The sequence below is a fragment of the Melanotaenia boesemani genome, chromosome 7 (genome assembly GCF_017639745.1).
Source record: "Melanotaenia boesemani isolate fMelBoe1 chromosome 7, fMelBoe1.pri, whole genome shotgun sequence".
NCBI classification, from domain to species: domain Eukaryota; kingdom Metazoa; phylum Chordata; class Actinopteri; order Atheriniformes; family Melanotaeniidae; genus Melanotaenia; species Melanotaenia boesemani.
This window is the reverse complement of record NC_055688.1, coordinates 5,228,911-5,373,089: the sequence shown is the minus strand read 5'-3', so window position 1 is coordinate 5,373,089 and position 144,179 is coordinate 5,228,911. Positions and strand designations below refer to the sequence as shown.

At 41.3% G+C, this 144,179-nt stretch overlaps 3 protein-coding genes across 10 annotated transcripts; 2 read left to right on the top strand and 1 right to left on the bottom strand.

The window, feature by feature from the left end:
- The first annotated feature begins 88,912 nt into the window (after window positions 1-88,912).
- On the top strand, window positions 88,913-111,350 carry matr3l1.1 (matrin 3-like 1.1). 3 transcript variants are annotated; one of them, XM_041989500.1, is made up of 22 exons: window positions 88,913-89,089; window positions 90,810-91,778; window positions 91,921-91,982; window positions 93,290-93,328; window positions 93,921-94,003; window positions 94,085-94,113; window positions 94,208-94,330; window positions 95,129-95,254; window positions 95,458-95,574; window positions 103,238-103,362; window positions 103,442-103,788; window positions 104,004-104,091; window positions 104,177-104,295; window positions 104,368-104,504; window positions 105,578-105,647; window positions 105,728-105,756; window positions 105,843-105,962; window positions 107,624-107,754; window positions 107,836-108,226; window positions 110,341-110,404; window positions 110,634-110,755; window positions 110,837-111,350. In XM_041989500.1, the coding sequence occupies exons 2-22, from the start codon at window positions 90,864-90,866 to the stop codon at window positions 110,867-110,869; spliced, it is 3,270 nt and encodes a 1,089-aa protein (XP_041845434.1). In that variant the 5' UTR covers window positions 88,913-89,089; window positions 90,810-90,863; the 3' UTR covers window positions 110,870-111,350. The 3 variants fall into 3 exon arrangements, with proteins under 3 accessions (XP_041845434.1, XP_041845432.1, XP_041845433.1); XM_041989498.1 differs by having other exon boundaries at window positions 94,082-94,113; XM_041989499.1 differs by having other exon boundaries at window positions 90,772-91,778; window positions 94,082-94,113.
- On the bottom strand, window positions 110,987-132,333 carry matr3l1.2 (matrin 3-like 1.2). Of its 6 annotated transcripts, none has more exons than XM_041989495.1 (22): window positions 132,109-132,333; window positions 127,704-128,617; window positions 127,104-127,165; window positions 126,210-126,248; window positions 125,157-125,251; window positions 123,600-123,643; window positions 123,400-123,516; window positions 123,140-123,265; window positions 122,883-123,059; window positions 118,049-118,173; window positions 117,659-117,956; window positions 117,375-117,590; window positions 116,282-116,378; window positions 116,164-116,180; window positions 115,844-115,966; window positions 115,524-115,652; window positions 115,152-115,280; window positions 114,948-115,078; window positions 112,024-112,291; window positions 111,800-111,938; window positions 111,596-111,711; window positions 110,987-111,511 (listed from the first exon to the last, which is right to left on the bottom strand). In XM_041989495.1, exons 2-22 carry the CDS (start codon window positions 128,469-128,471, stop codon window positions 111,455-111,457), a joined length of 3,273 nt encoding a protein of 1,090 aa, XP_041845429.1. In that variant the 5' UTR covers window positions 128,472-128,617; window positions 132,109-132,333; the 3' UTR covers window positions 110,987-111,454. The 6 variants fall into 6 exon arrangements, with proteins under 6 accessions (XP_041845429.1, XP_041845430.1, XP_041845428.1 ...); XM_041989496.1 differs by having other exon boundaries at window positions 127,704-128,614; XM_041989494.1 differs by having other exon boundaries at window positions 127,704-128,859; window positions 132,118-132,333.
- Window positions 132,334-134,293: 1,960 nt separating this feature from the next.
- On the top strand, window positions 134,294-138,236 carry LOC121643438 (polyadenylate-binding protein-interacting protein 2-like). The gene is made up of 4 exons (XM_041990858.1): window positions 134,294-134,415; window positions 134,643-134,826; window positions 137,308-137,502; window positions 137,604-138,236. Exons 2-4 carry the CDS (start codon window positions 134,686-134,688, stop codon window positions 137,667-137,669), a joined length of 402 nt encoding a protein of 133 aa, XP_041846792.1. The 5' UTR covers window positions 134,294-134,415; window positions 134,643-134,685; the 3' UTR covers window positions 137,670-138,236.
- The last annotated feature ends 5,943 nt before the right edge of the window (window positions 138,237-144,179 follow it).

Here is a 144,179-nt window from a genome sequence, read left to right as displayed (position 1 = left end):
TTGAAAAGAAGCCACATGTAAACATGATCCAAGAAGGCAGCGTCAACTTCTCTGAACGCATCAGAAATTAACCATGACACAGAGAAAACTTGACTGTAATCAGACCAATCAGTATTTATCAGTTTTAATTTAAAGAAATGGAGTAAATAGTTAAAGAAGGAGCAACTGTTGTTTGCAACAAGTCCACAAGCCCAGTTCTGTGATGGTCTGGGGATGGATCAGGGTTCTGTGATGGTACGGGGTTGGATAAGGCTTCTGTGATGGTACAGGGTTGGATCAGGGGTTTGTGGTAGTATGGGGCTGGATAAGGGTTGTGTGACGGTACGGGGCTGGATCAGGGTTCTGTGATGGTACAGGGTTGGATCAGGGTTCTGTGATGGTACAGGGTTGGATCAGGGTTCTGTGATGGCATAGGGTTGGATCAGGGTTATGTGATGGTCTGGGGTTGGATCAGGGTTATGTGATGGTCTGGGGTTGGATCAGGGTTATGTGATGGTATGGGGTTGGATCAGGGTTCTGTGATGGTACGGGGTTGGATAAGGCTTCTGTGACGGTACAGGGTTGGATCAGGGTTCTGTGGTAGTACGGATCTGGATCAGGATTCTGTGACGGCACAGGGTTGGATCAGGGTTCTGTGATGGTATAGGGTTGGATCAGGGTTTTGTGATGGTATGGGGCTGGATAAGGGTTCTGTGATGGTATGGGGCTGGATAAGGGTTCTGTGATGGTATGGGGCTGGATCAGGGTTCTGTGATGGTATGGGGCTGGATAAGGGTTCTGTGATGGTACGGGGCTGGATAAGGGTTCTGTGATGGTACAGGGTTTGGATCAGGGTTCTGTGACGGTACGGGGTCAATCCTAATTTTTTCCAGCAACATCTCCTACCTTACTTCTTATCCACGGACATCCATACAGTTTTCAACAAGTCATTAAAAACACACATTTTGTAACATTACAGCAGCATGACTGAGGAAGAGGAGGATACCGGTACTAGACTAGAGTCCTGAACTGAAACAGCCACCACACCATACTGATAGATGTCTTTAGGCTGAGATAGTATTTCTTGTTTTAAGCTCTTTACCAAAAACGCTTCTGTGAGTGTAATTGTTCTCATACTTGATTTCCCACCTGTCTCTTTTCCTGCACCTTCCCCTGTCTCTCTTCCTGCACCTTCACCTGTCTCTCTTCCTGCACCTTCACCTGTCTCTCTTCTGACATCTCCACTTGTCTTCGTCTTGCATCTCCATCTTTCTCTCTTTCTGCATCTTCAACTGTCTCTTTTCGTGCATCTCCACCTGTCTCTCTTCCAGCATCTCCACCTGCCTCTCTTCCTGCATCTTCACTTGTCTCTCTTTCTTCATCTCCACCTGTCTCTCTTCTAGCATCTCCACCTGTCTCTCTATTTGCATCTCCACCTGCTTCTCTTCCAGTATCTCCACCTGTCTTTCTTCGAGCATCTCCACCTGTCTCTCTATTTGCATCTCCACCTGCTTCTCTTCCAGTATCTCCACCTGTCTCTCTTCCTGCATCTCCACCTGCTTCTCTTCACCCCACTGCAGTCTACTAAAATATTGAAGTTGCATGGTAACAGACAGGAGGAACCAGTGGCAGAACTGAAACACCTTCACCTGTCTCTTTTCCTGCACCTCCACCTGTCTCTCTTCCTGCACCTCCACCTGTCTCTCTTCCAGCATCTCCACCTGCCTCTCTTCCTGCATCTTCACTTGTCTCTCTTTCTTCATCTCCACCTGTCTCTCTTCTAGCATCTCCACCTGTCTCTCTATTTGCATCTCCACCTGCTTCTCTTCCAGTATCTCCACCTGTCTTTCTTCGAGCATCTCCACCTGCTTCTCTTCCAGTATCTCCACCTGTCTCTCTTCCTGCATCTCCACCTGCTTCTCTTCACCCCACTGCAGTCTACTAAAGTATTGAAGTTGCATGGTAACAGACAGGAGGAACCTGTGGCAGAACTCAAACACCTTCACCTGTCTCTTTTCCTGCACCTCCACCTGTCTCTCTTCCTGCACCTCCACCTGATTCTCTTCCAACATCTCCACCTCTCTCTCTTCCTGCATCTCCACCTGCCTCTCTGTTTGCATCTCCACCTGCTTTTCTTCCAGTAGCTCCACGTGTCTCTCTTCCTGCATCTCCACCTGTCTCTCTATTTGCATCTTAACCTGTCTCTCTTCCTGCATCTTGACCTGTCTAACTTCTTGCATCTCCACCTGCCTCTTCCTGCATCTCCACCTGTCTCTCTTCCTGTATCCTCACCTGCCTCTCTTCTAGCATCTCCAACTATCTCTCTATTTGCATCTCCACCTGCTTCTCTTCCAGTATCTCCACCTGTCTCTCTATTTGCATCTCCACCTGCTTCTCTTCCAGTATCTCCACCTGTCTCTCTATTTGCATCTCCACCTGCTTCTCTTCCAGTATCTCCACCTGTCTCTCTATTTGCATCTCCACCTGCCTCTCTCCCCCCTGCTGCATTCTACTGAAGTATTGAAACTGCATGGTTACAGACAGGAGGGACCTGTGGCAGAACTCAAACACCACATTTGAATATCTGCTGTCCCCATGCTTCAGAACACCCATTCAAACGAGGATACAGAAATGTGGAGGTGCCCTTCTCAAAGTCCGATCCCACCTTGGTCCTTCACTGTTCTCCATTCAGACAGACTGAAACATCAAAACACAAACAGACTGAGGAACCGGTTCTTCTCTCAGGCAGAGGACTTTCTGCAGAAGGTGAAGCATGATGGACTTTAAAGTTTATCGTGAAAGATGTTTAGTGATCCGTACACTATGGATTTATTGTCTTTATACAGGTGATTTTATATCTGATAAGATGTTACGTGATGTTGTCTAATGTTGATTTAAAACTTTTTGAGTTCTTCTATTTAATTTATTTGTTCTCTTCGCACAATGACAATAAAATTTGTGAACCTGAATGCAAAAACATACAAAGATTAATTAAAAATGTGTGAAGTTTAGAGTCTAAGGTTGAGTTGATGATAAGTTCTCCTCTTCGTGTCCTTCAGTTCCTGCAGCTCTGCTCTGGAATGTGATAATGCCTCAAAGTGACATCTCAGCTCAGATTGATTGACATTGGTTTTCCTGGCATGAAGCCAAACGCTCCATTTTTCTCTGAGCATGATCTCGTCCTGCAGCTGCCAGAAACAACCAGCCAGTAATGGATGTCTGCTGAAGATGTTTCTGCTTCCTGTGGCTGCAGCTTTCGCCAGACCCGGACCCGTTTGGTGCCGCTCAATTGTGCAATCACATCTAATTAGATGAAATGGAGTTTGGTTTGGGGCCCAGCTTAACTCCAGCGGCAGCTTTGAGTGCTCTGTGTTAAAGCTATTGTATATTTGTGCTGGCGCTGTAAATAACAGAGCGAATGGAGCATGTTAATCCATAACAGTGCAGCTGGAGACCTGTAATTTACTGACTTCATCACAGGAAGCAGCAGGAGGCTGCAGTTCCTCCACAGAAGGTGTGGGAAAGGTGGAAAATGTTCAGATGCTAACAGAAACACAGAGATGAAATATTCCTGCAGGTTTATGGAGTTCAGCTATTTCCTGCTTCATTCTCCCAAAAGAATTCTGATCATTAAGTTTCAACATTTCAATATTTCACTCAATAAATCACAGAGGAAACAACAGCAGGAGCAGGTAAAAAACTACATTACTCGGAGTGCCCACCTGTCAGACACATAAAATATATAAATCCTGCAGCAGATGTTTTAGAAAACATTCAGAGAGATACAGTATGATACCTGCTGATGCTCTGATTATCTGGTAACTATTTTATAAGATGTCATCTGAGAACAGTGAGGAAGAATCAGCTGATTAACTGCAGAATGTTGAGAAAAAGTCCTGATCAGATTAGTTTCTGTACATGTTTACAAGGAAACAGGAAGTGATTCATTGAAACATGTTCATAGATAAATAAAAAAACAATGCACTGCAAAAATTGCTCATCTTTATATAAATAAAAACATTTCAACTGAGGAAATTCTGACTATAATTAAGTGAAATTATTTGTCCATGCAGTAAAATAATTGCAGTTGATAAGATTTCCTGAAATAAGCAAAAATATCTACTTTATCAAGTTGTAAAACATTAATTTTATGTCCATTATTAAGTGGAAAAAACCCTCAAAACCAGCCTGTCAGTGCTTCTTTTCAGTGTTGTTTCTTTCTCACGTTGAGAGAAAAGATCTTAAAACAAGAAGATTCTTGTTAATTTTAGAATAGCTATTAATAGCCCTTTTTAAAGCTCTGACCCAAGTACAACACACACACACACACACACACACACACACACACACACACACACACACACGTATTACACAACAACTACTCTATGCCTGTAAAATAACAAGTTTTATAACAAGTAAGAAATAAAGACACATACTCTCAAGACTTGTATTTAGTAAATCTAGTATTTAGATTACTCACACTCTGCCTTTGTCTGACATTTTACTCTCAAAATAAGATCATACAGACTTTTGGCTGAATATAAGATTGTAGGACTTCCTTAGATAGATGGTTTTTGCAGTGGTTCATACTTAAATGGTGAGCTCTTAGCACTATTATTTTAACACACCTTTCTAAGATCCCCCCCCCCCCCCAATCTTCGCACTAGAAGTTAACTTCCACACTTTAAGTCACAGCTAAAAACCCACCTGTTCAGGCTCACCTTCTCTCTGTGAGCGGGCAGATCTGAACAGTGTCTTAATCAGTTGTTTGCTTTGATGTTTAAACTATTTTTAATTGTTATGTTGTTATTAACAGCATGTTATTTATTGTTCATTATTTACTGTGTATTTTACCTTGTTTTTATCTGTACGTTGACCTTGATGTCAGGAAAGGCACCTATAAATAAAATGCATTATTATTATCACCTTCACCTGGAATTGGATTTCTGTTTAATGTCTGCTTTGAGTTCTGGACCTGAATAATTCTGTGGCTTCAGGATCTGGATTGTGCTTTAGAGATCTCTTTGTTCACTCTACCAGGATTCAGTTTAATTCCTGGCTTCACAGCCGTCACTACCTGGTTTTATTCCATAGCCGATGTTCCTGAGTCCACTCAGCCACCTGTTGGAACTTACCTGTTTCCCAGATTCTGCTCCAACACATCTCTGCTCAGTCTTGGTGCTGCTGCCATGTTTGACATCCCCGGTTCCACACCACACACCTCTAAATGTATGTTTCTATTCTTCTTCAGGGAAGAGATACTTCATTAATTGGAAAACCCATCTCACCTGCTTCTGTTTCCTAGATCCATCCAGACCCACCATCCTGCTCAGCCAGACTGTCCTTTTGTGAGTCCGCCACAAACGTTACGGAAGCGCCTCGGGATGTTCGTGTTGTGAGTGGGGCCAGGCAACTGTGAGCTATGAGTGTTTTCTATTTGTTCTCAGCTCATAGTGGGGAGGAAAAACTGGTCTGCCAGAGAAATGAGGAGTTGAGTTAAAACAGAACATAAGCGGTTGCTTTTCCCTTAAATACAATGAATAACTTAAAGTACAGCTGCTGTTGTAATTGCACAATAGTCATATGTTTAGTCTTTCTTTGCACTTAGCTAGCTAGCAGTAGCAGGGACAGGTCAGCGAATGAGTCAATGGAGACAAGGAACCAGGATTCATGAGTCAGAGGGATTCTCGAGTATTCCTGACTCTTGCTTCACTAATCTAAACATGCTGAATCTTAATCAGTGCAAAAATAAAATGAACCAGTTTTCATGGGCCTTTATGTTTGTCAGTCTTTTAAATAAATAACATCCAGGACAAATCTTCATAGTTTTTTTAAGATAAATATTTGTCATTTCCTCTCAGCAGATTATTTTGTGTTGGAACAAAATTCCTCTCTCGGACCTGTTTGCTGAACGTCATAACGAGGTCAGGTGTAACTCTGACAGCCTCTCCTGCAGCTTCTTTTGCTTGTTGGACTAATTTAGACGTCCATCATCCTCACCTCGTAGCATAGTTTATTGTGATATTATCATCTTCACTCCAGGGACCAACATGCTGTAATCGCTGCCTCCATCTAATTTGTTTTCCTGCACGGCTCCCTTGTTTCCATCCTCCTGTCCCGTCCTGAATTTATGATCCTGCAGCAGGTTGCAGCAGGAACCCACATATTTCTGAAGCTTCCTTCTGATTAAAGAGCTTTCTGAGAGTCATTGTCAGTATGAAGGAGCTGTTTATGATCAGTGATGGAGAATTCATGGAGAAGCTTGTAGTTTTATATTTAATGGGAACTGTCTTTTTTTTCTTTTTTCTTCAGGTCTGTATTTCTCAACAACAGAACTCGTGATTATGTAAAGCACTTTGTGCTACTTCTTTATAAAAGGTGCTTTATAAATGCAATTAGATTTTATCACACTGGGTTTTCATACTGACTTCATTGTGTTTTATTCAGTTTTGGAGAAAATGGAGTTGTGGAGCAGTGACTCTGTCCTCGCCTCATTTCTTCACTACTGAAGATATAAGGCTTCTTCACAAAACTGGCAGTGGTAGCCTAGTGGTTCCAGAGGTGGGCTTGGGTCTGGAAGTCCCCAGACTTGCAAACCACTGTGGACCTCTGAGCAAGGCCCTTAACACCCAATTTCTCTTGGTCTGTACAGTCCAGCCTGATTTGTACAGGTTGGCTGATAAGCACTAGCATAACTAGAAGTATTTTCCAGCTGGGATTAATATAGTAAAAAGAAAATACATGCTCATACAGTCGCAGTAAAAGTTTTATCAACAGCTGCAGGTACATTTTCATATACTTGCTCTTGGTGTTGATGTTCATGTTTTCTCTCTTGCTGGTGCACTGAGCACTTCTTTTCATCTCTCTGCTCCTTATCCTTCATGTATAAACTAGGGCTGTCAAAAATAATGCATTAACGGTGGAAACTAATTTATATCATTTACTGTGTTAAGCGGCTGCACGGTGGTGTGCTGGTTAGCGCAGCAAGAAGGTTGCTGGTTCGAATCTAGGCCGGGGGGAGGTTCGAACCTTGAGGGTGGCCCTTCTGTGTGGAGTTTGCATGTTCTCCCCGTGTATGCGTGAGTTCTCTCCAGGTATTCTGGCTTCCTCCCACCGTCCAAAGACATGCATGTTAGGTTAATTGATGACTCTAAATTCTCCCTAGGAGTGTGTGCGAGTGTGAATGGTTGTTTGTCCCCTATGTGTTGGCCCTGCGATGGACTGGTGACCTGTCCAGGGTGTACCCTGCCTCTCACCTGTTAATTCTGGGATAGGCTCCAGTTTACCCGCGACCTGTAATGGACTAAACGGTACAGAGAATGAATGAATAATTGTGCAAATATTTTTAATGCAATTAACTCATGCATGGCATGACAAACCCCGTCATGCCATCTGTTATCACTGCGGGAGGTAGGCGAGATGGAAAAGGTGCATTTATTTTTAAACTTATCCTGCGTTTTGCACCAACATGTCTGCTCTAGTGAATCTCAGGTCGTCTCTGTTTGTGCAGCAGCTGCTTCCTCCTCCTCTCATGTTGTTCTGTGAATCTTGACGGCTGTCTGTGATCAGCTAATCAGCTTTTCTCTCATGTTGCATTTGTTTATGGTTCAGCTGAGAAGGAGGAAACTAGCAGTTCATGGTTCACACCGTCACATTTTACCTCAAACTATTGTTTTTGCCAGGAGCTTCTCTAACACAGTAGCTGGCTGGTGGTAGACAGGGTTTATACTTCAGCTATGCAGGGGCGGGTCTAGAAAGGTTCTGATGGGGGGCCAGGCTGGAGCACTGACCAGGAAAAGAAGGCACAAATTAGACCTTTTTTTAGGTCTAGATTTTATGACATATTGAACTGATTATTCCAACTAAAGTGATCATTGAATGTAAAACAGACAGCCAATGATGTATTTTATCAGCAGGTGTTTGTTTTGGGTGAAGCTACTGTAGGACTTCTATCACTGCTGCACAAACACTCACTTCAATGATGAAAGGAAAAACCTGATTTTATTCAGATCATCAGTTTTATCAGAGTTTCTTCATCTTTCTTCAATGTTGGCAGTTTAACTTCAGACGCCACATCCGCTGGTTTAATGACAGAAACTATCACCATGGAAACGGCTGGTGAGAAGATGATGTATGAATTCTGACTTATGATCTAGAACATGTTAGAGATTATTTAGAACAACATATAGAACTACATTACATGTTGCATTTACTGACCATTGCACATCTGACGTTTAGGGAAGGTCAGTTAACAGTAAATATTTGAAAGCATTGGCTCATTCTGTTAATACAATAAAGGAAAAACGGGCAGATTTTAGGCACAGCCGCAAACGGTATTTAAAAGCTGCGATTAATCTGATTAAAATTTTTAATAATTTGACAGCCCCTAGTATAAACACACAACAGATAGGCATCGTTACGTAGTTCTGCTCTCTCAGCTGGTCCTCCTGGCTAAAAGTTGTAATGTCTGTTGGCCTCTCTTGAACAGATTGAGGCAGATGGCTGCCCGAGGTTTTTCCTTCCTGTTAAAAAGGAGTTTTTCCTGTCCACCGTCGACTCTTGCAGCTCAGGAATGGGGGATTTGATTGAAATGAAGATTAGATGCAACCTGTTGGTTTTCTTTAACTAGGCTATTATTTACTCTGAATTGGCTGGAATTAATTTGTCTGTAAAGTTCCCTGAGATGACATTGTTGTGAAGTGGCAACCAAAGCTGAACTGAAGTTACATTTTAACTTAACCGCCTCACAGACCACACAGTCACAGTCACCAAATGTTGTCATCAGTTTTTTAACCTGGATTGTGAAACTACTGAACTGCTGACAGCTCGAAGCAAACGCAGCGAAACTGTTCATGTTTTTACTGTAAAAACGACAAACATCTTCCCAAATAAAGATGCACTTTCAAAGGTCCTGACACGATCCCTTAGTTTAAAGTTTAACTAACGCTGAGCTCTTCAGGGTTTTATGTTCTGAGTTTTCTGGTGTGTTTCTTGTGGAACCTTCTGGTAAAAGTCTAGACGTTCTGAAAATAGTGTTAAAAAGCATCTCTGACAGCTCAGTGTCTCTCTGTCATCTGGTTCCTGACCTCACTGCTGGGGTGTGTAACATCATTTCGTGTGTGTGTGTGTGTGTGTGTGTGTGTCTTTATGTGTGTGTTTACAATGTGTCAAGGTCATGTTACACATCATTAAAGGTGTGTGTTAACACTGAGCCTCTGGATCGCTTTCAGATCTCGACAATGTGTCTTCATCACAAAGCTGCTAATCAGATCATTTGTAATCAGATTACAATTTGCCATCCCCCTTTTTTAAACTGTTTCTTCTGTCAGAGATCAGTACACCGTCTTCCTCCTCTTCCTCACAACATCCACAGGTGTGTCAGACAAACATGTTGAACTTAATGTTTTTGTCTTATACTCGACTGTAAAAGCTTTATGTTCATCCAAACGTTCCTCCTTCTGAATGTCTGCTTTTATGCATCAACAACGTGGGACGACAGAGACATTAAAGTTTTACATCTAAAAGCCTATTCCACACAGAGAGGAGGAGGAGGAGGAAGAGGAGGGCTGTGCTGGTGGATCTTCATCTGTGTTGAAGCTTCTCATTTTGTCATAACTGACAGAAACAGCTGTTTCAACACCAGATGAAGTTAATGACACGTCTGCAGCCTTGTTATTGTAACAGAAACATTTATTGATCCGTTTTGGTTGTTTTATTTTTTGTGTTTATCTTTGGATGTTTCAGGCTCTTACATGAACAAGAAGCTGCCAATGATCAGAAATCCCCCTGACCGGAGATGACAGTTTTCCTGATTATGACACACCTCCTGTGTCCTCTTTCAACACCAAACCCCTCCAGAACCTTGAGATCTGCTGATCAGAAACTTCTAATTTTCCCAAAGTCCCGGTTAAAACACAGGAGTGAAGGCTTTTCTGTTATTGGTGCCAGACTGTGAAATCGCCCTCCCCTCCACATCAGGACCTCACCCACAGTGGATATTTTTTAAATTAATTTAAAAATCCATTTTTTTCCTCTGTTTTTAACTGAGTTCTTGACATTTGGGCCTTTGTGTTGTTTTCTGGTTTTTGTCCATCTATGTTTTTGTGTTGTTCACTTATTTTTCTAATTGTACAGCACTTTTATCAACATGTTATTTTTAAATTTGCTTATAAATAAACTTGACTTGACATCACACATGTAAACACACACTTCTTCTTCTGCACACACCCGGTCAGACACACCAGGATCAGACCAAATCCTCATTCCTCCCTGTCTGTACATTCAGATGTTGAATGAAGGAGCAGACATAGCAGCCATCCTCATAACGACTGTGAATTTGAGTAATAAAGAGTTTATAACAGTTCTGTAGGCCTGGGCCCGTTAACGCAGTCATTGGTGTTACCCTACTGATGATGTGTTGCTGTAGTAGTGATCCAATCACTGCTGACACAGCTGTCTCATTCTAAACATGAAAACTCAGAAATTCAATTTAATTTAGCTTTATTTGTATAGCTCACAACACTTTATGTTGAATGTTTTTAGTAGCCTGCCTGCTGCACGTACCACTCCATGTTTTGAGAGCATGATGGCTTTCTATTTTGACTCGGGATGACTCTTCCTACTCCGGTGTGTATTTAAAGATTTGTTTTAAGATCCACGTCCAGACTTCTTCTCAGAGTTATTAAACCTTGTTTAACGATGACTGTCAGCTAGAGGAAATTTGATTTTTGACACCACCTGAATGCAGGTGACACCAACAATTGAAGGACCAGAAACATTTTTGTGAGACTTATGTTTCCATATTTCATGTCTGATATCAAGAATGAGCAATTCTGAAGCTGATAAATAATAAACTACAGAAATAAAACATAGCACAGTTTTTCTGAATCCCCAAATGTAAGGCTTTGGTTAGTGACTAGGACTGATCTCACCTGAAGTTTTACAGATTCTGCTTTTAGTCGTGGGGACCAAGAGTCTTTATGGGGACTCTGTCCTCAAAATGTTGGTCTTTTCAGTGACCGAAGCCCAACCTGCTGCTATGATTAATGAAAATAAAAAATGAGTTGAATGTGAGTGTGTGTTTGCCCTGAGGCCTCTGTCTTTGTTTGGCCTGTTGAGGATTGCTAACCTCACAGCAACAAACAAACAAGCAAATAGCAGCTCTTTTCTTGGCGCCATGGCGGAGGCGGGACTCAGCACCACCTTCTCTCTGCCGCGTTCAGAATTTCAGACAATCCGACAGGGATTGGAGCTAATTACCTCACCAACGATCCCTGCGCCGGGCTGACCTGCGCCGGCTGGAGAGGCAGCATTAACATGCCATGATGCAAATGAAATGTGTCCCTGTGCCTCTCTGCAGCTCGGCTTATCAAAAAATGATGACCCGCGGCTAATGATCAGTGAGCGGGGCCCTCGCCAGGGGAAGAGCCATTGTTCTGTCGGAGGTTTTTACATTAAAGATGGATGTCAGAGAGGAGCGTGTAGGAGGAGGAGGAGGAGAAAGCGGGCCAGTTGACTCTGGTTCTGACCTCTTAAATCTTCACCTCAGGTGTTTTTCTTCTGCTTTTTTTCATCCTGCGGCGTCCCAGCTCCACGGCGTCCTCCCAAGTAATGCAAGACAAGTGTGTGGCTGCAGGGCTCCTAGGCGTCGGCATCCGATGGGGACATGACCCGCTTACTGGCTGCCTGACTCCAAAATCACATCATCACACCAGAGCAAGTCGTTAACATGGAGCCGTCAGCTGGTGCCGCAGGACGTGGCCGAACCGGGCGGGACGCAGAGTGTGTGTTTATGTGTGGGAAGAAAAGCGGCGGCGGACTTTGCAGCGTCTCCTGTCGCAGGACGAAATGTGCTGCTGCTCATTTAGATGAGCAGCCAAACAAAGAGCAGCGCCATAAACAATGAAGAGCGTCTCCGTGGTAACAGGGGTCCCATCTGTTCCCTGCTAATGACCTCTCTCTACTCATACACTGTTTTAATTAAACCAGCACACACACACCTGAGAGTGCCTCCAGTTCCCTTCACTGGTTTCCAGTCTGATCTAAGGTCAGTTCAGAAACTAACTGGAGCATTAGACATGAAAACATCTTCAGACAGCAGTCAGTCGGTCAGCAGGTGGTCATGTGACCCCTGCTGACTAAAACCAAATCACCCGCTGATCATATGAATGTTTACCTGACAGGTCAGGAACACACGTTGATTAAAACTGCGTAGAAATGTCACCATGTTTTTGTTTTGTTTTTGTTTTTTTACTGAAGTCTGAGCACGTCTCCATGTCACCAAACTAAATCAACGATTAAAAAAGGACCTGTTGCCATGGATCTTCAGTCAAGTACTTGTGTGATGTGACACACCTCAGCCTTTTCTCTGTTTCCCTTCCTTAAGAATGGCTTCTTGACATCAGCGTTTCCATGGAGACCATTTCTGATGATGCTTCAGTCAATAGTAGATCGATCAGCTGGAGGTCCAGCTGCATCTCTTAGGTCGTGGATTTGTTCCTGTTTTCTTCAGGACATTATTTTTTCAGATCCTGTTAATCTTGTGTACATAGTTTTCTAGTCTTTTTGTTTTCTCAAATCTTTTAAGGACAATAGTCAAACCTGCCACAAATAAAAAAATTATATGTACAGAAATAAATTATTTATACATATTTATTCATCATTTTATCCCTCTATTTTTTTTACTTTTGCTATCATAATTTACACATTTATTTTCAGATTCATTTAATAACTTTGCATTTATTTGTCTTATCTCCATGCTTACTTATTTTTGGTTTATTTTTTCCATTTTTCATAAATCTACAGAAAACCACCTGCATGTAAAAAGTAAATGATCTTGGAAATAAAAACAAAATTATCGTAAAAATAAATAAAAAAAAAAATTCATAATAAATTAGTAAGAAAATAATTATAAAGTAAATAAAAAAATATTTAAAAATGACAAATTAAAGTAAAATGTATAAAAAAAGCACATATTTTACTATTTATCTCCTCATATATATTTAATTATTAATTGTTTTGGTTATGGCAATTTTGGTCTCAATATGGTCGGTTTCTGTAATAAATTACTGATGGTACTGAGTCAACTTGTCAGTTTGTAGTCTTTCTGATGATGGATAAACCTGATGGGGCTGAGGGTATCTGCTGTTGATCTGACTGATGATAAACTACTAACCAGGAACTAACCAGCGATCAAAGATTTATAAAGTTCAGAGTTTCTGCTGAATGTTACAGAATTGAGAAAGTTTCAGGTAGAGAGACCTTCACAGTTACAGAACAGGAAGAGAGTGAGAAGACAGAGGTCAGAGTGTTTGTTTGGAGGAGTCTGGGCGTGAAATCCTGAGCACTGGCTGCTGGGATTCAGTCCTGAGCGACTTCAGACCCTAAAGAGACAAAAATGCAATCGCAATAATTCAGCCGGAGACCTCGGCTTGGATTTACCTCCCTCGTTATTTCCACGCTTGTTAGTGAAGAATTAAAACCTGCAGTGTGATTTTAACAAAGAAGTCTGATCAGTTTGGTTCATGGCAACACGATCTGCATGTTTGGCTTATCTAGAAAACTCCATCTGTGTAAATATTCCTTGGTTGGTCTCATGTCCAGATCCTTGTTCATCCAGTTCTAGTTTTCTTTTTTGTCTTCTTCTTCATTTCCTCATCGGTCTGTTGGTCCTGCTTTTGTTTATTTAGTGTTGAATTTAATACTTTCTTTCTCCTGCATCAACTTTTTACGTGTTTTAAATAAAATCAAGTTCTTAAGTCAACCAACCTCCTCACAACTTGCCTGATGACACTTAACTTAACCTGTGAAGCCCGACGGACCCACCGGTGGGTCCAACAGGTGTAAACACAAGTACAGGTGTGTAAAAAAGTTACTTTAGTGAAGTAAGGATACTTTATTTATAATGTGTCTCAAAGAAGAATACCTAATGCTACTAAATCAACTCGCCAAGTGCACTTAGTCAACAAAGTATTTGTATAATAACAGCTTTAAAATACGTATGCCACAAACAACAGCGCCACCATAACCAGTAACACCCCAAACAAAATGCAACACAACTCGTGATCCGTTCACTCCACCCCAACATATTGGGTATCAAATGAAACTAGAAAAGCTGCACTTTCATATGATACCAAGCATAAAAAGATATTCGCCAAGCACCTCACGTCAGTCTCAAAACAAACACAAAGCTAACCTTCGCCTTTTGTGGTCATTTTCAGTCTATCCACATTATTCTTCGACCAAAACTCACAGCGTAGTAATTCATTATGGTGAAACTGCGTCATGCGCTAACATGTCATATGCTCCCATTAACAGCCATTTTGTTGTCTTGTTGTGGGTCTTGGCAGTGTAAATAAAGTTTGGTCAAATTCTACATCTTACAAGCTTTCCGACGATATCTTACACTTGAACGACACTTTATCTGTCAGGTATAAATGCTTGCGCGTAAACAAAGGAGCATCATTGCCATTTTGCTGCACCGTGAAAAGCGCATATCGAACAGCGTTTATTTCTTTGGTTCATTTTGACTTTTTATCCATTTAGAACAAAGGATAAAAGCCTTATCACAATTTGCACAGACATATGAACATTCACAATGTTTCTGATACTGGATTTATATTCCATAGGGTCTTAGCTATCCATTGAGACCAAGGTTATGTATATTGACCTGAAATTACAGAGTTATTGTTGATTTAATTTGGGTAGGTCTGTTCATGCGAACTACACCTCCAAAAACCCTAGGGTTCAAGAGGTTAAGACCCCTGGATCTTGTTGGCCGGGGCAGGACCCCCCACAGCTTTAACACAAGAAAACTGCACTAACTGATACCTTAGTTTTACTTTCACTAACAGAAAATAACACAAAGAAAAAGTAATTTGGTCTCCTGGTTAGTGATGTCCCAGCAGACGGGAGAATAGCGTCTTAAAGACACTGTCCAATAGATCGTACCACAGACGTTTCTCCTTGTGGATGCAACTTTAGGAAACTGAAATTTGCTGACCTGAACCCTCATATGCTTTATATCTTCCTCATGTCTGTAGAAACTACAGATCTTTTGTAGCCCCTTAAAACTGAAATGTGTTGGTGGGATTCTGCCCTTGTTCTGGGTGTGAACCCTCGGACCATTAATGCCACCTCTTCTCAGAACCTCACTGTAAAAAAAAAACTAAAAAAAAAAAAAAAAAATGAAAAAGAAAAAACTCTGTGAATAAAACAGTTTGTCATGTGTCCTTTTTTTTATTTTAAATGAAAGATGTTAGTATACATAATAATAAATGTCATTGCTAATCCAGGGACTTGAACCCAGGTCCTCCAGCTTTAAGTCCACCTCTGCACCAACACTGCATGTATACTATATAACAATATGAATTAATATAAATAACAGGGTTAAACTTGAAAAGAATAGTTTTATTGAAGTTGGGATGAATTTGAAAATGTCTTTTTATGTTATATGTTTATGTTATATATTTCCACTCAAAAAAATTTAAATCATGTTTTGCTTTTCCTCAGTTCCGTGTTTTTTTCCAGTTATATTCCATATGTTCTACAGTAGGATTCCATGTTTACTTTCCAGTTTATTCGCTAAGTTTCCACGGTATGATTGTGTTTATTTTCCAGTCTCATTACATATTTTCCAAAGTTATATTCCATGTTTATTTTCCAGTTTTGTTTTTTTTTTGTTAATTTCCCACAGTCATATTCTGTGTTTAGGGCAATATGGTGGTGTGGACGACAAGGTTCCTGGTTTGAGCCTTGGCTGGGATGGAGGGTTCAAAGTTGTTGAGTTTGCATGTTCTCCTCTTGTATGCATGGGTACTCTCAGGGTACCTCGCACAGTCCAAAGACATGCATGTTAGGTTAGCTGGTCACTCTAAATCCTCTCTAGGTGTGAGTGGTTGTGATGTGATGTACTGGTGACCTGTCCAGGGTGTTTCCTGCATCTTACTTCTTACTTACTAGCTGCTGGGATGGACTCCAGCTCATCGCAACTCTACATTGGAATAAGTGGGAATAAAAAATGGATGGATTTTCCACAGTCAGATTCCATGATTATTTTCCACAGTCAGATTCCATGTTTTACACAGCTGGGACAAAACTGTGCATCTATGGCTTGCTGTGTGTTCGCTGATGAACTGACTTCTGATTGGCTGCTTTCTTCAGACTTGTGATTGGCAGACTCTCTGGGCAGTTGGAGACTTTGTGGTGCATTCAGGGAACAAACAACAGAGTTAAATGTTTCTGTGACACGACATTGTCTCCTTGACCCAGAGCCAGCGGACATCTCCTCCCTTCTCACCAGGCTCCCACCTCGGGGCGGGTCTGGGTCTTCAGGGCCTCTCAGACCTTGACTGACTGATTAATGGACTGGACGGCAGTCAGCTGGTGAGATTAGAGGAACGCCGCCTCCTCGCCTGGGGATGCCGCTGCAAAGAGAAACATCCAGCAGTCCTGTGCCAGCCCCAACCCCCCACCAATCGCAACACCCCCCACCTACCCTGGAATCTCAGACGTTGGGGAAATTAATGCTGGGATAGAGGAAGGGGGGAGGGGGTGGAGGCAAACTGCTTGCCAAGTCATCTGAGATCTTCCTCCTCCTCTCCTCCTTTTTCGATTTTGTTTGTGCCCGCTGTTGATTCCCCGGCCGGAGTTTTTCGGCTCGGCATCAAATCCCTTCCGTCCTCACGGATTCTCCAGATCTCATTACAGTCAATGAGGCTGCAAAGACTTTCAGATCAAAGAGTTGAGCGGCTGAAGGAGGCAGAGGCTCGGTTTAATGGAGGGAGGGGGCTCCTGTTTGCCAGAACCACCCAGGAGCCCCCCCTGAAAAACACAAGACTGTAGCAGAACTTTACAGAAGTCACTTTTATCATTCAGCTTTAAGTTTCACCTTCGGACAGTCTGAAATACAGCGGAGGAAAAACATTTCAAACAACAGAAGTGAGTACAGACCGTTTTTAAAACCTAGGCGTCATCACAGCAGGCTGATTTCTAAATCCACTTTAGTTACCTCCACCAAGGTGGAGGCTTGTCTGTCTGTCTGACTGTCAGCAGCATAACTCATAATTAATCGCCATTTACAACTATGCCTAAAATATCTCCGTTTTTACTGTATTGTATCAACAGAAAGAGCAAGTCAATGCTCACTTGGGTTTTTCTTTGCTTTTGACATTTGATGATCTCATTAGTAATACTAATCAATTCAATACTACATAAAATCAAGACCTTAAGACAAACATTTCTCATTTGTACCCCCCTTTTCCTGGTCAGTACCCTCACCTGGCCCCCCATCAGAACTTTTCTAGACCCGCCCCTGCAGAGCTGAAGCATAAATCCTTTCTACCACCTGTCAGCTAATTTGTTAGTAAAGGGTCCTGTTTTGATTATTTGAATCTCAGAACCTTGTCATAATTTCTCCCACCACATTCATGTCCCCTAAATGATCAGACCTTTGCCTCCAACATCTGCACAGCAGCAATGATTTAGAGAAGACGTCTCCTTGCTTCCTTTTCTGTTTCACTGTCATTAGATATCTGAACCTGATCTATCTTCATAGATGTTTGCATGTCTGTCTGATGACTAGTAGGTTTTACAGCTGTTTCATTAGCAAAAGTCAATACTGAAAATTTACATGAAATAATGGAAAACAATTTCTAACTGAGGCTGCTGTTATCAATATTTTCCCTTGTTCAGCTTCATTTGACAGTAACATGGGTCTGATTGACATGAGACTGACATATGTAGCTTACCATTGCTAGCGCATCCAAAAACAATACTTTTGTGTTGGTGTGAACCTCAAACTGCTAGATTCCTCCTTCTCAGCTGAACGATAAACACAACAAAAGAAACAAAAAAGCCGATCAGCTGAGGGAGAGAAGGAGATTTTTTTTTTTTTTAACAAAAAGTGAAAGTGTTAAAACACTCTTATCCCCCACAGGTGTGACGGTCTCCGATCCATCCATAGTACCAACCAGCTGATCGTGTTCCATCTTGCCTTTAGACACCTTCATGTCTCGCTGTTATAAATGACAGATGCTGTTCATGCATTAATTGCTTTAAAAATTTTAACGTATTTAATTACATAAATTAGTTATCACTGTTAACTCGTAATTTTTGACAACCTTACCCCCAATTTCCACCGGGTGTGTGTGTGCTGTGGTTTCGTTCCAACCTCTGTGGCGCGTCAATTCACACTGGGAGCGTGTCAGCTGTGGAGAGCCCGTGAGTGCAGTCAAGCTAGCTGGATCCGTTAGATCATGAAATCACAGGAGAATTGGAGAATCTTGGGAGTCTCATCATCCATGATGAAAAAAAAAACCACTGATTAATGGCATAATGTTTACATGGTTCAGCAGCACAAATCTGCATGGGGGCTTTTATTTTGAAATAAGCCAGAAGCTTTTACATTGCCCCTGTGTCTGATTTCCTGTCTGCCTCTATCTGAACTGCTGAGTTTGATGCGTTCTGGACAAATGTATGTTTATTGGAGAGGTGGCTCTGTGACACTTCTGACAAGCACTGCGGCGCCTGGTGGGAAACAAACCATTGACTAAAAGGGCTGCGAATAGCTGCGGAGGCCGCCACGTCGCATGGCGACGAAATTGGGGGTTAAATATTACTGTTTGAAATGTATGGTTGTTTTTGTATAGATGCCAAAAATACCATGAAATGTAGCAATAACAAACGTCTGCTTGTGGTTTTTGTGAAGTTTTCAATGTTTCTTGTTAGCAGCTCAGTGTGACAATGACTGGGCATCATAGCAAGCAGAATGATGGTCTGGCTGCTGAGTTGTGCTGAATAAATTTGCTTTGCCAAGGGGAGCGTTATGGGTATAAGGCTCCTCTGGATGTGTGTGTGTGTGTGTGTGTGTGTGTGTGTGTGTGTGTGTGTGTGTGTGTGTGTGTGTGTGTGTGTGTGTGTGTGTGTGTGTGTGTGTGTGTGTGTGTGTGTTCCTGAACAAAATCTTAAGGCTGGGACACAAAGTAAAAGTATTCACATTTTGCACTGGTGGATCGCAACCAGGATGCTAGTAGAGGTTCAAAATGCAAAAAGAACAAACAGGATGAACAGACACAATTTAAAGAGTAAATGATTTACTGAAAACTGCATTTAAACTCAAACAGGCTGTTCATCAGCTTATCAAAGGTTTAGGACCACATTCCAAAAAAAGCCCAAAACAGAACTGAAAGTGTTATAAAAGGACTCGGTAATAAGTAGCTCCACCATTCTTGTTGATGACTCCAAAATTAATTTAGGCATGCTTGACATTAGTGTTTCCAGGAGGGTGAAGACGGCATCACAAAGGGTATCCACTGTCTGGAACTGACGTCCGTTCTTGTAAACTTCCCTTGCCATCCATCCCCAAACATTCCCAATGTGGTTTTATCAGGGGAATGTGCTCGTCCAAAAGAGTGACATTACACTCTTAGAAGAAGTCCTCAGTGAGGTGGGCGGTGTGCACTGCAGCTTTGTTCTGTTATATAAGATCCAGTCATTACCACACAGACAAGGGCCCTCAGTCAAGAGGGATACTGCTGCAACATCTCCACATAACCAGTGGCAGTTTGATGCCCATGCACAACCTGAAGCTCCATTGTTCCACTGGAGGAAAAAGCACCCCAGCCAATGATGGAGCCTCTTCCACTGTGCCATGCAGAAAACATCTCAGTGTGATCTCCTTGTCATGTCAAAAATGTTGGACAGCATCAGGACCATCCAGATTAAATTTTCTCTCATCAGAGAATAAACTTGACTCCACTTTTCAGTGTCCCATGTTTGGTGGTCCCTGGCAAAGTCCAAACAGGCAAGTTTGTGGCGCTGAAGGAGAAATGGCCTTTATTAGATGTCCTTAAAGCCCTTCTCTCTCAAGCAGCATCTTATGGTTATTGGGTTGCAGTCAGCATCAGTATTGGCCTTGCAGCATGCAGAGTATGAGGAAAGAGTAGTGATCAAAGATGAGTGCTATCATGCAAGTGTGACCACACCTCTGCAGAGGCTGGAGGCAGAATAGGGTGACCCAAAGGCAAATCCCAGCCATTTCACCACAAAGACAACCCCGGACCCGCTCAGAAGGCAGCAGAAAAAGGTTCCAACCAGAGCTCCCCACGGCCCCATAGCACAGGCCCCAGCAGGCCAAGATCGGCAGCCGCTGACCCCTCCAGGCACTGGCCATCCAGGGCAGACAGAGCACAGGGCCCCAAGTGTCTAGAACAAGAAAAGAAATAATAATAATTACAGAAATATAAAAATAAGTGATTTTTTTTTCCAGAAAAGGTAACCGGGTGAACTGCTGCCAACTGCACCAGGGCACTCTGATTCACAGCGTCCGGGATGCATAAAGGGCAGCTCCACTGCTTCTTACAATCTTTTATGCATCTCAGAAGCTGTGATTCGGTGCACTGTGGTGCAGTTTTATTTAGTCAATTGAACTGAATTAAGCAAGGTACTGGATCGACAGATAATGCTGCGGAGTGGTGTAGAGACGAGTAAACTGGACAAAAGTGAGGAGCTGAAAGATGCAGCTGAGAAAGAGTCACTGCATTTGGTCAGTCAACCTTGTTCTGACCTCTTGTACTTGACCAAGAAAGCTGTATTGATTAGTCACATAAAATAACCACTAAGTAGTTGAATTTATTCATTTTTCCTGTATGTTTAACCTTATAAGTGAGGAAAGCTTGTATGATGACAGAAGTAAAGGAAGGCTCGGTTATGCTGTACAATCTGAGACGCCTGGTTTTCTGCGGTGGACCGGGCAGAAGAGGAGGGGAAACAATGGTTCGGGGAAGGTTCTCTGAAGGTTTGTTGTGACCTTCAGTGAATGTTTACAGAACATTTAGAAAACATTTCATCTCAACACTAATGGCAACTTTCTCTGAGCATCACAGCCAGCTTTACCAGAACCCTCTGCTGTTCCTCTGTTAGTTGTGCCCGTCTGCAGCTGCAACACCTTCTCTGTTACTGCACCCACACCAAACAGTAAATATTTATCAGTGGCATCTCACAGAAATACATGAAATAACCACGCGGTTACTTCAACACTCAACACTAATTTATGTGTTCGCAGCACGTAATTACGCATTACAGTTATGAGCAACACGGTGTGTCACCTGCCTGCGTGCAGTGAGAGTGCATGCGTGTGTGCTAATTTAGTTTATAACAGCCTATGGCTGTCTTCTGAAAATAAAAATGGAAATTATAAAGGCTGCATGCACCGCAAGTCACATGCAAGTTGCCGACACAAAGTCACAGTTCTGTCTGCTTTAAGGGTGCAATGTCAACAACATCACAGTGTCCTCCAATGAAGTACGACTTAATCCAGTTTGGTAAATTAGACATTTATCTGACCTTAACACGCACAGCTTCCCCATACAAAGACAAATATTGTTACGGTGAGTCAAACAGAGATGGATTTGGACCCCAAGGTGCCGACACAGACCAACCAGAAGGCAGAGATTTGATCTAACAGAAAAGGGAGTTTAATGAAGGTTTTGAGTTGAATTAGGAAACAGTCAGTAATCCAAGTTCAGGATCCGATGACCGCTGTGGGTCTCAGCTGAGCAGACAGAACAGGCGGGCAGGCAGAGCGTGGCATGGAGAGTGCAGCTGGAGCTGAAGAGGGGAGAACAGATCCAACCTGGGCAAGACAATCCAGGAAGTCGGTGAGACAGACAGGGCTGGCAGGATCCGTAGCACCAGTAGTCTAAACACAAAATAGATCTTGTTAATTGCAAGCAGAATCTCAAAGTGGAAGACTAGTGAGGCCACAATATACCAAAAGTACTGCAGCGTAGTAAAGGTGGCTTGATTGTTGGATGAGATCCTGGTGTGGTGATCAGCCCAGGTGAGATGATTGCCGCCCTGGAATAATCTGGTAACCCTCCTGGCCAGGTACAGACATAACACACAAAACAGACAGAGGGAGCCAAACGCACACACCAGGGCAATTCGGGAACCACACACACAGGGGAGACAGACAGGAACCCTAACAACTATGGTTTATAGTCCACGTTTTCACTACAAAACGTATCATATTATAACGTGACACTTTTCACATTTTTACAATAAACTATCACATTATAATGTGATATGTTTCACGGTTTTACAATAAATGTATCAGACATATGTTGCTAGCACGGAGTCTGCTACGTGCATGGCACGTATGTGTATGCATGTGCACAATACTAAAAATGTTTTATGTCCAGTTTAACAACTACATGCCATTACTTTCTGTAACTACTTTTTACATTCCAATTTCGTTCTAATGAAGCGTTACTTCTTTTTGTTTTAAATCATTTCTAAATGGATTTTGTAATCGTTGCCTATGTGATTACATAGGCTACATGTTTGATCATCTTTGATGTCACCCTGCCTGACTGTGTGCTGACCCTAAATCCAGCATTTTAGACCTTCTTTCATGCAGATATCAATGTCCTGGATTGTGAATATTCAAACTGTAAAGTTGACTCATTTTGGAATATACTTACCAAAAAATTTAAGGAAAGTCAAGTGCTCTCTGAAACTAAGGGTAGAATGTGGAATATATGCAACGCATCCACATACGTGTCATGGCTGCCACGTGTTCCAAGCGTTCATTTGACACATCGGCCACTCGTATTGACACGAGGTGATGTATTGCATGTGTGAGTTGCAATACTGATTTGAACACTAGAGGCGCTCATGCAAACAAAAGCTAGAACAGGACAGGTCCGAGGTAAACACACTGGCAGATAGTTTTGAAGATTGCTCTCTGACTTTGTCCGCAACTACCGGCATCTGTATGATTTTTCCTACCCATGCACAATGTTAAACATTTGTGCCTTAACAGTTTGCAACAAATTGGAAGCATTTTGGGGGTTGATGTCCTGGAAACACAATGTGACCAGTAGATTGACCTCTTCGCCATTTCAAATTCCAAGTGCTGGGTACTCCCCCCTGCGGTGACCTCCAGTATTGAGCATTTTTGCTGCGCCATGCTTCCGTCGTTTGCAGCAAGTATTTTCACAAACGTAGTGGAACGTTGACGTGTACGCTTGTGTTCACAGCAAATATATCCCAGCCGAAGATCTGTGGATGAAATGAGAAAGATAAAAACTTTGGCTTTCATTAAACCAAATACATATTTGGAAAGGTCTTTATCTGGAGAATAACATGTCAATATGAACACGCTACCTGACTCTTATAAAACTGACCATTGAACCTTGATCTCAGTGCATATTTGAAGGCTTTGAATAATATTTGAATAATTTAACAACAAAAGAGGCTAAAGACATGGGACCAATTGTTATAGAGAGCTCTTGACCTGAGCTGTCGTGTATGTAATAATTCATGTGTCACACCCACCAACGTGTAGCGGTGTCAAATATGGATAGTTACACTTTTAAATTCATCCTGCTGACTTTTTACCTTTTAGTTAGTAAATCCTGAAAATTTTATCCTTCTCTGTCATATTTTTCTTTAAACTGTTGCTGTTTAAAGAGAGAACTGCTGCTAAATCTGCTTATGTGTTTAGTGTAGAATTCTGCTAACTTTACAATCCAAAGAGCCATTTTTCCCTCAGCCAGCTAAATTAAGCTTGTTTAGAAGGTTGTTTAGCAAATGAGACCTTTTGAAAAAAGATAACTTATAATTTTTGACAAATATCTATTATAACAAATATGAAGAACCACAATTTTATTTCTATTCTTAGTTTTTAAGATAAAGAAAAAAACATAAAACATTTCTAGTAGATATCCTTTCTTTGACATTTGTGAAAAGATTGTGTTTTTATATTAAAAAAAAAAAAAAAAAAACCTAATGACAAGAAGAATTGATTAAAAATTATTACTGGTTCTTTTAGTGCCATCATGTTGTGGAAATTCAGTGCAGTTATTCCATGAAAAAAAAACTGAAAATTGATTGAAAAAAATTCTATTTACATTTAAAACATTAGTTGGTTCTTTAGCATTTTAGCCATGTATTAAGAGCCATTGTGGAAGGTCCAGAGGGCCACTTGCAGCTCTGGAGCAGCAGGTTGAACACCCCTGATTTAGTGTTTGTAAACCAAATTTTACTGCATTTTCGTCATAGAGCACTAGGCCTTCTTTTAGATGAAAAAGACATTTTGCACGTACCAGTGCGATTCGTCATGATTAATCACAACATTTCATGCGATTAATCGCTATTGAAAATTTGAATTGTTGCTCAGTACTAATATATATATATATATATATATATATATATATATATATACATCTTAAAAAGAAAAAAAATGCTGGCAGAGTATCTTCTGAGTATTTGAGTCCTATTTTGTATATAAAAGAGGAGGGTTAGAATTGTGACATTGAATAAAAAACAAAACAGAACCAACAGAAGAAAGTTCTTTTGTATTTTTAAGCACATTTAAGGTGTTTTTATTCACTTTTGTCTCTCCTATGACCTTATTCCACTCTTACAGCGTCCATTACAGTTAGATGTACCAAGTTATTAAAACAAAATAGAGGAATACATCATTTACTGACTTCTTTAACTTTCAGGTTAGCCTAAAGCTACTTTACTGACTAAAGAGTTGGTAACACTGTCAAGAGTTTTTCCTTTCAGCTCCTTTTCCACCACGACAGACTGATGTAGAGTCCACGTCACTACAAACGCTGCACAGATCCTCCTGTTGATCTCCGTCCTCCCCTCTCCAGTAAACAAGACCCAGACTTTTCCACTTGTGGCAGGACCTCATTCCTGACCCAGAGAGGACACTCCACCCTGGATCCTCATCCCAGTCTCTGCAGCTGTGAATCACTCCAGTGAGACCTGAAGATCACGGTCATGGTTTGTTCTGATTACATAAAAAGTTTTTACCAGTAGAATCAGTGTTTTTCTCATCTTTTCTAACTTTAATATTTTAACACAGTTGATTTTATCTTTCTGCATTTTCTAAAGATCCAATCGTCTGACTCACTTTCAGTTTTACTTTTTATTTGGTGCTTTTCTTTGTCAATATTTTAATATTTTTTGGTATTATTTGTATGATTTTAGGTTATGTTAAAACCAGGCCGCTGACACTGATGAAAGTTAATGTGGTTTAACTGAGCTTTAACAGTAAAAAGATAAAAAATATAGTCATCTTTTAGATTCTTTGATGTTTCCCTGACAGTAAACTGGTTTGGGTTCAGGACTTTTCTCCACCGAGGTTTTCATCCTGCTGCAGTGGATCTAAGAACGTCTTCTTCTGCTGTGAATAAACAACAAACCTGCAAGTTCTGCATAAACAGCCCCCTCACATGCATACATTTACAGCTCCGTGTCCGACATAAATCCTCGGGGCTTCCAGCTTTAACATATTCATTACCTTCGGCCCACAGCTCATTTCCAAGTCGGCGGCACTCAGCAGCAATGATGCTCAGCACCTGATGTCCGGGGCAGGACTCCTCGGGCCTGAGCGTGAATAAATTGACCAGGTCGCAGGAAAGTGTGTTGAAATGAGGGCGAGACGATGTCGGGCGAGGATCCCTGAACCCTCACTGTGGTCCACTGTACGCCGCTGGTTCTGATTTATGTGGCCGTTTAGATGGAGGTTTTATTTACTGCTGTGTTTACGACCCTTTGTATTCAAATCAGTGACATGAGTCTGAATCAGCTCCTTTACATCGCTGTCTGATCTAGTTTAAGTCTCTAAAACTGTGGTTTAAATCCCTTCTGGAACTAAGCCCCTTTTGCCTTTCAGATTACAGACGATCAACTCAAAGTTCAGGTCAGTGTCTTGTCATAAACATAAACAGAACTACATGAACATTTAAAATTACAATGACTCCTTCAGTGCATAAAAACCCGGACAACTAGGTCACTTCCTGTGGCATGACCTGCTTGCCGCAGCTTATAATTTGGCCCACCTTTGCCTTATAATTACTCTGGCTAGTCACTTGTTTTCTTTTCCATTGAACTGTGATGTGTTATGTGTAAAAGATGCATCTCTAAGAGCTGATGCTTTGTAGTGAATCAGAAGAGCCGGTTCCCATTTTTTTTCCTTGGCTGCTTCGTTCTTGCAGTGCTCATTTTATGTGTTGTTCATGTCCCAATCATTAGAAGGGTTGGGACTTTATTTTGATGGGTACACCATGCGGTATATTCCATATGAAGAAGGACCAGTATCACACCACTCTGTATAGAAGGAAGGGCCTCTTAGAAGACAGGAGTGTGGTGGAACAGACCAGGTACACGGAGAAAGCTCGAAGCCAGATTTAGATTATGGGTGTCAGGAAAAAATGTAAACACTAGCACATTCAAAGTGTCATAATGTTCAGACTTCTGCTTTAATTTACAGGATTTACTTGGTGTTGTTCTCAGTTGTTCATTTGAAGGTTTAATGAAAATATTAGACATAATTATGTTTTCTAATGAAAAATGTACAAAGATAAAGCTGTTATGAAAAAAAAATTATATAAATAATTTTTCACCAACTAATAAACCACTCATAAGTGCTAAATTATATATAAGCTCTGAGTGACACTAAGAGCTATTTGGGAGCCAAAAAAAAGCAACTTTTCTGAGGGAACCAAGTCAAAAGAGCCAGAGAATGCTGTAAGGTGAGAGAATGCTGTAACGCGAGACTCGGCGAGACTTGGCAGAATCAACATGGCGCGCTACTGAAAACAAACAAACGCCACAAGCTAACAGAGAATATTAAAAAAAAATTATATATTCCAAACCACACTAACCTGGTCACTCTGGATCACATCGAAGAAGATCTCATCAGCCCGACGGATTTCATCGAAGAAAGCTTCCAGCGGATCGTAATGGGCAAGTCTAACGCTGCAGCGACGGCCTCAAAAACCGGCTCCAGTTCTAAAAGAGTTCGCCAGGCGGAATCCCCCAGAGAATCCTGGAGCGTCGCAAGATCTTGTTCCCCATCAGGAGAAAAATTCCTGGACGGAGGAGCCCGCGCTGTCATCTCGGTGGACAAACTTTACGTCAATGGACAGCTACATCGTGACCATAACACCACTCCCTGGCTCTACTGACCTCAGATATGTATCCACACTCTGCACACTTTGCACAGGTGTTATAAACGCTAATCAGACTCACTGGGCTTAAGTCACAGAGTTTAATGTTTGTTCACAATAGACAATAATACGGCCAGTCTCTAATGTTCACAAAGTGGACTTATTTTTTATGGGTTCATTTTGTTTTTTACCCACTTCCCCCTTTTTTTGTCATTTTCTTCCCGCTTTATTCTTCTTTTCCTCTCTCTCTGCACTCTTTTTTGTTTTTCTTTTTTTCTAGCTGCCACCTCATGGAACCATATAACACTAATGCTAAGCTGCACAGTACATTTAGTAATACCCGCATATATAACCCAACACTCACACTCATTAATTCAAGTACATTTAATAACATTCAACACAGGCACACAACATTAGGCATACATATTCATACACTTACACACACACATACACATTTATATCAACAAGAAGCATCCAACACAAGCATGACCATACTTATATTTATCATGTGGAATGTGCACTGAGCTGGGACCAGAGAGAAGAGACTAAAAATCTTTAATAGATTAAATGATCTGCAGGCAGGCATTGTGTTCTTACAGGAGATTCATATGACAAAAACATCAGTTAATGCCCTCTCTACAACCCAGTTTCCTCATTGTTACTCAGCCTGTTAGAACTCCAGACAGAGAGGGGTAGCCATTCTGATAAATAGAAAAGTAACATTCACAGAAATCAGCATTATCACAGATCCAGAAGGGAGATTCATCATAGTAAATTATTTATTCAAAATATGAAGTTATGCTTAGCTAACTTATATGGCCCAAATGTTGACGATCCCTCCTTCTTTCACTTCTTCTTCACATCACTTTCTGAACACACAGATAGCACACTGATCACAGGAGGGGATTTTAACATGGTTCTGGACTCAGCTGATAGATCTAGTAACACTGTAAATCATCAAAAATGGCAATCCACAAACACTGTAAAACAATATATGGAAGATTTTGGACTTTGCGATATATGGCGGTCTTATCACCCTAATATCAGAGAGTACACCTTCTTTTCCCCAGTTCACCATTCATACTCTAGGCTAGATTATTTTCTGGTTAGCAGCTCTTTGGTGAGTGAGATTTCAGAGACCCAGATTCACCCCATCACTATCAGCGACCATGCCCCAGTTTCCTTTACTTTGAGGAACACGAGAATCACACCACCGACTAAAAGCTGGAGATTTAATACAGTGTTGCTTAAAGATCCCGACTTTATCAGCTACTTCACAAAAGAATGGGCTATATACTTAGAAGACAATGACAAACCAGGAGTCCCAGCATGTGTTCTGTGGGAAGCAGGGAAAGCGGTAATGCGAGGCAAAATCATCTCTTTTGCATCACATAAAAAATAGAAAGAAAACTCAAAAATATTAAAATTAGAAATAAGAATTAAATCATTAGAAGACGCCTACAGTGCTTCACCAGATGAACCAACGATGAACCAAATAAGGAAGGCTAGACTGGAATTAAATTAAATAATCAACAAGAGAACAGAATTTCTGGTGCAAAGATTACGCTTGGAGACATTTGAACACAGTAATAAATCCGGAAGATTTTTAGCTAACCAGTTAAAAATAAATAAGTAAAAATCTACCATATCAGCTGTTAAAGATTCAATAGGTAATATTTCGCATGACCCAGATGCAATAAACAACATCTTTAGAGATTTCTGTAAAACTCTGTATACACTTAGATCCATCAGACAATGATATCCATCATTTTCTTAACAATATAGATCTTCCAGGTTTACAGCAGGAACAAGTCACGGCCTTAGATTCCCCCCTCACAGTGGAGGAGCTACATGAAGCCCTTAAACATATGCCCTGTAAAAAAGCCCCAGGTCCGGATGGCTTCCCAGCAGAGTTCTATAAAGAATTCCGGTCAACACTGGTCCCTACATTCTTCAAAATGGTGACACAAATAAAGGAAAATGGTTACTTACCCCCAAACATAAACTCTGCCACCATTACTGTACTATTAAAACCAGGTAAAGACCCCACAATACCATCTAGCTACAGACCCCCATATCACTGATAAATGCGGACCTTAAAATAATTTGCAAAGCATTAGCTGGAAGGTTAGAGAAAGTAACTCCTCTCATTATACACCCTGATCAAACAGGTTTTATAAAGGGCAGATATTCCTCTGTTAACATGCGGAGACTAATTAATATAATAGATTATTCTACCATCAATAACCTGGAAACAATAATAGTTTCTTTAGATGTAGAGAAAGCTTTTGATCGTGTTAACTGGAAATATTTACTAGCTACTTTAAACAGATTCGGCTTTGGACCATCTTTCATTAACTGGATTAAAATCTTATACAGTTCTCCTAATGCGAGTGTTAGAACAAATGACCAAACCTCTCCAAGTTTTAATCTACAAAGGGGTACCAGACAAGGTTGTCCACTATCTCCCTCACTTTTAGCTATATTTATTGAACCGCTAGCCGCTGCAATTAGACAAAATAAAGCTATTAAAGGCATTCAGTCCAAAAATATGTTTCATAAAGTAAGTCTTTATGCTGATGACGTTTTACTATTCCTCCAGAACTCACAAACCTCTCTATCTGAAACAATCTCACTAATTAAAAAATTCTCATCACTGTCGGACTACTCCGTTAACTGGTCTAAGAGTACAGTTCTACCCATCAACTGTAGCTTTCAAAATCTACCCAGCATCACCTTAAAATCAGGTAACATTAGTTACCTGGGTGTAAATATTCCCTCCAGGCTCTCAGAACTAACAAAACTTAATCACACTCACCTTCTTAAGACTATAGAAGATGACCTTGCTCGCTGGAAATCTCTACCCATTTCACTCATGGGGAGAGTCGCCACCATAAAAATGATGGTTCTACCCAAAATCAACTATTTGTTTTCTATGATTCCTATGAAACCCCCTTCTACCTGGTTTAAATCGCTAGAATCACAACATCTCCCGATTTCTCTGGAAAAATAAACCACCTCGGATCAGTTTAAAAACTTTACAGAAGCCGAAAGGTAGGGGAGGATTAGACCTGCCTAACTTTCAACATTACTTCCTAGCTAATAGATTGCAATATGTCCTAAAATGGCTCAAACCTAGTCCACTAGATGACCTGTGGATAGATATAGAACAAACATTTTGTGACAATTTGGAAATTTCTGATCTTCCTTTTTTCAGCTTAAGTATAAAAAAGCAAAAGTGCTTTAAAAGTGTCAACATCAGCACTTCTCTGACAGCCTGGTGGGAATTTCTCAAAAAAACCAACTCCTCAGTAATACCATGTAAACTCACACTCATCTGGAACAATCCTGATATTCTACTAAACAAAAATATGCTAAACTTTAACCAATGGACTAACAAAGGAATTAAATACTTTGAACATATTATCCATAACAGAAACATTTTATCTTTTAATATACTCTCATCACAATATGGGAGGGCTGCCCTTGGTGCCGCATAGGGGGGCTGATGAGACCTCAGGGAGAATGTATGTGGTTGTGTGGGTGTGTGTATGTGGAGAGGGTCGGGTCTGGGGCCCACCAGACCCTAGACTCCCTGGGCTGCCCCTGGTGGGGGTGGGGTGGGGGGTGAATGGGTAAGGGTTGGGGTAAAGAGGGTTTTTTTTTTTTTTTTTTTTTTTTTTGTTGGGGGAGGGGGACCTGTGGACATGTTCTTGTCCCTGGGGTGCCTAGCCTTGGTGTTGGGTTGGCGTGGCCCACGGTGGTTTTGCCTGGGGCGGTCGGGCCCTGTCGGGTTCCTGGGTGGGGCTCTGCTGGGGGAATGGGTGGCCCTTGGGCCTGTGGGGTGCCTGCCCTCTGTGCAGCCCGCGCCGCAGCGCCCGCTGGGCCTGCTCGCCATCGCCCTGGGCTGCCCGGTGCCCCTGCCCCGTCGAACTGGGGGTTCCGGTCTGGGGGCCCCTCTGCTCTGGTCTGGGTGGGCCGCTGCTCTGTCTGCTTTGGCTGTCCTGGGCTTGGTGCTCTGTGGACATGCTTGGCCTTTGGGGCCTTGGGCTCCCCCCTTCCCCCGCTGATGCTTCGGGGTGCGGCGTGATCGCGGCCCCCTTGCGGGTACACATTTCCTCCTTGTTGCATGGCCACACATGCATGTTAACACGTGCATGCTCACAAACGTGCTCGCCTCTCCATCCGCTTCTCACTAGATGTAGCTGATGTTTGTGTGTTGGTACGTTTGTCTGCAGGTACATTTGATGACTATTGTAATTTTTCATATCATCATCATCCTATTTTTCTTTTGGTACCATGTAGTACTGTGGTAGTTTATATTGTTTTTTTTTTTTGTTTTTTTTGTGATATGTTCTGGGCAGCATAGACAACTGTTATTTCCACATTTTAATCATGTCCTTTTCTCCCTTTTTTTTTCTCTCTCTCTCTCTCTTCCTCTATCTCCCTGTCAGGTTCGGCACTGACATATAAAGACTAAAGAAAATAAGATTACAATAAAAATAATAAAAATATCAAGGGCAGCCATGTATATAACATGTCTCCCTTGGTAGAGCAAATCTGTCAAGCAAAATATGGCACACAGACCACCGTTCTGTATGTTAGGATGCTGGACAGGACAGGGTAAAAAAGAAAAAAAAGAAAAAAAAAAAGAGCCAAATCTTTGAAAGGAGCCAAACTTCCCATCACTAGCATTTAAACCTCCTCTTATCAGTCCTCCAGTGCCAGATTGTTGCTACTTGCTCAGTAATCCAGTGTTATTCCAAATCTACTGAACCTCACAAGCTGCGTTTCCATTACGGTAGTTCACAAAATAAAAGCGATATTTCTAAAATTTTGACAAAGTGCAGTTGCGATTTGCAGGTGTTTCCACTGAATGGTGTTTAGCATATTAGCCATTATTCTCTTAAAATCTCATCTGCGAGACTCCACTTTGACGAGGAAGGAGATTTCTAATTCTTAGTAAAACTGCATTTCGCTGTTTGCTATCAAGGGTCACGTGACCCCTTACATCATGTCTGGGGATGTGTAAATGCAAAAGAAGTTTATATTACACATTTGAGATGTAGTTTTATATCGACACGTCTGAAAAACCACCTCATGAGAGTGTAAAAAACTTTTTTGCAACATTTGAGAGGTTTTTCGAAATGTAGGTGCTTCCTTTACTGTTTTGTATTGCGATTAGTTTTTGTGCAATTCAAGGGGTGATGGAAACACCTACAGTTTTTGCCTTGTTTTCTGTCTCATGCATTTCTGCCTCAGCCTTGCCTCTTGGTTATGTCTCGGATCACGCTGACGACCTTTGCTTGCCTGTTTCACCACATTGCCCTCTTGCCCTCGACTAGGTTTTGTAAGTTTGGACTCTTGAGTTAATTAAAAGAGATGCACATCTTTTTTCTGGCAGCCTGTCACTCTTCCAGATCATAGATTGGATGTTAGTGGAATTCATGTGTATGGTCTCTGAAGCTGTTTTGGATTTTTCTCTCAACTACTTATCTCAAATTTACCTCTCTTTTTGTTGCACTGCACCTTTTGGAAATCATTAGGACTAAAGTTCAGAGCTGTTTGATCAGACCCAGAAGCCAGTCTACACATTCTCTATTGTAGTAAAATAAAACTTCTTGGACCTAAATACACCACAAAAGAATGAAAGGATTTATTTTCATTCTTTTGTGTTGTATTTTAGCCTAAGAGTATCAGGCCATTACATAATTACTTTAATAATAATTACCTTTTCTGAGTGTCTTGTTTTGATGGCACTGTGACATTTATTATGTACATTCCTGGAGTTGTTGTAGCCCTGCAGCATCTTCTAACTGAGAAACCATACTTTTTTGTATTTTTTCTGGGACGCTGCTTCACTATAGCTGAGTCTTATGCACTGTGTCACTCAACAGCAACTGGCTATCAACACACTGGCTCTTTTGTGAACATGCACAATGGCTGATTCAATAAAGAAAAAACAAGACAACATTACTGGAGGAAAAAGAGAGAAAGGGACAGAGCAAGAGATGAGACAAGAGTCAACTTCAGACTGACTTTTACTGGCTGGAGAGAACTCAGAGAAGAGACAGAATGAAGATGGATGACAAATTAGCTGTCATTAGGGGACGCCTCATCGAGAAAATCTCTCAAAGTTCAGAAGTGCTTCTTTAGGGTTGGGTCCATCATTAAGATGTTTGTGACGTTGCCAGTCTGGGTTCATGTTAAGTTATCCTCTTCAAATGATAAATAGGTGCTTTATAATCAGTCTTCCCCTGTTGAATATGTAACGATCAATGTGTGTGTGTCAATATTCACAAAGTTTCTTACAAATTAACTTAATTAGATCAAAGTTCTATAAAATCAGATTGTGTGATGCATTCCTGCTAATAGTCATTTACTCATTCATTCAGTCATTATATTCTTCCTCTCTCCATGAGTCATTTATCTATTGTTTAAAATGTAGAAAGATGGAACCAGATGTGTAGATCCCAAAAAGACAGACAGAAGATGACAGATAAAAAAAACACTAAACACAATGACAAATATACATTTAGAAGGAATAATGCGACTAAAGCATCAGACCAGTGTTTCTCAATCCCAATCCTGACCTGAATGAAATTAACGTTAACAGGTTTACAAAGAACTTGATGAGGAAGTTCATTGATCTAAATCAAAGGTGTTCGAGCAGGAACACATCTAAAACATGCAGTGGGTCCCAAGGACCTGGATTGAGAAACACTGCAACTTGACAACACAATGCTCACCTTCTTTCTGTCTGTATATTGCTCTTTTTTTGCGGGAAAGCTTATTTCTATACCACATTTCATGTCCAAGACTATTCAAAGAGCTTTACATAAAACATTAACAGCATTACAGCGAGGTGCAGAAGAAGCATTAAAAACTATATAAAATGACATCAAGAGAAACAAAATCACATTAGAACTCCTTACTGGCTGGCCTGCCTGCATGCTCAGTTAAACCTCTGCAGATGATCCAGAACGCAGCAGCACGTCTGGTCTTCAACCAGCCCAAAAGAGCTCATGTCACTCCGCTGCTAATCGCTCTTCACTGGCTTCCAGTTGCAGCGCATCAAATTCAAAGCTCTGCTTCTGGCTTACTAAACAATAACCCAAACGGCTCCTGTCTACCTCCACTCCTTCATCCAGAGCTACACTCCCTCTCGACAGTTACGCTCTACCAGTGAAAGACGCCTAGTGCTCCCACCACAACGTGGCGCAAAATCAGTTTCTAGACTCTTCTTCTCTGTTGTCCCCCGGTGGTGGAACGATCTACCAAACTCCGTCCGATCCGCAGAGTCCTTATCCACTTTTAAAAGCAAGCTAAAGACTCAGTTGTTTAAGGAGCATTTTCACACTTAGCTTAACTAAATGAGTTAGAAAGATTTGTCCAGCTCTTTGGCTCAACCAAGTACTGAAGAAGCTGTGTGCACTTATGACCAAGTTGATATTGTGTGATGAAATCGTGATCTTGTATTTAAATAAAATGACTTAAAAAAAAAAAAAAATTATATGCACTGCACTAGCACTACATGACAGCAACTGGGTCCAACTGGACTCAAAGCGGTCTGACTATCACTTAATTATGACGTCCCATCTTGTTTGAATTCATGCTTGTGTTGTTCTTACTCTCAAATGTAAGTTACTTTGGATTAAAGCGTCTGCTAAATGACTGTAGAATAGAATAGAATAGAACTAGAGCTGTCAAATTATTAACATTTTTAATCAGATTAATCACAGCTTACAAAATAATTAATCATTAATTAATCAACATTTACAACTATGAAGTTGTATTCACGTCACAGGTTAAAATCAGAAACCGGGTTGTGGAAACCATCAGAGGAGTTCACGGGAGGAACCAGCAGCTTTATTTCACAACTCCACTGATTGACAGCAGCATCCACCAATCAGCTGTTGTCTAAAAGTGATGTAATAAATCCTTTCAACATGAGCCTGAAGCTCTCAGGTAGATTTGTGATACCCCCCCCTCCAACACACACACACACAGAAAAACCCTGGTCACGTCAAGAACTCACACCAAGGTCCAGGACTGCAGATAAAAACAACAGAGTGTGTGTGAGTGTGTGTTCGGCTAAGTCACTCAGCGTGGAACCACCACGAGATGGACGCGTGCCAGGCTAATGGGTGGGGTGATGGTGATGATGATGACGATGATGTTGATGATGGTGGTGTGTGTATGTGTGTAGGAACCTGCAGGCTTGTGTTTGACCTTGGGCGGTACAACCAGTTAACACTCAGTATGTAAAACATGAACACTCCAAGTGTGTGCGTGCGCGCGCGCGCGCGCGTGTGTGTGTGTGTGTTTGTTCCGGTCAGTGGGCCGTCCTCGTGTCCTTCTGTGAGCAAGAAGATGATGGTGATGATGATGATGAAAAGGAGCTGTGGGTTAGGTAGTGGTGAAAGATGGTGGAAAACTTCTCCAACAACCCCCCTCCTTCATCCAAACCCCTCAGATCCCTAAGCTCTCCCTACTCATCCATCCATCCATCTAACCCCCCCCCCCCCCCCCCCCCCCCCCCCCCCCCCCCCTGCACTCAGCATCAGCTCAGAGGATGAATAAATGAAGCGCTCCCTCTCCCTCCCCGACTGACAGAGGCCCGTCTTAATTGTGGCTGAAAGCCGGCTTTTCTCCCCACTAATTAGCAGATTGTGGCGTTAAATGATTCAAAAAGTCAGGGCTCATACGGCCGCTGCCGATCATCACTTATTCAGGCGGCGAGCGGCGCTTTGTGCGAACACTGGCGCCCGAGGTAAATGAATTTACTCCAATTAGCAGCCGCTGTCAGCACGCATCACCGTCTCCATCTTCAGGACACGTCTTTAAAAAGTAATGTTCTTATTTTGTCCTCTGGTTTTGTTACATCTGATGTTCGCTGGAGGGTAACGGAGCAAACATAAAGAGACCGCAGGAAGTCTCTCTCTCACACACAGTAACACACACACCGTGAGAGATGAGGGCCAGCTCGGGATGCCAGCAGGAGGAGGAATCTGTTCCTCCGGCTGAGTCTCTGCAGGCGTCTCCTGCAGGAACACAGATGTAGGACGAAGACGAGGAAGCTGCGCTGATCACAGAGGTTCACCTGAGTACAGGTGGAAATCCAGAGATGTCCTTCGGCGTCACGTCCAGGTTCTGACTGAGTTTCCAAAAGAAAATCTCTCTCATTTTAAACTTGTCAGTTTATGAGGCTGATAAATCAGATCAATGAGCAACTCAGCAAAAAACAGGGACTAAATAAATGACAATGATGGAAATGTGATATCTGAGGAAACTGAGGAAGGTTTTATACTTTCTATTTTGTATGAAATTTAAAACCAAACTGGTGATGTAAATAAAACAGTCTGGTGTGGTTGTAAACCTCAGGTACATAAGCATCCAGGATCTTATAGCTTCTTCTAAGAGCTGAAAACATGACAGTCATAATCATCTTTTATAATCAATTTTCATTTTCAACTGTTGCTTAAAGTTTAAACCCTATGTTCTCAAAAACAGGACTGAGTGTTTATTTTAAACCAAACAGCAGTGTAAACATTAGCTTGTTACCTTTGTACTAAAATAATGTTAACTCCATCAGACTGGCTCCACTGGATGTGTTCAGAAGAACAACGTAACATTTACTGAACAGTTTCCATAATCTGTGACTTTGCCCTGATCCCATTAAACTGGGATCAGACCCACTTTAAACAGCATGGTTTTACTGGGTCTGTTTGTTAGAAAAGTACAGTTGTTGAGGATTTAGAAAAGTTAGGAAAATTTATCAGACCTGCAAGAATTCTATCTAATTTAAATAAAATATTGAGTTTTTTTATTTAATTTTTTAAAGCTGAAAATGAATATTTTCTGTACTCTTTTCACACAGTTCCCTTTATAAAATAATAATAATAATAATAAAAAAGAAAAATCTTAAGGTTTTTCTGATGCAGTAGTGCGGGGATGACCAGCTGTTGAGACACTGTCTTGCAGATTTTACCTACTGCAATACACCCGAGTCTAATTATTAATGGGTCATTCGGAGGCTTGTGCAGAACTTGACAACAAGCTGTCATTTAGATCAGGTGTGTTGCTGCAGGGAAACGTCTAAAACCTGCAGGACAGGTGGTAATCCTGCAGCATGTTGACCCTCCTCTCTACATTCAGGAATAAAATGCTATGAACTGCAGTATTAGTATTTTATATTTCTCTGTTGGTCCACGTGGATTTTGGTTCACATTAAAAACTCTTGGATAAGTTATGTTAAGATCACATTTACTAATCTGAAGACATTTCCATGTTCATCTACTGGTTTTCTGAATTCAGTAAAGCAAAGAAATTATCCAGAGGAGAGGGACAGAGCATTTGTCTGTTTAAGCTAAATATCAGAGCTGTCACTAACTGCTGGTAGATAAAGGGCGATTTTTAAATTCGCTGGATATTATAATGCATCTTTTAAGCGGACCAGACGACAGGAATCACAGGGCAGATTGCTCATTACAACTAAAAGTGACTTATGACTTGACTTGGACTTGAAGTCAAAGACTTGACACTTGGCTTGGATGTGGGGTCAAAGACTTTAGACTTGACTTGGACTTTTGGAACATCTCTAAATTGCATGATCACTATCTCAGCCTTTTGTTTTTAAAATATACGGGAGTCGAGTGGTGCAGCCACAGCTGGTAAACAGCAAACATGGAGGGAAGCGAGACGACAGGTGAAGAAGAGATTTTCAGTTAATGTAAGTTTTCCATGTTTCGTAAAACATTGTAAAAATTACAGAGAACACTAATAATAAAAGGGCTGTTTGTATATGTTTTTTTTTTGTTTGTTTGGTAATTATTTTTTTAATTAGGAGATCAAAACAGAATTGCCTGAATAAATGTTTAAATAGCGATTAAATTTAAAAACAAATGTAATGAAAAAGCATTGTTTATGATTTTGTGTGCATAAGGAATAAAACAATCCTGTCTATACATTAGTGAATTGTATTTTCTTTTTAAGTTGGTTCAGTTGAAAAAAATTAGTTATATATATATATATAGATATATATATATATATTTGCTCAGCCCAAAAGGATGACATGGACCTCCCCTCCTGTGGGCTCACCACCTGCAGGAGGGGCCATAGGGGTCGGGTACAGTGTGAGCTGGGCGGCTGCCAGAAGCGGGGACCCTAGCGGTTTGATCCTCGACTGCAAAAGCTAGCTCTAGGGATGTGGAATGTCACCTCTCTGGCGGGAAAGGAGCCTGAGCTGGTGCGCAAGTTTGAGCGGTTCCGGCTAGATATAGTTAGACTCACCTCAATGCACGGCTTGGGCTCTGAAACCACTGTCATTGAGATGGGCTGGACCCTCTTCCTTACTGGAGTTGCTCCCAGTGAGAGGCGCCAAGCAGGTGTGGGCATGCTCATTGCCCTACGACTTGGCGCCTGCATGTTTGGGTTTATCTCGGTTGATGAAAAGGTAGCCTCCCTCCACCTTCAGGTGTGGGGATGGGTCCAGACTGTTGTTTGTGGTTATGCACCAAACAGCAGTTCAGAGTACCCACCCTTTTTGGAGTCCTTGGAGGGGGTGTTGGAGAGCACTCCTTCTGGGGACTCCTTCGTTCTGCTGGGGGACTGCAGTGCTCACGTGGGCAATGACAGCGAGACTTGGAGGGGAGTGACTGAGAGGAACAGCCCCCCTGATCTGAATCAGAGTGGTGTTTTGTTGCTGGACTTCTGTGCTCGTCATGGATTGTCCATAACGAACACCTTGTTCAGACATAAGAGTGCCCACATGTGCACCTGGGACCAGGACACTCTAGCCCACAGTTCGATGATCGACTTTGTAGTCGTATCATCGGACTGGCGGCCGCATGTTCTGGACACTCGGGTGAAGAGAGGGGTGGAGCTGTCAGCTGATCACCACCTGGTGGTGAGTTGGCTCAGATGGTGGGGGAGGATGCCGGTCAGGCCTGGCAGAACCAAGCATGTTGTGAGGACTCTGCTGGAAACGTCTCGCAGAGTCCCCTGTCAGAAGGAGTTTAAACTCCCATCTCCAGCAGAGCTTCAACCATGTCCCGGGTGAGGCGGGGGACATTGAGTCCGAGTGGTCTGTGTTCCGTGCCTCTATTGTCGAGGCTGCTGACCTTGACTCGGGACGTTGTGAGGTGGTGGAGGGATTACTTCAAAGACCTTCTCAATCCCACCAACACGTCTTCCGATGAGGAAGCAGAGTCTAGGGTAGCTGGTGCTGGGGCTGAGGTCGTTGAGGTGGTTAAAAAGCTCCTCGGTGGCAAGGCCCCGGGGGTGGATGAGGTCCGCCCAGAGTTCCTGAAGGCTCTGGATGCTGTAGGGCTGTCTTGGCTGACATGCCTCTGCAGCAACGGGGACAGTTCCCCTGGACTGGCAGACTGGGGTGGTGGTCCCCCTCTTCAAAAAGGGGGACCGGTGGGTAAGTTACTTCTCCGGTGAGGTCTGTTCAGGGGTGCTATATATGTGTGTGTGTGTATGTGTGTGTGTTTGTGTTCTAGGGCTGGGCATGATAACACGTTAATTAACGCCGTAAAAATTTTTAATCGCAGGTTAAGTTTTTTTTTCTTTGCTCACTGGCTTTGATCACAGAAACATGGCGTCCATGTCTCCCTTCAGCGGTGCATTTGATGTAATCAGGAGAGAGCGGGTTTATTAAAATGAAAAGACGTTTTCTGTCTGGAAAGTAAGAAGAAAAAGAATCAACATTTCTCTTTGTCTATCAAATCCAACCGGACACCTTCGCCTGTAAAATGTGAAGCCTGTGTGGAAATGCAAAAAATTGCAGTTCCCCCCTCATCCACTAGGGGCTGGCTCCAAAACAGACCAAATCCCCATAGACTCCCATGTTAAAAAGGCCAACTTCACAGCAGAAATAAACATATGTAAAGCCTGGTACAAAACTCCATTTTAGGATTAATAGGTCAAGATTACCTTCATGTCAACTGTGAGGTGGTGAATTTTTTCCTAACTCATCTGTTTGGATGTTATTTAATCTTGAAATTCGTCATAATTAAAGGCGTGTCCTTTTGATTGACAGGTATCCAATATCCGTGGAAAGAAGGGAGAGTGCAGCACAACTGTGGTTTTTAGCCGGCTAACAGTGCGCCTTAGCTTAACCCCGCCTACCTCTGTTAGCTGGTTAGGTACCGTTGCCTAGGGTTAGCTTGGTCAGCTCTTAGCTACAGGCAGCTCGGAGTTTGATGGTTGTCAATCTACCCAAACCTTTACAGTCCCCCTCTCAGCTCCACCTCTTTGCCCATTTTTGGATTTTCCGGGACTAACGACACGTGTGATGCTACCAAGATGGCGATGGTGGGAACACCCAACGAGCTTCACTTTTGCTCTTCAGAAACTAGTGGGTGATGTCACAGAGGCTATATATGGTCTATGGTCAAAACCCATGCAGATGGCAGAACATTGTGATTTCTGGACAGGAAACTGCTCCCAAAAGAAAATGAGAAACTTTTGATTTATTTATCTATTTTTTTAACAAATGCGGTTTCAATTTAGGCAGGACAGCAAAGGTAAGACATGTTTTCTGACTTTTACAAACGTAAAGCATGAATCAAGCTTTCTTCTGCCTCTGGTTCGGTGAATCTTGGTCATAGCGAGATGACACTTCCAGCTGTGGAATCTGTGAGATGTGAGCTTTCAGTAGAGGAGCCGTTTGTTCGTGTTCATGCGTTGGGTGGAGCCATAACTTGTGTTTACATATTTTTCGGACTTTGTGTAGCTGGTCTTTCAATAATTGTTGTCTTAACTGTGTTTGCTGGTGATAGAAATGGTTTTGCTGAGCTAGTAGCTGAGATTCTGGACTTTCTGTGGATATCACACATGTTTATAGTCACATTTACAGACCTGACACTACACCTGGAAACGAGATGTTAACCCCTTAACTCCCAGTAGCGGAGGTGTTAAGCTAAACAGTCAGGCTAAGAATGAAAGGTTAGGGAAATTATAGGCCAGAAATCTCGATAATGAAGCAGTGAAGGTGCATGGATGGAAGTTATTGTGCATATTGTGAATATTTCTCTCTCCTCACCATCTAGAAGCTGTGAGATTCTCATCCTGCTTTCTGTCTGTTCACCTGATGCTGATATTCATCACATATTGTTCCTTCTGTGTTTAGAAGGAAGCAGCTTCACAGCTTTAAATTCATCCTGCTAAGTTTTTACCTTTTAGTTAGTAAATCCTGAACATTTCCACCTTCCTTCTCATAAAAATTTGATTTCATAAATATATGAAGAAATATTTTAACTGTTGGTGTTTAAAGAGAAAACTGCTGTTAAATCTGTTTATGTGTTTAGTGCAGGGGTCTGCAGCCTTTGCAATACAAAGAGCCATTTTTCCCTCAGCCAGCTAAATAAAACTCCTTTAGAGACGCAAATGTTGCAACTTAATATATATTTTTTAATGAAGAGCCACCAAAGGATGTTTGTTATTTTTAAAGAACCACATTTTTATTTCCATTCTTAGGTTTTAAAATAAAGAAAAACATAAAATGTTTAAAAAAGAGGATAGACAGACTTTCTTCTAAAGGATGTAGAACTCTGTGGAAAATTATGTAAAGTTAAAAAAAGTCCATGGTTTTCAACCTAATCAGAAATACTTTATTAATCCCTTGCAGGGAAATTCATGTAAAGAATGACAAGAAAGATAGATTTAAAAAAATATTTTAGCCACATATTTAGGGGCATTGTGGAAGGTCCAGAGAGCCACTTGCAGCTCCAGTGTGGCAGGTTGGAGACACCTGATGTAGTGTTTATAAACCAAAATTTACTGCATTTTCTTTATATAGCTGTAGGCCTTCTTTTAAAGCAAAGAGACATTTTGCACGTAACAATGTGATTAATTGCGATTAATCGCAACATGTCATGCGATTAATCGTGATTAAAAAATTTTATTTTAATGCAGAGTCCAGCACTAATATATATATATATATATATATATATATATATGTGTTTGTGTGTGTGTGTGTGTGTGTGTGTGTGTGTGTGTGTGTGTGTGTGTGTGTGTGTGTGTGTGTGTGTGTGTGTGTGAAGTGAGAACCCTCTGAGCTTTAAAGCTGCAGTAGTTTTGTTTGATAGGAGCTAGAACACCATTTGGGATAAATAACGCCTTAAAAGGGTCATAGAAGAAGACAGTACACATGCACACAACGTTGAGTTACCTGTAGTGCAGTCATTGGTGCACCTGCAGCCACTGGATCCACTCACTGCTATGTCCATCTTTACCACTAGATGTCAGTAAATCTAACACACTGTACCTTTAACTCCAGGAGAGATTAACTTTGAGTGCATTAAGTTACAAAAATCATTTCAATCCTTAAGATTTACTCTAAGTCTAATAATTATAATAATGATAATTATCAAGTTTTCTTTTTTCACAGATATATGAACACAGCTGTAATTATCTGAAATGACGTCATGGTAATGTGTATGAGTAACACACCTCTTTGGGGTGCTTTCCTGGTATTTATTAATTTTACGTCTTTTAAAAAAAGTGTAACTGTAAGGTAGGGGGTCATCCTCTCAAGATGACGTTATTTAGCTCTAATAAACCTGACATGACTTGGTGTTCAGTGGTTGGGTTTCAGTCATGTGACTTTCAGACTTACCTCAGCAAAGTGGAGGTCAAAAAAGCCAAAATAATGATAATAAAATAAGGGGCTATGTGATGCCAGAGATCCTTCTACATGATTCAAGAAAGATTTAATCTTGAAATTAAATTAAAACCCATTGGTTTAGTTCCTGATATCTGGACCTATCTGCTGCTTCATACCAAGCAGATGAAAACATGGAAAATCTTGGAAGTCTAGAACTTCTTGGAGTGTGGATTGTGGAACCAGTTGGGATGAAGACCCTTCATGACAAATCCTGCATTGTTTCTGGTTGACAATGTTTCAGTTAGATTGTCTTAACCACTTCTCTACGTCAGTATGTTTGAGCTGGATTACTTATATTTTATTACTGGTACAGTCAATAACCCTTTATTTAGATCAGAGTTTTTCAGATTTTTTTCTTCTTCTTTTATTAAGGAAACCATCAGTAGCAGCCCTGCAGCCAATGGGAGGCCGAACATCATAATTTTCAAGTGTTTTAGTTTTTAATGAAGAGTGGCTCTGCTGATAATCAGATCCAGCTTTAAACATGTCCTGTTATTTCCAGCTGCTTGAACCTCATCAGCAGAAATGTTTCTTGGCGTTCCCTCCTAAACTGCTGCATGTTTTAAGACATTTCAGCTCATTTGGTTCCTGTGAAGCGCAGCTCTTCACGGCTGAGGGCCGCTGCAGAATGGATGGACTTCTTCTGCTCGGCTCGGTTCCATATGCTTCATCATTAAAGGTGCGCCTGCTGTAAGGAGTCACGTATAAATGTTGAATTGCAGCGGCGCGCTGCGGGACTCCAGAGACAACAGATGTTCGTGCAGAGACAATTAATTAACAACCGTCAGAAACCCGGAGGGACGACGGGGAGAGTCTGGACGTCACGGTCACGTAGATCTGGTTCTGATCCTGTTCTGATCCACTGCATGTTGACTGTCAGCTCAAACACTGGCCACAGATACGTTAACTTAACCTACAGATTAATTCCAGTTATCATTGGGGTTTTTTTTGGTTTTTTTGGTTTTTGTTTTTTTGTTTTTTTTCTTTTTTTCTTTTATAAAAAAAAATGACAGCATAAATGACTAAATAAATATTCATTTCTAGACATTTTTCCAGTGATGTGAGTTGACGTTTCCATGATTTTATCAAATTTACATTCCAAATGTTGCACGTCAGATGAATAAATAACTCAATCAAAGGCCTAAAAACTGCAACATAAACTGAGGCAAAAAGGCCTGATAAACCTCTGCAACCTGGTCAAATATGACCTGTTTGGACTCCATTCAAGTCCCTCGCTTTAGATAGAGTCTGTGCCAAAATGCCAGGGCCCTCTTCTTTCCCAGTTCCCCCTGCTGCTGCCACCATGAACTCGTTCATTTTTCTCTGAACACTAAACTGAGCTGCATTTGTAAATAAAGAACTTGAACGTGAACTCGTTCGGATTATGTGAGGTCCTGTAACAGCCACTGCCTACATTATCACTGGTACTACACCGACTTCACACTACGTTACCCACCTTGCATTGCTCGCTAGCATAACAAACCGCCATCCTGCTCTGAAATGGCAAGTGGAGGTGAAAGAAGCTGCAGACACTACATGCTTTATACTTGCATACTGTCTGCAGAAGGTTCAGAAAGTAAAAATCTAACATTTTCTATGCAGGTTTTGTCTGAACATCAGCCTCATCAAATTTTAATTTGAACAGACGGGGAGTTGAAGCATCGGTCCAGTTTGAGAGAGTATCTGCACATCCTTGCCATTAAAATATACCAGTAGAAAAGGGGATGACCCCCTGTCGGCAGCCCTAAATGACCCAGATCACACTGCCTGCTTTCCAGCAACAGGTTAGTGGGTTAGTTACAGGTTTCTCATGTTCAGCCTCTCAAAGTGCTTTAGATGTTGCCATTATTCATTCTCTCCTCATTCATACTTGGTGAGCTACATGTGTTGGGCAGATGGAAACATGGCAGCCAATCCGTGCCAGTGACCTCAGACCACCACCAAACATTCATTCATTCAGTCATACACCAGCGATGCCGACACTCAAGGCAAAGAGATTGACTGAGGGAGTAGGTTTTAAACCACCAACCGTCTAATCAGGTTCCCAAAAAAAAAAAAAAAAAAAAAAAAAATATATATATATATATATATATATATATATATATATATATATATATTAGGGCTGGACGATATGGCCAGAACTTTTATCACAATATATTTCTTAATTTTGGTCGATACGATATAATTCCGATATCGATATAAACAATTTAAATGCCTCAGAAAAACTGCCACAACAGATCTCTGTAAAAGTAAAAATTATTTTGCCAAGTCTATGAAACTCCTCCTGTATAAAATTTTAGAAATAAAAACTCTACAATTAATTAATGTTCACCTTTTATCTGTATTTAGCAAGGCTAAATTTGAAATCTCCATCAAAGATCAAATAAAACTTTTGCCATTCTCAATATTAATAACTTTAACTTTAAACTGCAACATAGGCTTATTATGTTATTCTTATAGATTTAAACAAAAGTGCTTTAATCAGGAGAAAACATAACAAAAGTGCTCAGAATTGCTACAATAAACAGAAAAAAAGAGTGAGCAACAACTGGAGCTTCGTCTTCTGACCCTAGCATGTTCTGTGAGTAGAAATGCGTCAGATGCACTGTTGTCAATTCCTCAATAAGTAAAGTAGCTATTGGCTGTCCATAATAAATTAAAATTAAATTCTTCAGGCAATATTTACTTTGTGTTTTAGTTTAATTTTATTAAGTGTAATTTGTATTTTAATTAGGACTCTGGAACATGTCACATTACTTTTTAAACATTTTAAACACTCTTCATTAATAGCCATTATTATCTGACGGGAATTCAGCGCGAGATCAGCCAGCAGCAGCTTTGTACGTTTCATTTTCAGCCTGGTGATGAAACAGAGGTGATCATCTCCTGCTCTGAATGCAGCTGCTGTGGCATGATGACCAAGCCTCTTCTGAGTGCTTTTGGACGGGGGAGGGGTCTGCGCAGCGACCACTCCTCACTGAGAAAAATAAACTACGTTCATTCACGACAGTCTACAAAAGTCTCCAGTAATACCAGAAAAGTTGCTAGATGTGTTGCTAGTCACTTAAAAGAAACTTAAAAAGTCGCTAGAGGGGAGTTAAATTTGCTAAGCTAGGTTCACACTGCAGGGCATAATGCTCAATTCGGATATTTTTATTTTTTTATTTCTTTTATTTTATTTCTTTTATTTTATTTTATTTTTTTGTGAAATCCAATTTTTTTGACAGTCTGTCCACATTTCCAATTAAATGCAACTTGAATGTGATCTCCTGTATGAATCTCATGCGCACCACAAGTGTCCCACATACGTAGAAGACACGAACACGTGACAGCGAGCATGGGTGTGACGTATTCGTGTTTGCGGTAACATCAGGGCGTATGTTGCAATTTTCAAGATATTGTCCAACCGTAGCCAGCACATTTTCAATATCATCGTTTTAGGGAGGAGATTATAAAAGAGGAGAGCCAGATTTGTGGCCATGGCATTTTGTGGAGCAGCGGCAGCAACGTCTGTACAGAGAAATGTGGGTACGGAGTCACAGCCAGGAGTGGTGGAGAGTGATTTGAGTGCCTTTACACATAAATACACATGTACACATATTACACATAAATATGTGTGGTGTGAGTGTAGCACTAGGGAAATGAAGCCACTCTAGAAACCACCATGATGCCGTCTGACGGGATTTTATAACCCAGGAAAACGTGTGTTCTTGTGATTAGGTGTTTCTAACCTTTCTTTCATTCTTTCTTTCTTTCTTTCTTTCTTTCTTTCTTTCTTTCTTTCTTTCTTTCTTCTTTCTGCTTTTTATTTCAAATATGTGCAAGTAACACAAAAGAGTAAACTGAAAAGAAACAAAAACAGGACAAAACAAAACATGAATATATACATAACAAATGAAAACAATACAACAAACAATAATATATAAACCCAACACGTCTGAAAAGGAGTAGGTTGAGGCAAAAGTTTATTTACACCTACCCCAGTCTCCCGAAACACACGTTTACATAAAGGTATTTACAAAAATGAGAAAATAAATCATTTAAGGAACGTTGTTAAAGCCCTTCTTCTTCATTGTACCACGTAAGAATCATGTGTTTGTACCGCCTTTTAAACTGGATCACGCTTGGACACCGCTTGAGCTCCACCCCCAACCTGTTCCACAACCTCAGTCCACAAACGGAAACACAGAAACTTATTAATGTTGTACGTGAACACTGATGTTTAAATTACGTTCTCCTCCGTCTCTGTTAAAAAAAAACAATATTTGATGATTTCCAGGAAGTAGATTGTATGTGGCTTCGTACGTGATTTGAGTGGTTTGAAAATGAACCAGATCTGTAAATTTTAATACTTCAGATTTTACAAACAGTGAATTTGTGTGATCTCTGTAAGCAGTATTATGAATTATTCTTATAGCTCGTTTCTGCAGTATGGATAGTGGTTGTGTTGTACAGTCACCCTAAACTTCTGCACAGTAATGTAAATATGGTAAAATCAGTGAGCAGTGGAGAATGTGGAGTGATTTGTGGTCCAGACTGGGTTTTACTTTGCTTAGAACAGAGATACTTTTTGACAGTTTGTTTGAACATTTTTCATATGTGACTTCCAATTTATTTTATAATCAATTATTACCCAGACAAATTTGTTTTCATGTACTCTTTCAATGTCCACTCTTTCTACTCGTATCTGTACTTCTGTATTCATGTTGCTGTTACTGAAAAACATGAATTTAGTTTTACTTAAGTTTAATGATAATTTATTAATGTCAAACCACATTTTCAGTTTGTACATTTCAGTTGTGATCGTCCTCAGCAGATTATGTAAATCCCCCCGAACAAAAAATATTTGTATCATCAGCAAATAATACCAATTTAAATTTTTCAGAAACTTTGCATATATCATTAATATAAAGTATAAACAGTTTCAGACCTAAAATAGACCCCTGGGGGACACCATAAACGATGTCCAAGCATGACGAAGAATACTTCCCCAGAGAATAGCTTTCACGTCTACAGGAGTTTTTCTCTGTGATCCAACAGAATTTTACATTTCTGATTATTCTCCCATGACCATCATCCAGATTATGAATGATATATGCAGAACATTGGGGCAAATATAGAGTGTCAGTGATGTGAACGAAGCGGGTAAACCTGCATTACACACACATACACACAAACACACACACACACATTTCATATGGATTTGTGAACAGAAACCTCAGGCAGCAATGATAAAAAAAGTTGCAATCATATCATTTATAGTAAAACCAGATAAACACACTGATAAACTGATTAAATCCAAAGTTCCCTCATCAGCATTTAACCTGGAATAATGAAATGTTCTTCACTCTGACAGCTGTGCAACTACCTGTGTGTTGGACAGGGACAGATGTGGACAGTTTATGTAGACAGACTGTTACAGCCAAGCAACCAAAGTATTAAAATATCCACCTGTCAGTTTAAAACAACACAAATAATTAACTGTTTTATTTTATCCAGGTTATACCAGGAAACCCCCAAACACACTATTAGCCCAGATTTTGTTTGAACATAAACTTTTTAGTAGTGACTAATAATCATTTTATGTTTGTATAAAAAGTGTCTCATTAATAAAACAAATAATTTGTTTCTAATAGTTTTCTGCATTGTGCAGTGTAATAATAATGATTAGCCAAGAAAACTCAACATGTTAGGTTTCTGTCAGAGAGGACAGGGCTATTTTCAAAATTTAAAAAAAAGCAGCAGCTCTACTCTGAGCCCCTCCCGGATCACCAAGCTTCTCACCCTATCTCTAAGTGAGAGACAGACCGATGCAGAGTCCGCATCACTGCAGACGTTGCACCGATCCGCCTGTCGATCTCCCGCTCCATCCTTCCCTCACTCATGAACAAGACCCCGAGATACGTGAACTTCTCCACTTGGGGCAGGGCCCTATTGCAGACCCGGAGAGAGCACTCCACCCTTTTCCGGCTGAGGACCATGGTCCAGGACTTGGAGGTGCTGATTCCCATCCCAGCCGTTTCACACTCGGCTGCGAATCGCTCCAGTGAGAGCTGAAGTTCTGTCCATAAAGGCTATTAACAGAATCGGTGACAAAGGGCAGCCTTGGCAGGGTCCAACCCGCACTGGAAACGATTCTGATTTACTGCCAGCAATGCGGACCAAGCTCTGACACCGGTAGTACAGGGACCGGACAGCATGTACAAGGGGGTCCGGCACTCCATACTCCCGGAGTACCCCCCACAGGAGTCCCTGGGAGACACTGTCAAATGCCTTCTCCAAGTCCACAAAACACATGTAGACTGGATGGGCAAACTCCCATGCCCCCTCAAAGACCCCGAAGAGGGTGTAGAGCTGGTCCACTGCTGGTTTCTGCAGATCAGCTGCACCAACTGGTTCACCGTGATTCTTTTTTACTTTAAATTCTTTTCTTTATTTTCAGTTAGGCCACTTAAGAGCCCAGGCCACCGGGAATAGTCCCGCTACTGCTGAAGGCCAGTCTGGGCCAGCCTGAGACAGACAGGGAAGAACTTCCACACCCACCTGAGACAGACAGGGAAGAACTTTCAGAACCACCTGAGACAGACAGGGAAGCAACAGACCTCCAGCCAGGAGTCCAGTCTGGTCCGGATGCTTTGAGGATCTGTAGCCTCTGTATGTAAATTAAAGTACTGGAAAACAGTGTTTTTTAGCAAATCAAGCAGAGTTTGGGGAAAATAAAAAGACAGAAGCAGATCCAGGGAAAAGATGGCAGCATCTGTCGAGTTCTAAGTGGATCTGTCTCTCTTTGGTTCTGGTCTTGATCCATCATGTCAAACCAAAGGGAAAATTTTAACTTAATTATCCTCTCTGAACGGTGGGTCGGTTACTTTGTGCTTTTTTCTTTTTTACTTGAATTTGTGAAATTTTGAGACTTTATTAAAACTGAAAATGCTGATAAAAAGACGTGAACTCAACAGGAAGAACTCCGTCATGATGAAGGTTTTCGTGTTGTCTCTACACGATCATCGCACAAACACGTGTTTCATTTGACTTCGCATCTATGTAGGAAATAAAAAATTAAAAACTGATGTTTACTTTCAGCTGTGTGACATCAGAAAGTGGAACTAACAGAAAAAACAGAGTCAGAAGTTTGTCATTTCAGTCATCAGGGACTCAAACCGATGAGCAGCTGCTGCAGGTGGCGTCAAGATGAAGATGGTCTTCACTGTGAAACCGCCCATCAGAATTATTCACATCAATAGTCCAACCAGAAACCAGCAGCATTAATGTGCAGCAGCTGGCTGTCTGGGTTTAAATCTGGGTTTACAGGTTAGTGGGAGGCTTTTCTATAAATAGAAACATAAAAATCTGAATCAGTTTGACTGTTGTGTTTCAGATGTGTGCAGGAGATCAGAAATTCATAATACCGGGTTTTATTTTCTTAGAATTGATTGTATTCTAATTATTTAAATTGTGTTTTAGAATATGTAACTTGAAACTCTAAAACAGATTAATACAAAGTTAAGGTCTGAGCTGATGACATAACACGCAATTTCACCAGGCAACACAGGTCAACTACATCAGCAGAAAATATCTTTTGTTTTCTTTACACTCACCTCTGTCTGCTGCCTCTGTGCAGGTTGTCTAAGAGTGGGGGTGGGCGAAGATGCCTTTTTTAATATATCTCGATGCAGATGTACAAAGGTAAAACATGTGGTTTTAATCTGTTAATAACACAATGTTGAGGAACGCAAAAAGACGGAACTGCTGACTGATACCTTCTGCATTAAGCGTGTGGAAAAACTTTGGCTTCAGTTCCTCAGAAAGTTTGGTTCATTTGTGAAGGTGTGAATGCACAAACAAAAATGAACCTGATTAAATTCAAAACAAAGTCTACATTACTGTGACTTGTCTTGAGTAAATTAAGATATTCTTCCTTTACTCTGGGGTTGTCTCTTGAGAAAGTTTTAGTGAAAGTAAGGACAGGAATTAAGAGTTAAACACATTTTATATGTTGACTGTTTAGAAATGTAACTGAATGTTTGTCTGAAAATACATGTTTTGCTAATGTTTGGCACACTTTTCCGTGCTTATTACGGTCATATTTGCTGCAGGAAAAAACAGTAAAAAGTGCTCACAAGCAAGAAAATAACCAAACACCCGCTTTCCTACACCCTGATTTTAGATTTTTCCAGTGTGTTATTACAGGATGTCAACCTTATATGTGAAGTTGTGCTGAAAAGAATGACACCAAAAAATGAAAGGGAAACTATTTAAAAGCCGAAATATAAAATAAAAAATCACATGTGGACAAAATTGCCACATGTTATACTGTAACCCAGTGCCTCTCAGTACTGGTCTTCATGGCCAGTACTGTGCAGAAACATCTAAAACATGCAGGGCAGAAGGTTAAAGGGTGTCATTAACAGTGACTGGCAGCTATGATGATGCAATGTTCAGGATCTGAACTTATCCTGGCTTCGCCCAGTGGTTACAGAGGTAGACTTGGGCCTGAACTTTGAGGGCTGCTGAGCAAGGCCCCCAATCCACCAACTGCTCCAAAACTGGTCCACTGCTCTCTATCTGAAATGTGTAAAATGTAAAGTCAACTTTTTTAAGGTAAAAATTATTCTTATTGGTAATTTTCATTAGTAATCTGCAGCTTCATTTGAACAAATAAAACTTTAGATGTAGACGAGAATAGCTAATAAATAACAATTATTTTGTGTGTGTTTATGTGATGGGTTTCATCTTCCAGCAGCCTTACCATCTTAGGAGAGCTCCTCTGTGGACGTGAAGTCATCCTTTGCCGCCGTCTCCAGCTCCTCTTCTCCACCCGGACATCCATCCATCAGGATGAAAGAAATGAGTCGTTCCAGCAGCTGACGGAGGCTAATTCTGCCTCCTCCTGAAACGTGTGGGAGTTTTTAATATGTTGGAGAAGAAGAACAAGCTTCCTGGGACCAGTTTGGCTTTTCATCAATCTGCCACTTCCTTTTTTTTTTCTTTTTTTTATGGTTGTTATTTTTCTCCCTCTCGCCCACACAGACTCAGAAACACTGATTCAGAGATCAGAACAAAGCTTTCTTATTGTTCTCCACTTTAAATAACAGCTCTTGTTTTGTGGAGGTCTCACAGGAAACCTGGACTTGAGAGGATGGATGTTTTTCCAATAAAAGCTCTGGGAATATTATGAAATCTCTTTGTTATCCACAGCAAAGTTTAGCTCCTCTTTCATTTTTCTCTTTTCCAATTAGACATCAGAGTTGGGAGCAGAGTTACACAGAGATCAGGAGGAAACTTGTCAGGGTTTAACACAACACTGAATCAAATCAAATAACTTACATTAAGAGAATGAATCCTGAAACTACAAACGCTGGATAAACCAACTCTGGTTGGAAGGTTCAGGATGTCCAGTTTAAGTTCCTGAAACTGAAAAAGACAAAAACGATAATGTTCTTTATGTGGTCACTGGAAAACAAAGTAGAGTTTTATTTGTCATGCTGGACAGTGATGTACAGCAGCTCCAAGTGCACACACAGCTCAAACCAATGATGGAACAATGACAGAAAAATATCTGATATCTGAAAAAACTTTAATGATGGACAGAAGTTTCTCATTCATTGTATAAACTTTATTGACGTCTGACAGATTTCAGTTTGTGTAAATGAGTCCTCCTCACAGACCATAAAAAGCCCTGGGGTTCCTCAGGGTTCTGTACTTGGACCAATTCGTTTCACACTGTGCACACTTCCATTAAATCCTTCTGAACGGTGGCATTAACTTCAGCTCAACAAGTCTGGCAGTGTGAATGCTAAGCTAAGGCAAAGCAAGTTTATTAATATGGCACATTTCATGTACAAGACAATTGAAGATGCTTTACAAAAAACAAAAGCATTACAACGGGGTGCAGGAAGCATTTAATGGTACAGAAATAAATTAAATACAAACAAAAATCAATTTAAAAATAAAATAGAAAAAATGCCAGAAATAAAAATCGAGTGTGAGGAGTTAAAATGTAACTACACCCCCTACTTTTTGTGTAACTCCACCCACTGCCAAATTTTGAAAAATGCCAGAAACTGCAAGGGTTAGAGTGGGAGGTGTGGGGTTATCAGGGGTCTGAGAGTGGATGGGTCTGGATCAAGCAGCAACCTCAGCCGGTGAAATGTGAAGCCTATGCTAAAGTGCAAAAAAAATTGCAGTTCACCCCCTCATCCACTAGGGGCTGGTTCCAAAACAGAGCAAATCCCCACAGAGTCCCATGTTAAAAAGACCAAGTTAACAGCAGAAATAAACATGTTTAAAGCCTGGTACAAAAATCCATTTTAGGATTAATAGGTCAAGTTTAACTTCATGACAACTGTGAGAGGGTGAATTTTTTTTCTAACTCATCCGTTTGGATGTTATTTAATTTTGCAATTAAGCATAATTAGGGGTGTGTCCTTTTGATTGACAGGTATCCAAAATCCGAGAAGGGAGAGTGCAACACAACCTCGGTTTTTAGCCGGCTAACAGCGCTCCTTATCTTTAGCCCGCCTACCTCCGTTAGCTGGTTAGCTACCGTTAGCTCCGGGTTAGCTCGGTTAGCTCTTAGCTACAGGCAGCTCGAATTTTGATGAGTGTCAATCATCCACCCCCTCCCTCTCAACCTCACCTCTTTGCCCATTTTTGGATTTTCCATGAATGAAGAACCACCCAATAAGCTTCAATTCAGCTCTTCGAAACCTATGGGTAACGTCACAGAGACTCCATCCATCTTTTATATACAGTCTATGGCCAAAACTAACTTGTGTCTGAAGATGTGAGAGCAGAGGACAGGGGAAGGGGGAGGTGGGTTAACCAATCAACCAGTGAAGGGTCAGGAGACCTTGCTGGACTTCTTGTCAGCTATGGCAAAAACAAGCTGGGTACGTTACTTCTGGAAAAAAAAACATGGTTTTGACTCATCTGTTTTGTGTTTTAAGAGTAGATGAACACATGCCAAAAAAAAAAAACGTTTTAAGAATTAAATTGAGCTCAAGTGACTTCCACTCTGGCTTGTATGAAAGTTGACAGCTAGCTAGCTAGCATAGATACATTAGAAATCAGAGGAAATCAGTTCTACAGTAGAAATCCTAGATATACACGTAAATGCCGGTTCTGATGCTGCTGTCCATTGGAACGATGCGTCAACGCGGCCGCCATCTTGGGCCGGGAGAAGCTGCGTATACTGCATTGTTCAACAGAAGCAGAGATCTATCAATGATTCAAATCACCATAACCCGCTAAATTTTAAAACGATTTTTAATTGGTTTGGTTTATTACAACAGATTTATTTATTTTTTTAATCATACCTTGACACATACTGAGACACACCCACATGCATACTAAATTATTTATACAATACTCAGAGAAATAATAATGGTGATGCTCATATATGGAGTTATATTAAATTTCTAATATGAATAATATAAAATATAAAAAAAAAACACTAAATAAAAAAGAACAGAAAAACACTCATTCAAAAAAAAAAAAAAAAAAAAGAAAGAAAGGAAACGAAACGAAATACCTCAGTTAAAGTTATCTGTTCCTCTTGGCATTTTGATACAAAACAAAAAACCCAAATTTACCTCTGATGTGACGAGCCCAACAAATAATGAACCTGATAAAAAGGTACCAAAGAACAAATCACCAATATAAAACAGAAAATAAAATAAACATAGAATTTAAGACCAGAGAAATTTGTGAGAGTAAGTACTGAAGGGCTCATTCAAAAGGAACCATTTCTAATAGTGTATTTTATTATCATTTAGTGGGGACTCCGTTGTGTAAGTGAAATATTATGATTATATGAGAAATTGTCAAACATGGTGAGGAAAATTAAAAAAGGATGGTATCACTTCTTCCTTTAAACGAGCTGACTGTCCAGTCCTGTCAAAGTCCTCTGGGTTAAAATGACAGACAACTGAACATTCCTTCGACACAAAGTCTCTCCTCCTGCTGCCCATGCTGCCTCCTCCCTTTATCGTCTGGAAACATACAAAACAAATCCATCTGAACATCGCTCAGTTCTCAGTTCTTACAGTTCAGCAGTTAAAGTTATGAAGTGGGTGACTGCCAAATGCCACTTAAATCATCTTACTGTAATCATCTTACTAACAAAAAGATTCTTTTATTTTCCTGTCCTGACATAAGCCAGTTTCATTTATGTTAGCTTAAGAAATACGGCAAATTCAACAAGTTCATAACAGTTAAATAATATAAAACCACTTCTTCCTTGTGAAATGTTATCCCTTGTTTCTTGGTTTCTGTGTTTTTTCACAGGAACATCCATATGCAGCACAAAAATCTGGCATTTTGGTTTCACACACAGTCTGAGTGATCTGACCCAGGCCCAAAATGGCAGCTGTGTTGACGTACAAGCCTGAATGCGGCATCTAGTGTATATATATATATATATATCTATGAGTAGAAATAAGCAAAGACTAGCCTGCATGGAATCCAGGTTAGACCTTCAGCCTTGTTACACATGGACTCCTCGGGGACAGGAGAAGGATTAAACAGACTCTATTTACACACAGACAGACAGGAGGAAGGCTCTTACAACAGCCTGGCTCAGTGGGGTAGACGGCTCATCCAGGATCCACGGCGTAGGCAAGGAAAAGAAGAGTAGTCCATGAATATTGCAACAAAGTCCGACAGGGAATGATGGTGGAGCTAAAGTCTATAAAGCTGGGTACTGGACTAGGAAACAGGTGTGGGTGATGAGAATCTGGGACTGCAGGTAAGGAGTGAGTGACTAGACTGGACACAGATGGGGCTGATTCAGGTAGGGAATTGACTGTGGGAATGCAGGGAAGGAGGATGGCTGCGGCAGAGTCTGATGCAGATGTGACACATGCAGAGAGAGATTCCTGCTGATTCTCTGAATCATTTGATGATATTATACTCTTTAGATGTATTCACAATTTTACCTTGAGAAACATTTTTCTGAAATTGTTCCAAAATTTAAAGACAGTTTATCTCTGGTTGGTGAACCTCTGTGAACCATCTTCACATCTGAGAGACTCTGCCTCTCTGAAATGCTCCTTGTATACCCAATCATGTTACTGACCTGTTGCCAGTTAATTAATTGTCAAATGCTCCTCCAGTTATTGATTTGTACCAATACCTTTTCCATCACTTTGTTGTTCCTGTTCCAACTTCTATCAGATGTGTTGCTGCCATCAGATTCAAAATTTGCTCATATTTTTCCCATGAAATGTTAAAATGTCTCAGTTTTAGCATTGGTTATGTTCTAATATGAGTGAAATATGGGTCAGTAAGATTAGTAAATTATGGAATTCTGTTTTTATTTACATTTACAGACAGCATCTTTTTCCCAACTGAGGCTGTAGTGGTGAATTCATCATCTGTGGAAACAAAAATAGAATCATGTTCATGTAAAGAGGTGAATTTCAGACAAACATAAAATCACAATGAGAAGATCTGCTTCAGAAACGAGCAACAACAATGCTGGTGTGTGTGTGTGTGTGTGTGTGTGTGTGTGTGTTCAGCAGAAACAGACTGCTGCTTCTTCTCTTTTTATTTATCGGGTGGCAGTGAGCTGCTGCTGCTTATTTACAGCAGATTGGTTCTCCAGATGTTTTACAGGGAGAGAAATCCCCCAACACACACACACACACACACACACACATAGACACACCCCATCTCCGTCCAGATGGAAGTCATTCTTTATAAGACTCTATAATCCCTCTCTCAGTGAGAGGAAACAGAGGAAGGTGAAGTGAAGTGAAGCATCTCCTCCTCCTCCTTGTGTCACTGATGTTCTCCAGCCATGTTGACGTGTTTTCGCTTAACATGGACATTCGGAACGCTGCCCACTTCCAGAAATTCCCCTACACAAGAAGAAAAGGTTAGACTGATGAAAATCTCTGACATGTTTTCTGCAACTCAACATGAATCTGTTACTCAAACATTTGTTTTCTTCAGCTTGTCGATTAAAATGTCAAGATGACACAGATGTAAACATCTGGCTGCAGGTGTTCACACCATGTTAGAGTTGCCATGCCAACACATTTATCTGTTCTACATTAACACCACCAACTCTTTCCTCATAACACAGCATTCACACAGCTCACAGCTGACAACACATCAGGACTGTTTATGTTTTGTGATTTTTATAAAAGTCAAAATACCAGCCGGAGACGTTCACAAGTCATTTTCTGCTCATCTAAGTAAAGTTTGAAGCCACTTTTAGTTGTAATGAATAATCTGCATCTGAACTGCTTATAACACAACTTTACAGTCAGGTCCATATATATTTGGACACTGACACAAGTTTAGTTATTTTATGCGTTTACCAAAACATTCACGATACGGTAATCTGATCAATATGGGCTCAAAGTTTAGGCTCCACGTTTATATCCAAATTGGTGGAAAAGTTTACAACATGTAGTCAAAGGAGCTCTCAATGGATGTGAAACACACCATCCTTAGGCTGGAAAAAAGAAGAAATTCATCAGAGTTTGGTTCCTTCTGAGTGAAGCAGAGGACACTGGTAACTAAAAAAGGAAGAGAACAGAGGTGGATGTTTGCAGGATCCTTTCCATACTGATTTAAAACCCTTTTATAACATCCACCCAAGTGAAGAACTCTCTCCAGAAAGCAGGTGTTTCAGTGTCTAAATCTACCATAAAATGAAGACTTCACAAGGACAGATACAGTGTTCACTACAAGGTGGAAACCATTAATCAGCCTCAAGAATAGAAAGTCCAAGGGGCTCAGTGCTTGAACAGCATTCTTTGGGCAGATGAAACAAGGATCAACCTGAACCAGAATGATGGGAAGAAGAAAGTATGAAGAAGACTGGAAACCACTCATGATCCACAGTACAACACATCTCCTTTAAAACATGGATGGTATGGGCATGCATGGTTTCCAACAGATCTGGGTCTTCCATGGCTGAGTCTGTCATCAGATCTGATCATGAAATTCAAAGAGGGTGGAAAGAAAGACCCTGAAACAGTCAACAGCTGCAGTAAAAACCCATCAGTGGAGGAGGGGAAAGCCAGTGTTTGGTGATGGTCATGGGTTCCAGACTTCAGTCAGCCATTGCCTGCAAAGGATTCTCAACAAAGTATTAAAAATATGCATTTCAGTTACAGCAGTATTGGATGTCCAATTACTCTTGAGCCCCTAAAATGAGACATTTATTCCCAAATGTTTTATACCAGGATCACCAACTCCGGATTTCTTGAGTCAGTGTCCTCTAGGTTTCCACCCTGTTGCAACATAGCTGGTTCAAATTAAATAGTTCTCCAGCAGCTTGATGTCAAGGTCTGCACCTGCCTCTTAACATAAGCATTTAGTCAGGTGTACTGCAGCATCGACATGTTGAAAACCTGCAGGACACTGGCTCAAAAGGTCTGGAGTTGGCGTTCCCTGCTTAGTATGATATTTTTAATCAGTCCCTTGAATTAAACCTGAAAGTCCGCACTTCAATTACTTATCAGTTTTTTTTTTATTTCAGATCTAATTTGGTGGCATGCAGAGCCCAAATCATGAAAATAGTTTTACTGCCCAAATGTTTCTGGGCCTAACTGTACCCTTTATCCAACAGCATTTAGTATCAGCACTGATCATTATTTAAACTAACACATGCTCTTTCCCTCTCTACTGGTTAGTTTCTTTGCTTTACTAAATCCAGAAAATCTGTAGATGAACATGGACATTTTTTCAGATTAATAAATTTGCTTTCTATAATTATGAGTTTTTAATGTGTACTAATATCCGTCTGGACCTACAGAGCTAAGAAACCTTTTCAAATCTAATACTGCAGGATGGACAGAATGCTATGTATATTATTATAAAATTATTATAATTATAACACACTGCCTGCAAGTTATTTAACCCCAACTGATGCAATGAGTGGCTTCTCATTTCTTAAACAATCATGTGGAAAAACACATCCTGTGGTCATGGAAAAGATGTTAGTCTGTTTAAGAATAGTCAAATAATTGGCATTAAGCAGAGAAAACATCTGAGTAGATGCTAGAACTAAAACTGGGTTAAGAACTATTCAGTGCAGTTTTAAAAACTGGAAGGATAGTAGGAAACCATTATCTTCCAGGGAGAAATTTGGTTGGAAGAAAATCATAAATGAATAATCATTTGGGGAAATCAAAGAAAAACAACAGTAGAACTCAGGAAGATGTTTAATAGTGAAAGTAAGAACATTTCCACATGAACAATGTGAAGGGAACTCAAGGGGTTGGGACTGAACATCTGTGTAGCCAAAGGAAAACCACTAATCAGTGAGATTGACCCCAGAAAAAGGCTTCAATTTACTATAAGTTGCATTACAGAGCCAGCTGGTTAAAAACCTCACTATCAGTCAAGTTTACTTTAACTAACCTCAGGTCTAATTCTATATCAACAAAGGTTGACAGAAAAGTGGCCCAGTGATTTAACCATTTTTTTCTTATTACATGAAATTCCTATGTAGCAATGATAGAGTTAAACAACTTTTTGTTTCCGAAAGTCTAGATGTTTTATATTTATGTCAAAGTTTTACTAGTAAAGTGCACATTATTAAAAAAATAAATACATTTTCGTGTCTGTGATCGTCTTTCTGGACTGATATCAGAGGAAGGCAAGAAGTTTGCTTCATGAAACATCTGTTTCAACAGAAACAGAAAATCTAACAGTTTCAGATGTGAAATTAGTCTCTAGTCTCAAGTGTTAATTCATGTCACAACACTTTGAAATCAAATTGTCCAAAACTGAGACTGTCAGACTGACTGATCAAGGTGTTCAGAAAGATGGAAAATCATATCTGTACGAATCAGAAAACAGCAGATTATGAGTTTTCATCTTCTCTGAATTCCACTTTATTGGCCAAAAGGTAAATAATAATACTGTCAGGTTAATAAACAGACATTTATTTTTAGAGCCTAACCCAGCAGCTATCAGGTTGGAGTGGGGGAGGATGATTTGTTGTTATGTTGCTGTTTTCACTGCCGAGATGTCACATCACATTACAGACACAATCCATTTCAGTCCAATTCCTTGTAGTTCAATTCTAGTTAAAACAAATCCATCATATGATCCACATTAGTCCAATAATAACTAGAAGCACTCAGAGGGCGCAAACAACCCACTTTCTTTATAATCTTTCACCAGATCCAGAATATCAACATGATCCGGGTCAAACAATGTTTGATTATAACAGCTACCATGATGTCATCTTGAATTTTTTTTTTAGTTTTTTTTTTCTTCCTCTTCTTCTTCTTCTTCTTCTTCTTGCCAATGAATGAATCTGAGCATTATCTGATGAGTTAGAAGCTGTAATAGCAAAATGAATCCAATAGTAAAGAATCTTTAAAAATTCCTGGATCCAGGCGATGATCCAGATCACTCCCAAAATCTAACCACTTTTTCCTTTATTCCATTTCTGACATTTTCTGAAAATGTTATCAAATCTGTCCATAACTTTTTGAGTTATGATGCCAACAAACAGACACATAAACCAACACCACAGAAAATATAATAATAAAAAATTTAAAAGAAGCAGAAGAGTGAATGCAGAATAGGTTTTGGCTCTGCTCCAAAAATGAACGAGGAAAATTCAGTAGTATGCAGTATTCATCAAGAGCTGCAACTAAAAGGTGGCCTGTTGTGGTGTTTAATTTTAATTTTTTTTTATTAAAAATTATATTTGACAGGGACAGATGCTAAAATAAATAAATAAATAAATAAATAAGAGAGAAAGACAGGAACAGAAATAATAACATTGTTAAAAACTAGACACCATAGAGACAAGATACTAAATCACATAGAAAAACAACCACATGAAAAATAAATCTAAAAGTGTTCTTTAACAAGCTAAAACTAATCAGAAGATAATAAATAAAACACAGCTGACAATATTATTCAAATCTACAAACCATTAAAACAAAGCCACCAAACGACAAAGCATAACTCATAAAAAGTAACTAAAGACATGCAGGCAGAGGTTCACTTATTAAAGCCCCCTTACACACGGAACACGGAACAGTCAGAACATACAGACCATGTCTGATCTTCACATAAAAACAGACGCTAACATTGTTACGACCCCCTCTGCAACTAGGGGTGACGAGGTCGGTAACAAAAAGTTGATATAAGATATACGATAATAATTTATTACACAAATCTCGGGGTCAAACAAAAAAATAAACTCAATAACCAACAAAAGGTGTCCTATCACAGGTAGTATATCAAGTCCGGTAAACTACAAATAATACTTAACAAAAGGTGTCCTTGATTAGGTATAATTCGCAAATACAATTAATCGTAACCTTAAAAAAACAAAAGAGATAACAACTCCAAATTCCAATACTCAAAACAAACACAGGTTAACCTTACGGTTTCAACAAAACGCCTCCTAACGAGAACGTCAATTAGATCACCAAAGAAACGTAAAATGAAATGACTCCTAATGAGTAAACCAAAAATCCAATAAACCAAACTCAAAACCACTACTCGAAGTTGAGAGTGTCTCTTCTTCCAGTCAAACACAATTGTGTACAAAATAGGGATTTCTAACGGTTTACAAACCACTAAGGTCTACTAATACTGCCAGCGTCTCCAAATCTCAATCCAAATTGGCAAACTGTGTGCCTGAGGAACACAGCTGCCTCGAATGGTGGCATTTCCTCCCTTTTAAGGACCGTGAGTTCCCTGAATTGGTCTTTTCCTGGGAGCGGTGGCTTCCAATCACTGAGACAGGATAGTGGGATGGTCCTGCTGTAGGCGGAGCCGTCATGGCGTCTACCAATCACCGAAGAGGAGGTGGGAGTGTAGGGAGTTCACTGCCACGTCTCAGGGTGCATCCATACAGCAGAATGAAACACACCCACAGGCAGAAGGCCGGGATGTGACAAACATTAACAAGAAGGAAGCAGCTGACTGAGTTTTCAGTGTTGAGGATTGATTGCTAACTAGCCACGGTTTTAAACAAGACTTAAAAATCACATATGTGTTGTATGTTGGGATGTTGTTCCACCCTTGTGATGCTGTAACAGAAAAAGCCGACAGTTCGAAGTCACAAAAAGGTTCATTTTGTCTTCTTTCTTAATATATTAAAGGTTTCTTCTTCAGACAATAGTTAAGGTGGAAGATATTTGTTGTTTTTACCTTGTTTAGACTGGCGACTGCAGTCTTACTCAGAAACGTCATCTGACAGCTGTGACGTGTCGTTTATGAGGGGCGTGGCCATCCTGGTGGATCTGTCAAGTACGTCAGGTTGGCCAAGTCTAGGAATAACAGCTGATAAATGACGGACAGACAGACAGACAAACACTGCAGTAAACATAACATTTACCTTGGCGGAGTTAACAGCTGTGTTCATATAAAACAGTTGCATCAAATATTCTCTTTGATTCAATCCTCCATCTTTAGCTGCAAGAGGAGACAGTGGAGAGAAAAACCTCCATCAGAACCAGAACCAGGAATGACAGCCATCTTAACAGACCGGTTGGGGATGGAGAGGACAGGAAAGAGGGGTCAACAAGCACCATAACTCCAAGAAAGAAGACAAACCAAATGAATGACAACAACAAGGTCAGATATTTGTACATGGAGAGTAAAGAGAGCAGAGAGGAGCCCAGTGCATCATGGGACATCTCCCAGCAGCCTCAGCCTATAGCAGCAGAACTAAAGGGCTGGATCAGGCTGAACACGATGAAACAATTTTACACTAAACTAGTATTTTTTAGACCAACTCAGAAGAATCCGAGCCTGTTTGTGTCTCTGTATCATCTTCATCCTTCTCACAGGTAAACACTCGTGAGTCAGAGCTGTTTATTATTGCCTGCCATGAGGATGAAGAGTCCTTTCAGCTCGATCCTCATTCATCTTACAAAAAACATTATGATGAGACGTGATGAAGATGAAGCCATCCTGTTTTGAGTGTGATAGGATGGCACACAGTTCCAGTTCAGAGTGTTTTCTGTGTTTAGAGTTTGTCCTGCTGCTCTCAGTGTCAGACTGCAGCTGATCATACTGAGGATGATGATGACCACATAGTCATTATCATTCTGTTCACTCCTACAATCTTCTACTCCAGCTCCAATTGACGTGGGACTGTACACTTGGCATGGGAAGCATAATTACCGTCCTGCATCTTTGCCAGCCAAAGCAGCCAACACTCTGTGCGTCGATCTAAACATCAACAACAACAACAAAAACACAGTTCTCCGTTCAGACGTCCCACGAGAGCACCTCCTTTCACCGTAATGGTGTTGGTGGCGGCATGGAGCTTCTCTCTGATGGACTGCAGGACGCTGAGGGACTGCGCTTTGTGGCATGGACAAGAGGGATGATGGGAAAATGTGCCAAGAAAGGAAGTGTAGATTTGTATGTGCTGTTGTTTTAAAATGCTGGGATAACATGTGACGGTCTGTCTGAGGAATCCTCACATCTTCAATACATGTGATCATTTTAAAAACATGTACAAAGTTATTATAAACTGGACAAATGTGGATCATATAATCGGGAGTGAAGCTAAAGGGGTGACTAGGGTGGCACTGTCCACCTCTAAAATCTGATTGGACACCCCATGGACCACCTTATATGACTGACAGGTCACTGGAGGAGAAAGACAGAAACATTTTTCCAGACCTGCATGGATCACCAGTATCACTACACCAGTATGAAGTAAATTATAAACTAGTTTTCTAGTGAGTTGTCCTTTAAAAATATTGACATCTGGCTACACATTTCTAGAAGAGATTTTATTCCTGTGCAAGTACAACTACTGATGTATGTAAGGCTATTAATGTGATGTTAGCATGAAGGTACATAACAGTGCTAATCTAGTTTTATGCTTGCATTAGATGTGTTTTGAGATAATGTGGAGAAACCATGTCATATTTAGTTTTCAGTGAGTGTATTTAGGGACTACACATCAACTAATCAAGATTTTCACATTTGACCTGAAAATAAACTTTAAAGATGCTCAACCTTGTATCCACATTACTGGCCATGACTAAGCTAGCGTTACATGATCCAGTTTCATTTAACAAGAGGCTAGCAAGGCTGCTAGTTGAATTTAGATTAGCTACAGCATGCAGATATAAAGAAAAACATCCTGTGACCAGTCTGATTTTGTGTAGGAAGATATAATAATGAAAAGAAAGGGAGACATTTCTGACTTTGTAGTAAAGAGGAAGGACCCAGATCAGGCTAAGACAGACCCCAGCCTCAGTTTAAGCAGCTTGACAGCTCCCAACATTTAGCTAGCCACACAGGGATCCAATCTACCACAACCACCAGAGAGTAAATCAGAACTGATCCCCCTACTACCACAGCAAGTTCCACATACTGCACCCAAAACAACCAACTTACCCTCTATCAACATTTTCCAACTTGTTTCACATATTTCCACTTGCTGATCCAGGTTATTAACGTAAAGATGATTTATTTCTAATGTCTCTCTAATCCAGGGATCTCCAACTCCGGTCCTCATGAGCTACTGTCCTGCAGGTTTTGGATTCTACCTTGATGCAACACACAATACTCAAATCACTGGGTCATTAACAGGCTTGTGCAGAGGTGTGTTGTAGTAGGAGACATCTTAAACCTGCAGGACAGTAGCTCATAAGGACCGGAGTTGGAGACCCCTGCTCGAATGTGACCATAGTTATCACCAGCAGTGTTAGAGACAGGAACAATAATTTCTTTTATTAGTATATGACCCCCTGATAAAGTCTGGCTCACCCTCGACCCCCCATGTATAAGAGTCTAACTCCACCACTGCATGTAACAGAGCTGTTTTAGTTAGATCTTCACAGCACTTCTATGTTTCTGCATCTCTTAGAAAACTCATCTGTACAACCCTCCTCCTGGGCCCTTAATGCAGCAGCAGGTCTTCCTCCATCATCACCTCCTTGTAGCAGCTGTGTCAAGAGTCACTGAGGGCTGGTGGTGACGGTGTGGGAGGTGACAGATGGTCTCTACAGTCCCACAGGAACTGGTCAGCTAGTTCGACTGCCACCCCCACCAGGAGGTGAGGGGTTTCCCACAATGAGCAACAGGGGGGAGAGCAATGTGGAGAGTAATCCGGGCCTCACCTCGACATCCATCAGGACTCAGTGTTAATGAGAAGAGGTGGAGAAACAGGTGAGGGAAAGAGGTGAGGCTCAGGAGGGAGATAAGGGGGAGAGAGGTGAGAGATATTAGTGGTGGTGATAAATAAGAAAGCAGCAGGAGGCAGAGAGAAGGATGAGGCAGCAGGAACCAGAGTCTCTTTAATCGCAGACTGGCATCAGATGATTTACTAAATTTCTTTACAAACTTTGTATTCCTCTTGTTTGTTCCACAGCTTGCCAAAAGAAGCTGTCATTATTTACTAGAAACTGACCTTCAGGCATCAGAATAATGGAGAGGAAATCCCAGAGTGTTCCCTCTTCCTCCCCTGAGAGAATGGAATAAAAAAACCATAAAAGCATGAAATATCTGGATTCTACTGAACATTTCATGACTATACTCCCATCACTTTATCACTGACTGGGATTTTACTTCTTCATGGCCCTCCCTCAAGGTCTCAGTGGAGGTCTTTTTAGACCTTATGTTCCAGAGTCAAGTGGATCCTCTTCCTCAGAGTGATGTTCATGCAGTCGGTGCATTTATCACATCAGTTTTCTGTCAGTGACAGAAAACTGAGTTTCTATTGGTTTTATAAGGCCTATTGAAGAAGACAGTTCAGATGTGCACAGTGTTGAAGTAGTTACCTGTAGTGCAATCATCGCTGCACCTGAGGCCACTTGATCCACTCACATATGAAAACATGTTCATGTCTGGAAGAAGTTTGGCCACTGACAACCACTATCCATTCACATCTGTGTTTTGTATTTTAAGTTATTTTCATTGCTATTTTTACCACTAGATGGCAGTAATTCTCTGTTCAACTTGTTCCTTTAAGGTGCAGTGTGTAAGAAGTTATTTTAGTAAAGGGATTTAAGGTGTAACCTTAGCTCCTATCAAACAAAGCCGGTACTGCAGTTTCAAAGCTCAGAGAGTTCTCACTTCACACAAAAAGTTGTTTGTCCATTCAGACACCAAATTGGTGACACAAATATGGCAGCTGCCATGTATGTGGACCCACTGCAAGTAGGAGGGATTGGTTGTTTGTCTCTCTATGTTGGTCCTCTGATGGACTGGAGACCTGTCTAGGTGTACCCAACTTTCACCTGGTACACCTGGTTCTCAAGGTTAATACATTCAATACTAGTCACTAATCCAGATGGAGTAATTACATCTGGGGTGATGTCTGACTGCTTCAGTGACCAGTGTTCTGTGTATGGAAGATCCAAATGCTTAAACCTCCACCTAGATATATCAATGTAAGACAAAGTAAACATATAATACAGAACTTTTCCTAAATGACCTTGCTGACATTAACTGGACTAGATTTCAGTTGACACTCTATGCAACCGAAGCATGGAAATTTTTCCACTCTGAAGTGACCAAGGAATTTGATAAACATGCTCCTTTCAAAACAATTTGTGTAAAAGGAAGACATCTTCTATGGATTAGTTCTGATTTAATTAACCTTTACAAACAAGATCAAGCTTGTACTAAACTTAGGAGATCTAAAGAACCAGCTGATTGGGAGAGATACCATCAGCTTAGAAATCACTCCAAAACACAAACCAGGAATGCCAACTCAAATTATTATAAGGAAGCTTTCACTCAAAATTATAATTACCCCAAATTATGTTGGAATCATTTAGATCAACTTCTTAATAGGTCTAGAAGAATTACACTCTTTATGTCAATGTCAATAATAATGCACTATCTGATCCTCACTTGATCTCAGAAGTCTTAAATCATCATTTTTCCTCCATAAGTAGTGCACGGCTCTCCAACTATACATTTTTTTATTGGTCTGCTAAATGAAGCAGTTCCCAAGACATCATTCTCCTTCAGTCAGTTTTTATATTCAGATATTCAAGTTCGTCCAGTGACCATCAGGGGCGATAAGGTGGAGATTGTAGACAACTACAGGTACCTCGGGTTGTGGCTGGATAACAAGCTGGACTGGACATGCTGTACAGATCACCTGTACAAGAAGGGCCAAAGCCATCTGTACTTCCTGCAAAGACTGAGATCTTTTAACATGTGCAGGAAACTCCTGTGGATGTTCTATCAGTCTGTGGTGGCTAGTACGCTTTTTTATGCTGTTGTCTGCTGGGGGGGAACATGACAAAAAGGTGTCCTAACAGGCTGGAAAAACTCATCAGGCGGGCGAGCTCTGTGGTTGGCATGAAGCTGGACTCCCTGGTGACAGTGGCAGAGAGGAGATCACTAAAAAAACTACTGGCTATTGTGAATGATGCCAGTCACCCTCTGCACATTGTCATCAGTGCACAGAGAAGCCTGACCAGTAACAGGCTGCTCCTCCCCAAGAGTAGGACCAGCCGGCTCAGAGACTCCTTTGTCCCCCGAGCCATCAAACTGTACAACTCTGCATTAGGCAGGAGGGGGAGAAGGAGGGGGGAGAGGGAGGTGTGCAGTCTGCCTGATACAACACATGCACAGTAACCCATACAAACAGTTGCTATAACTTATACGTGCAGTAGTGAACTGGGAATCTGTTCCACCTCTACTGTGTGCAATGCTTGTTTATATTGTTTTATTAACTTATCTTATTGTTATTATTGTTATATTTATTGCATTCTATTTGCCTCTATTTTGCTTTGTACCTGTATATATTGTGTCTTGTGCTTGTCTTGCTTTACTGTTGGTGTTGTATTGCTACTGGTACCCAAATTTCCCTGAGGGCTCTCTGAAGGGATTAATAAAGTATTTCTATTCTATTCTATTCAAAACATTTAATGAACTTAAAAATAACAGTAGTGTGGGTCCTGATGGCCTGGAATTTAAATTTCTTAAACTTGGATCTAGCATGCTTGTTTGTCCATTAACAGATCTATTTAATTTATCTGTAAATACATGCTCTATTCCTCTCATCTGGAAAACTGCAAGGGTAACACCAATGTTGAAGGAGGTGATTACAATGGTGTAAGCAGTTACCGACCTATTTCTATTTTATGTGCCATCACCAAATTATTTGAAAAATTAATCTTCCACCAACTATACAAATGTCTTAGTCATTTTGACGTCTTATTACCAAATCAATCTGGCTTTTGTTCTGGCTATTCAACAACTACTTCTCTGCTTAAATTTACAAATGATGTTTTCTCTTCCTTTGATCAAAATCAATATACAGGTGCTACATTTCTTGATATTAAGTTTTTTGATCTAGTAGACCACTACTTACTTCTGGATAAACTTTTTTCAATTGGACTCAGTAGGTATGCTCTCTTGTGGTTCAATGCCTATTTACATAACAGATGCTGTTTATGTTTTTAATGATTATCAATCTGGTCATTGTATTATTGAAAAAGGTGTGCCACAGGGCTCAATTCTTGGCCCCCTATTATTTTAGATTTTTTTTTTTTTATGTCTCAAGTTTGTATCAACCGTCAAACTTATCTGTACGCTGATGACACTGTCATCTATCTGTCAGGCTCAAATTTAAAAAAATCTACTACAGGCTGATTTTAATTTAAGTCAAAACTGGCTAAAAGTAAATTTGCTAAAACTTAAAAGATCACTTTCATGCCATCTGGTACCCAAAATTTGCTTCACTCAGCTAATTTAAATATCAATTTTGATAATGGTGCATTAATGAATAATGAAACTGTTGTTAAATATTTAGGTGTCCTGCTAGACCAATAACTCAAATTTAAACTTACTCTTGCTTAATTTGTACCAATTGTAACAGTTTGAGGATTGGTACCTTTGTACCAATCCTCAAACTGTTTTACACAACAAATAAGAAAGAAAATTGTCTCTCAGTTGATATTACCTATTATTATGCTGACATAATTTATCAAAATAAATACAATATATATCTTAAACCATTAATTATCTTATTTAATACCCTCTGTAGATTCATCTTAAAATGTCCTTAAAGAACACATAATTGTATACTAAATGAGAAACTTAACTGGTCACGGCCTGATGGTAGACAACGGTGCCATTGGTTTCAATTTATTTTTAAATGTGTTTATTTTGACGTACCTCCATATCTAAAATCTCTTCTAATGCAGTTCTCGCCTGCCTACTCCTTAAGAAACTCTGAAAACCTCTCCTTCACTGCAGGTCGGCGATCCTTCTCCTATAAGGCCCCTAATATCTGGAACTATTTGCCTGCATCTATGAGGTCAATAACATCCTATGGTCACTTTAGAATCCAACTTAATACTTAACTCAAAACAGGTTGTCGGTGTTTGTAATGCTGTTCCTTTGCTGCTCTTTATGCGTTAATCTGCGATTGTGTAAACTGTAACCAACCTAAACTTTGTGTTAATGATGATATGTATATAGAGTTTGAAGAAGTGGGTTGTGAAAACAAGACTTTTCATTGATTATCTTGTTTAAGTGCTAGTTGTTGTATTGTGTACTGTTCTTGTTTTATATATAGTGTTGTACTATGTTTGTTATAATGAAATATTGTTTTGTCTATTGTTATGTCCATGTCGTTATGTTTTTTGGTCCCCTTTGCAAATGAGATTTTACATCTTGAGGGGTTTTCCATTAATAAAATTGAAATTGGTAACTGCTGAGGTAGGCTCCAGCTTCCCTGCCACTGAACAGGAATAAGCACTATAGAAAATTGATGGAAGAAATTGGATGTATTAATGTCTTCAAATTATGTCATATAGACTTCCTTCCACACACCTCACCACTTCTATGGAGGCACAATAGAAAGTTCCCTAACCTTTGCCTGCACCTCCTGGTTTGGATCTTGAACTGCTGAGGAGGAAAATAAATAAATAAACGTGCAGAATTCTCTCTGCTACTATATGGAAGAAGATACAGAAGCATCAATTGTAGGAAAAGCAGTAAGCCTAAAAGCTTCTTTCCAATGACTGTCAGACTGATCAACAACCTGTGTCCTCTCCCTAAATATACCCCCAAAAAGACCCTCACAGACTCCCTTATATACACCCCTACAGACACGGACCCACAGGACAAAGTGTGAGAACCAACCACTTATTTTTATCCCGTCCAAAGTGTGTTTATATATAGAAATATATATTTATTCTTGTTTTATATGCACTGTATAACTAGTTAAGAATAACATCTCATTCTCTAATTTTATGCACATGATAATGACAATAAAGGACTCCTATGTCTTATATTGTTTGTATTGAGTAAATGCAGATTTGACATTTTTCTAATCCGGTCAGTGCTCACTTACAGAATATCAAGTCTGTTATCCCTGAATGGAAAAGTTAATTTCCCAACATGGGACTGTAAATGGATAGTTCACATGGTTCTTTCATAACAAATGGGGACTTGGACTCAAGTCACACTTAAGTACACAGACTCCAGACTCAACCCGGACTTGTGATTTAGGACTCGTAAACAGTCTTTTATTTTGTATGTTTTTCTCCAAATCTCCTCTCTGTCTGATCTCCTGTCTGCTGGATGAGATTCATTTCCTCAGACACATAGACACAGACACGTCCACACACATAGATAATAAAAACAATGGCAGCTCCGGTGAGCACACCTGTTGTCGCCACCTTTGGTTATAACTTTTAGGTATGAAAACCACAAGGGACAAATAAAAGAGCAGCAAACTGCAATGTCTGTGGTATAAACAACAGAATGCTGGACCCACCTTCATCCACCTCAAACACAACCGGTGAGGTTTGTATTATGAAAGCTTAATGTTAGCATCTATGTTAGCAATGAGCTTAGCGCCTCAGCAGTGGAAAGGTTAGCTTGTTGCTACCTCTATAATATAATAATGTTAACTATACTATATTAGCGTCACTTTACTGGGTTATTATAAATCTATTAAACTAAAAGTAATAAGCCATCAGAACCACAGGAAACAATTGGTTTTACGGGACTGTTTATTAGAAAAACAGATGAGAGCTGTAGCTGATTTTGTAATGTTAGCTATATATTTTGGACCTGTTAGTAATGGGTCTAGATCAATTAAAATATTGTGAAAATTTTGTATTTATTCAGTTAAAAAAAGTTTAACGTTAATATTATTTATTCCATATAAAGTCATTTCAAGTATTTTTGTGATTTTTAAATTCTATTTTTTGTTTTTTTCTTTATTTTTTCTTTTTTTTATGCATTAGTGCAGGTGCCCATGTCCAGTCCTTGAGAGCTACTGTCCTGTAAGTTTTAGATGCATCCCTTCTCCAACACACCTGAATCAAATGAATGACTTGCCGATGAGGGAATTTAGCTATTTGATTTGGGTGTGGGAGAAGGAATGCATCTAAAATTTGCAGTAAAGTAGCTCTCGGGGACTGGATTTGGGCACCCATGTATTAATATGTAACGTTGTGACTATCCTCTCTAGATCCAGAGAAAAAAGGTATAAATTGCAGTATTAGTTTAGTTTTCTGTGGCTTCAGATGAATTTGGTTCACATTAAAAACTCAAATTTTATGTTAGATGCATATTTACTAATCCAAATAGATTTCCATGTTCATCTAAAGGTTTTCTGAATTTAGCAAGGCAAAGTACTGTAAGGGTCCAGAGGAGAGAGACAGAGCATGTGTCAGTTTTTAAATTATTTAAATTATTGAACATTTCTGTTTCATAAATCATCTTATTTTGTTTATTTGATCATAACGTAACAAAAAAAGAAACAATACAACAAAATACCCTTTGTTCAACAGGAGTGAGAAGTGGAAGCATACAGTATGATCGTGTTTGTGCCGATGGGATTCAAGGTGTGTTTTTAATAGGTCTGATGAAGTATCTGAGTACACATTTAGTAGAACAATCTCTTTAGAAAAGTTCCTTTAATGTTGAAAACTGTCAATATGCTAAAAGTTGGAAAGAAGAGTGAACGTTGTTAAAAGAAATTCTAAAATAGAAAACAGAACAAAGAAATAAAAACAAGTTTGTTGTTCCTCTGAGTTCCTCTTTTGACTAAAGAAATCAGAAATACCCTCCTCCATCCTTCCATCCCTCCAGGAGCTTCACTCCATCATCCCATTTCCCATCATGCCTCACCTGACACAACATTACAGATGCATTATGGGATCTGAGGGAGGAGGGCGAGGGGCCGCAGAGCTTCGTGAATATTTGATGAAACATGAGAGGACCAAACGTAGGTCGTCAGGAGAGGAGGAGGTCATCAATATTACATCAGAGCACTGCTTCAACTCGCTGCTTCACTTCTTTTGTTTCAGGAAAACAAAGGAAAGTTTGAGAGTTTTATCTGCTGCTCCTCCCTCTGCTGCTGCTTCCCTGAGACTGCATCCAAACTAGGAAATTAAGGAAATTTCCCCTCAAATAACAGTCCAAATTTTCTGTTTTGTTTTTTGTTTTTTCTCTCCACCTGACATACGATACGTCTCATACTGAAGTTCTTCGTCAGGTTCATAGAGATTTGAGAACCTTCACCTTCCATCGAGCTGCTGATCTGCTTCTTTTACTCTGCTGAGAATCATGATCTTCAAGAAAACTTTTTTTACACTGAACATTTCATACAAAAATCAACCCAGTGCGCTGTCTGTAATCAGAAGAAACAAACAGGAGAATACAAACTGTGAGTTAGGCCAGGGATCCTTAAACCAGATCCTTAAGGCCCACTGTCCTGCAGATATTTAATGCTTCCCTGCTGCAACGCACCTGATTGAAATCCCTGACAATCCCTGGATCCCTGACAAGCTCTACACAAGTGTGCTATTGACCCATTAATTGGTGTCAAGTGTGTTGCAGAAGGGAAACATTGAACGTCTGCAGGACAGTGGGCCTTGAGGACTGATGCTGGGGATCTGTGAGTTAGGGTGCATTCACACTAGCTCTGTTTGGTCCAATTTCAACTAACCCTGGTCTGCTTCCACAGATGATATGGTTTGTTTGTAGTAGTGTGAACATTTTGGTGTTGTCTCTGGATCTCTTGAAAACTGGTGGTCTCAGTTCACTTGCAAGTGAACCTTGGTGCAGGATGTGAAAGCAAACGGACCATCCAGTGTACCAGCGATGGTCAGCATGCTGGATTATCTCGCTGCCTTGCCTCCTGCTCATGCTGGACAGATTCTTGTGAAAACCAGAAACTTAAAGAATGGATAAATTTATTGTAAATCCATTGTTTATTAAAAGTGAACAAGCAGATTTCAGTTCCTCACCAATCAATAAGTTGGATTTTCTTCTTCTTTCGCATTCATATCGTGGTTATTTCAAGCACATTAAAAAAGCAAGGACTTAAAAGCTAACTAAATACATTAGCTTTTTGGTCCTTGTTAACTACACATTTTAGTGACCGCTGCCACATTTCTGTTTTCTATACATCACTGCTTCTATACACCACTTCTTTTAAGGTTCAAGGTTCAGCGTTAGCTTTATTATCTCCAGTGGGGCAATTGGTTTTGCAGCCAGCAGCAGATGACAACCAGGTGACAACACAACACTAAGCAGTCAAGACTAACAAAATGAATAAATTAAATAGTCACCCAACCTTATTTAAAAGCCCTATGGCCACACAGAGAAAGGAGTTTTTAAATCTGTTTGTCCTTGCCCGTGGCATCACAAACCTCCAACATAAAGTAGCCATGGAAGAGATGGCTCCACTCTGCCAGAGCACAACAAGCCTTCTTAAGAGTCCCGGTTTTCAAAATGTCCCCCAGGTTGTCCAAGGTGGTTTCTATAACCTTGCTGCAAAGTTTGACAATACCATCCCTCCCATCAGGGGAAAGACAACAAGATTTTCCCCAAAATCTTTAATCATCTCTTTTGTTTTGGTAACATTAATGTCAAGAAAAGACCACTGACCACTCTGAATGAATGAATGAATGAATGAATGAATGAATGAATGAATGAATGAATGAATGAATGAATGAATGAATTGTCACTGCACAACAATTACATCAATAATCTTTGGCGGTGAAATTCTTAGATCCCAGGCTCTCCTAAGAATGCTAAAAATAATATAAACCACAATGAAAATAGTCAAACACAAAAAGCAAGAATACTACAAATAAGTTATACAATAAAATATATAATAAGCAATAAGAAGATGCTATTATTTAAAGGTGCCGTTGCTGCTGACAGCATTTATAAGTTATATGGCCTGCAGTATGAAGCTGTCCCTGAGCCTGGTGGTGATGGTCTTATCATCAGCAAAATTGATGATGGTATAGGAGCTGCAGGAGGGTACGCAATCATGTGTGAACAAGGAGTACACCAGGGGACTGAGCACACAGCCCTGGGGGGCACCGGTGTTCAGAGTCAGGGTGGAGGATGGGGTGCCGCTCATCCGCACAGCCTGTGGTCTGCCTGTCAAGAAGTTCAGGATCCAGTCACAGAGGGCGCTGTTGAGCCCAAGGTCTCTGAGCTTGGTGACAAGTTTGGAGGGCACAATGGTGTTAAATGCTGAGCTGTAGGCAGTGTGGAGGGTGAAGGCGATAGCATCTTCAGTTGACCTATTGGGCCTGTAGGCAAACTGAAGTGGATCTAATGAGTCCGGGATGGAGGAAGTAATGAATGATTTGACCAACCGCTCAAAGCACTTCATGATGGTGGAAGTGAGTGCTACTGGGTGGTAGTCATTCAGGCAAAGGATTTTGGTTCTCTTGGGGACAGGGACAGTGATGGTCTTCTTGAAGCATGTGGGGACTACAGACTGAAGTAGTGACATACTGAAATGTCTGAAAAGACATCTGCCAGCTGGTCTGCACACACCTTGAGAGCTCTGCCAGGGATGCCGTCAGGTCTAGTAGCCTTATGTGTGTTTGTCCTTTGTTTGTCCTTCTGCACACGTCTGCCCTGGATATCACAGGTGGGCAGTGGTGTGGGCAGTGGTCCTGCTGAACCTTTTGTACCTCTGTATCTGTAGAGCTGCTCTCAAAGCGTGCACAAGAGGTGTTCAGATCTTCAGGCAGAAAAGCAGACATCACCTCAGTACTGCTGGTCGTCTTTTTGTAGTCAGTAAAAGTTTTAATCCGGCCCACATGCTCCTGGTGTTGGAACCCTTGTGATACGGCTCCCCTTTGTCCCTTGCTCTTTCCTGAATATATAGTCCGGTCCAGCCGATAAACGGAGAGTCCCTCTGGAACAATGGCGTAGTCCAGGATTGAGGGGTCAAGCCAAGTTTCCGTTAAAGCAAAAACGTTATAGATGTTAATCTCCCGTTGAAACGGCATCCTGCTCTGAAGTTCATTCTGCTTGTTGTCCAATGACTGAAGATTTGCCAGAAGAATACTCAGTAGAGGAGGCCAATTTCCACGTTTCCTCAGCCGGACTAGGACTCCAGTTCGTGACCCTCTTTTCCTCCGCCGCCTCCACCACTCAGGTACAGCAACAGGTAAGTGCCACCATGGAGATTCCCTGCTGTAAGCTGGTGTCAGTGGTGGTGGCGATAAAAAGTTTTTTCCACCACCGACCTGATGCATAGTAATTTATCTCTATCTTATTGTATGATAGGGCTTACTTTAGCAGGTTGCATAACTAAGAAAAGAATAAATAATAATAATAAATAAAGAATAAACAATAGTAATAAATAAGGAAAAATAATGTTAGGAAAGAGAGCTTGAGCAGCCATCCTCGGCGCCATCTTCAACTTTTTTTATGGTCAGAGTTGCCCTGATCAACTAATAAAATGATAACAGAGTCATCAGCAAATTTCATAATGTGAAGAATTTGTATACAAAACAAACAAAAGTGGAGGTAAGACACAACCTTGGGTGTAGGGTTGCAAAGGAGAGGAAAATTTTTGGTAAATTTCCAGAAACATTCCAATGAGAAGTTAAGCTTGGGAATTTTGGAAATTTGGAAATGTTTCACTGGAATTGTGGGAATTATTGGGATTTCATGGGAATTAACTGGAATTTGGGGATATTTCAACAAACTATCATATCCAAACATAAATATCAAGATTTTGTTTTGTCATAAGTAGCAATCCATGCAAAATAAAACATGACAGTTCAACAGATTTACTTCAGGATAGAACTTTAAAACTTTAATTCTTGTACTAAACAATCAATTCTTTTATTGAACAACAAAAACATGAATGTCGAGTAAAGTATTACTCAACCGAATGGCCACCAGTTTTTTCACTCTCACATTTGTGAGCCTGTTGCAAACCTTTGTGTGCGTGTTACCAAACAGTGGCCAGTTGCTCTCAGAGGCAGCTGACGATGGTGGGATTTGGAGGATGATGGAGGCTACAGGTGCAAAGGCCTCAGATCCACAAAGTCCCTTCCACCAGGTGGATGCAGATATGTGCTAGCATGACTGCCAGATTCCATTCCCTTCCCAAAGGCCTTGCTTGGTTCGGTACTTTGCCAAATTGCCCAGAACCAAACCTTAAATTGAGTAAATTTCTGGTAAATTCCCAAATATTCCCGTTAATTCCCATATATTTTCGGTAATTCCCATGGAAAGTTTCCAACTTTTAAAATTCGGGGAATTTTGCAACCCTACTTGGGGGGATCGAGTGGATGACAAAACAATTTCAGAGAATACTCCACTAATTTTCACACATCATGATCTTTCTGTTAAGAAGTCTAGGAGCCAACAAATTAGCCTTCGATCTACATCGTGGGTCCTCACTCTTTGTGCTAGGACTTGAGGTTGGATACAGTTAAAAGCTGAAGAAAAGTCAATGACAAGTAGTCCCACTAATGTCTCAGCACCCTCCAAATGCGACACGGTCATGTTCAGCAAGGTGCTGATGGCATCCCCCTACGGGACCTATAAGCAAACAGCAACAGGTCCAGATCAGCCTGAACCATAGATAATAGAGCCTCTTTTACATTTTTTCAAATGTTTTCATAACAAGTGAAGTAAGGGCTGCTTCGCTTCCTTTAAGTCTCTCTCGTCGTTCAGCTGCACTTTGTTCAGACAGCAGCTGGTGAATGACACCACACAACCAGTGGATGGATGAGACGTCACATGTTTAGAGTTAGCACTGCCAGGACAAAAAAAATGAAATTTCAGTTATTAATGGTTCATGAATCACCTGCTGAACTGGACAGGAGCTTTTCATTTACACCCACCAACATGAAAATGAACCTGCAGGTTGGTGGGTGTTCATTTAGATCAGCCTCTGATCATATTAGCTTAAACGGTTTGAATATGAAGTTTTTTTGTTGTTGTTGTTACTTGGTAGAGGTGATGTCTAAGGACTTAAGGTCACAGATGGATATGATTTGTTTTCAGAGATGATGAACTAAGTTCATCTTCATATATGACTCCAACAAGACTAAATGTAATCTGGGGGCAGCAAAATGTACCGCGGCACCTCCATAAGTTGGAGGTAACCTTGCAGCTAGCTCAGCCCCGGCTCATGGATGTGATTACAGTCCTGTTGTCTGTGAACCTTTGGGACAGCAGCTGTGATTCTGGTGAGGGTGGAGTCGTCCCGCTGTGCGTCACGCCTGAAACAGGATGATACTGAGCTCGTTTCACGCCGACTCAACATGTTTAATGTGATGAAGACGTGACTTTGATCAGTGGCTGTGCTGATGAAGATCAGACACATATAATCAGCTTGTTAACACCGACCGAACATGGAGCTGTGACGGACGTTGCTGTGAACTTTCAGCCAGAAGAAACTGAATATGAAAACAATCTAAATGAGATTAAAGTCTTGCTGTGAACGTGAACTAAAGTGGTTTCTTTAAATTTAATGAGGAGCAGAAACCTTTGACATCGGCCATGGACCTTATCAGTGCAGAATTTTTATGCTTATGTTTCTGTAGCTGCAGAATGTATTAAGTGTGTTAGATGTAACATCTGAATCTGTTTGACAGGTCAAACAGCTGGAAACAGCAGCTTCAGATTACAGAACAGTCTAGTCTGATCATTAGCCAGTGTTGGTGTAGAGAACCAAATCCAGTTTCAAATCCATCTTCAGATTAGAATCAGCTTCTTCTGATCAGGCTGAGATTTAAGGACCAATTAGCAAAAAAAACAAAAAAAACCACAGTAAAACCATCATACCAGGATCTTTTTAAGGTTCACCTGACAGCTGATCTGCAGCTGTAAATATAACATGACACCACCTGAAAATAGGCTCCGAATGAAAAAGGTTCAGTGTTGGTTCACACTGTCAGTCAATGTTAACTAAAAAATAGTTTGTCAGGTGAATGTAATAAAATGATGGAAATAATTTCCACCTAAATCAAATCAAAGGATTTCATTGACTAAACAAAATGTAAAAATGATTGATCATTTTGATGTATTTGTGTTGCTGTTAGTTATGTATATTACCATGATTCAGTCTAATTAGATCTGAGAGGGTAAATGTAAGATATAACTCAAGCATTTGACTTGATTTTCATGTGCCATTTGAACTTGTATGGTAGGAATATGTTGTACTTAATTTAATTAGGTAATTATAACTACTGTTTGAAACTGAACAATAACATGAATTATTCCAACAAATCTGACAAGTTCTATGTCACAAAGTTAAATGTATTAATCTGTAATACAATTTAAACACACAGTATGTTTACCATCAGCTAGTGTCAAGTTTGGAAAAGAAAAACACAGAGAAAACCGGATTTACTGTAGTAAAATTTTACATCATACCAGAAAAGACAACACTGACTCATCAGCTGCTTGAAAACATGTTGCTGACACAGCATCAACAACAGCGCTGAGTTACAAAGTCAGTTTCAAACAACAGCAAACGTGGTGACGGTGGAGGAGATCCTGATAATGTTCAATCTCAGACAGAGGCATAAAAACAAGCAGTGCAGTAGATGGAGGTGGTTTGTTCAGACATTAAATACAGACATGAAGAAGGTCACCCTCTGACTGGACAGTTTCTATTAAATGAAAGCAGTGCTGTATGTTGGTTATGTTGGTCTTCACTTATATGAGACAGAGAACACCTGTAACGAGAGAAAATAAAATGGTTCCAGCACAAAACAGGAAAGAGAAATAAACTGTCTGAAAATGGTCATATCTGCTGCTAAATGAGACCTTAGTCTACTGTCACATTTAACTGCTACCCAACAACAGGCGAGTCATCGGTGAGCAGATTTACAGTCCACCAAAGTTTTTACAGTGTAACATAAAAACACGCTAAGGTCATGTTTTATTTATTTGTTCCATCATAATTAGCAATTTAAATAACTGGGCTGCGTTCAGGAGAATGATTACATCCAATCTTCCCGCTGGGAGCCATCACTGCAGACGGAGCAGCAGAGGGGTCCAAACTGAGGCCCGCGACCCTGATGACGCCTCAGCAGCTTAGAAACTGGTTGGTTTTCCATTTGACACAAAACTGGAGGGAAAAAAATTAACCTCATTAATCTGATCAACAATCACTATGCTGGTTTTAAAGAACCGACTCATTTCTGAAGCAACTGGAATCTCGATGACTAGAAATTGTGTTAAAATAAAAATTACAATTTCTGAAGTTTCTCTGCTAATTTATGTGAAATGAACAATTTATGTTTTCTAATATATTTCACTTATCTTTTACAACCTCATGTACTTACAGCAAACTCAGATTTATCGAGTTATTTTAACTTCTACACACTGAACTCATTCTGGTTAATTGTTCTGTCAATCAAATTAACAAATAATTTTTTGAAGCAATGAGTTTTCATATATTTTTTTAAAATAAAGCCAACTTCTTAGATTTTACAGTACATTTCTCAGTCCAGCTTTCTAGCTGGTTCTGACAGAACATCCAGTCCACTGTGTTCTTTTTGTGGCCCGGCTGTGAGGAACCTGATCTTTGTGACTTAAAATTTGAGAAATAGATCATCTCGGTGGTCGAGGTGAGCTTATTTTTCAGGTGAAGATATGGATGGAAATGACTGTGTTCAGCTACCTGTGATTTTGTTCATATCAGTCGTGGATCCTAAATCTAATCCAATTAAAATCAAATTGTGACTGAATTTGAGATATTGCCAAACATCAAACTGAATATCCATTAAATCGATTATCGTATTGTGATGAAACTGGTGATTCACACCCATACCTGCCTCACCCTCCATCCAGAGCTCTGAGGATCCAGCTGCTGCTCCTACATGTTCTCAGAGCCAGACTGAAAGGTGGAGGTGATGGAGCCGTTTAACCTCAGAGTTCAGATCCTCCATTGCTTTAAAACTTTATATGCTCAGTTTAAGGGCCCATCCTGTTCCTCTTGTATGCTCACCCTTTGCTTTACCGACAATTTACCCATGTATCATATCATTTCTTTGTCGATGATATTCACTTGTATTGTTAACTTAAACCCTATGAGTTCCAAAAACTATCGTCCATATCTCACCGCTTGACCAACATCAAACAATGGTTAAATGACAATTACCTCCAGTTAAATTTGGATAAAAAAGAAACTTTGATTATTGCACTTGACAATAAAATCTCACAGATTAAACATGATGTTTTAAACCCATATGTCCAGCCAAGCCTCAGGAATTTAGGCGTCGTTTTTGACTCAGTCATTTCACTGGAAAATCCTTCTAGACATCTTGTCAGAAACTTCTTCTTTCAGCTGAGAACCATAACGAGCTGAGAGCTTTGGTGTCAAAGACTGAACTTGAGATGGTGATCCATGCCTTTATTTCCTCTCGTTTGGACTACTGTTACAGCTTTTTTTACTTCTTTAAATTAAAAACCTTTTTACTTTTTTTAAATAAGAAAGAGCTAAACCATCTTCAGGCTGTACAGAATGCTGTGGCATGGCTTTTAACTCGCTCTCATAAGAGAGCACATATCACCCCGGTTTTAGCATCTCACCACTAGTTACCTGTCCATTTTAGAATTCATTTTAAAATGCTGGTGCTTGCTTTTAGAGCGCTACGTGGTACATACGACCTTATTCATTTACACGTACCAGGCTTGCTCTGTGGTCTTCAGATCAGAGATTACTAGTAGTTCCACGTACACGCTTCAGGACTCGAGGCATCGATTCTTTGAGACAATGGCATCCAAATTGTGGAATGCGCTGCCTCTCTTTTTAAGATTCTGTCCGTTGTTTTAAAAAGCAGTTGAAAACATTTTTATTCAAACAGCTTTTTAGTTAAATGAGGGTTTTAAGACTGTATGTTATGTGTTTTCTTATGTCTTTGTCTTTTTATTAGTTTTAGTTTGTATTCTTGTAGAAACCACTTTGTGGTTTTCATCTGTGAAAGGTGCTATATAAATAAAAATTTCCTTCCTTCCTTCGTTCCTTTTAAACGTGCAATAAAAAGAAACTTTGACTTGACTGTCTAGGTCAGGGCTACTCAATTCAGTCCAACGAGGCCCAAAATCCTGCAGGTTTTCAATGTGTCCCTGCTCTAACACACTTAACTCAAATTAATGAGTCATTATTGGATCCGTTTCATTTGACTCATGTGTGTTGGTGCAGGGAAACATTGAAAACCTGCAGGACTGCACCCCTTGTAGGACTGAACTGAATAGCCCTGGTCTAAATTTTCTTGTCCTGTATTTTCCTGCTTAACGGGACAAATATTTGTTAAACTAGATGAAAATGTTTGCTTGTTTATTAAACAGAAGATATTTTAAGTGGGGTGCAGTGACGTCTGGCAGCAGGAATACCTCACATGTGAGAAAAATTATTCAAAAACAGATTAAAGTGACTCGTCATTCAGCGTTTGTCCCTTCTGGCCTGCTGTAGTCTTGTGCTGAGGAAGGTAAACCAGGAATTTTTGGATATGTGAAAGAAATAACACATGGATTCACTTTTAGATGGTTCTACAGCTATTTAAACAAAGAGTTTATATGAATAAATCAGCTTCAGTACTGCAACCTTTAAATATTGTTTATTAAGATTGGGGATGGAGGCAGTATCTGAGCTGGGGTTCATTTAGCTTGTCTTAGCTAATCTTCATCAGCAGATTGTGGATGTTTAAATTTTTCCTGAGCAGATTAGACAAGTGTCTTGTGTTCTTGTTCGGCTTTAGGAGCCACTTTAGCTTGAGTTGTTGTTACAAGAATTTAAATGAACTTTTCTGATGAATATTTTACTTTAATTTCACTTAGCAGGATAGTTTGAGTCGCTCTTTCATTTTAATGACAAAACAAACTGCAGCTCAGACAAAACACTTGATTTAAACATTAATGTTGCTGCAGATGTATATCCTAAAGAAGGAAATGGGGCAGAAAGCTGAAGGAGGAGCTCGTCAGGTTTGGAAGGACTACAGTAAGTGCTCGGATGAACAAAACAGTCATGCATAATGCAGAAACAACCATTTATCTTCTTTGACTGTGAGCATGACAGACAGCAGGGAGAGGCTGGAGGACCACTTCATTATCATCATTATAAAGGAATAAAAATCTGGAAAGAGGCTTGGAGGAATCAGCCTGAGCACGATGAGCTCAAACAGATTTTGGGAGATTATCCCTTTAAAAGCAGCAAAAGAAATCCCAGGTAGCAGCAGAAGTGGCACACCTGAGGTTATTCAGGAAAGTGCTTTTAATAACCGCTGCCAACGCTGTTCAATATGACGCACATTAACTCAGCAGCAGGATCCTAATTATCCCCTCAGGACCAAACGTTGGACACCGTCAGCTGATTGAAACTACTTTTAATCACTTGATAGACGACTGAATGCATATCAGACACAAGTTTGTCCGTCACGTCATCTCTTTACTCTCACTGATGATCGTGGGGCCGTTCTTGGACTTCAGCATGTTTTCTCTTTTCTCACTTGAGATATAAATAAATTTAATCTCAAACACACTCTTTTCTCCAACATTTCTCCCTTGCGGACAATAAAGAATAACAATAATACAGAGTAGGAAATAACTGACCCACAGAGATTCAGAGATTCTTGGGAAACAAAATGATCATGGAATAACAAAAACATACAACTAATTAATCTAAAAACAGAGCTGTTAGTGTCAGCTATAAAAGGATTAAGACTGGTTGCTCTCATCTCAAACAGAGTGAAGGATTATGTGTATTAAAGCAATGTAAATGTATAAATTCAAACAGAATAAAAATGTGCCAACACTTCAAACAAAAAGCATGTTAAAAATAACAGAAATGTCAGCATTAATTATATCATTTGCCGTGTTTCCTTTGAACAGGAAAAAAGAATAAATGTGTAAATTTCCCAGCCTGTATTATTTTTATTTGAAGGAGTGCTTACTTTTATAACTACTACTAATAGTTTTAAAGGTATTTATCTAAAATTTTACTGTATTTAAATGTGAAATGTACTCTTTTTTTACTTTTTTTTACTATTATCTTTATATGTGCTTTGTATTGTGTTTTAAGGACTGCAGATGGAAATTAGCTCACAGCTAGTATAAAGCATGTTTTCCTTTGTGATTAATGCAGCTGTACATGGTCCCTGTTCAATAAACTAAATAAACTAAAACTAAAGTGGATGTATGACTTCATCAGAGCTAGAACCAAATATCTTTTAACATAATTATTTTTACATTAATTAACTTTTACCTGTAAATAAAACAAAAGCTAAACTACATAACTATATAAAAATGAATACTGGCAATTTAGTTTTTGAGGGAGAAAGACGGCGAAAGACATGGTACAACATGCTAACATAGCTAACATCAGTGGTCCTTCACCTGTTAGCAGATGTTAATGTTGTCAGCAGATTTCAAGAACTTAAGTGATTCATAGAATATTTATTAGTTTTTTAAGTAAATTAGGATTTAGATTATTTGCATACCTGGATTTTAAAAGTAAAAATAACTAGAAGATTAAGATTGTTTAAAATGTTGGAATCAGATGAGCTTACACAACTAGCATAAGACAACATGTGACTAGCAGAATAGCTAACAGAATATTAGCTGGGACCGATGTTCAGTCAAAGACTTCTTCAGGTCCGCTGTAAAAAAGAACAGCACAGGAGGTCATTTCTACAAACAGATGTAACTGCACATTATTTTTTTAATAATCAGTATGACTAAAAGCTATTAGGCAAGGTAATTTATTTGTATAGCACATTTCATGTATAAGACTGAAAGTGTTTTACATAAAAACATTACAGCAGGGTGCAGAAAGCAATACAAGTGGATTAAAAAAACAAAGATTAAAAGAAATGCAATTAATGAAAATAAAAACAGAAGGAAGATGCTAAAATAAAGTGGATGAAATGCAAGAAATAAAGTTCCATTGAGGGGAAAGACAAAATTTAAACATGATTCCAGCTTAAAAGAACCAGATGTAGATTTTAACTTCTAAATAAAAACTTCTTTATGCTGCAAAATATTTAGCTGTTTCGTTTAATTAAAAGATAAAAGAATTTAGTGAAAGATTACAGAAAAATCCAGACAATCTTTTACAGTTTGCATCTTTAAATAAGATCACTTGGATTTAAGGAGAAAACAGGAGACACCTGCATCAATAAAAACAACAAAATGTTTTTATTCCAGGTAACAATGTCAACAACATCTTACTGTCAGTATGTGGCACTGATGTACTTCCAATGCTTGTCAGAGCCCTTGCTGATCCTAACTGGCATCCTATAAGTAATATATTTTTTTATATGTGTGTGTGTGTGTGTGTGTGTGTGTGTGTGTGTGTGTGTGTGTGTGTGTGTGTGTGTGTGTGTGTGTGTGTGTTTAAAGAATAGTAATAAACAATAAAAAAATGTGTGCTCTATTATAAACAGGTGAAATAAGTCATATTTGACAATGTTAAAAATGTGTAAAAACAAAGAAGAGAATATTTAAAATGACCTTATTTGCACATAACATTAGATCACACTGATTTTTATTTCAATAAATTTTTATCAATATTAACTCAAATTAATTGAAATATCTGTCACCAGCCAATCACACCTGTAGAATATAAATTAATTAGAGCAAATAAATAAGTATGTGGCAGCATATATAAATATCTAGATCTAAGATATATAATATATACAAAGATTTTACATATATTGATAGATCTATATATAGCTATAAAAAAAAATTTAAATAAAACAAAAATTCTGTTAAACCAGTCAAAAAATCATATCTAAAATAAAGTATTTTAGATACGATTTTGGTTAACAGAATAGAAATAAATGAACAGAAATGTGACATTCACCTCTTCTATTTAACCTTCATTTTTAACTTCTTTTGTTGTTACCACAGTACAAATTCAGCAGAGATGCCTTCATGTTTCTGACATCACTGAATGAGAACAACTAAATAAATCTAATAATAATTAAAATGCATTTGGAGAAAATTAAATTTAAAAAATTCTTTATTTCAGCTTAACCTCAAACTGGAATCCAGATGCCAAAACAACTTTATAAAAACAAATAAATTAAGAAGAAACAAATCAACTAAAAGCTTAGTTTTATTCTATTTTATTTATATATTATTCTAGCTCATAAAGAATAATTTCACCATTTCATGTCAAATATGAGTTCATTTTCAAATGGTGGAAGGCCTGGACTGCAGGCAGGCCAGTTCAGCAGCCGGACTCTTCTCCTGTGAAGCCATGCTGCTGTGATGGATGCAGGATGTGGTTCAGCATCGTCTTGCTGAAATCTGCAAGGTCTTCCCTGAAAGAGACGTTGTCTGGATGGAGCAGATGTTGCTCTAAAACCTCCATGTACTTTTCAGCATTGATGGAGCTTCACGGATGTAGATTCATGGATGCATATTACCACACAGTATTAAAATACACACTGAATAAAAACAAACTGTTTTTATTGCAACACTGAAAGTACAGGATTTTCACGGCTTCCATGAAAACTTTGAAGCTGTTTGTGCGTATGTAATGAAAGGTGAAGGATGGAAAAACCTCTTCTTCTCTGTATCAGTGTGTTGTGGTGAAGATTTATTATTTCTGCTTGAACGGTCTCATTTGTTTTTCTTTAAGCCTTGAATTATAAGGCATGAAATATGTGTTAACAAATAAATAAGTTACACTTAACTTTTACCGTTTGATGACCAACTGATTATTGATTCATTGGTGTTTTTACTCTAATGTTGACCAGAAAACTAAACAACCTCTTTCATTAGGAGGCCTCCAGCTGCTGCCAAAGTTATCTGCTGTTTTAGTAGCAAATTAGTTTAATGAATACTTTTTCACTTATTTTATCAGAAAACAATCAGCTGAATTAATAACCCATAAAGGCCCGACCCATGAAAAAATGGTAAGAAAAGTCCAATGTTTTTAATATGAGGTCTTTATTTGGCACTTTAACAAAATATAACAAATAATTAACATTTTTTGGGAGGGATATCTACCATTTATTACCATGTGATAGTTTAAAAATATTATAATGTGGTTTTCTGCTCCTGGGTATCTATTAGGGGACAGAAGACGAGTATCAGATTGTGTTCAACAGGATTTTAAGCAAAGTTTATACCATAAATTAAAGTTAAATGTCTCAGAAACGGTATGTGACAAATATGTCATGTCTGGCTCTTATGGGTTAATGCAAACACTTGTTTTTAGTGTCCAGATTGTTGTGGGTCAGAACCAACAGAATAAGTAGAATGGTGTTCAATATGTGGTCTGTGGCGCCTCCTGCTGTACAGCTAGAGTCACTGCAGCTCAAACAGAGAACACACCAGATAACGGCATAAGTTTCAAAATGACACAAACTTTAAACGTGTTCATGTTTTTAAAGATTTATTTTGAAATTCACTGTTTTGTCTTCTTAAATTTTTAATTTCCGGATGTCAGAAGATTTATTCAGATTTATTTTATGGCTGAACATTTCTGTTGTTGTGTACTATTTGTTCATTTTGCACATATTATACCATTTTATTATGCTGTAATAACTGTGTGAAAACATGAGCTAACATACACATAACAATGAAGCCATGATGTTCATGACAAAAAAAAGGATTAAAGAAAAGGATTAAAAACTCAGTGTAAAGCTGTTTTCCTGCTCTGCCGAACATACAAGACGCAGCCATCACAACACAGAACAAAACAACCTTCCACACATACAGAGGCTGTGTGGTTATTTCTTAATTCTTTAAACTTTTGTTTGAACGTGAACATTGATGGTGGAGGACAGTTCTACTGTTTACTACATGTATGTGGATGCTGTGTATATTTATGTATAGATGGTTTATGTCTGGATTACAGTGGATGATGTTGTAGATATAATGAGTTTAACTCAGCATTAGATACATATAATCTCCTTTTAAAACATAAAACAGAAATTTATGACATTATTTCTAGTGTGTGATCAGTTACGTTAGTTTGATAAAATCTTTAATGTTTTTATTCTTCTTTTATTTTTTTTATTTTGATTTCCATTCCATGTGTAGAATAATAAAATTTACATTTATTAGCACAACTTTTCCAATTAGTAGGTTTTGTATTTTCCTAATTGTTTTTTAAGTCTGCATTTTAAATTATTGTCTGTCACACTGATTTTATTTACATTTACTCACTTGTCACACATTTCTACAAGTTAACCTACAGCTCACAACAGCTGATCCGTAGCTTCACATTTTATAACACAAATAATTTGAATAATTTGTTAAGCGTTGAATGTTATTCATTCACTCTTTTTTTGTCATCCTTATAAATTATATTTATTCATTTAATGTTTTAGTATTAAACAGAAATTATTTTAGTTCTTTTGCAGTGGCTTTTTTCTTCTTAATTTCATATTAAATCCAGTATAATGTTTGTTATGAACGGCATCATTTGTTTATTTTCTAACATCTTCATGTTTTGGAGCAAGAAAACTGGTTCCTGACGTCTGTGTGAAGAAAACCTGCTGGAGAGTTTTTCTGTTGGAGTTTTCCTCTTTGACTCTGTGTGGACAAATAACCGGATTTTTAAAATAAACACAAAGAGACCTGATGATGATGATGAGATGAACATAAACCAGAGTTGGTCTGAAGACCAGAAGGACCATATCGAAGGACCTGCTGGTTAAAATGTTGACATGAGGAAGCCAGAACAAACATCTAATTACAACTCCCCGTCCAAATCAGTTGGGACAATGTGTCATGTAAATGTAAACAGAATGATTAAACATTTTAATAAATTATCATTTTATTCAAAATAGAACACAGCAAATATATTACACATTTTATTATTTCATCAATAAATATTTTCTCATCTTTGAATCTGATGTCAGAGTCATTTCTCACAAAGTCGTTCCAGTTCGGCGGCGCACCAGCTCTTCTTCTAACATCTGGACTCAAGAAGACCAGCTGCTGGAGTGTGAATGAGGTGCCATGGTGGTCCAGCACCAGGACTACCTTACTGACCATTCAGCATTGATGGAACCATCACAGATGCAGGCTGCTAACAAACCAGACGGTCCTGGTCTTAGACCTGGTCCTGGATGGTCCTTTGTGAATCAAAAAGAATTCAAGTGTTTTTCTTTGCTTGTTTTTCTGAATTCCTGGAACATGTGGAATATTGAATTTCCCTTTGGGATTAATAAAGTATTTTTCATTTCATATTATCAGATTCTGTAGTTTAGGTTTTATTACTGTCAGACATTAAGACAAAGCTTGGAGACCAGTTGATTTGGCTGGTGTACTTTTAAAAAATTTATTTTGAGCAAATATTTCTGGATATACATTAACCACAGATAAGAGATCTGCTTTCATGAATAAGCACAATACAGATATGTATACACTCAAGGACGTAGTAGGTATAAAAGACAGAGTATGTAAGTACAATGTTTATGTTTCCTGGATGGGTCAAACGTCTTTAATTGAACTTATCTCTTTACTTCCTGTTAAAAAGAAGCACTTGCAGTATAATTATGCTGGACTTTCTAGTTAAAGAGAAGCACTTGCACAGTGATTATTATGGAAAAAAAATTTTCATGATGCATTCAGTCAGGTTTACAATGTAATATATGTTTGTTTCAATGCTTTTAATGCTGCATGAAGAAAATTAATTTAAAAACTACAATCATCTAGCGCTACTCAGCTATTTAGCGTCCATTAGTTAATTTTTGTTGTTTGAAAAAAACACTAGAGAGACTTAAATTTATCTCTGAGAACTTCATTTATATAGAGGAATGTTTTATTTAAATTTTACTTTTTTTTCAAGTCCAAATTTCATGACGACTTAGTTGAAAATAGTTAAATGATATAGGCTTTTTTTCCAGCTCCTTTTAAAACTTATTTATAGATATGTTTGGAAGTTTATATTATTCTTGGTTTAAACATATATGCTTATTTGAACATTTTTCTCTTTAATTTGACTTCTATTTATTTTAGTTAATTGAACAATTGCTATTGTTGTCTGTTGTATATATTTTAATATGTATTTATAATTTAATGTATCACTTTTTAAATGTTGCCAGTTTGGTTAACGGTTTCATTCTCTGCGCCAGCAGGTGGCGCCAAAGGCTTCTGTTTACAACATGTAGAAACTGTAGAAGAAGAAACGTGCCGTCATTTAGCTTCTCATTGGTTTCGTTTTTCTTAGGTTTCCTAATCGTTACTAACATCAGCAACAGAGTAATTCATGCATGCATTAGCTTGGGTTTCTCTGCAGCTTCGTGCTTCGCCTGAAAACGTTCACGCTTGATCACAGGTGAGTCTAACGAGTTTCCCCCCCTATCGTTAGCTCCAGAAGCTAACAATATTAGCCGACACTTCTTTGATAATTTAAACAGTTTGACAACAAAATTTTAGACACGGCTTCAGCTTGTTTATTTTCCCCTCAGCGCTCATATAAACTTGTTTTATGTTCTCTTACCGACGGCTTAAAAGCTCTTTTCTGGGTGTTTGTTAGCTATGTGCTGGACCGTGAATGTAAACACACGATCAGAAGGATCACTTAGCTATTCGCGTCACCATTTTCTTTTAATTATTTTTATTGGCCAAACCACTTTTGGGATTTTAAAAGTTAAACAAAGAAATTAACTTGGAATCAAGTCAATAATTTGAGCCTTTATTAAACATAAATTATTTCCAGCTTCTTCTCTGACCAGCTTCATTTTATCTGTAAACAGAATGTAGAATCTGCTGATGATGACATTTTCTGGTCATACATGTGTTTCTACTCAGATATGATGAACAATAATATTTTCTGTTTATATCAGATGATGCGTAGATATGATTATTATTGTATCAGAGTGATGAGAACCAGGTATCAGGATAGAAAGAGGCAGCACGCAGACAGCAGATGAAATAATTACTGGTAACTGTTGCGAATGACATCAGAGATAATACTGCTGTGAGCTATAAATGCTGTGAAAGAGACACTGATGATGTCCTTCATGGACACTTGTGATCTTCACCATCACAGTTTTCTCTGATAACATCATGGAGGATTTTTCTTATCTTTGGAGCGTGGAAGCAAACATAACTTTGTCCCAAAAGCAGCTGAAATGTGGACTCATCTGTCCACAGGACATGTGTCCACTGTTTTTTATGTCCATCTGATATGAACTTTGTGCTGTTTCTGCTGAGAGTTTATAAATGTCTTCATCCTTGTATAATCCTCGGGTTCTGGTTCTGGATCCAGCGGCGAACTGTGTTGAGTGAAAATGGTTCTCCTGGTCCTATGGAGTCCATGTGTGACAATGTCAGAATGGTTTCGGTCTTTGTCCTTTCCACTCTGAGATTCCAGACTTCCTGAATCTTTCCCCAACATAGTTGCTAAAAGACCAAAGTTCTTTGCAATCTGTCATTGAGAAATATTTGTTAAATTTACTGATGATTCTCTGATGGAGTTTGGACCAAAGTGACGAGACACAACCCATCTTGTTGGAAAGACTAAACCTTTGGTGGATGCTGCTTTTATACCCAATCCTGACACCCTTACCAGTCCCCACTTAATCTGCTGGTTGGGGAATTTTCCAGAACCATGTTACTGGATTTTCTATCAACTTTAAGTCTTTGTTTGTTTCTAGTACAACTTTGACTGATTGATTCTGCAGCAGATTCATGAAGTTGGTCAAAGAAAAAGCTGAAATTATTTCTCTGGACTTGTGTCTGTTAATCTCTAATGATCCTCATCATTTTATTAAACACTCATTTACTGAACTGGGACGAGTTAAAGCTGAGAACCTTATTTAACAGACTTTTTTTGAGAAAACTTATCAACTTTTTCTTGTGATGCGGTTTGAGCTGTTGAAATGTTCCATTGAAGATCAGGATCTGATGCTGATGTTGTGGTTCTTTCACCTTGAGCTGATCGTGTTGTGTTCGTGTACCGTCAGACTTTTTGTTTTCTCTCAAGACATCTTATACTCCATCTTCCTGTAACAGGTTACGTCTTCTGTCTTCCCCGACGCTTCTTTCTGCAGGAAACGCTTCAGTCGTTTCTCCACCGCTGCTTCCTCCTCATCATCATCATCATCATGTCTCACAACTACCCGTACCAACATCCGCTGTCAGACTCCAACTTCAGGCCCAACCCACCGAGTTACAGCTCCGCAGCTGACAGCAGCTTTTACAAAGAACCTCAGGAGTCTTTCTCCTCCTCCTACCTGTCCTCTTCCTCCTCCTCATCCTCTTTCTCAGCCTCCAGGAGCTCAGTGAGGCTGCAGCCGGCTCAGAACTCACGGGACAGCGTTCGCGGCATCCTGAGCAGCTGCGGTCTGCAGCCTAAGGATCTGGCTCTGCTCGCCAAGATGCCTGAAGACGCTCTGACCATCGAGTCTCTGCCGCACATCCTCCAACAGATCAAAGACGAGAGGGGAATCGGCACACCATTTCCTCCCACATCCTCCTCCTCCTCTTACTCTTCCAGCTCTGCCCATCAAACCTCTACCAGCTTCTCCTCCAGAGACTGGGACCAGCTCAGCAACCATCCAGCCCAGTACCACCGCCAGTCCACCACAACTTCATCTGAACCACTCCTGGACCGCTGGGGGAATCCCATGACCATCGGTAGTGTCCGATCAACACCATCCTCCTCATCTTCATCATCCAGACACCTGGTGGACTACGACCACAGACCACGACCCCCAGACTATGGTAAGACTGGTCCAGTTCCCTCTTGCAGCCCAGCAGGACCAGCAACCAGAGCCCCCGCTCCTCATATCTCAGATTCTGGACGAACTGATTATAGAACACCTCCTGCTCTCAACAAGAACTGGTCCAGTCCCTGGGAGGCCCTCGGCGAATCTGGACCCTCCGCCTCCTCCTCCTACAGCAGCCGAGCCTCGGACTCGGCCCCCTCCAGGAAACAAGCTCTGGACTTCCATGGGATGTCCCCGCAGGTGTTCCCATACTCGTGCTCTCTGTGTGATATCACTGTCCTGTCAGAGCGGGTAAGTCCACCTGACCTCCTCATGTCTCACTGCAGGTGTGGGATGGTGTGGGGGGGGTTGTGCTCAGGGATGATGGGAGCTGCAGCCGTACGCTGGAAGCTCAAAGATGGTGACGGATAATTTCCTTTTGTTTGTGTTACAGGTTTGGATTCAGCACATCAATGGCACTATTCATGCTGATGGGCAGCTGGTACTGCTGCAACAGTGAGTCTCACACACACACAATTTTTCAACTACTTGTAAAATGCTATCTTGCAGTTCAATGCCACCAACCAAAGATGCTGCTTTTGACTTAAAGGCAAAATAAGTAGCATTGATACCTAGTGTTTCAAATCAGAACTGCAGTCAAAAGAGAAAAAACACGGAGAGCGTTCTCCCCCCCCACCCCCAAGAGTTTTGCGTAGGTTGCCGGTTTGTGAGACGACCGTTCTTTTATACAGTCTATGAAGCGCCAGCAAACATCATGATGACGAGTGAAGATGATTCACACACAGTAAGTTGCTATGCTTTGCAATGCTAGCGCTAATTTGACGCGCTAATTTACGTTAGCATAAAATAAGAGTGTAAACAAACGCTACATTAATCAACAAATGCCACGCAGTGGCTGTTTTACCTTAGTCTCAATTAATAAATGAACTTGATAGTAATTTCATACGTTTATAAGGATAAACACAGTATTCACTCGGCCCAAACATCATTACATTTATTGTTGTAAACTAACAGGCCACCAGTTTACTCCACTAATACATCCATACAGTCACACAAATTAATTTAATGAGTGCCGAGAAATAAATTAAAATCTTTGTAAATCAAGATAAACTTTTCAGTTATTTTAAGCTAAATTCCTTTCGAGGAGAAACTTTGCCAGCTCAGATTTCTCCACCTTTCAAAAGATTCTCCAATATTGATCCTCGTTTTATCCGTTCTTGGTCGTTTGCTTTTTTAGCAGGATGTCGAGCCTTTTTAGGTTTTTCTGAAACTATTTCTGGTCCGCTTCTTTTACTAGCTTCCACACCTGCAGGCCGCTGCTCTTTTACCGACATAAAATACCAAACGCTGCCTTGTTGTTGTTGGGCAGCCGCGGGGAGTTGATTATGATTGTTAAAGAACCAGAAAGTTGGAAAGAGCAACACATTGCACCAAAGTTATTCTGGCACGGAACTCTTATTTTGAAGGAGAAAAACTTGACAAAGACATTGTTGATGTAGGAGACAGATTGTTTATAGGGAAGCTTCCTTTTATCCCTCGCAGCAAATGAGAACATTTTAAATTATTTTTAAGGAAAAAATCCAAATTATTTAACATTTGATGGTGGATCTAATTCTGCATTTGGTTCTGAATTAAGCTGAGCGTTTTTTGCCTCGTTGTCTTCATTCATCCAAGCTTCTATTTTGATTTTTTTCTTTACTTCAAAACGTACATATACACATGGGATTTAGGGAGTAAACGACTCAATAAAAATGGCCACAGCATTTTTACTGCTTTGATACCCATAACTACCTCTTCTCCAGGTTTCCTAACTGGGACTGTCGCATGGACACAGACAGCAGGTCAGTGAAACACTAAACATTTGTCATCTTCATCATCATCATCATGACTTAGATGATCACTCAGAGTGATTCAGTGAGTACATTTCTGCAGCTCTGTTTGGACCAACTGAACCTTATTCAGGTGTCAGGGTTTTAGGGGTCCGATGCTTGACCTCCTCCATTTAATCTCGTGTGTTCCAGTCAGAATTATTCCTGCAGTTTCTATCAGCAAGCTGCAGGGGTAGAGAGAGAGAGAGAGTGTGATGTTGACACTAATGAATAAGAGAAATAAGGTGTTGGTCACACCTGCAGAAATCTGCAGCAGGAACTTAGCTGAAACATCCTGGTTTCACACTTTGAGGTGTGCCTCCAAGCGGGAGGCGGGGCTTCAGATAGGATCGTGTCTCTGCGGTCTTCCAGTCCAGACTGACAGGGTCAGACCTTCTTGGAAAACTTCCTGGTGTTAGATTGTGTTTAGCAGATCAGGTCCGACTCTGTGGTATCATAGGTCTTGTTCCTGATTGCTGACAGGACTAGGACTAAACCAGAACCTAAGATCAGTATCTCTAAAAAATGTGTGTTTGTGTGTCATGAAATATTTCTGCCATTTAAGGAATGACAACCAATCAGACAGGCAGAAGAAGACAGACCGACCCGCCCCACCAGCTCCCAAAGCCAGAACCAGTGAGAAACGAGGTAAATCCAGCTCACTGGTCCGTTCAGAGTTCTGATCCGTGGTTCTGATCTGTGGTCTAATGAGTCTCTTGTTTCCAGCAGCACTGCCACCGAACAAGAAGGCGCAGAAGGTGAAACTTAAACCTGACGTTCATCGTGTCTGAGTTCAGCTGCTGCAGCGTGAACTGACCAGCTCTATGTGTGTGTGTGTGTGTTTCCTGTCAGACTTCAGAGAAAGGGAAGGTGGTGTGTGCAAAGTTTCCGGCTCAGTCTGTGGACGAAGTGTTTCTGAGAAAACTGGTCGAACCTTTTGGAAAGCTCATCAAAATCCTCATGTTTCCATCTTTAGTGAGTGCACGTTATTCAGTACACACACACACACACACACACACACATCAAGAGCACATCTTTCATGGTAACTCGTCCTGGTGAACCTCTTTCTGTGGCTGCACAGAAGTTAATACTGAGCCTGTTACATGACCACTAAAATCTGTTAACGGGAAGTAATTGTTTAATGATAATCAGATCAGAATTAAGGATGTCACCATTACAGACTTTGTTTGTACAATTATTGTCAGAGAACTAATCGCAATTTTACAATTATCACAAATATGTGTGAATAAATTTATCAGCACTATAATGTATAAAAACTTTATTTTTCTATCCTTTCATGCCAAAAAAACTACTTCTATAACAAAAAGTAAAGTAACTAAGAAGTCTCATTCCAGCTAAATCTCCTCTCCTGTGTAAAGAATAAATAAATCTTACACATTAACTCTCAGATGGAAAAGGCTACAGGTCGCCTGCCTGGACGTGGGAGGCTTCTTTTTTAACCACCTCAACCTGAGTAGAAAGTTTAGAAACACAGGACAAACATTCAGCTAGCTTTGACTTCCAGCCGTCCTTCAGCAGACCAGCTGTCATTTGTTTGGGACATAAATACTACAACAGTGAAAATAAATAAGACCGCATATCTGGAATTAAATGCCATTTCTTTTACGGACTGTTACTATTGCACTCTGATGCACTTGATCGCTTGAATTACCTGATAATCCAGAAATCAGGAAATTACCAGGTTTCTGGGCTCTGTGTGTTGGAAGATTAAGTGTGTGTTTATGTTGGTGTGTGTGTGTGTGATCTCATCAGGCATTTGTGGAGCTGGGATCCGCTGATCAGGCAAACGATTTGGTAAAGTTTCACAGCAACTATCCTCCAACTGTGAAAGGAGAGAAGATTGAGTTCAGCATCTCCAATGCCTTCAACTTCCTGCAGGTAGGAGGCCTGAAAACACACACGCCACAGACTCGGTGTGTCACTGATTTTTTTTTTTCCTCCACTGGTCCCATTTCTCTGAGTCCTGTTTGAGTTTGTGCTGGACTCTCAGAGGAACAACGAAGCACAGATGTTTGTTTGTTTTCTTTTTTTGTTGTTGACTGGACCACAGGAAGTCATGTCAGTGATGTTTGTCTCCTCAGAGCTCTCAGGTGCTGAGTTTCACTCCGGCGCCAACTGGTCAGGACGGACGCTCGGATCTGATGAGCATCATCAAACGCTTCGGCATGCCGGTCTACACACTGTTCCTGCCGTCCAAGGTGAGCTGATGCTGTTCTGAGGTGGGAATATGATCCTAACTGTGGCCCCTGAAGGAGCATTCAGACCTGAAATCATGATAGAAAACAGTGAAACGTCTTAAAGTTTTGACTCAGTTTGATTAAAATGACTAGAAAAACTGCCACAGTCTTAGAAAGAGAAGATGAGCAGCTACATGAAGATTTACTGAGGACATAAACGTAGGTGTGTATCTGTGACTCTGTTGTGCAGTTGTTTTGATTAAAACACTTTTGAGTTTTATAAATATATTCTGGAGTATTGGAAGTCTCTGTTTGAAGGGACAAAGGAAAGACTCCTCAGTTTAGAGTTTAAGAAAATGTAATCATAAAGTACGTTAAGTTCAGGGAAGTAAACATCACCGACCGTTGAATGCCCACTGGATAAAAAGAGGGGTTTCAGAAATCACCTGAAAATGAAGAATCGGCAGAAACTGATAATGTGATCAATGGTTAAAGGAAGTGGCAAACTGATCAGGCTGAGGCATTTACATGTTTTTAGATCTGTTTGAAAGGAAGTAATCATGTTATGTCAAGACAGTAGCTGTCACTTTCTTAGTACCAACAGATTTAAAATAGTCACAGTTCTCCACACGTATCCAAATACAATCATATTGATGATGGAATTTTACAGAGCCCAACAGAACGTCCTACTGTAGTTAACTGATGTAGCTGTATTTAGGCCTGTCACGATAACAAATTTAGCTGTACGATAAATTTTCTCAGAAATTATCGCGATAAACGATAATATTGCGCAAAGCGCTAATGTGTCATTTTGAGACCATTCTCAACTAATACAATAATAATAATGCAAGTACACATTTTCAAAGATCAATAAACTAAATAAATAAAAGCGCCTTTTTCACATAAGCCGGGACGCCGGCCCAAAAGTAATGCAGCCCACTGGGAATCCTCCCAAACCTCTCGATTAGCCGGCATTGCTCTTAATGTGTATTTTGTCAAATACGCTAGTGTTAACCATTCCCGCTTCTTATCCGCCGATAGTAGTCGGAGGACACGGGGGAGATCCGTCCTCTCCAGGGCCGAAGTGGAGTTGGCTTCGGGGTTAACTCCCAATTACTCTCTTCTCTCGCCGCTCACGGCGTGGAGCACCATAAAAAAAAGGAAACAGCGGTTGTGCTGAGAAACGGCTTTATTATAACGCACCGTTATTGTTTTTCCTGACTGTTCTGCCTAACCGCTCCGTCTCTTCTCTTCACACCTTTTCTTCTTCTGCTACTCTCGTTCCTCATAAGCTCTTCTTCTCCTCCCTCTGCGCTCACGCTCACTCTCACGCGCACTGAGCTGCTGGATCGCACACACAAAGTTAGACACATCGCACAACACTAGTATATAGGCTGACTCTATTTGCGTAATGTGCCTGCGGATTACAGGGGTTATTACGGTAGACCAGGAAGTGGGGGCTTTGTACTGACGTCGTAAGCTAGATGTGTGTGTTCTGCTTACATGTGGGGAGCAGCGAAATGATAAAAGAGGAGGTGCTTGCATCTATTATTTCTCCATTCGACTTATTTACATATTTCAGCATGAGAATCGGAGGTTTAGCGCGAGAGCGTGAGAAGCCACTTAAATGCGCAAGTCTCACGGCCATTGCGTGTTGGCAGCCCTGCAAAACAAATGCGGCTTACCGGCTCGTGCTGCAACATGCTGCAGTCAAGTATGACACCAGAGAGATCACTCCGCAACAAACCAGAGCGTTGAGTCGAAATACGCCATAGTGAAACCTATTGTCATACACAGTTTATGGTAAAGGGGGGACTAATAAAAATTATCGCGGCCGGCAAACTTATCGTGCTCTTATTTTCTTATCGTTCAATTAATTGACTTATTGCTTATCGCGACAGGCCTAGCTGTATTATCAATTTGTTAATGTACCAATTAACTGATGTAGCTATATGCTAACTAATGTATTAGCTAGCTGATGTAGATATACTAGCTAACTGATGTAGCTAATTGTATTAGTGTGGCGTTATGAAGTTGGTGATGGGTCTAGATGGCCAGTGAATAGCCACAGGGAAATGTTGCTCGAAAACACCACCCGGAGAAAGGGGCTGTCTCCGGGAACACTAACCCCCAATAACACACAGGTTTGTTTTATACACCACCGGGCAGACAGTTCAAGGTTAAACTATTTATTTAGGCACAAAGAAACTAAATTAAAATCAAGGAAACTAAATAAAACCACACTTAATTAAAAGTATGGGGCTGGAACCATCAGCAGCATAAAACCAAAATAGGAAAAACTCAAAATCACCCGTGTGCTACATGCGACCGAGGCATGCGCTCTAGGAAAACCACCACCAGGCTAAGGAAGGCTGCCTCGGGTCCCAACACCTGCATACAAAACAAATGTTAAAACCCAAGATAAAACATCAAACTCTATAAAAACACAATTAAAAGTGCCTGTAAATTAATTTAAATAACTAAGGACTGGGTTGTTCCCAGAAAGTCCAGGCGGTCACATATGCTGGACTGATACCATAAATGAACCAAGCCCGACTGGATGCATGAGCGCCGAAATGCTCGTGCCAAGTCCTTTAAAGCCAAAACATAATCGTAATAAGCAAACACAGCAGGGCCGCCAGGGATTAATGAGTCCGGCCGGACATCTGCAATGTCTGGCACCCTAAAAACAAAATAATTTGAACCTGATATACAGGATGCTGGTCCAGATTTATATAGTCTGCGGACTCCACCAGTGCAGCGCCAGTGAATCCCGGAGGGGACGGAGGGAATCCAAATGGCGCTCTCCCTCTGCAGCCTATAAAGAAAGCCATGAGCAGGGAGCCACCCTACATGCAGAAAGGCATGCCACTCATGGCAAGCCGTTTTAACATTTATTAGCTTAACAGGATATGTATTTCAGATATCTGTATTTCAATTCTTCCTAGTCAAAATGGACATTTGAGATATCTTTAATTCAATTCTTCCTTGTCAAAATAAATATTTCAGAAATCTAAAATGACATTCTTGGACAAATGACGTCACATTCCCCATTCATGTGTATTGCATTTTTACTTCCAGCTATCCTAAATTACATTACTCCCATCTTAAATAATCATTCTGGATATCAGAAACAGAATTCTTACTAGGAAAAATGTGAGTTTCTGATATCCAGAATCCAATTGGTTCTAGTCATAATTTTCATTTCAGATCTCAGAAGTGAAAAACATTTTAGATAGCTATAAAATCCTTTCTAACATCTACAATATTTTTTATTTATTATTCCGTGCCCGGAACACCTCACCAGGGAGGCGTCCAGGAGGCATCTGAACAGATGCCCGAGCCACCTCATCTGGCTCCTCACGATGTGGAGGAGCAGCGGCTCTACTCTGAGCCCCTCCCGGATCACCGAGCTTCTCACCCTATCTCTAAGGGAGAGCCCGGCCGCCCTGTGGAGAAAACTCATTTTGGCCGCTTGTATTCGCGACCTTGTTCTTTCGGTCACTACCCACAGCTCATGACCATAGGTGAGGTTAGGAACGTAGATCGACCGGTAAATCGAGAGCTTTGCCTTTTGGCTCAGCTCCCTCTTCACCACAACAGACCGATGCAGAGTCCACATCACTGCGGACGCCGCACCAATCCACCTGTCGATCTCCCACTCCATGCTTCCCTCACTCGTGAACAAGACCCCGAGATACGTGAACTCCTCCACTTGGGGCAGGACCCTATTGCAGACCCGGAGAGAGCACTCCACCCTTTTCCGCCTGAGGACCATGGTCTTGGACTTGGAGGTGCAGATTCTCATCCCAGCCGCTTCACACTCTGCTGCGAATCGCTTCAGTGAGAGCTGAAGATCACGGCCCGATGAAGCCAACAGAACCACATCATCCGCAAAGAGCAGAGACCCAATCCTGAGGCCACCGAACCGGATCCCCTCAACACCTCGGCTGCACCTAGAAATTCTGTCCATAAAAGTTATGAACAGAATCGGTGACAAAGGACAGCCTTGGCGGATTCCAACCCGCACTGGAAACTATTCTGATTTACTGCCGGCAATGCGGACCAAGCTTTGACACCGGTCGTACAGGGACTGGACAGCTCATACAAGTGAGTCCGGCACTCCATACTCCCAGAGTACCCCCCACAGGAGTCCCTGGGGACACAGCTGAATGCCTTCTCCAAGTCCACAAACACATATAGATTGGTTGGGCAAACTCCCATGCCCCCTCAAAGACCCCGAAGAGAGTGTAGAGCTGGTCCACTGTTCCATGACCGGGACGAAAACCACACTGCTCCTCCTCAATCCGAGGTTCGACTATCCGACGGACCCGCCTCTCCAGCACCCCTGAATAGACTTTACCAGGGAGGCTGAGCAGTGTGATCCTGTAGTTGGACGACACCCTCCAGTCCCCCTTTATGAAGAGGGGGACCACCACCCCACTCTGCCAGTCCAGGGGAACTGTCCCCGATGTCCACGCGATGCTGCAGAGGTGTGTCAACCAAGACAGCCCTACAGCATCCAGAGCCTTCAGGAACTCCGGGCGGACCTCATCCACCCCTGGGGCCTTGCCACCGAGGAGCTTTTTAACCACCTCAGCAACCTTAGCCCCAAAGATGGGAGAGCCAGCACCAGCTACCCCAGACTCTGCTTCCTCAACGGAAGACGTGTTGGTAGGATTGAGAAGGTCTTCGAAGTATTCCCTCCACCGCCTCACAACGTCCCGAGTCGAGTTCAGCAGCCCTCCACCCCCACTGTACACAGTGTTGATGGAGCACTGCTTTACCCTCCTGAGCTGCGGGATGGTGGACCAGAATCTCCTTGAAGCCGTCCGGAAGTCATTCTCCATGGCCTCTCCAAACTCCTCCCATGCCCGAGTTTTTGCCTTAGCAACTGCTGAAGCTGCGCTTTGCATAGCCGGTCGATACCCATCAGCTGCCTCTGGAGTCCCATGGGCCAAAAAGGCCCAAAAGGACTCCTTCTTCAGCTTGAAGGCATCCCTCACTTCCGGTGTCCACCAACGAGTTCAGGGGCTACCGCCACAACAGGCACCGACGACATTATGGCCACAGCTGCGGCTGGCCGCCTTGACAATAGAGGCACGGAACACAGCCTATTCGGATTCAATGTCCCCCGCCTCACCCATGACATGGTTGAAGCTCTGCCGGAGATGGGAGTTGAAACTCTTTCTGACAGGGGACTCTGCCAGACGTTCCCAGCAAACCCTCACAACATGCTTGGGTCTGCCAGGCCTGCCTGGCATCCTCCCTCACCATCTGAGCCAACTCACCACCAGGTGGTGATCAGTTGACAGCTCCGCCCCTCTCTTCACCTGAGTGTCCAGCACATGTGGCCGCAAGTCAAGTCAAAGCTACAAAGTTGATCATCGAACTGAGGCCTAGAGTGTCCTGGTGCCAGGTGCACATGTGGACACTCTTAACAAGCACAGAAGTCCAACAACAAAACACCACTCGGATTTAGATCATGGGGGCCGTTCCTCCCAATCACGCTCCTCCAGGTCTCGCTGTCATTGCCCACGTGAGCATTGAAATTCTTCCTATAGTCAAAATAAATATTTCAGATATCTAAAATGGCCTTCTTACTAGGACAAATGACGTCACATCCCCATTCATGGGTATTGCGTGTATATATATATATATATATATATATATATATATATATATATATATCCCCAAAATAAAAGCTCACGCAAACAAAAATACAAAATATAACTAAGTGTCCTTTTAACAGGTATACACGCTCACACTGGCGGTAAACAGAGGAAATTAAACTCAAATTCACTCAGTTAAACTCACAACAAATCAACTCAATTCAGGGAGGATGTCAAATCCAACAGAGGCAAATCAGGCAAACTAAGAGCAAATACGCTGTCTTATCCTAACCTCAAATTGTACTCAAAACCCACACAGGGTAACAAATAGTCCAGAGATCACACCCAAACTGGCGAACTGTGTCCCAATCGTACACAGCTGCCATGAATGAAGGTAATCCAAGGTATTTGAAGGCGAAGCATCATCCTGATTGGTCAGCCACTGAAGAGCTGGAACAGTCAGCGACCAATCCTGACAAAGGAAGGCAGAGCCAGGAAACAGTCCCACAGCCAATCACCAGGAAGCACTGGCACAGTCCTATTTACACAATGGCTTCAGGCTGTTAAGCCTGGGGCTGTAACACCTGTGGCCAAAACACTGAGGTTTCCTCTAGAACAAATTTATATGTTGTCCTTGTAGTAAAACCTAATCTGCCTGATGTTTTTTACCTATCTCTTCATGCTTTCTGTCAATTTAAGTAATTTCTGAGTCGTTTTAAAGATTAAAATCCAAAATTCTTTGTAGGTGTTATTATTAATGTCAGCATGTTATTTGAGATCTGAACTCCAAAGCCTCATTTCTACCAACAGGTGTGGGTCTGGACACGACGTTTAGAGTGCGGATGTGGTTTGTAAACTGCCATCTCTTTGCCGTCCTACAGCCAGCTGTAACTTTACCTGAGAGGCAAAGTATCAGTCTGATAGCAATAGATGCCTCAGCTAATAGCATGTAAACCAGTATAAGTGTAGTATAACCAAAACACGACTTAGAAAACAGAGGAGAATGGCGGTCATCCAACAGTTTGTTCTTACTTCTTGGTGGTGCTTCGTTACGTCATTTTAACCGGAGATTTAGTCAACAAAAAGAAAATCTGTAGCTCTAAACAAGGAGCCGTTCCTGCTTTGTTGGTATGCCAGGTCACACGTGAAGTGACCTTTTTTTTTCTCAACCAATCAACGAACGCCATGTGTCAAACTCCACCCTTTTGGGTTGAGTTGGTTAGATTAGTACCCCAACAGAAGGGTCTCAAAAAAGTAGGACCGGTCAGGTTGGACAGTAGGTAGCCTTTCCAGTTTTCACGTGTGGAAACAAACAAAAAAAAAAAAGGCGTCCCGACCCACCCCGCCTTAAGAATATTTAGAGCAACTCCACTCAGTAGAACCATCTTTATTCACTTCATTTCACAAGTTTTCTGTGTTTTATTTCTCAGTGTTTCAGTCATTTATGGAAAATTAGTCTGTGATGAGTTTTGAAAATGTGATTTCACAGCTCAGTGTAGCTGTCACATGATGTTTACATGACTGTCGCACAAGAAAGACGACAGGAATTACGACTGAAGCGAGTGGAGTTGTACAACTGTGAATCCTGTAGGTGTGAAACTTGGATCAGGCGCTGTATAACATGAACATTAATCGCTCTCCTTGTGGTTTTCAAGCTTTAGCCCTGCTGGTTCACAAAATGAACTACAGTTCAACAGCTGATGCATCTGTCTGTACAGCCTCTGGTCTAAATGACGTATATACTGCAGTCTTTTAATACATGGTCCTCATCAGGGCTGTGGTGGTCATGGACAAAGTTGCTGAAAATGTCATAAAGTCGACATCATGAAGAGCTCTGACTGGTTTAACCTCTTAAGGTTTTATTGCGCTGACAGTAAGAAAATGAAGTTCGCCCTCGAGAGAAAAGATGATCAACAAAAACAGTTGCAGAAATTCAAATTTTACCATTTAAAAGTACAATTTTATCAGTTCAGCTGGTGGATATACCAGCGAAACCATTCAAGCTTCCACAACCCTGCAGACCAGACCATGAGACTCTAATTAGGCTATATTTGATTTTCTTTATGTTTCAGGCCTTTGTGGAGATGAGGAGCACTGCTGATGCTCAGAAACTGGTCGATTATTATTCATCAAACACTCTGAGGATCAACAAGGACCGTGTCACTGTGGCTTTCTCTGCAGAATACAAGACCCTTGCGTGAGTGCAGCCTAAAGAAACTGGTCTGGTGGTTTGGATCCACTCAGTCATTGTTAGTAATACAGGTTCTGTCCTGCAGGCAGGTTCCATCATCCAAGAAATACGAAGAAGAACCTGTTTCAACCCAGAGAACAAGTAGCAGAGATCACAAGACTAGGACCAGGTCCAGATCCAGGGACAAGTCCAAAAGAGAGAAAAGGTCCAGGTCCAGAGACAAATCAAGAGAAAAGAAAGAAACCAGAAGAAAGACCAGAGCCAAGTCTAGGTCCAGAGAAAGGTTAGATGGAGCTCAGAAGAGCAGAACTCGGTCCAGGTCCAGAGACATTTCCAGCAGAGAGAAAAGTACCAGAACTAGAGACAAGTCCAGCAACAGTTCCTCCAAGCAAAACCGGTCTGCAGAGAAGCTGGAGGATCCGAAGAAACCAGGTGAGAACAAAGACCCTGAATGAAGAGAAACAGACTTTTTGCTGACCACATCTTTCCTTCAGCTCAACATCTTACCACTGCTTCCATCAGAGCAGCCGGTAGTGAGTCATCCTGTTTGTTGAGAATCTTTGCAGATGTAAGAGAGTTGTTCAGATGTCTCAGATGATGTAGGCTCAAACCTTCAGTACATGATCATCATCTTCCTCTCTACACAGCCGCTAAAACCAGCACTGCAGATGAACCACACCGAGGTGATAGAGAAGCTGAAGCTGCTGATGAAGATCGCCGGAAGGATGACGATGAGTGAGTTCCTCTTCTTTCTCAGAATCATTTAAATTCACAGGCCAACAGAAAAGAGTGAGGAACCTCATGCATATTCATCCTGCAGCTTGTCTGCAGAGGAGAGCGACATTGAGGGGATGGAGGTGATCGCAGAGGATGGAGAGAATATAGTGGATGAAGAGGAGGAGGAAGAAGCTGCTGGTGAAGTTAACTTATCGAGAGAAGGTGAGAATAAAAACTTTAAGAGAAACCAGATCATTAAAAACAACATACATGGCCGTTAAACTTGTTTTACAGAGGAAGACGAGCAGAAGAACGTAAAAACTGATGATCAGGAGAAACCTAGGATGGAGAAAGAGGAGGAGATGGAGAGAACACAAGAAGACGAGGAGATGAAGACGACAAAGCAGAATGAAGAATCTGAGGAAAACGAGGTAAAACCATAGACTGTATATAAAAGATGGACGGAGCCTCTGCGACATCACCCGTTGGTTTCTGAAGAGCTGAATTGAAGCTCATTGGGCAAAGAGGTGGAGCTGAGAGGGGGATGTGAAGTTGGGGTGGATGATTAACACCAATCAAACTCCAAGCTGCCTGTAGCTAAGAGCTAACCAAGAGAACCCGAAGCTAACGTGAGCTAACCAGCTAACGAAGAAATGTGGGCTAAAGCTAAGGCGCACTGTTAGCCGGCTAAAAACCGGCTAACAAATTTTTTGCATTTCCACATAGGCTTCACATTTTACCACTTGAGGTTGCCGCTTGGATAAAACACACCTGACTCCTGCACCAGTTGGTGCACATATCCTCATCCTGTGAAACCTCCAGCTCTGAGCTCAGTACAAACATTAAAGTGTTTTAATGCGCAGGAACCTTTTAGACAACAACAGCCTTTTGAGTCCTGTTTTCACAAAGGGTCCACCACAGGACAGTATTCATTTTTTTGTGTCCACAAGTAAAAGCTGAGAAGAAATGCAAAATATCCGAGCCATTCTACTGTTTTTTTTTTTTTTTTTACTGTTCTGTTTTGGTCCTAACTTAACTCATCTGACTGCAGGAACCTTTTAGGCCTCAGGAAACTTTTAGACCTCAGAAACCTTTGGACATCAGGAACTTCTTAGTCCGTAATAACCTTTTATGCCGCAGGAGAATTTTAGACCGCAGGGACCTTTGGTGAGAGCGCTCACTCTGATTGGTTGTTCAGAGCAGCTGATGAGCATGAGAACTCAGCAGAGATGACAGGAACTCAACGGCTAACTCCAACACATTATGTAATCTCCTCTGTCATCTTCATTTCGCCAAAACAGAAATCACTTTCCCCAGCACTGATGAAGAAACAGAAAAAACATTGTGATCACAACTCCAAATAGAACATCCCTGTTACCCCTTTCCCTCTGAGAATGGAGCTCAGATAGTTCAGTTTTAATCTGACTCGTGGTTACATCCTTCGCTTTATGAACGTTAAAGCTGAAGCTGAAGATTTATTTCACTTCTTTGTTCTGGTCTCCAGGAGGAACCGGGTTTCCCCCTGGACCTGGAGAACTGCATCACTCTAGATGAAGTGGAGACTGATGACCAAGGTAAACACCTGGAACGTTTTGATCTGCTTTTACTATTTAAAATGATAAGTGGAGATGTTTTAAACTCCTGTTTGTTGCAGATGATGATGACGCTGATGAAGAATCTGAGGTAAGAACCGGGTTTGGTTCTGTAAATCAGCAGTCTGTAGTGATTCGTCAGTCCAAGATGGTTTAGGTTTATGTGTTCTGTTCCAGTCCAGCAGAGTTCTGTACTTCAGCGCCATGCCACTGCGTTTCACCGATGCTGAGTTCCTCAAACTGATGAAGGGTTTTGGGACAGTGGTTCGATACCTCCTCATCCGGAACCGACGACAGGTCAGACGTTTTCTCCTCTGCTGAAGTTACGGTGTTTTGGTTCTGACCGGTCGTTTTTCTTTTTTTTGCCCGTCTTGTTTGGGTCCAGAAGCCCAGAGTTTCAGGGTTTGGATCTGTACTCAGCCTCAGATGTTGGTCAGCTGTAGTAGAAGCTGACAGAACCTCTGTTTGTTTGGAGTGACCTTCTGAAGTTGACTGATCTTCATCTAATTTTTAATCTCCTATGACCTGCGTCCTCAAATGACCTCACTCTTTTGTTTTTTCTGCACTGTAACACTGAATCTGTAACTGAAACTTCTAATAACACCACGTCAGACTGGAGAAGTTTTCACGTCTATCACCTGGATGCTGTTCTGGTTAAGTCATCTTTTTCCATTCTAACCTACACTTACAAAAATAAACAATATATTCAGAGGACTGATTGAATTTCATAAGATGTTAGGATGTCAACAGAAGCTTTTATACATTATATTTGCTTTTTTATTGTGGCTGCTACCGTGGCTGTCCAGCAGCTGGCGAGATGAACATGAAAGGGCGCATTCACACCAGGATTGTTAGCTAGACTCGGTCCGATAAGGGGCTCGGTTCAGTTAGGGGGATTTCCGGACCAAGATCGCATTAGAGCTCCACTACTCAAACAAATCGGAGCTTTTAAATAACATGTTTTACTCTCCCCCAGAGGAGACGCTGCAGCTAGAATTACTGAAGAAGAGACAGTGAAGTAGAAAACTGGTTTATCTGTTGGTTAATACAGAACATCTTCAGTTTCTAGTAAATAAAATCTAAATATGGAGCTGCCTCAGATCTTAGCGGTCTTGGGTTGATCAGATTTCTATCATAACTTCTCGAGTTCTTCCACGTCTGACCGCGAACCATTTTTCCCATCCAGACCCACCTATCGTCTCACATGTGCTTATGTTTTGGTTGTGTTTACCCATGATGCCATGCCCTGAACCCAAACTGCACTTTATTTTGTAATCCGCTTCTTTGTTTTTGGTCCACTTGAAGCGGACCGAGGTCTGCGTTTGTAGGTGGACCGAGTCCTCTTCTTTGATCTGAAGCAAAATTCGTTTTTAGTTTTCACAGTACCCCAAACAAAGAGGACTTTCCCAGGAAACGGAGACCCGTTTCCAGACCCGTACGTCTATGTCCCGTGTGTCTATGACCCGTGCGTCTCTGACCCGTACGTCTATGTCCCGTGCGTCTCTGACCCGTACGTCTATGTCCCGTGCGTCTATGACCCATGCTTCTCTGACCCGTGCGTCTCTGACCCGTGCGTCTCTGACCCGTACGTCTATGTCCCGTGCGTCTCTGACCCGTACGTCTATGTCCCGTGCGTCTATGACCCGTGCGTCTCTGACCCGTACGTCTATGTCCCGTGCGTCTCTGACCCGTACGTCTATGTCCCGTGCGTCTATGACCCATGCTTCTCTGACCCGTGCGTCTCTGACCCGTGCGTCTCTGACCCGTACGTCTATGTCCCGTGCGTCTCTGACCCGTACGTCTATGTCCCGTGCGTCTCTGACCCGTGCGTCTATGTCCCGTGCGTCTATGACCCATGCTTCTCTGACCCGTGCTTCTCTGACCCGTACGTCTCTGACCTCCCCATCCATCTCAGAGCTCCTGCTGATACGTTTCTAATCAGACTGTCTGTGTTTCAGTGCTTCGTGGAGATGTCAAGCCAGTCAGAAGCTATGAAAGCTGCCAGACAGCTGGACTCCAAATCCGTCAGCATTGGCGGCTGCAGGCTTCATGGAACCTTGTCCCGCAAATACAACCGACTCATCAATGGGTCAGAACCACCTCCCCAAAAAATCCTGTTTTCTTTCCTGTCCTCTCCCTGCTGTCACTCAGCTACCATCTGTCTCTGCAGGTGGGACGTTCGGCAGGACAAAAAGAAGAGGAGCGAGCAGAGAGGCAGCAAGAGGTCGAGCAGAACCAGCACCTCAGACACGGAGGAGACCAGCAGGAGGTCCAAGGGGAGGAAGGAGGCCTCAAGGATGAACCAAGAGAAGTCTGATAAGTCTCCAGAGATGGACACCTCGAGCAAAAAGACAGAAGAAACAGACGTCACAAACAACTCGGAGACCAGAAAGCATCCAGACCGAAAGACTACAAGGAGTCCCGAAAAAAGAAAAGGCGGTTCTGATAACACCCCAGTGCCTCAAAAGTCCAGAAGAACAGAACCAGAAGAAAAGAAAACTGAAGATCCGAAACCATCAGACTCTGAAAAGGATTCAACAAGCCCAGATCCTCCTCAACAGGTATGACTCAAGGTGTTTGCAGGTCTTCACACTTTTTGATATCAAACAGTGCACATGATGCAGGTGCACAGATGAGTGTGCCCAGCGGTTAGTGACACCTGGGATCTGGGGGTGGGGCCACATAATCTCTCCTGTGATTGGTTAAAGCAGGTCCAGGTGTGGCGGTCTGAAATCAGTCCACTTCCTGTTTGTTTGGCTGAAGAGGACCATTTCCTTTCATTTATTTGTTCTTACGCAATGCTCTTTATTTCCTGAAACGCCTTGTCCACCTGGTTAATAGTGATGATCATGGCTCTCTGCACCTGCAGGACTTATATATATTATTTAACATTAAATAAACTGCTACCAATCTCAGATGTAACTGTACATATTTAATTCAAACAAACGACTAAATTACCGGCTTCTCCAAAGCGATTCACCCCTGTGGGATTTATACTTTTGTCTCCCACATGGAAGACGGGTGCGCTGCCAACTGAGATATCCAGCCGCATGTTCGGATCCCTCTGGCGTGTCTTACCTTCTGACACGGCGTTGACAGCGTCTACCATCTGCTGCCACTATTCTACCTTTCTGACATTTATAATGCCCACACCGTGCCCACCAGATAAAACTTTTTTAATTTTTCAACGTGGTTCATCAGGATCTCAGTCTCACATTCCAAAAATATCCGCTTCTTTTCCCCCTGATCCATCATGGATATGATATGATGAATATTTATTCACTTGACCTTTTATAGCCACCATGTGGGCGTGGCAAGGCATTCCTCACGTCCGGCCGCTTTAGAGTTGATTCTTATTTATAAACAGAAACAGGCATGGGGACGTGCGTGTGCACGCTTTTATAAACCTTAAAGTTTTTGTGCGCCGCTCAGAGGTGAGCTCCGAGGTAGAAATGTACACACTTTAATATTTCTTTGGACCACCTTTAGCTTTGATTCCAGCAGCATTCGCTGCGGCATAGTTTAGACCAGGGCTATTCAATTCGGTCGTACGAGGGCTGCAATCCAGCAGGTTTTCCATGTATCCCTGCTTCAACACACCTGACTCAAATTAATTAGTCATTGTTCAGAACTTGATTGGCTGTTAGATCCATTTAATTTGAGTCAGGTGTGTTGAAGCAGGGATACATGGAAAACCTGCTGGACTGCGGCCCTCATAGGACCGAATTGAATAGCCCTGGTTTAGATGCAGCCCTTCTCCAACACACCTGAATCAAATGACAGGCTCGTTGCCAGGCCTCTGCAGAGCTGAATGACACGCAGATGACATCTGATTGAAGCTCGTTGGAGAAGGGTTGCATCTAAAAGTTATAGGATGGTAGATCTCGAGGACCGAACTTGGGCACCCCTGAGCTAAACAGTCCAGCTAAGAATGCTAAGTTAGAGAAATTATAGGCCAGAAATCTGGATAATGAAGCAGTGAAGGTGCATGGATGGAAGTTATTGTGCATATTGTGAATATTTCTCTCTCCTCGCCATCTAGAAGCTGTGAGATTCTCATCCTGCTTTCTGTCTGTTCACCTGATGCTGATATTCATCACATATTGTTCCTTCTGTGTTTAGAAGGAAGCAGCTTCACAGCTTTAAATTCATGCTGATTTTTTACCTTTTAGTTAGTAAATCCTGAACATTTCATCCTTCTTTCTCATAAATATTTGATTTTTACAAGAAATATTTTAACTGTTACCATGTAAAGAGAACACTGCTGCTAAAAGCTGTTTTGTTTGGAAACCAAAACCTGCTGCATTTTCTTCATATAGTTGTAACTATAAGGGAAAAGGACATTTTCGGCATAACAAAGCGATTAGTCACAAAAATTTAATGCAATTAATCTTGATTTTAATCGTTGCCCAGCACTAGTTTAAATTTATTGAAGCTTCTTTGTTCTACAACTAGATTCTGTGTATGCAGCTCAAAGCTGATTTTATGTTTTTAGACTATTCCTAAATCTAAGTACAAGATGGTAAATACAACTCTTTGCAGGAAAACGTTCTTAAGGAACTAAAAGTGCACAGATCTGTGGACGTACTGTTGATAAATGGGGGTCCTGGTGTTTTCTTTTCCTGGATCAAACGGAACATTTGGTGCAAACATCTCTGTTGTGATCTGTTTTCAGGTGGAGCGACAAACTGAACCTGCAGAGGACGTCGCAGAACCCAAACTGCCTGCTGAACCAGTTGGTAAGAGCTGATATGAAACACACACCTGTGACTCAGTACTGTCCGTGATTGGTTAAACTGTGTGGCCGTGGCCACACAAATTACTGATTTGTTTGATGTGATGAAAAAGCAGCTCCTGAAGATGGAAATTTAAAATCTTGATGTTTTTTAAATTTAGTAGTTCTATCCTGTATATTTTCACTCCAATCAGCTGTGGTGCATTCACTGTCCCCTGGTTTTTCTGATGCAGGAGCAGAATTTGTGCGTCCGGTCGTTGGTTATTTCTGTAACTTGTGTCAGCTGATCTTCTGTGATGAGGATGAAGCCAAAGTTGGGCACTGCAGCACATTAGAACACTACAGGAAGTACCAGGTCGCCATAGAAACCATGTGTTGCCATTCTGTACGGGAGTATTTACGCTGCAGCGTTTGACTTCTATCTGTTCTCTTTCAGGAGAAGACGGGGAACAATCCGTGGGCAATCTGATCATCAATAGACTGAAAAACAGATGTTTCCATAAGATTGATCGATCTGAACCTAAAAATCCAAAATGACTCCAGACTTGTTTCACTTTGACGTTAAAGTCAGATTTCAGTTTCCAAATAAATCATAACGTCTTAGTTTATTTTTCAAAACATCCAAACAGTAAAATACAAAGCTCAACAGACTTAAAGGAGCAGTTCAACATTTCAGGAAGCGCCTGAATGCCTCCCACGTCCATCATGGAACGTTCACGTTCCACATAGGAAGCAGCACCCAACAGACCATGTACCCTGGATGGATTCCAGGCGTTAGACCAAGCCCTACAGGAGATCAAACCTGTCGGTGTTAAACTGTTCCCTTCAAACGTGTTCACAACCTCTCACATCGTCATGGTAACTAACCAAAAACATCAGCGTCGTGTTGGTTGTATCATGGACTCTGATTTAAGTTCATTAAAATGAAAAAAAAAAAAAAGAGAGGAAAGTACAGCGGTATCCATTCAGAGGATGCCATCACCATGGCAACCATCCATCATCTCAAAATTCACATCTAAACACAAAAAAAAAAGTCTACAAAGGAAAAAGACTCCTATGCAGTCTTCTTCACCTTCTTCTTCTCTTTGTTCTGTTCCTTCTCCAGATATTTCTGAAGGAAAAAAAAGGATCAATAAGTTTTGTGTTTTAGTAACGACTTGTTCAGTCAGGTGTTGTGGGCGGAGCTTCATCTCACCTGTAGCTTGTCGTAGTGCGCCTGGCTGCTGCAGTGTGTTTTCTTTGCCGTTTCTTCGTTGGAGTAAAACAGGAAGCAGACGCGGCAGTAATAACCCATCTTCACGTGTTCCACGCCTAAACAGACAAAGTTCATCGTGTCCACCTCGTTTTTAAACTGTTTGTTTCATAAGTGGTGTGTGTGTGTGTGTGGGTGGGTCCTCACCGATCGGCGTGTCGGGGTCGAATGGTGGCAGCGGCAGAGACGCCACACTGGGTTTGTCAGCAGGAGGCGCCGCCTCAGTCTGTCCATTCTGATTGGCAGACGTGTCCATCTCCTCTTCCTCCTCTTCCTGTTTCTCCTCCTGTGTGTGATGTCATGGTTTGGATGAAGTTGGAGGTTTCCTGATCAGACTATTAATTATTGATCAATGAGAAGACAAAACTCACATCTTCACCGGTCTTCTGAGTCTCATCAGAACCTTCTGGAAGTTGTTCCTCTGAGTCCTCTTCCTCAATTTTCACACCTTTACCACTGATGTCAGCGCTTTCAACATTTTTCTCCTCCTCTACTGCTTCCTTCACCTCTTCCTGCTCTTGCTCCTCCACCTCCACCTCCTCCTCCTCCTCCTCCTCCTTCAGTTTCTTGGCTGGAGGTTCTTCGGCTTGTTTGGGCGGCGAGCTGCTCACCCTCTTGGGCACGCTCGGACAGCGATGGCTGAATGAAGACATGACACTGAATTATTTATCAGACGTGACATTTAAGTTAAAATCAGCTTCATGTCAGTCTGACTCAAACCTAGAAACACAAAGGGGTCATTTTTACCCTCGTCCTTATCTAACAGACCTCTTTCCATCTCCAGTCAGAGCTCTGCAGTCTGAGATGTTCAAAGACCAGATTAAACTCAGAACTTTTAGTTTCTACATCACTGTCTCTATTTAGACATGTTAATAGTTTTTTTTCACTTTTTTGTTTGTTGTTGAATTTAATCAAATGTTTTTGTATATTAATAATAAACTTTGACCTGAGACAGAATGAAGTGGGTTTTTTTTAAGCAGTGAGTCTCAACATCAGTAGCAGAAACAAGCCAGCAGATTTCCTCAGGATGGAGCAAGAAGACGCTGCAAACTGCAGGTTTTAATGCTCAATTATGAGGTTTTTCTTGTGGTTGTTCACATTATAATTTAATGTGACTTCTGTCAGACTCCAGTGTGAATCATCTGACACCAAAGTATCCTGCATGTGCAGAGGAAGACGCAACGTCACACTATGTATACAGAAGTAAATATGGAAGCTACACATTAGCGTGTATATCAGTTTAGAAGTTGTTGACCAATCAGAGCCGACAAAATGACTTAACGTTCCATCGATTGTCTACATTGAATCTTGCCGTGTCCCACCTCTGACACAATTGTGATGTTTTTTAATCAAATGTGACAATCGTTCTGACTGAGGTCACGTTCTAAAAGGTCAGACGTATCAGGTGTAGTACCGCATGTGGCTTGTCTCAGATTTCTGTTGTTCATCCTGTGATAAAAAGATCAGATATGGGTCACATATTGGTCAACAAGTTGGGCTTGAGACACTTTTCCCTGCAGCAAGAATGTAGCCTGACCCAGGTCCAGAACCGAACCCAAGACTTGGGATGTGTTAAGGCCACATTTTAGATTTCTTCTTGATATTTGGGGATGTGAGGAACTGGGGCTGGGCGATATAGAATATACTTCAGCGGTGGCCAATTTCGGTCCTCAAGAGCCACAATCCTGCAGGTTTTCCATGCATTCCTGCACCAACACACCTGACTCAAATTAAATGGATCCAACAGCCTATAAGGATCTGCACAATGACTCATTAGTTTAAATCAGGTGTGTCAGTGCAGGGGTGCATGTAAAACCTGCAGGATTGTGGCTCTCGAGGACCAACGTTGGCCACCCCGGTATACTTGATTAATCGTGAAAAGTTTTACATGATATGTAAAATGTCTATTGCGAACATCAAGTATGAACTCTCACAGCAGCGTTTTAATGTCTACGTGGGTTTTTCTGCTGGTCAGTGAAGCTCAGCGTACGTAGCACGGCTCACTCCCCCGCCCATCCACACAACCCTCCCGCACACGTGTTGTTTCAGGAGACAAAATAGGCATGAAAACATGGAAGTATGCAGATAGCCATATAGCAGTTAATTGGGGGGGTTGGGGCGCCCCTCTAATAAAATGGTCGGGGAAACACTCGTTTTTATTAAATGAGTTCAGGTCCCTGGTTCAAAATGTTTGATGAAAGTGAAAAATCACAATGAAGTTACATTAAGCTGAGTTTACTTAAATCCTACTGGTGTCTTTTTATGTGTGATAATGTTGAACTCATCATTGATAGTGTTTTAGAGGAGAACGTCGAGATGTCATGTATCTGGATAAAAGTAAAAAAAATATTGGGATCTCAGTCAGGTCATAACGTCCAGCCTTATGAGGAACTAATAGATTGATTTCTATCCATCTATTAAAGATTTACATGACCAGATGGCAGTTTAAGTTTCCACATTTGTCCAACATGTTTCAGTTGGTTAGATCTAAGGCTAGGTTCACACTGCAGGGCATAATGCTCAATTCGGATTATTTTGTGAAATCCGATTTTTTTGAGAGTCCGTTCACATTTCCAGTTAAATGCGACTTGAATGTGATCTGTATGAACCTTAGTCGCACCACAAGTGTCCCGCATGCGTAGAAGACACGACGTGACATGCAAGTGACGTCTTCGTGTGTGAGGTAACAGTTAAAGTTATTGTCCAACCACAGCCAGCACATTTTCAATGGCATCATTTTAAGGAGGAGATTATAAAAGAGGAGAGCCAGATTTGTGGCCATGGCATTTTGTGGAGCAGCAGCAGCAACGTCTGTACAGAGAAACGTGGGTACGGAGTCACAGCCAGGAGTGGTGGAGAGTGATGCGAGCGCCTTTACAGATAAGACTTTATAAACAATGTCATGTATGACGTGTAGGTCAGATTAATGCGACCTGGGCATTCAGACTGTAGTCGCATGACAAAAGATCAGATACGTATCGGATGTAGGACCACATGTCCAAGTGTCCTGGGTCGCATTTGAAAAAAAACGGATCTGTGTCGTTCAGACTGTCATCAAAAGATCAGATCCAAGTGGCAAAAAAAATCGGATTTGGTGTGAACCTAGCCTCAGTATCATGGTGCCGACAGCCAGATGTGTCTGGAGGTTCGTGCAGGCGGTGGTGAGACATGATGAAACTACAAATGCTGGAAAAAGACGTCCTGCAGCTCCAAGTCTCACATCTCTACTAAAGACCCTGAAACCTGCAGGAGCTGTTCCTCCTGTACTAAAAGCCGTTTTCCGGCAGAACCTCACCCGTGTTTGAGCTGCCGGTACTTCCTGCTGACGTAGATGGTGAGGCGTTTCCCGTTGAACCGCGGCAGCTTCGCTTTGTAAGCTTCCGCCATTTTCTCTGCATCTTCGGCCCGGTACATCTCGATGAAACACTGCAGACAGACAGTTTTTATCTGGAACTCTGAACCAGCACCTGGATCTGCACGGCTCTGTTTGGTTCCTTACCTCCCTCCTTATCCTGTTCAGGAAATACTTCCGGACTTTTCCATATGGCTCAGCGAATTTCAGGATGTCCTCATCGGCATATTTACAGTTGGCAATCTGACCGATGTACACCACCTTGCTGGATCCACACTGAACACACACACACACACACACAAACAAGCATCTTAACTTCACATGAATCTTCATCTCTGGATTTTTCTGATTTATTTTCCTGCAGACGTTCTGATCTGTCAACGCTCAGGTGTGTCAAAAACCCAGAGAACAGAAAAGTTCTAAAGACCAGAACCGGTTTCTGATTATCTGAGCTGGACTGGTCCTGGTTTCTGATCCCACTCTGGGTCTGACCCATAAAGCTGGGACCTGCAGGTTTACCTGGATGGTGGGGTAGGTCATGGAGTGGCTGACCCGGACAGGCCGGCCACACACCGACGCCGTCACGTTGCTGTTATAGAAGCGGGCCATGGCCCGGGCCTCTTCCTCCGTCTCAAACTGAATGTACGCCTGAAGAGGAAGAGGAGACCAAAGGGTTCAGTCTGCTGTGATGAAGAGGAGGCAGCTTCATCATTAGCTTCAGATCAGAACAGCTCTGATTCTGTCCACAAAGATCAAACTTTACTGAGAAAAACATGAAATGAAGGTTTTATTTTTCATCATCTTCAATCAGGAATCTGAGACAGAACCGGGTCAGCTACCTCAGGTCGGAGGTCCAGAACCAGATGTTTGACCACTTTTCCAAAAGGTTTGGCAAGTCCCAGCAGCTCGTTGAGGAAGTTGTAACCTCGCCTGAAGCCGACGATGTTGACGACCCTCATCCCCTGAAAGAGAAGAAACGACGTTAAGGAGCTCAGAGAGGAGGAGGAGGAGGATGAAGACAGAGCAGAGTCAATCTGCTGCGATGAAGATCCTGCTGGAAGTCTGGCAAAATTAAAACTAGCAGGAAAAAAGTCGGATCTGATGTGTGAATAAACTTGGAAAGTCAGTTTGGATAGAAGGCGTTTCCATGGATACATACCCCTTTCTTTGTGTTGTCTGCAGAGAAAACAGAAAAACAGAGTTTAACATCTTATATTTTAACTTTAAAAATGCAGCAATGATGTCATTGTGACGTGATGATAACAGCGATTACGTACCGATGGCGTCCGACTCTGTGTCGGCATCACCCTCCTCTTCCTCCAGCTCATCCAGCGTGACGAAGTCCTCCATATTCTCCATGAAGTCCTGATCACCCTGAAACAGACCACAACCAGCATCACATCTGGACCATGTCCCTTTTTTTATTGGTCAAACTGGTTCAGCAAATCAGAAACCTCTTGGAGCTTTGACTCAGTGACCTTTAACTATCCACCTCGGTCACCCTGACTGAGATTCAGACTCAGAACCAGCTGAAAGTAAAAAGTTAAAATATTGGTTGTGATTAAAATGACAAAAATTCCCACATGACGAACAGGAACCGGGCCTGGGGTCTCATTTATAAAAACGGGGCCTGAAAGTGGCGGGAAAATGTGCCTGTACGTAAACTCTGACCCATGCGTACGGACATTTTGGATACGATGCAGGTGGTAAACTGCAGTCAGAATGCATCATCCTCCTCTCACACGGCGGTGGCGGTCATGTATTAGGGGGCGTTGGTTTGTCTGTCAGCAACATAACTCAAAGTTATGGATGGATTTTGATTAAAACTTCAGGAAATGTCAGAAATGGAAAAAGGAAGAAAAGATGAAATTTTGGGGGTGATCCGGATCACCGTCTGGATCCAGGAACTTAAGGATTTCCTCTTTCATCAGCATATGCAGCGATATTCATGTACAGCTGGTTTGGCCGTGTTCAGGGCGGGATATGAGGCCGATTCAGGTGCGTGCGCATAGTTTTATATACCTATAGTTATATAGGTTTTTTTTTTGGCCATTTTTAGTTTTTGGGGTACGTACACTTTTAGTATAGATCCTACGCAATGTTTTACAAATGAGACCCAGGAACTGTAACCGTGGCGATGTTGGAGCCTCCACATTCAGATTAAAAACCAGTGCAGTCACATTGTCCATCAGAACCATGACTGGAACCGTGAGATGTGCACCACTGGTCCATGACAACAATGAACAGTCGACTGAGGAGTTTTCTGTTTCACTCCGAAGAGACGTGGAGCTCACATTTACAGAGCTGTTATAAAAACGGCGTGGTCCCTTTAAGAGCGAGCACTGATCCACGTTAGAAAGCGGGTCTTACCGTGTCTTCAGGCAGGTCTCCTTCTACAGTCTCAGCGCTTTCTGCTGGTTCTGGGTTCACCTCCTCTTTGTTCTCCTGTTGGTCAGTGGGGGCTTCAGTTTGGACCTCTGGCTCCGCCCCCTCCAGGGGCTCACCTTCAGCCCCCTCCATGTCTCCAGTTTTCTCATCAGTGACATCATCAGTGACATCATCAGTGACATCATCGGCTGCAGGAATCTGTCAGGATGTGACATGTTAGCTCAGATCAGCTGTTTCCTCCATGCTTTTTTTTGCAGCTACCTCACCTCCTCTTTCTCCTCCTCCTGCACCTCCTCCTCTGCTGTCTTTTGCTCCTCCTCCTCCTCCTCCTCCTCTGCGTCAGCTCCCTCACCCTCTCCTCCTTCTTCTCCTCCCTGCATCACTCCAGACACCTCCTCCTCCTCCTCCTCAGACTTCACTTTGTCCTCTTCCTCCTTTTTCTCCTCTCTGGTCTTGGATGAAGACTTGGACGAGGGGGTTCTGGAGCTGGAGGAGGTGATGTTTGTTCGGCTGCTCCTCCTGCTTTGATCGTCTCCTCCAGATTCGTTCTGTCTGCGGTTCACGCTGAGAAAACCACAAGGCATTAAGTTCAAGAAGGAGCCTGTCTGGCATCCCTTCAGGTGCGGTTGTCATGGTAACCAGGTATCTGGACTCACGTGAGGGTTTTGTATTTGGTGCAGATGTTGAGTCGGATGAGGCGTCCCTTCATGATGAGGGGGTTGACGGTGTAATACTTCACCAGCATCTCTGCGTCCTCTGTGGTTCCCATCTGGATGAAGGCCTGAACACACACACATTTACACACATGTACACTAGAGCTAGGCTAAAAAGATTATCTGAATAAATTCAAATTTAACTGATGTATTGCACATGTTTTACACGTGCATGTGGATCCGTCAGATCAGATTATTACAGTAATCTGATTACTCACATCTGATTTTGATGGTCATGTAAACTGTCTCAGTGTTTTATAAAATTAATGAGAATGTGTTTAAGATTCAAGAAAAATTGATGTTTTGCAAATATCTGTAAATTTATCAACATCGAATTGGATGTAATAAAATTCCAATCGAATCAGGAAATGAGTGGTTTTCTAATTTACACCAACCAGTCTCATCAGGGCTTTTTCTGGAAGGTGAAACCTGCTTGTCTGCAGTCTCTGTGGAGGGTCGACCAACCCGAACGCAACCAGAACTTCTGCTCCATCAACTTTTTATTCGGGTCAAGATTTCTTAAATCAGTTTTCAAAGAAGAAAGAAGATGACGCAGCTGCTGCCTGTTGAGATACTGATGGATACACAGTCCTAAAAATCATCTAAACATAAAGACAACGAAGAAGACAGGGATGACAAACACAAAGGAGATGGAGGAAAAGAAGACGGGACAAAAAGTAAGAAGAACTAGATGTAAAAGAAAAAGAGGAAGAGGACAAAGTAGAAGATGAAGACAAAGATGAGGATGAAAACGGAGATAAGTGAAAGAAGAGGATGAGATCCAAGATAAAAAAAAGAAAAAAAAGGAGAAGAGGACAAAAAAGAGATGAAGGAGACAGAAGAAAAAGACAAAAGTTAAAATGAACAAAATGAAGATGGGGAAAAAAAAAAACAAGAAGCGGAAGAGGATGAAAAAGATGAGTAAAAGGAAAAAGATTTTACTGAATTTATGGGATAATTTTTTGGAGCTTTGATTAAAAATCCTCCATGATGAGAGTTAGGAGGGATAAAAGGATTAGGAGGACGTATCTTCAGAGGCTCCTGGACCACAAATTCAGAGCTTTCATTCTTCACAGCATCTGCTTCATAGACACACGATCAATACTGTTAAGTTTCTGCCACCTCATGCACAAGGTTTGGATGAAGTCCCGTGTTACTACGCCTGTGAGGGACTGAAATGGAAGTAAGCGTTTTTCTCTAAACCGCGTCTGGTTATTGTATTTAAAACCGGTAGCAGAGGATGGCTTCTGCTGGCAGCTACGAGATTTTACGATCTTACGAAACTTGGAAAAATGAGATTGAAATATGGAGACAAGTTAGTTCGAAAAAAGAAACAGGAGCTAGCAGTTACCTTGTCGCTTACGGTGTGTCTATGGTGGATCACATTGTCGAGTTTGAGCGACGGTACAAAAAGAACCGTTTGTTTAAACTGGAGCTCCCAGATGCTGTGTAGCCTGGATACGGCTGGTCTCAGCGTAAAAGACAAACAGCTGGCGCTGACAGCTTGTTCAAACGTTTCCTTCCTTGATATAAAATCAGCTTTGAAAAGAATTTTTGGAATTTTCGTTGTACCCGTGTCCTGCACTGTGCATAATGACAAATAAATCTCTTGAATTATCTTGAGACGTCACTTACGAGAGGGCAGCAGCACAGACAGTGACTGAGTCTACACAATACCAAATCCAGCAGCCTGCAGCCCCAAACAGCGACACAAGGTACAAACCTACTGATACAAGTGGCAGGAGAACGAGATGAGCAGTTTGTCAGAGCACATTTCACTGAGCAAAGGACTGTCCGCACAAAAGAGAAAGTGTCAAACTGAAAGAAGGTGAATACAAAGAAAGCAATATCACACTGTTTTCCAACGAAACTTTGTCTCATGCAGAAATCTTCATGGTGGAAGCTCGAGGGTCAGCGGTGATTGACAGCCTGCACAAGAACAGTGTGTGTGGAAAAAATGGCTTGAGGATTACACAGATGGACTGCCACAAAGTGAGTTACACAAAGTAGTGGAAGAACTAAGTGCAAGGCCATTTACATTTGGTGATGGCAAAGTTATTCACTCCATTAGAAAAGTGACTACCAGCAAATATAGGACAGACCAGGTGCAAAATAGAAACAGAGGTTGTCCCAGCAAACAAAGCAAAGCCTCACTGAAGAAAGCAAGTGCTGTGTTGGACATTGCACATGATAAGGCAACACTGTTTAAAGAGCCAGTTAAACTTGAGCAAACATCCTCTAGGCACTGTTGTGTGAATTTAAGAGACAGTAGTCAGGACAAAAAGGAAGCGAGTGAGACTCAGACAAAAGATGAAGATGAGCACCAAAAAAAGAGAAGATACTTCTGAAACTACACAGGCAATTTGGCCACGCATCAGAAGAAAGGCTGCAGAAGCTACTGGCCTGCTCAGACACACAATATAAAGAAAGCAATGCAAACGTGCAGAAGGTACAGTAAACCAAAAAACAAACCAGTTGTTGGTCTTCCTATGGCTTCGACCTGCATGAACTTGAACCAAATGTGTGGAGGAGGAGCAAAAATCTACATGCTATTGACCACTTCACGCGCTTCAGTGCAGGGAGCATAGTCACCACAAAGACACCAAGAGACAGTGAGGCAGTTTATCCACTGTTGGAGCAGTGTCCATGGCCCTCCACGCAGGCTTTTTTGTGACAATGGAGGTGAATTCAATAAGGAAGAAATAAAAGACATGGCTGAAAGGTTTAATATTGAGGTTAAAACTACTGCAGCCTACAGCCCATGGAGTAATGACCTTTTGGAAAGGAACAATCAAACTCTCACTGAAATGATGCTGAAAGTAAAAAGGGACAACTGTGACTGGAAAACAGCACTTGATTGGGCACTTATGACAAAGAACTCCATGCACAACATACACGGCTATATTCCTTACCAGCTAGTGTTTGGCCAGAATCCAAACCTGCCCTCAGTGCTCACTGATACACCCCCAGCCCTGGAAACCACTGTCATTTACAGAGGCCGAATGCTCTGAGAGAATCAAAAGAGCCTTCACAAACAACTGCGGCCAGTTGACGACAGGTACGACACAGGAGACAAAGTCTACTATAAGAGGGTAGACTGTAATGACCAGGGACCAGGGACAGAAACAGGTCAAGATGGTGCTGTTGTATTTGTTAGACACGGGGGAGCATATGTGCAGGTACATCAGACCAGACTGAGAAAAGTGGATGATCCACCAAAGAGGAGAATGGACACTGTTGAAAATCCTGCAGCTACGTTTGCAGCAGATCTCAGTGAATCCAAAAATGATGACGAGGAAGAGATAGAGATCAACAACGGATCTCAAAATGCTAATAATAATATTGAACCCCCACAGACATCAGAACCAAGTGCAGGAGGTAGTTCTGATCAGTCTAAGATACCACAAGCTTGTTACATGGTGGTGGGAAAAGCTATACTGGAACTGTCCTTAGCAGAGCAGGAAAAGCTACTGGAAAACACAAAGACTGGCACAACCTGCAGTTCAGCCAGCCTGAGGAAACAGCTGGTACAACAGGTAAATATGTGGAGCTCATGAACTGGAAGAAAAACGATGTATTTGATGAAGTCACAGATGAAGGTCAGAAATGCATCTCACCAAGGTGGGTGTGCACTCTTTAAAGGAAACAGCTGCTGGTGTTGTGCCAAAAGACCGACTAGTAGCAAGAGGCTTTGAGGAGGTGAATACCAAAGACCTTCCCAAAGACCCACCTACATGTGCTACAGAGTCCCTGAAGATGATCATGGCTGTCATATGTCAAACCAAGTGGCAGCTGAACTCCATCAACATTAAAACAGCCTTTTTTACAAGGCAAAACACTGACAAGAGATATTTACATCCGCCCTCCTCAGGAGGCACAGAGCAAATGGACTGTGTGGATGCTTCTTTGTACTGGTACAATAGAGTCAGAGATGAGTTAGGAGCTACTGTGTCAAAAGTAAATCCAGGAGAGTTGTGTGGAGTACATTAGCAGGAGAGAGCAGCTTTTCTTGCAACACTGTATGCAGAAATCACAACTCGTCACTGCTCATGCAAAAGTGTACCCATTGTGTGTGTAACAGAATCATTCTGGATGCAGAAAAATGAACAAAGTCTGTCACAGAGTAAAGACTGTGTCTTGAGATCAGCAACATGAAGGAGCTGAAACACTCTGGGACAGTTCAGCAGATTGTCTGTTCAGCCACCAAAGAGCAACTCGCCAACTGCTTAACCAAAAAGGAGCATCTGCACTTACAGAGAGCCCTCAGCGAAGGTGTGTGCACAGCTAAACTTTAAATGTTACTCTAATGCATCATTCAATCTGTGCTTTATTTTTGTTTTGCATGTTCTATAAAACACACTGCAATATTTCATGTTAATGCAGCACCTAACTAAAAAGAGTAAAAAGGGGAGATTGTTATATTTCTGCCAATGGAAGTAAAAGTTTTTCCTTAAACTCCGTCTGGTAACTGTATTTAAAAAGTAGAAGTCAGAGTGATGAAGAGTTCAGGCTGTTAACTGTGAGACACCAAGAAGGACCAGCGCTCCTCAACCCGAAGCCTCTGGTTCTGCAGAAACCGGACCAGCAGTCACTTCTTGCTGCAGAGTGGAGTTGTAGGTCTACAGTAAAAGATGAAGATTCTGATGTAGCAGAAGGACTGATGGTCCTCTGTACAGATTCCTCCCAGATCTACGGTACATAGATGTGTTCTTGCTGGATTCTGTGTCTGAAGAAGCTAACAGGTGAAACCAGAAGCAGACGGTTCTGGTCGGCTTACCCGGTCAGTTAGGAACAGATGCTTCTCCACAGTGCCGAAGCGTCCTGCGATGGTCAGCAGCTCCTTCTTCTTCTCCTCCTCTTTGGGCAGGTGGGAGAAGAAAACCACTTTGCTGCCGTGACCTTTCATGTCCCGGACGGGTCTGTCCATGGACCGGTCTGAAGACCGGTTGTCTTTCTGAGGGTCAAACAGAGAAAACAGAGTCAGGTTCTGAGCGGAGATGGCTTCGTCCGAGTCTCAGCGGAGCACGGCGGTACCTCGATGACCATCAGCCTCTGGGACAGGTAGAAGTTGAGCGGCTTCCCGTACAGCAACGCTGGACGCTGCTTGTAGTAGTTCACCATGTCCAGAGCTTCTTCATGAGAGCTCATCTCAAGGAAGGCCTGATGGAGACGGAGACCAGACAAAACTGAAATCTAATTATGACAACGAAGGTTGTTCTCTCCTCCCTTAAAACCCAAACTCACTGCTCTGCACCTGTGACTGGGTCAGGAGGAGGTGGAACCAGTTTCTGTACCTTGTTGTTGAGGACCAGGTGCTCTGCCAGGCGGCCGAAGGGCTCGGTGAAGGCAAACAGGGTCTTGTTGCTCAAAGGTTTCCTGTCGTACTTCACCACCACCACTCTGCTTCTAATCTGAGGACACAATGTTTACACCACAGAACCATGAGAACCCAAAGAACAGAACCCTGAGAAGCAGCAACAATGTGCCAACTGACCGTATTCATCTGGTTTCCAGGCAGACCAGGACCTCCACCTCCTCCTGACACACAAACACAAAGGTAGATCAGATGGGACCAAACAGCTGGACCTCATGAAGCTTCACGAACTTGTAGTTTTTGTAAACATTTTTCTTCAAATTCCTTTAAATGTTTTTCCAGGATTTATTTAAAAAAACAGATTTAGTTTAACAGCAGGAGATAAAGATCATTTATCATCTGCAGCTAGAGGACAGAACCCAACAGAACTTTTTGGATGTTGTAATTTTGTCCCGAAGCTCTTTGGTTAACCTCGGTTGGGTTTAAATGTTCTGCAGAGATGAAGGAGACTTGATTTGATGCAACTTGCAAACATTCCCAGAATGACTGCAATTAATGTCAATCTCAAGTTGAATTGTTCAAGAGAAATGAATTTGAATGAATTTATGTCTGGAGAAAGACGGATGGTGTAATGCAGTTCAGTGACGGTCAGGGAATGTTTCCCATCTCATGTCATTTAACAAAACTTGGACATTCGTTGTTATAGTACGTATTAAAACTCTCTAACTCAGGTCCAAATCACAGCAGAAATGTAACGGGAGGTTTTTGAGAGAAGCAGAATCTGATCAGAAGTCGCTGTGATTTCACTCGTATGAGAAATGTCTCCAGACTCAGTTTTCCCAGATCACACCGGGCAGATCGTGATGCTGGTCTGAGACGAACTATACATAGTTCCCACGGGGTCTTAAAAAGTCTTAGAAGTCTTGAATTTGGAAATATGCATTTAATACCTTAAAAAGTCCTTAAATTAGACAATTATGTTCTTAAATATTTTTAAGGTAGATCTGAAATTATGTCTAAAGTTGTACGCTGTGTCGTGTTAAAATGTGTCTGAACTGCAAAGTGACGGAAGTGAAGTGATTTCCAATCCGACCGTTATTTTGAAATTAGGAACCAATAATCGCTGACTTTGCAGGGAGAAATGATTGGGGAACATTTAGCCCAACACACGCGAAGCCTTTATTTTGGTGTGGAAGAAATGCAACTCGCGCTAAATAAAAGCAAAGCGGTCGGGGCCGTGGGAGGAGTCTGCAGCAGAGCGCTGCAACGCCAGTGGCGCTCGATTTGCAACTGAAAACAGCACAAGAGTAAACTGAGAAGGACAAAAATAATCGGATTATTTCATTTTTATGATCGTTGAAAATCCAGATGGTAATTGAGATTAAAATTCAGTTAATTGCCCAGCCCTACCATCAGATCAATGATCACCTGTCTGTCACAAGTGTCTTAAGCTTTGAAACCAGTTAAGCTACACGTCTGTTTTCTGTTGAGAGAAAGATGCACATAGAAGCTGAGATGTTTGTGCAGACATTTTGCAGCTTTCACAAGATTCTGAGCTGCATAGGTCAGAGCTTTTTTTTTTTTTTTATCCAGAGCATCGTTCTTCCAGGAGAAGATGATGATGATGGTGATGATCTGCGTTTACGTATAGATGAAGAACTGACAGTGAGTGAAGCATGTTTAAAGCTAGGTCTGATCTGGTGACTGAACTTCCTGTAAAGACCATCAGTGTCTCACCCCAGCTGGAGGACATCCCTCCTGCCGGTCCTGATGGCATGGGGCCCGGTCCCAGCAGTCCTGCAGACAGGTTGGGGGTGTTCCGGCGTCCCATGCTGCAAGACAACTACAGGTCAGTTATCATGTTTGCCGTCTGTTTTTGTCCAACAAAACTTCGCCTCTTTTTATTTTTCCACTCCAACTAACTTCAACTAACAATAACATATCGGGTCTAAAAATGCACAAAAATCATTAAATTAAATGGTAACAGTGTATCAGCTGATTCCACCATTATGACAAAATAACAGAGCAGTGGTTGAGGTGGTAAAGTGGGTGGTCCAATAACCAGGAGGTTGGCGGTTTGAATTCCACTCCTCCAGATGTTGTGTCCTTGGGCAAGACACTTCACCCTCCTCCAGTGTCACCATCACTAGTGTTTGAATGTTTGCAGTTGGAGAGGCCGTTGGCGCGGATTGGTTGCCACATTTTTCACTACCATGAAAATCGCTATATAATTTAATCCATTATTATTATTATTATTATTATTATTATTATAAAAAAGCAACCCCTGCACATCCCATGTTTACATTCAGATACAGTGTATACTTTTGTACTAATAAATTCTAACCATCATATCTCCAGTTTTCCATGTCTGTCAACATCAAACTAGAACTGGGAGCGTTTCAGATCTGAACTCTTCAATAAAACCGACATCAGCGCTCCAGGTGAGCCAGGTTATGTTCGCACTGCAGGTAAATGTGGTCCAAATTTTTCTGTCCAAACGTGACCCACATCTGATTTTTTTAATAGAACAAATCCGATTTTTCCCAATCTGACCCAGACCAGATTGATATGTGGTCCTAAATCAGATCCACATCTGATATTTCTAAAACGGTCACGTCACATTTCATCTGAATTCTACGCCACTGAGCTGAGTCAAACATCGCAGCTCTGTTCTGGAGGAGGGGGTCGGGTTTACACAACATGCTGCTTTTACGTCACGTCTTCTTCAGGGCCGTAGAGTCAGATGGAGGTCACATTTACATGTGATTTAAGTGTGTGTGTGTGTCTTACCTTCTGCCTGAAGCCATTCCAGGTTCCCACTCTGGATACCTTAAAAAAAAAAAAAAAAACAGAGCCTTCATTAATCCATGAGAGGTTCAGACCTCTGATGAGCATCCGGATCATTCTGACCGATAACATGTTGGTCCTTGACGTGACGCCACCACAGACCAGAGCAAATTAGAACATCATCATCATCCTCTTCATTTACGAACACAGAAAACTGAGATTTCTGACTTCAGACTAGATCGTGATGGAGTTCAAACATCTGATAGAACTAAAATGACCAACATGGGAAATAAACAAACTCTGTGTGTCTACACACAGACCAGGACCTGACCCGAGTCTGCGGTCCTGATACAGATCTGCAGACTGGGGCCTGACCCGAGTCTGCGGTCCTGACACAGATCTGCAGACTGGGGCCTGACCCGAGTCTGCGGTCCTGATACAGATCTGCAGACTGGGGCCGGACCCGAGTCTGCGGTCCTGACACAGATCTGCAGACTGGGGCCGGACCCGAGTCTGCGGTCCTGACACAGATCTGCAGATTGGGGCCGGACCTGAGTCAGCACGCTCTCAATTCTGTCACTGTTCGCTCTGGTTGACGTCTTATCCTCTGATTGGTCGGCTGGAAATCGACAACAAAGCTATGTCAGAAAGAACTTCACTAAAGTTTTGCCAACACATAAGTAACACTGAGCATACACGATTCCACAGAGTCCTTGGGAACCTAGTCCACATTAGACCGGCTCCTATAAAGGAACTGGTCCCTGCCTGCTTGCTTCTCATCTTCTTTAATACGTCTGATTTCCAGGTTTTATGTTATTAGAATAATGATCCACATGTTACAGATACATTTGAACTGGATGGTGTGTGAGATGGCTCTGGTCCATCAGTGTGACTCACATGTCCAGGAGCAGCCGTCTGTTTTCAGCATGTCGAAGTCCGTTAACGTGCTGGTTCCACTCCTACAGAAACAAACATTCACTCTTTAAAACAATGAAAACAGCTTTTAAATGATGAGTTAACTCAGAAGTCCAGAACTTTCAGTTTAATCTAAATGAGGAGGTCAGAAGACGCTCCCTGGGTGAGTGGACACTAACTGCTCGCCAAAAACAACAATGAGACGTTTCTGAGAGCAATTTAAATTTAGTAAATATGGTTTAAAAGGAAAAAAATTCATTCATCTCATATGACTCCACAAACATCTGAGAAGAAATCTCAGGATATACGAAGCTGTAACTTTAACCGTTTTCATGCTGAACAAAGACCAGAAGTGACTTTTAGAGAAGACAGACCTGGAACATCTAACTAACATGCTGAAGAGCTTCAGGTCTGAGTGGAGAAGTGATTTAAACCAAATTAAATGAACTGGAACTCCGTCACTGAACGGGAGGATGATAACCGGCTGTGATTGGCTGACAGGAGGCTGCAGGTGAGCTCGAGTGAACTCAAACATTTACTGTTAGTCCAAGAAGAAAAGAGGAAGCAGCTGGACGTACTCACCATGCTGGAATGAACGTCAAAGTCACAAAGAGAGCACACGTGGGGGAACATGGGGGGCATGACTCCCAAAAAGTCTTGGACTTTTCCGTCGGAGGGGGAGCCCATCCTCCGCTGCATAAAGACGGGGTCGGAGGGTGAGGGGCCCATGCCGAGCCCACCATAGGACGTTTGGTGGGAGAGCTCAGAGAAAGGTCGGTCTTCTCTCCCACCGCTGCTGTAACCGGAGCTGAAGCCCCGGCCAGAGGACACATCCTGCATGGAGCCGAATCCAAAGTCTGCAGGGGGCGGAGCCCGCGCCGGGCCCGGACCCATAGAAGGGCCGCTCATCCTCCCCATGCGGCCCTCGTCCCAGCAGTCCCGTCCTCCTCGATAAGCAGCCTCAGAAGACATGGAGGACGTCGGCCCCCGCTCTCCTGCGTCCGCCTTCCGGTTCTTGAGCTGCATGAGGATCCGCGGAAGCGTTTCCACACTGATTTCTTCTTCAGGGATTTCCGCCAGAGCGTCCAGGTCGGAGGGCGACAGCCCCAAACTGGCAAACAGCTTCATGGTGCTGCCAAGATTACCACCACCACCACCACGCCGGGACATCTGAGCGCCACCATCCGGGCCCTCCACCCCCCCCATCAACAAACCCGGGGCCATGCCCCCCATCTGCTGACCGGAACGCTGCTCATTCATGTTGAAGTTCAAGGTCTCTGCAGCTGCGAGGAGCCCCCGACCCACAGAAAACTGTTTCTGACCGCCGTCCGACTGCAGCTTCTGAGACATAACACCAGCAGGTGGCGCTGCCTTCGGAGGAGAGACTAAGAATGAAAGTTTCTGTTTGGTAAAGACCAGCGCAGGATCAAGTCAGTGAACGCCTCATTCAAACAGTACACAAAGTGACGGGGGATCCTCTTCTCTGAAGATTTCTGCTGAAACACAGTGAGGCAGAGAAAAGCTTCAAACAAAGAGTCCACTGAGACAACAGGAGGCCCTCAGCCAGGTGAGGGGGGGGTGAACGTCCACCTGAGCAGGTGAAGCTGAGATTACTAGAGAGGGAACATGAGAAGACATTAAAGAAAGAGGAGACAGAGAAGACTTCACCTCAGCCAGGAGGAAGAAATGAGCTTATGGAAAACAATGATGGAGACTCCCTCACTGGGGAGGAGGACCTCTGCAAGCAATTTCAAAGAGACGAGAGATTACAACAGGCCTCTTTTACATTCTGAGAGACGCAAAGCAGAAAAAGACTGATGAAGGAGAGCAGGTGAACTTCTACCACATCGTGTTTTCATACAGAGAAACTCTAAATTATGACAGCTGGTTCCATCCACATTTTTAGTCATCTTCACTGGAAAATATCTCAAAGACTTTTCTTAAATGACTTCAGTCAGACTATTTGACCTGCTTAGGAAAGATCCAGTTAGAAAGGAAAATGAACCAGATAGTCAGCCAGGAGAAAGATCTGCTCCTGCTCCCAACTTCATAATATCTAACTTTATATGGAAAGTCACTTTAAAAACGCTCAAAAAGATGTTTCAACACTTTAAAGCAGGACATTTAACGAGCACTTCATTTATTTCAATTGTAAAAATGGACTCGATTCAAAGATTTATAAAAAGTCCAGATATTATATGAAACATTTCACTTCACCGTATAAAAGTCCTGATCCAGTCCTCATTACTTCATCTCTGACTTGCTGTATCATCTAAATCGCTCTTCGGTTCTCCATCTTTCTGAGTCTTTAAAAATATTTTCTTCTGACATTTTATGTCTAGTGCTTGCACCATTTTCAGAGGGATGTGTGATTTTCATTGTTAAGCCACTTAACTCTGACCTGTGGATCATTCGAGCAGAGAAAAGTTAGAACCAATGATTTCCATGATGTGGAAAACAAACAGAATTTGATGGTGAAACTAGAATCACTTGTAAAATGTGGAATATTGTAGAATTTGCTTTTATGTGGGTAAACACCTCAGTTGCCCAAGAAGTTAAGAACTTCATGAAAAAGCTGCATCTGTTTTTGGTGAAGAATTACAAAGCGAAGCGTTGCCAGAAACCGAGAGCAGCCGCCGTCATTCTTCACTGTTTAAGCTGCAGAAGTTCAGGAATACTGTATCTGTCGTTGTTGAAGAAACTACTGATACTAAACAGTAGCATTTATAAACAAATTGGATAATCTTGAAATGTTATACACCTACCACATGATGAGACATTTTCCTGGAAAACACAAGGTCACTTAGCAAAACATTCAGGGAGATAATAATAATAATTAAAATTAAAACAATCTCATATGGCCCAAAAAAAGGTTCCTAACTGAAGGGATGAACCAGTGTCATGTCAACACACACTTGACACATCATTTGTTCTCTTTTATTAGTAGTTTAGCTTCTCTGAAAAACAGCAAAGATTAGACAGTTTGACAGAAAACAGGATTTTAGCAGCAACAAGGTGATTGCTGCAGAGCCGGCAGCTGAACACTCGGCATATCTCAGCATGGTGTGCAGTGTGTACTTAAAAGTGGAGGACAAAAGAAGTTACAGAACTAAAAAAACTATCCAAGATGAACAGGACCTGAAAGGGATGTCCTGACCAAATAAGAACAAATACAGCAAAGACCTGAACCAGGACCTGAGTGGTGCATCTGGACCTTCAGTTCATCGAGCTACTATTTGCTAAAGCATCATCAAATGGTCTCCAAGGAAACGCCGCTGTCAAAGAAGCCATTCTTAAGGAATGGAAAAAGGGGGAAAATGAGGTTTGTCACATGACACAAGAATTGGACTGTAAACCAGAGGCAATAGGTCTGATGCAGGATGGATCCTCCCCAGAACCAAGACCACAGTGTGGGATCATCTGGACAGAAAACAGAACAAAAGGCAGAAACATCCAAAGAAGAGCTTCAAGGATCCTGGAGAACTATTCCTGAAGACGACTTAAAGAAATGACAGAAAGCTTCTCTAAGAGATTTCAGACTGTGATGAAGAATGAAGCTGCTCAGAACAGATTTAAGATCCTCAGAACTGGACCGACTCTGGTTCTGACTCAAATACTAGATTTAGATTCATGCTGAAAAATGTTTGGTACATCAGCTGTTTCTTGATTTTCTGGAAACATAAAAAAATGAGGCTGGATCAGGACTTTTATGCATGGTTGCCAATGTTAGAAATCCCTATTTAATATAAACCAAATTTGATCTTTTCTCCTCATGGTTTCATCTAACATCTGAAACTAGAATAGTTGTATTGCTGTAGCTGCTCTTTTTATAATAAAAATATAGAAATATAAATACCGTAAATCAAGGTATGAATGTTGGTGGTTAATTTTCTGAATATTGTTCATAATTTTTAGTGATTATCATACAAAACCAATCACAAGCTCTTTGTTGATTCAGGCTCAGAGGTCACAAACTAACACACAGGTGTTACAACACTCATCTCCATGATGGAGTGATCACGTCTGATGAGATGTGCATCAGAAGTCAACCGGCAATACCTCCATGCTGTTGGGAGGTCGTTTTTCTCTTTCTATTCCAAACTGTAAAAATAATAAGCTGTTTCATGTTTTACTCTGATAACGTCTATATTCGTGTTCCTGTGCCGTAGAAACCATTTAATATATTTGCATTATTCCATTTATTGCTCTAGTGTTATCGTTACAAAGAAAATGGGTCAAAATTCTAGGCAGAAATACTTTATTTAATCCAATATTTCATATCATTTCAATGCCTCCAACTTCTTAGTGGATGCAATGTTTTCAATCATTAATATTACCGACAAAATAATTTTCACACAACAATCTGGCTCATAATCTCCTAGAAAAACTTAAATGTCACTTATTATAGACAAACTTATCTGCTCTTTCATATTCATAACGGCAGTAAAATCCCATTAAATCACAATTTGTATATCATTTTAAAAAAAAGACCACAGTTTTCTACATTTTACCTAGTGTGTTCTTCATTTATTTGTCCTTTTTGGATGTAATAATATATAAATTATGTTCGCCGTATTTAAGACTTCAAGCTTAGAAACTAACATTACTCGAAAAGTATGTACGCGAAGTCCATTAAGACTTGAAAATTGAAGCTAAGCTAACAGCGCTAGCAAAGGCCAGCAATGTAAACTTCCCAGACACTATAAATGTATTTGTACATTTACTCATTTTAAGGCTTCCTAACGCAAATGTTATGTTTGTTTAATTCAGACACAAACTTCTTTATTCAAGTTTGTTTACGCCCCACAGTTGAAGCTAACTTTAGCTTACACGTGACTAGCCTCCTCATGCTAAAACAGGTCGGTTTTTAGCTCTTCGTTTCCATTTGCGCATCAATATCCCGATTTGAAAATGTGCAACATATGTATGAAGCTATTAACTATCAGAAAACATGAAAACACAGAACAATGCACATATGCAAACACACCTACCACACCTTTTCACAATACGTAGTAGATTAGCTTTGAGGATTAGCCGCTTGGTCAAAGGAAAGCGGTAATACAGGACGTGACGACAGGTACCGCGAGATTTGTCTTCCCAACTGAAATGTCTCGCGAAGGTTTTGTTTTGTGTTGTGGATCTTCGTGAGATTCTCTGTTCATTGTGTTTGCGCCTAAAAGGCCCAGCTGCCGATCTTACTAATTATTAACTGTGCGTATAGCAATAAACTACAAACACACAGGCATGTTCCTAAATTTTAGGCTATTTCAGTCCAGTAAAGTCAGTAAGTTTCCACCGGAAGTGGACAATTTAATGCTGCATTCAGGTGACCTCAGGAACTGCCAGCATTTATGGAGGTCATTTCACCCAGTAAAAGAAAATTAACAAGAAATGACAAAGAATTTTTTTTTTTTTTTACTTTTTTTTTTTTTGTATTTTGTAAAATATTTGATAAAATTTGAATTTTCAGTCTGCTCAACGTATTGAGCAAGTGCCTCAGATAGGGGCTGCAGCTTCAGGATGCAGCTAGCCCAGTTTTGAGTCTAATTTACTGCCTACCTTCTTGTTAAACTTCTTTCAAAAACAGAACAATAGAGACTAAACATATTTTTAAGAAAAAGAGAAAAAACAAATCTGATTTGTATTACATCAGTATTTTGAAATGCATTTGTAAATGCAGTGATATTAACACATCCTTGATTTTTCATTCACATTTTCAAATGTCTCTCTGTTCGAATGAGGCACCGCCGGATAAATATCTAAAATATTTATGAATGATTTTAACTTTTCACGGACAGTTGCAGAGAAACATAAGTGAGGGATATTTCACAGAAAGTTGCATATTGGGTTCTCTTTTACTGTATTTATTGTAGTGAACAGTGATGGGAATAACGGAGTTAAAATAAACGCCGTTACTAACGCCGTTGCCTTTTTTAGTAACGAGTAATCTAATTAATTACTTTTTCTATCGTTACAACGCCGTTACCATTACCAAAATGCCGTTACTACAAGTTACTGAGTGAAGCTACGAAGTGGTCGTCCCACTTGGTTTAACGCTAGCTTGGCTCACAGACACAGGAGCTCCAAATGTGTGTGTGTTTTCCCCTGTAGTGAAAACAGGGGTAAGCGATTAAGTAATGATGATTGGAGGAAAATTTTATAAGCCAATCAGAGACACCAGGTGGGCGGATGTTTACACACAAACCCAGCACATAGAAGCACACACACAAAAAATCAGAGATGGCGAGTCCGGAGTCTCAGGGAAAGACGGCGTTTTCGAGGTGGAAATGATGAAGAAAATTCTTGAAGTACAGTTGTACCAGTTGTGGTCTTTTGAGGTGCAATAAATATTAAAACCTCTGTTCAGGTACCAGTCTTTGCTGTTCTACTCTATGCACCTGGCCTGTGAAACCTGTTCTGAAAAAAATCAAACTTCTTTGACATTTTTAAACTTTAAAAAAGTAATGAAATAGTTACTTTCCCTGGTAACTAGTTATTTTTATAGTGGAGTAACTCAGTTACTAACTCAGTTACTTTTTGGGAGAAGTAACTAGTAACTGTAACTAATTACTTTTTCAAAGTAACGTGCCCAACACTGGTAGTGAAACAGTGTCTAAGTCCCTCTGATTTGTAAAAAGGGGCTGCATGGTGGTCTGGCCCTGTGATGGACTGGTAACCCGATCAGGCCCCAGCCACCCTGCATTGAATGAAATTGTAGGAAAATGAATGACAAATGGATGGATCATTTGTAAAATATTTCTAAAGATTCAAGATTCAAAGACTCTTATTGTCAATTTTCTATATGCACTGGACATACAGGAGAATAGAAATGTTTCTCTCATCAAAGCTTTAAAAAAATAAGATCAAGATAAGAAAAAAAACGATGAAGGTACAAATTATGGAATAAAATATTAAGTATATATATATAGAGAGAGAGAGAGAGAGAGAGAGAGAGAGAGAGAGAGAGAGAGAGCACAATGGCCGACATCAGTTGAAATTACAGTTAAACTCTTTGTTTAAACTATATTAATATTTCCATTTCCTTTCTAACAACTTCATATCAGGTCAAACCAAACCACCTGCACATCTAACTTTGTGTCCCAGAGACGTCATAACAACATTTCTTCTCACATAGTGTGTACCTGAAGGCAGCACGCCCGTCCAACCAATCGCGAGCGACTGCAGAGTGACGCATGAGATGTAAACAAACATAGGTAGCGCGGCCATTATTGTTCCAGAAGAGTTCTGACAGTTCACCGTTGGTCTTCTTCTGTTGAAATAATCAGCTCTTCAGGTAATCTGACACTAAACAACACACACACGTGTGTTTTCTGACGTCGATGTGTGTTTGTTTTCTGCGCTGTGTCGCGGTGAGTCGCTGTTTGTGGTGTGTTTGCTGTGGGAACGTCAGCGTCGTTCGTTAGTCTCTGCAGCTATTGTTGTTGACAGCGGCCATCTCGGCGGGTCTGTCCGCGGAGCGTGGCTTATTTAACCGTCACATCTGTCCTCTCTGCCCCGCAGGGCCGCACACCGAACCGCACAGATCCACTCCGGACCGTGAGACATGAAGGACCCGAGTATCAGCAACGTCGTCCCCAACATGTCGGTGGGCGGTGAGGTGATCTTGAGCAGCCAGTTCAACTCCGAGGAGAACCCGTTCGCAGAGTACATGTGGATGGAGAACGAAGAGGAGTTCAACAGGCAGGTGAGAAGAAGCAGGCCGCAACACACCTTCCCTGCACGTGAAGGCGAGGCAGAATCTCTACAGATTTTCAGCTCTGTAGGCTGAACTCACCTGCCTCATAGTTACCTTTTCCTTATGTGAACTTCAAATCAAAAACCCGGATCAGGTCCTATCTGGGAAACTGAAATCAGATTACATAGGTCCAGAAACTCATGATCTAGTTTTCTGAACCAAAAACATGAAACACTTATGGTCAGAAACCAGAACTACGGGGACATGGGTGACCTAGTTCAGGATCCGGTGACCATGTAAACACAACCAGGCTCAGGTTTACCTTTAAAACTGTTAAAAATAAATAAATAAATACATTTATTGCTATTTTTGGTTCACTTGTTTTTTTTTTTAGGGGGGGGGGGGGGGGGGGTGTTCTTTTTTTTTTTTTCTTTTTTTTTTTTTTTTAGAAGCTCGATCCCTTCAATCCCAGTCAACATCCGGACATCATCTTTTTCAGGACAGCCTCAGTTGTCAGATTATGAGGCTACAATGATGTAAAATGAATGTATGAATAGATATAGCAGCATAAAGGCCGACCAGAAGAAGAAAGCAGAATTTATTACTAACAGAACTTTGTAGAAATAACACACAGATCAACAGTGACCAAGCCTTTTCTCATCTACACATTATTCTCTCAAGTCTTGGCTTTCAGGAAAAAAATATAACACACAAGAGAAACCCTTCTTCCTCCAGCTGTTGTTTGGTATTGACAGTTATTTCTGCTTCTATTCGCTTACTATCCTCACAAAACCAACCAACCTCTTTTTGGCTTTTTTCCAGCCATAGAGGATCATTGTTTTTCTTTTCAGACACATGTAGAACTTTCTGCTCACTGGTTGATCTTTGGCTGCTCCTGATTGGACGTTACCGTCATTTTAAGTTGATTGGTAGAAAGTTTGACAGGAAGAGGCTTCATCATGCTATCCTGGACAAAACTGAGGTCACAGCCGTGATTGTGATATTTTTTTATGATGAAACATTCTGGTCTTTATTCAGACCACATTCAGTTTTCAATGTTGAGATGATTTTCAACGTTGAATCAGAAATTGATCTTTTATTACTAATTTTAATATTTTTATATTATTATACTTTATTAATCCCAGCTGGGAAATTCCATTTAGCCTATCCTAGTTACATTAGGATAGGTGGGCTGCCACACCAGACTCCAGCGCCTGGGAACACTTGACCGTCCGGATCTTTAATGTTCAAATCCGGTGTTTCAGGTTTAAGTGACGTTCCTGAGAATCTCGGCTGAGGTAAAAATGTTCTGTTGAAGCTGCTGATCACAGTAAACACCAACACCCCGGAGTCTGTTTCAGAAAACACAACAGGCTCCTTCAGCTGGAATTCAGGTCGAGTCGTGGCCTCATTATGAAATCAGCTGAGGGCGTTTGGAGGCCATCAGCCAGTGGGAGGAGTCACGGTGTCCTGCTGAGAGTTTCCATAAAAACAGCCAACAGAGGTCCCGTCACCTGGTCTGACACCTGAACACAGCGACTCAGCTCAGAAAACTTCAGCACAAATAAAAATCTGTTCGGAGTCATTTATTTGATGTTCTGTAAAATAAATCTAAATCTGTTGATACCACTGTGTTCTAACAGACTCTAGACATCTGTTTCAGAACGTCTCTGTGTGTTTGTGGACCTGCAGACTCAGAACAGGTTTATGGGTTCTATTTTTTCAGTTTTTTTCTGCTCAGTTCTTTTTACTCAGTCAGCTGATCTGAGCAGAAAACGAAGTGATGCGTGAAATCAACCACATGACCTCTTTAATCTGGAGCTGCAGACGTGGAACCATCTCAAAAATGCCCTCAGTGCTGCTGGTCATGTGACCCTTGAATCTGATGGCAGCAACACGTCTGTGAACAGTTGGACCAGGAGCAACAACTGGAGGAGCATTTGACAAATAATTAGGTTAATTGTAACAAGACAGAGACATTTATTTCAATTTGTCGTAGGTCCACGTACGTGGCAGCTGCCACATTTGTTCCCTCATTTTTATTTGGTGTCTCTGAATGGACAAACACCTAACACCTTAAAAAGACCATAGAAGAAGACAGTACACAGTGTTACCTGTAGGTCAGCTGCCACTGGATCCACTCACAGATGCAAACATTCTATTCTATTCTATCCTATTCTTTTCAGATGCTTTTATCCAATGCGACTTACATTTGAGAGTAAGAACAACACAAGCAAGAATTCAAACAAGATGAGACATCATAATAAAGCGGTAGTCAGACTGCTGTGAGTCCAGTCGGACCCAGGTGCTGTCATGTAGTGAGAGAGGCATTATATTTATATATATATATATATACACACACATTTTTATTTTTTTATGTCTAGGCGAAAATTAGACACTGACGCCAACGTACATTCACAACTGTGCATGGTCTTTGAAGTCATTTGTTTAAATGTGATTACGATTGATCGTTTTTTTCTGCACATGCAGGTGGAGGAGGAGCTCTGGGAGGAGGAGTTTATCGAGCGCTGCTTCCAGGAGATGCTGGAGGAGGAGGAGCAGTGGGAGTGGTTCATCCCATCCAGAGACCTCCCCTCCACCACCATCAGCCAGCTGCAGGAGCAGATCAGCCTGCTGGTCCTGGACGCAGACATACATGCGGACGTGGACGACCTGGATGTTGTGGTGAGTGTGCTTTGCTTCGGCCAATCAGGGATCACATAAACTGTAAGGCGTTCAGCCTCCACCCTCTATCACAGATTGATGTGTTTTTGCTCCTCCTCCAGATGAACAGCAGCCTGAATCCCAACGCCAAGGAGTTCACCCCGGGTATCCAGAAACATGTCATGTGACCCTGCTGGGCTCCGCCCCCTCTGCTCCAGCCCGCACTGTGACATCATCAACAAGATGTCTGCTGTATTTTCCAGCTGCCACTCAAACCTTCAGCCTGATGTGTTGCCAAAGTTCTGCACTCGCCTTGCATGTGTTGAGAAAAACGTTCCGTTTGCATCACTTCCTGTTTCCTGTTGGACACCCCACCGGCCTGACCACCTGTGTGTGTGCGTGCGCGCGTGAGTGTGAACTCTCTGAATGTAAATCAGCTGAGAGGAGTTTCTGTGTCACTTTGAGTTTAGAACAAACTGCGTCGTGTTTCAGTTGCACTTTTCTTCTCTGTCTGCTGCTGTCAGACCTCCTGTAGGTGACGTCACCGTCGGCCTCCTCGTACCTTAAACCACTTTCTGGTCCTGGTTTAACCGAGTTAGTTTAGAGTGTGATCCAGTTCAAATCTGATCCGGTTTGAGCGGTTTGTGCTGGTGTGCTGTTCTCCCTCCTTTGCATTTCTTCTTCTGTTGCCTCATTAACTGATAAAAGTGTTGACTTTTTTTTAAACGCACAGAAAGTACTGTAAAAAAAACAAATAAAAACAAAAACTTGTAAAAAAATCTATTTTTTCTTAAACTACTTGAAATAAATGTTTATGGAGAAAACGAAGAAAATGTGTTTGATTTTGTTGGAAAAGAAAATGCTTGTTCTGTCAGGCTGCTCTGATTGGTGGAAAACAGCTCAGCGGTTTCATGATGTCATTCAGTCCCGGAAGACCCTGTGGTGTGGACGAGGTGTTTGGGAGCAGTGTTATCTGTAGGAGATTTGGGTTTCTAACTTCAGCTATTTGACATTCAGAAAAAAATGCTGTAACACTGTCAGAAAGTGGAAAAATACAAGATATATGAATGTATCTCTAATCAGTGAGGACCTCACATGGACCAGCCACACAATGCTGCTGTCAAAGCCGCCCATAAAAGACTTTTTCCTCAGGAGACTCGAGAAGTTTGGCCTCTGCACTATTAATTAAGCCCTGACTGGCTCCATCACTTCCTGGTTCAACAGCTGCTCTTCTCAAATCAAATCAAACTTTATTTATAAAGCACCTTCCATGCCACAGGCAACACAAAGTATTTTACATGATTAAAAACATTTATGCATATTAAAAACAAAGAAATTGGAAATACATAATAATAGAAACACTCACCAAAGTATTTCACACAGCCGCAAGCACACACACACACACACCAAGCAGCCCCCCACTCCGATTCTCTTATTTCTGTCTCGAACTGAATGTTATTAAAAATACTAAAAGTGATAAGCATCTGGCCTGATGCTGCTGTGAGGAAACAATATCAGTGTTATGGGGATCCATCCACACCAGGGGCTAGTCCACCCATGTCTGACAGCTGCAACCACCCCTATCAGGTCAGACCGGGGCCCACACCACATCCAAAAGGCTGCAGTGCAGGGCCCCAGCCACCCCAAATAAGTGCAATCACCGAGCAGGCAAAACCCCTGGCGCGGATGATCGGCACGAGGAAAACACTGGAGTTACAATTAAAATTAAACAGCCTTAAGAAACAATAAGAACAGTTAAGAATGAATGAATAAATAAGTAAATGAATAACTAAATAAGAAATAGTACAGTTGAATAAAATGAAAATAAAATAACGTGAAATAAAGTGATGTAAAATAAATTAAGATCAAATAAAATTGAGTTAAAAGTTAAGCTAAAAAGGTAGGTCTTAAGCCTCTTTTTAAAAACATAAACGTTCTCTGCGGCTCTGAGGCCTTCTGTCCCTCAAGAGGGCGGTAAAGACTGCAGAACACATTACTGGCCATAAGCTGCCGTCTCTGCAGAGCATCTTTGAGTCCAGGTGCCGCAACAAAGCAGAGAAAAACCTTCCACCCTGCCCCATGGACTCTTCCCTCCTGCCGTCTGGTAGACGCCTCGGCATCCACACACGGACCACTGGACAGTTTTTACCCCCCTGTTGTCCATCTACTTAACAAGCAAACACCATGCAACATCTCTATCTACTGTATTTGCATTTGCATCGTCTTGCACACTTATTTTCACTCATCCTGCACATTTATATCTATTCATGCCTTTTAATTCATCAGAGCTTAGTTTTAGTTTTCTCTGAACACCTGCATTGTCAAAACACTTTTCATTGCTCAGTACAAGCCTTTGCTACCGTGCACATGACAATAAACTGCTTGAATACTTGAATAATTAATATTGTGAAACAGTTCAAATCATGGATCAGACTTCATCAGTACAAAGGGAGAAAAGTGCCACAATATAAATACATAAAATACAACATTAAGAAACTAAAAGTCATTAATTTATTCAAACTGGGAAAAATCAAATTGAATAAATTCTTATTGATTTTATAACATAAGTTACAGAAATCTGCAGTTTACTACCAGATACAGCACCAGAACCAGGAAGAAAAACCTCCATCAGAACCAGGACCAGGAAGGAAAACCTCCATCAGAACCAGAACCAGGAAGAAAAACCTCCATCAGAACCAGGACCAGCAAGGAAGACCTCCATCAGAACCAGGACCAGGAAGGAAAACCTCCATCAGAACCAGAACCAGAAAGAAAAACCTCCATCAGAACCAGAACCAGGAAGGAAGACCTCCATCAGAACCAGGACCAGGAAGAAAAACCTCCATCAGAACCAGAACCAGGAAGAAAAACCTCCATCAGAACCAGAACCAGGAAGGAAGACCTCCATCAGAACCAGGACCAGGAAGGAAAACCTCCATCAGAACCAGAACCAGAAAGAAAAACCTCCATCAGAGCCAGAACCAGGAAGGAAGACCTCATCAGAACCAGGACCAGGAAGAAAAACCTCCATCAGAACCAGGACCAGGAAGGAAAACCTCCATCAGAACCAGAACCAGGAAGGAAGACCTCCATCAGAACCAGGACCAGGAAGGAAAACCTCCATCAGAACCAGAACCAGGAAGAAAAACCTCCATCAGAACCAGGACCAGGAAGGAAAACCTCCATCAGAACCAGAACCAGGAAGAAAAACCTCCATCAGAACCAGGACCAGGAAGGAAAACCTCCATCAGAACCAGAACCAGGAAGAAAAACCTCCATCAGAACCAGAACCAGGAAGGAAGACCTCCATCAGAACCAGGACCAGGAAGGAAAACCTCCATCAGAACCAGAACCAGAAAGAAAAACCTCCATCAGAACCAGGACCAGGAAGAAAAACCTCCATCAGAACCAGAACCAGGAAGGAAGACCTCCATCAGAACCAGGACCAGGAAGGAAAACCTCCATCAGAACCAGGACCAGGAAGGAAGACCTCCATCAGAACCAGAACCAGGAAGAAAAACCTCCATCAGAACCAGAACCAGGAAGGAAAACCTCCATCGGAACCAGAACCAGGAAGGAAAACCTCCATCAGAACCAGAAACAGGAAGAAAAACCTCCATCAGAACCAGAACCAGGAAGGAAAACCTCCATCGGGACCAGAACCAGGAAGGAAAACCTCCATCAGAACCAGAAACAGGAAGAAAAACCTCCATCAGAACCAGAAACAGGAAGAAAAATCTTCATCATACCAGCCTTTTGGTTATTCCTAAAGTCAGGACTAAAACCTTCGGCGAGGTCTCGTTCCACCTCTACGGTCCTCGTCCATGGAACAACCTGCCAGGGTACCTCAGGGCTGCATTGTTGAAACTTTTTTAAAAAGAGTCTCAAGACCTTTTTAATTTAGCTTTTAACTGAACTGTTGTTGTGTTCAGGCTACTTTATTTTATTATTTTTATTCATGTACATATTTTTAAAATAAACTGTTTTTGTGATTTTCTCAGTTCTGTTTTTTATGACTGTTTTACCATGGCACATTTTTTTAAACATGCTCCTTCAGTTAAACTTTCAAACTTGTTCTTATTTCTTCTTATTTTTTTAGTTTTTTTTAATTTTCTACTTTTAACATTTTTAACTCTGGTGTATTCCTCATCGGGACCCTCCACGCTGGGACCATTGCCTGCTTGGTCTGCAGGATTGTTGCCGTGGGGATGGCTGTGGTCGGGGTGACTAGGGGCCCTACCCCTCTCTGTGTAGTTGTCAGTGTTGTCCAGCAGAGGGCAGTCTTGACTTTGTTTTACCCTCATGTTGCACGCCACAGGAGTCATGTTGTTATCACACCTGCAGGAGATTTCTACTTCTCTCAGCATGCTGAAGCTTCACTTTCAGGCTACTTGAAACTGTTTTATTTATTCTTACACAGCTAATTAGCTGTCTGCCTTTCTTTTCTTTCGTTTATGTTTGTTGATTTTTGAAGGGTTGAATGACGTGAGCTCTGCAGTAACATCTTATGTCCAGCAGGAGGCAGCAGAGGGTTTCTGATCTGCACAGCTGAGCAGGCGCTCAGACTGAGGAAGCAGAGGAGGACCTCTTCTCTTTGTGGTGGGGCTGCAGCCGTAGATCAGCTGCAGCCTCCATTATAGCCTGACAGGTCAGATTCAGACTAGGACCACAGTCATGCATGCTAATGAGGGTGCTTGTTGTCGGGGGTGTGGCCACTGGGGGGCTGCAGGTCGCATGTTGTTGCAGAAAGCTGATTGGTTGGAGGGAGATGTCAGGGAATGTGCTACAGCTACAGATGTCTCCAAAGAGGCAGCAGGTCACGACCCCGATGTTGGTGACAGGACCCAGGACCCCCCTCTGCATATCATCATCACCATTACCACCATCATCATCATCATCATGATCATCATCAGGATCAGAGGGGAGTGACACACAGGCTGATTGTTCGCTCGGAGAACAGGAGTAGAATTTAAAGCTTCTCTAAGGCATTGTTACAGGAATGTGCAGACAAGTCTACATGCTGGTCTCAGATCAGACCAGGATTGGTGTGCCACAACAGAGCTGGTACACAGTGTCATCGGTCTACAGACCGGGGATCCGATCTTCCCTCTGACACCATCTGGTATAACTAGCAACATCTTCAGAGACTTTGATCAAGTTCAGGAAACAGTGTGCCTGGATTTTTAAGACCTGATTCTTCAGTCCTGATCTGATCCTTTAGCACAAACCTGATCCTTTAGCCTAGACCTGATCCTACTGTCCAGACTTGATCCTTCAGTATAGACTTGATCCTTTAGTCCGGGCCTGATACTTCAGTACAGATCCTATCAATTAGTATAGACCCGATCCTTTAGCCTAGACCTGATCCTTCAGCCCAGGTCTGATACTTCAGTACGCATCCGATCCATTATTATAGACCCGATCCTTTAGCCTAGACCTAATTCTACAGTCCACACCTGATCCTTCAGAACTGATCTGATCCTTAATAGCAGACCCAATCCTTCAGTATGGACTATTCTCATGTTTTGTCACTGATCACGTACCTTGCACATCAGTGACGTTCTTGGGGGCAAAAAGATAAAGAAGCAGGCGTACTGCTAGGGGGCTCCGGTCTACAGCTAGCATTTTGAGTAAAAAAGAATAATGGTACATCCGTGTTGTGCCTTTGGATGTTCCAATCGACATCCCAAGAATGGGATTTTAGTTTCCAGACTGCCTGCTGACCCTAAACGACAGCTAAATGTGTCGACATAACTGGAAACTGTCAGAAAGTTCTCAACTGTGTAGCAGCACTTTGTCACTGGCAAGTTTATAAAAAATTTTGTTTTGTACGCTTTCCAAGTCTGCTTATGGTGGGCTGCTCTAATTTTGAATATATTTATCTATGAAAAATTAGGGCAGTGCATTACTAAAATGCAGTGAACTGCAGTGGTTTAATGTTACGGTGCCCCGGACCAGAAACTCCACATTAGCCTGTTGTTAACTGACATGTAATTGAGGCTAATTTTGTCTCCGACAACTGGTTGTCCCCAGCCGATGTCCCGTCTGTCTTCGTGTTTGTCTGCTGTCCTGAGAAAAGAAGGTAAAAGGATGATCTGGAAAAGTTTGAAAGATGGCAGCAAGCACAAAAGAGAACAAGTTACATTTTTTTTAAAATGGTCTTGTTCATTTGTTTAATTGTTCATTCAACAAGAAAAAACGTTCATGTGTAACCGAGGTGACTCTTCCTGAGTTTCAGCTGTTAGTTGTTCATTTCATCTGATAAGTCAGAGTAGGAGTTCCTCAACCAGCTCCCACCGGTTTACGGAGACTCGGGATGATGGGGACACCTGAGGACCGACCAGGATGCCAGAAGTCCAGCTCTAGATCTGCAGACAGAGGTGTGAAGCACACATCCATCCACGACATCTGAGTCACCTGAACCTGCTGAACCTCTGAGTAGTTTGGCTTCTTTTATTTGGTTGTCTTCCTCAGCTTCTTCCTCTTCTTCTTCTTCATGTTTTTGACTTCCTTTTTGTCTTCTTCTGTCATCTTTTTACCTACTTTTTCTTTCTCGTCTTCTCTTATTGAATGTCTTCTTCCTCTTCTTCTTTTCTTCCTTCTCCTCTTCCTTGCCAACTTGTCTTCTTCTATTTTTTTCTATTTTCTAATTCATCATCTTTTATTCTTCACGTTTGTTCTCTTTTTGTCGTTTTCCT

What these genes read in the sequence shown, in the direction of transcription:
- matr3l1.1 (XM_041989498.1), top strand. Translation starts at nt 90,864, where the DNA reads ATGTCTCACAACTACCCGTACCAACATCCGCTGTCAGACTCCAACTTC. An exon ending in AAGAATCTGAGGAAAACGAG is followed by an intron (nt 104,505 to 105,577) that starts GTAAAACCATAG and finishes TCTGGTCTCCAG; the next exon opens with GAGGAACCGGGTTTCCCCCT. An exon ending in AGTGGAGACTGATGACCAAG is followed by an intron (nt 105,648 to 105,727) that starts GTAAACACCTGG and finishes TGTTTGTTGCAG; the next exon opens with ATGATGATGACGCTGATGAA.
- matr3l1.2 (XM_041989495.1), bottom strand. Translation starts at nt 128,471, where the DNA reads ATGTCTCAGAAGCTGCAGTCGGACGGCGGTCAGAAACAGTTTTCTGTG. An exon ending in GAGACCTGCCTGAAGACACG is followed by an intron (nt 116,379 to 117,374) that starts GTAAGACCCGCT and finishes GGTCTGTTTCAG; the next exon opens with GGTGATCAGGACTTCATGGA. An exon ending in CGACCCCGACACGCCGATCG is followed by an intron (nt 111,712 to 111,799) that starts GTGAGGACCCAC and finishes TTGTCTGTTTAG; the next exon opens with GCGTGGAACACGTGAAGATG.
- LOC121643438 (XM_041990858.1), top strand. Translation starts at nt 134,686, where the DNA reads ATGAAGGACCCGAGTATCAGCAACGTCGTCCCCAACATGTCGGTGGGC. An exon ending in AAGAGGAGTTCAACAGGCAG is followed by an intron (nt 134,827 to 137,307) that starts GTGAGAAGAAGC and finishes CTGCACATGCAG; the next exon opens with GTGGAGGAGGAGCTCTGGGA. An exon ending in TGGACGACCTGGATGTTGTG is followed by an intron (nt 137,503 to 137,603) that starts GTGAGTGTGCTT and finishes CTCCTCCTCCAG; the next exon opens with ATGAACAGCAGCCTGAATCC.